The sequence below is a fragment of the Rhinatrema bivittatum genome, chromosome 16, assembly GCF_901001135.1.
Source record: "Rhinatrema bivittatum chromosome 16, aRhiBiv1.1, whole genome shotgun sequence".
NCBI lineage: Eukaryota > Metazoa > Chordata > Amphibia > Gymnophiona > Rhinatrematidae > Rhinatrema > Rhinatrema bivittatum.
In genome coordinates this window covers 54250966-54395144 of record NC_042630.1, presented here as the reverse complement: position 1 = coordinate 54395144, position 144179 = coordinate 54250966, and the positions used below count along the sequence as shown (strand labels likewise).

The 144179-nt window shown below is 44.5% G+C and overlaps 1 protein-coding gene across 1 annotated transcript; it reads left to right on the top strand.

Annotated features, from left to right (window-relative positions):
* The first annotated feature begins 38712 nt into the window (after positions 1-38712).
* LOC115077691 (vomeronasal type-2 receptor 26-like) lies at positions 38713-143864 on the top strand. Its single transcript, XM_029579981.1, has 7 exons — positions 38713-38738; positions 53601-53892; positions 69925-70743; positions 119599-119661; positions 125924-126151; positions 142326-142449; positions 142948-143864. The coding sequence occupies exons 1-7, from the start codon at positions 38713-38715 to the stop codon at positions 143862-143864; spliced, it is 2469 nt and encodes an 822-aa protein (XP_029435841.1).
* The last annotated feature ends 315 nt before the right edge of the window (positions 143865-144179 follow it).

Genomic DNA, 144179 nt, shown 5'->3' with positions numbered 1-144179 from the left:
TGTAGTAGTTTTACATAATGTGCTTCCTACAGTGATTATGTCAAATTTTATTGCATTATAATCACTATTGCTAACCATATAATCACTATTGCTAACCATTATAATCGCTATTGCTAACCATAGTGGAGCATGCAACCATTACAGATGGTTGCATGCTCCACTATGACCAGATCTAAAGGGGCTGCCACATTGGTTCTAGGGCAAGCTGGTCCATGAAGCAATCAAATATGGCATCTAAAAACTGATGAGACACTAACCCAATCAAAATTGAGGTGCTTGAATTCTCCCACTATTATTGTGTTGCCAAATTTATTTAACTTTCTAATTGAAGCTAGTGTGAAACTGTCTGTTTCCTCTAAGCTAGATGGATGGTAGTATATCCCCACTGCTATATTCATCTTCATCACACATGGAATGCCTATCGATGAGGATTCCAGAGGATAGGCATTCCATTCCAAGGGTCCATTTTTTTTCCTGCAGGTCTTTTACATGATTGACTTTATGTTATTCTTTATATATGGTAGAGGGATGCCTCCACCACATTGATCTGCACTGTCACATCAATATAATATATACTCTGCTATAATAGTGGACACTTTGTCATCTTTCCTCCACCATCTTTCTGAGCTGTCTCTCATCCTCATATAATGCCATTCATTCTAACTCTCCAATCTAAATGTTCACACATTTGGCATTCACAACAGGATGCTGGGCTTGATGGACCCTTGGTCTGACCCAGTATGGCATTTTCTTATTTTCTTACATACAGACAATTCAAAGGATTTTTTTAAATTATTTTTGTATTCCCAGCCTGCTTATTAGCATAAGATACAAGTAGTGTAGAATCATTCAGATCTGTGTGCTCTATATCTCCATCCATCCAATGTTTTTCAAACATAACCACAATTTCTCTACTGGAGTATTCTAACTTCCCTGTTTTGCAAATATTCTTTGAAGACATCTCTCTCTGAATCTTGACAGTGCCTATGCCAACCTCGACTGCCACTTCCTTCTCCTTTCTCTTCACCTTAAAATGATAGAGCTAATATGGGAAGTCGGCAGCACATGTTCTTTCGGTCTCAGCTTCTTCTTTCTTGATATGTGACACAGAGAAAGATAAGAACATAAGAACATGCCATACTGGGTCAGACCAAGGGTCCATCAAGCCCAGCATCCTGTTTCCAACAGTTGCCAATCCAGGCCATAAGAACCTGGCAAGTACCCAAAAACTAAGTCTATTCCATGTTACTGTTGCTAGTAACAGCAGTGGCTATTTTCTAAGTCAACTTAATTAATAGCAGGCAATGGACTACTCCTCCAAGATCTTATCCAATCCTTTTTTAAACACTTTTTTCAACAGTAACGGCACTAACCACATCCTCTGGCAACAAATTCCAGAGTTTAATTGTCTGTTGAATGAAAAAGAACTTTCTCCGATTCGTTTTAAATGTGCCACATGCTAACTTCATGGAGTTCCCCCTAGTCTTTCTATTATCTGAAAGTGTAAATAAACAATTCACATCTACCTGTTCTAGACCTCTTATGATTTTAAACACCTCTATCATATCTCCCCCTCAGCCGTCTCTTCTCTAAGCTGAAAAGTCTTAACCAGAATTGTACACAGTATTCAAGGTGCGGTCTCACCATGGCGCGATGCAGAGGCATTGTGATATTCTACGTTTTATTCACCATTCCCTTTCTAATAATTAACAACATTCTGTTTGCTTTTTTGATTGCCGCAGCACATTGAACCGACAATTTCAATGTTCTATCCCCTATGACGCCTAGAACTCTTTCTTTTGTGGTAGCTCCTAATATGGAACCCAACATTGTGTTACTATAGAATGGGTTATTTTTCCATATATGCATCACTTTGCACTTATCCACATTAAGTTTCATCTGCCATTTCAATGCCCAATTTTCCAGTCTCATAAGGTCTTCCTGCAATTTATCACAATCTGCTTGTGATTTAACTACTCTGAACAATTTTGTATCATTTGCAAATTTGAGTACCTCACTCGACATATTTCTTTCCAGATCATTTATAAATATATTGAAAAGTACTGGTCCCAATACAGATCCCTGAGGCACTCCACTGCCCACTCCCTTCCACTGAGAAAGTTGTCCATTTAATCCTACTCTCTATTTCCTGTCTTTTAGCCAGTTTGTAATCCACGAAAGGACATCACCACCTATCCCATGACTTTTTACTTTTCCTAGAAGCCTCTCATGAGGAACTTTGTCAACTGACTTCTGAAAATCCAAATACACTACATCTACTGGTTCACCCTTATCTACATGTTTATTAAGTCCTTCAAAAAAGTGAAGCAGATTGGTGAGGCAAGACTTGCCTTGGGTAAATCCATGCTGACATTGTTCCATTAAACCATGTCTTTATATATGTTCTTTGATTTTGATATTTAGAACAATTTCCACTATTTTTCCTGCAACTGAAGTCAGGCTAACCAGTCCGTATGTTAGGACCTGGAGCGTGGACCCTTGTTCTGAGGTAGAGTCTGCACTGCCGCCAAGGAGAGAACCCCTCGTCGACCTCTACCGTCAGATGGCGAGGCCTGTTGTAGATGTAGATCGGACTTCACCCTGGAAGCACATGATCCCCCCAGGAGGAGCCATTAGGGACATGGCCGCTGGGACTTAGGCGACTCCCTGAAGATAGAAGATGGTCTGGATGCAGGCGCCTCCTGCAGGTCGTGGTTCCAGACGGCTGGCGCCTCCAGCAGATCATAAGTAGTCTCAGTAGAGAAGTTGAAGAAAATCCAAAAGCCGGTCCAGGAGTCAGAGTCCAAAGAGCGGTCCTCAGCCATTCCAGGGGTCGGAGTCCAAAGCGCGGTCCAAAACCAGTCCAGAGGTCGGGGTCCAGAAGAATCAATCCAGCAAGGAGGGCAGAGCAGAAGCGGGACGAAGAACCAGGATAACAGGAAAGCAGGAACCAAGCAAGACCTCAATACCAATGCAAGGTCTGAGGAGCAGACCTTGCCTTTAAATACCAAACCCCGGAGGATGTGCTTCAGAAGGGAGCCACAACACTTCCTGTCATGGCCCCTTTAAATCCAGTCTTCAGCTGCACGTGTGGCCCTATTGCAGCTGAGAAGGGGGCGGAGTCACCGCATGACTCGGAGTTCCACGGCCGGCCAAGCAGCGGCCCAGACCGCGCGGAGAGCACTGTCGGAGGCTCCCTGCCCCTGCAGGAGTCTCCGCAGAGACTCGACCGGCGGTCATAACACCATAGTTTCCCAGATCGCCCCTGGAGCCCTTTTTAAATATTGGGGTTACATTAGCAACCCTCCAGTCTTCAGGAACAATGAATGATTTTAATGATAGGTTACAAATTTTTACTAATAGGTCTTAAATTTCATTTTTGAGTGCCTTCAGAACCCTGTGGTGTATACCATCCGGTCCAGGTGATTTACTATTCTTCAGTTTGTCAATCAGGCCTACCACATCTTCTAGGTTCACCATGATTTGGTTCAGTCCATCTGAATCATTACCCATGAAAACCTTCTCTGGTATGGGTACCTCCCCAACATCCTCTCAGTAAACACTAGGTATGTGCAGAAGGAAAAGATTTGTTGCGATTCATTTTTCATTTCACCAAGACCCAAATTCTTTAAATTCATTTCATAGGGGGTAAAACCAATTCATTGATTAGTTTTATTTGTTTTCCGATTTCCCATTAAAGTCAATGGGGGAAGTATTTGCAGCCTATTTTTGGCTGCAGAATTGGAGTTTTTCTATCAATTCTGATGAAACTTCTGGGGTGCAATCATCAGAATGAGAAAGGAGCTGCAAGCTACATAGACTGTGGCAAAATAGCACCAAAGTGGCCTGAATAACCTAAGGCACTTTAAAGTGGCAAAGGGGTACCAGGAGTGGCAAGAGTGTTTTAATAGAGATGCAAAGCAGCAGTGACAGTGTAAAAAACATACCACAGCTTCAAAAGAGAGCACCAATAACAGATGCATTAACCCTCGAAGGCAGCACGACAGGCAAAGTGGCAAGACAAGTGGCATCAACATCCTACAGCACAATGAAGGGGGGACATAGCAAGCAGAAAGACTAGCACCAACACACTGAGGAACCATGATAGTGGCAAGAATAACCACAAGGAGTTGAGTGAGTCATCTGGTGTATGGCAGCAAGGCAGAGTGGCAGAAAGCTGATAGGGGCAAGACAGGATGGCAGAGCAGAGTTAGTCTGGTCACTGTGGTTTTGATAGAGGCAAGACAGAATGGCAGAGCTGAGGTAGTCAGGTCCCTCTGGTTTTAATAGGGGCAAGACAGGCTAGCCCTGAGGAGAGATCCCTTTCCTTTGCACAGGAAAGGGCTCCATAGAATGGGTTCACCCTTAGAGTGGGGTGTTTCCAATGTCATTGGCATTTAGTGAGCTCTCACTGGTCTTTTAAAATCTGGTGGACATATCAGATATACAAACAAGAATTTTTGAGGCTGAGGTGGAGGAGGGTGCATGTGAACAGCGGTTCAATATGGTCAGAGAGTAGATACAGGCTGGCTACCCCTGGAGAGAGTTCCCTTTCCTTTGAGCAGAGAAAGGCTCTCCAAAATGGGTTGGCCCCAAGAGTGGAGCACAAGCCTTCAAAGTGGTGGTGATGTGCAGGAGGGTGCCATGTGAACAGCGGTTCATCATGGGTCAACAGGTAATAAGAGATAGGCCAGCTATCCCAGGGAGAGTTCCCTTTCCTTTGAGCAGGAAAGAGCTCCCCGCAATGGGTTGGCCCCTAGAGTGCAGCTCGAGCCTTCAAAGCATGGTGATGTGCAGGAGGGTGCCATGTGAACAGTGGTTCAACATGGGTCAACAGGTACTAAGAGATAGGCCTGCCGGCTACCCCAGGGAGAGTTCCATTTCCTTTGAGCAGGAAAGGGCTCCCTAGAATGGGTTCGCCCCTAGAGTGGGGTGTTTCCATTGGCATCTAGTGAGCTCTTGCTGGTCTTTTAAAATCTGGTGGAGTTAGCAGATATACAAATGATAATTTTCAAGGCCGAGGCAGAGGAGGGTGCCATGTGAACAGCAGTTCAACATGGGTCAACAGGTACTAAGATTCAGAGGTAGGCCGGCCAGCTTCCTCAGGGAGAGTTCCCTTTCCTTTTAGCAGGAAAGGGCTCCTGGACGGACAGGCACAGCATTAAAGGTCAAGCCCTCATAGGGACATAAATCCTGGATGGACAGGCACAGCATTCGAGGTCAAACCCTTGTAGAGACGTAAAGCCTGGACAGGCACAGTGCTAGAGATTAAGCCCTTTTTAGGGACATAAGACTTAGACGGACAGGCAGGCACAGCATTAGAGAATAGAGGTCAAGCCCTCATAGAGACGTAAAGCCTGGATGGACAGGCAGGCACAGTATTAGAGGTCAATCCCGTTTAGGGACATAAGGCTCAACGGACAGGCACAGCATTCGAGGATAGAGGTCATGCCCTCATAGGGACATAAAGCCTGGATGGACAAGCACAGCATTCAAGGATAGAGGTCAAGCCCTCATAGGGACATAAGGCCAGGATGGACAGGCACAGCATTCAAGGTCAAACTCTTGTAGAGACATAAAGCCTGGATGGATATGCACAGCACTAGTGGTCAAGTCCTTTTAGGGACATAAGGCCTGGATGGACAGGCAGGCTCAGCATTCAAGGATAGAGGTCAATCCCTCATAGGGACATAAGGCCTGGACGGTCAAGAACAGCAATCGAGGATAAACAGGCACAGCATTAGAGGATATAGGTCAAGCCCTTGTAGGGATATAAATCTTGAATGGACAGGCAGGCACAGCATTAGAAGTCAAGCCCTTTTAGGGACATAAGGCCCGGACGGACAGGCACAACATTCAAGGATAGAGGTCAAGCCCTCGTAGGGACTTAAAGCCTAGATGGACAGGCACAGCATTTGAGGATAGAGGTGAAGCCCTCGTAGGGACATAAATCCTGGACAAACAGGCACAGCATTTGAGGATAGAGGTCAAGCCCTCGTAGGGACATAAGGCCTGGACGAACAGGTACAGCATTCAAGGTCAAACCCTTGTAGAAACATAAATCCTGGACAGACAGGCACAGTGTTAGAGGTCAATACATTTTAGGACAGGCACAGCGTTAGAGGTCAAGCCCTTGTAATTCAACAGAGGATGCTTTTAGAGCAATAGAGACTGCCATTTGTGAAGCAAGAAATGAGCTGGAGATTATTTGTGAATACCCAGAAGCTATTACCTGTACTTATGCACTTCAGCTGATGACAAAGGAATATGAAGAGCTCTCAGACATAAGAAAACCGCTACTCAAGTCCAAATCTACAATATCAACGTATGTTGTCTTTGTCGTTTACACAGTGCCTCTGTAAACTATGGGAACACAGAGGATGAACTAGAGTGAAACTACCACCAGTTCTCTATAGTACTAGAAATATTACTGTTGGCACCTAAGAAAGATTTTGGGAACATGGCCCATATTATGAAGGTCATAAAAACTATTAGGCATATGAAATATGCAAGCTCCAGGCATCTGAAGTCAGCTTTTTATGATTTTGCATTCCAAATGTTGCAAAACAGGAAAAGAATATTCTGGAAAGAAGTAATGCACAAATACATGAAACTAAAATTAGAAATACTAGAATTAAACTCAGACAGGCACAGCATTTGAGGTCAGGCCCTTGTAGGGACATACGCCCTGGACAGTGGATGGTGGACGTACAGGTACAGCATTTCAGGTCAGGCCCTTGTAGGGACGTACGGCCTGGACAGTGATCGGACTGGCACAGCGCTTCAGGTCAGGCCCTTGTAGGGATGTGCAGCCTGGACAATGGATAGACAGGCACAGTGTTTCAGGTCAGTCCCTTGTAGGGGCGTATGGCCTGGACAGTGGACGGACAGGCACAGAGTTTGAGGTCAGGCCCTTGTAGGGACGTACGGCCTAGACACTGGATGGACAGGCACAGCGATTCATGTCAGGTACATGTGCTGATATTATCTGGAGCATAGGAGGCAGTTGGCGCTGCTGCAAGGCTTTCAATTGCTTTTATTCCTCTTGCCATTCACAGGGAAAATTTGGAAACCCAAGTAAAGGCATGTTTATTTTCAAAAACACTAGCATGTCCATCAACTCTGTTGCCAGCCTTGAGGGTGAGGGCTCATGATATCCCCTGTCATTGAAAATATACATTCACTGGGCACACTGGTTAGTGGACATGACAGATATCGCTGAGCCACTTTGGCTAGGTGTGGCCAGACAGGGAACTTGGGTGCCCATTATGTCAGCGTATCTGTCTGCATGTCCTCTGTGGGCTCTGAGAGATACCGTGTCACTGACATTTGTGCTGGTGTCTCCTTTGCTAGGGTGGGCTGAGAGTCACTCATGCCAGCTGATTTCCCTCTAGCCCATAGCAGAACAGATGATTCTTTATTGGCAACATGCCTTTGGCGTACTGAAGTGGAGGAGGAGGAGGTATTAGCTGTCGCTGACAGGGTGCTGCTCCTGCTTGGGCTAGCACAACTCTCTGAAGTGCCCGTTACTGTTTCCTCCTCTGCTTCATGCCTAATCTGTCTCTGCCTATGGCACTCCTGATCACGGACTTTTGCTAACAGCAGGTCCTTCACAAATGAGAGACAATTGGTCTGTAGGGTGAGTTTCCCTTTCACACAGGGATCAAAGACTGTGGCAAGCATGTATGTGTGGTCTTCAGTTAAAGGTCTTAATCTCTCTTGCACCTGCTGCTGAAAAAAGTCCAGACAATGCAGCACCTCTGCTGTCATTCCCTCTTCCTGTTTCAAGCCCTCCAAATTATCATCCAGGAAATTAACTATAGGGATGATGTCAGCCAAGGTGGCACTTCTAGAACTCAGCTCCTCCGTGACATCCTTGAAGGGCTTCAGGATTTTTACCAGCTGACTCATGACTAACCAATCATGATGCCCTAGGGGATTCTGGACACCTATGTCCATCGAACCAGAAAGTTCATGAAGGGGTGTCTGCAGCTCCACTAACCTCTGCAGCATCATAAAGGTGGAATTCCACCGGATGTCAATATCTTGAATGAGACACTTGTGAGGCATCTCCAAATCAGTCTGCTATAGTCGGAGAACCTGCCCCGCCTTCACACTTCTGTGGAAGTGCACTGCTATGTTCCTGCACTTGTGTATTAACATATGCAGGCATTGATTCTCTTGGTGATTAGAATCTAACCTCAAATCTGACTTCACTAACAGGTGCAGAGTGTGTACAAAACATTGGATGTTCTTAAAGCGCCTGTCACATATTGCCTTTACCATGTTTGCACCATTGTCTGTGACAAAAAACCCAGCCTGAGGATTCCTGTCTTGCTGGTGTAGTTGCCAGCCCTCCAGCATCTGTCTGTTGCATACTAGTATATTGGCTGAGGTATGGACCTCATCCGTCAGGTGGGTGTGCAGTAAAGCCCACCTCCATCCTGATACTTGTTCACTAATAGAGCTGCTGCCTGCCTCTGCCTCAGCCAGGTCCCACCAGTGTGCTGTCAGGGAGAGGTAAGAGTGTGCAGCATTCATGGTGGTCCAGATATCACAAGTGAAATGCACATTCTCCTCTGCCTTAGCTAGCAGTGCTTGGATGCAACTGCAACACTGCTTGTAAAGACTGGGAATGAGCTTTCTGCTAAATGTGGTTCTGGAAGGGACTTTGTAATTTGGAACTAAGACCTTCAGCAAATGCTTGAAACCCACATTCTTCCCTAGGGATGTACAGTGGGGCCGTATACGTTTCATACGGCATTCGTATTCGTTGGGGACAGATATGTTGTATCCATTCAAAGGGGTCCCCGATCTGTTGATATGTGTCATTCTTATTAGTCTCCAGACGCTCCGGGACACCCGCTGGACCAGCAGGGAATTTAGGCGTCTTGGGGGGGGGGGGGTCAGGAGGGTGGGGGATTTCTTTAAAAATGCCATTTAAGACGGCCGAATGATTCAGCCGCGATTCATTGCATTCGTGGGAAATCGCGATACATTTTGCAATACAACAAATACATCGAATACGGCCAAATATGTTGCGGATTCGCAATATGTTTCAAACAAATGCACAGCCCTATTCTCCACTATCTACAAGGGCTGGTCATCAAGGGCAATCATTTCCCCAATGCTCCTGGTGGTGCGATCCTACCCACGAGGAGCGCTGGCAGGCTCTCCTACCTCACGCAGCCAGTCGGGCCGCTGACGCTGCTGCCTCTGCAGCAGTCTTGCCACTGTGTCTGGGCTCCTCCCTGGCTACCGTATGCTCTGCGCAGTGGGGCCGACCCGCTGTAAAATCTCCCTCGCGGTTGGGACCCCTGCAGCCGCTCCTGTGCCTTCCGACGTGCTGCAGACGATGCCGGGGTCTTCAGCCAGCAGGGAGGCTGTCCCTGCTGGTGCCTGCTATAGTCCGGGTCCTCGTCGGCAGGGAAGCCATCCCTGACACTGCCTGCAGCCTTCTACAGCCCTCTTACTCTTCCTGCTTCTGTCTTCGTGGCTGGGAGCCACTCCAGCGACCTGCCTTTCACCCAGCTTCAGTCCAGGGCTGCTACTGCTCCCTGCCTGCTTCTCCTTGGGCCTTCCACGTGGCTGGGAACGCCACCAATGATCCTGTCTCTCTTCTCCAGCTTCCTTAGGTGCGGGCGTGCGCCTCTCTCCATCTTTTCAAGGGCCATCCAGGTATGGCCCTCTGCTGACCCCTCCCTGTGTGTTGTCCTTTTCAGCCCTATAAAAGGGCTCAGCGTCCATTCCAGCTTTGCCTTCGCAAAGCAGTTTGTCACTCCTGGGATCCTGCTGTCCTTCGCTCCAGGAGTCGTCCTTGTTCCAGCACTTCTTCAAGGTCCTGTGTTTCCTGTTCTTCCTTGGAGCTCCTCGTCTTGTCCTATTGTCTACATTCCAGTCCAGATGTTCACCTGCTGTTCCTGATGTCCATGCTCCAGCCCAAAGGTCTGTCTCCTGATCCAGTAATCCGTGTTCTAGTCCAGATGTTTGTTCCTGATATCTGTGACCCAGCTCTGATGTTGCTTCTCCTGATCCTGAAGTCCTGATTCTGTTTTGCTCTCCTGAACCTCTGGTTCCTCGTTCATGAGTCTTCTGAAAACCTTGTACACCATGGTGTGCCATGTCATGGTCTGCGACCAGCCTCATGGGCTGTTGCTGTACTCTCAAGGGCGCTTCATGGTGCAATGCCTTGTACCTCGCTCCTGAGACTTCTGAAAGCCTTGTACCTCATTCCTGAGTTTTCTGAAAGCTTTGTACCACACGGCGTACCATGTCGTGGTCCGCAACCACCGCCACGGGCGGGCTGAGTACGGAGCTTCATGGTACAATGCCTTGTACCTCACTCCTGAGTCTTCTGAAAGCCTAGTACCTCGTTCCTTCCTGCGCTGGTTCTGCTCCCACGGATGTAGGACAGGGTGGTCCATGACCAGACCAGTAGTACTGGCTGTGTAGGGCACCCTGAGGAATCGTGCCACTGTCCGTATACCCGAGTCTCTTCTGTGCATCCAAGTACCTCATTCCTGAGTCTACGTCTTTCCTGAGTCTACGTCTGTGCATCCAAGTATTTCATTCCTGAGTCTGGGGTCAAGCTGTGGCCTAAGAATACATCTCCTGGCAAGCGGATCGCTCTCCTAGCGTTCCACAACAGATTGTGAAGGCCAGTGTTCGGCTTTCATGTCCTTGTGATGGGTCCATGCCTAGTTTAGGAGTTCTTTGCCAAGAGATTTTTTTTTAAGGAAAAAACGTCTGTCCCAGTTTTTTCGCTGTGATCTATCGACCTGCTAGAGGCGCCAGCTTGCTTGAATTTTTTTGTTTTCCCACACCGCTAGAGGCTTTAGCACCTGTTTCCGCCAAGTGCCTTCTTGAGACTTTGTTTAGCCTGGGTACACTTACTGTACAACCTGCAGGAAGCGCCAGCGCCCAGGTTCACCATTTTCCAAGCTGCAACATCTGGTTCCTGATCTGCACGACCATCTTGTCCAGAAATTTTTATTTTTTCTGAGCACTCTTGCTCTACTCTCAAGACTCACCTGCTCCGTAGAGCCTATCTTGCTGGAATCTTGCGCATTTCATCCATCAAGTTCTCCACCTGAAAGAGATGTCTTTGATTTGCCAGCCTGTGGCACTTCTTTCCAGACGACCTACAAGAGGCGCCTGCACCCTATCTGTTGTCATCCATCCAATGGGGCCTGGAGCATTGGTCATCTCTTCAAGCTGAACCAGCAGTTTTCTTTGCTCTTCCTGCTCAGCTTCTTCAGTACTTCCTGTTACCATGTGCTTGCCTCACTCACCGCCTCAAGCTCTAGACCAGCAACCTCTTCTCTGGGTTCCGCTGCAAGCTGCACCATCCAAGTAAAGATGCCGGTCCAAGTGTGCCTTTTCAAGTACATCTACTTCCAGCTTGTTCTCAAGTATTCAAGAGGATGTCCATTTTCTACCATCGGTCTAGGACCACTTTAGTGTGATTGTCAAGTAACCAAGCATCACTAAGATTCTGCCCAGTCTTAGGGCCCACTCCTAAGATGGGAATTACAAAACTTGTGCCTACAACACTATTGCTCTGCTTTAATTTTGATTCTCACCACCAATTATTTAAAACTACCAGTTCAACCAGCCTGAACATCGGCAATATGTCTACTAGAGGTGTGAATTGTGTGATCGATCATCTTAACGATGGATTTTGGCTGGGGGGGGAGGGAAATCGGATCGTCGTGTATTGTTTTGTATTTAAATCATTAAAAATCATAAATCGGGGGAGGGCGGGAAAACCGGCACACCAAAAAAACCCTAAAACCCACCCCGAACCCTTAAAACAAACCCCCACCCTCCCGAACCCCCCCCCAACATGTTTTAAATTACCTGGGGTCCAGTGGGGGGGTCCCGGCGCAATCTCCCACTCTCGGGCCATGGCGCGTTAAGAGAAATGGCCCCGGTGGCCCTTTGCCCTTATCATGTGACAGGGCAAAGGTAGCGCCGGCGCCATTTTGAATATTGCCAATACGGCCCGCATGCAGGAGGTCACTCCCGGACCCCCGCTGGACTTTTGGCAAGTCTTGTGGGGGTCAGGAGGCCCCCCCAAGCTGGCCAAAAGTCCCTGGGGGTCCAGCAGGGGTCCGGGACATGTGACGTCGGGAGCCAGGAACCAAAATGGCACCGGCGCTACCTTTTCCCTGTCACATGATAAGGGCAAAGGGCCACCGGCGCCATTTCTCTTAACGCACAGTGGCCCGAGAGTGGGAGATCACGCTTGGATCGCGCCGGGACCCCCCCACTGGACCTCAGGTAATTTAAAACATTTTGAGGGGGTTCGAGAGGGTGGGGGTTTGTTTTAAAGGTTCGGGGTGGGTTTTAGGGTTTTTTTGGTGTACCGGTTTTCCCGCCCACTATTTAATGATAAAATACAAATGCCCCTGACGATAAATCGGGGGCATTTGTATTGTATCATGCACTCTAACGATTTTGGACGATTTTAAAATTATCTGTGCATACAAGTACCTCGTTCCTGAGTCTCGTCTGAATCTCCATGTTCCGGTCTTCACTGTCCTGGCCTTCATCCCACCTGCCGCTTCTTGCCGTACCCTGCGGCAGGTCCGAAAGGGCTTGGAAAGGTCGGAGGACTGTTCATAAGACCACCATTGTGTTGTTGGTCTTCTGAAGCGTGCAGGTCCGGAGGAGGGTCAGTATCTCCAGTCTTCAGTCCAGCCTCGCTCCTGTTCAAACCATGCTCAGGCATGCCTCGCCTACCGCAGCACCTCTTCAGAGTTCCTCTGGGGTTGAGCCATGACCCAAGAACACATCTCCTAGTAAGCGGACCACTCTCCTAGTGCTCTACAACACCTGGTTACAACTTTTGAGGTTGCCTGCCTCCTATCCCGGGATAGCGTTACCGCACACTACCCCATTTCATCCATGGTGGGTTGTTGCTTCTGCCACATGGCAGGGGGCTGCTGGCCTGCCACCTGACTGCTAGAAGGGGCTGAGGGCGTGGGGTGACTCTGCTCCTTTTTAACCACTTTATGCTATCTGGAAAATGGTGTCCCTTGACTGGTACTGCCACCATCCCCTGATAGCAGTACTGTTGTTGGGTGTTGTCTCTTCATATGCGCACAGATGCACGGTGCAGTGCCTTGATGTACACTACAACTGAGACCGCTGTTAAGTGTACACACCAAACTTGCAACTACAAAAGATGCCTACTGGGGAATTTGGCTTAAAAGAGCACTGCTGTACCAATATATGTGAGTCTGGAAAACTGCCCACAGATGCAGTGCAGTGCCTTGATGTACACTACAACTGAGACCGCTCTATGTGCATACACCAAACGTTTAACTACAAAAGAGGCCTACTGGGGATTTGGCTTAAAAGAACACTGCTGTACCAATATATGTGAGTCTGGAAAACTGTCCACAGATGCACGGTGCAGTGCCTTGATGTACACTACAACGGAGACCGCTCTATGTGCACATATCAAACGTGTAACTACAAAAGAGGCCTACTGGGGATTTGGTTTAAAAGAGTACTGCTGTCCCAATATATGTGAGTCTGGAAAACTGCTCACAGACACACGGTGCAGTGCCTTGATGTACACTGCAACTGAGACTGCTGTATGTGCACACGCCAAACTTGTAACTAAAAAAGAGGCCTACTGGGGACTTGGCTTAAAAGAGCACTGCTGTCTCAATATAGGTGAATCTGGAAAACTGCCCCAGGCCCCTACGAGACAGTGCCTTTCCTTTTGGCTTAAGAGAGCACAATAAAAAAAATGCAGTTAAATAAAATGCCTGGTTTGCACAGCAGCAAAAACGATGAAATATCTTTTTCAATGGCAATTCTATCAAACTAACTAGAAATTGAATATATCTCCCACCTACATCACCAAAATCCTGCTTGCAACCTACCCCAAGGGGTAAAATAAGCAGAAAATGCCGCTGCTAGCATCTTCTCTCAGTGGCATAGACAGAGAGACCGTCTCAGATCAATAAAGAAAAGTGTGGTCAAATAAAGCATGGCTAGATGGCGGCAGCACTGCAGCCAAATCGAACAAATATATTTTTCAATGGAAAATTCTATCAAATTAGCTAGCAATTGAATACACATTTCAGATACTCAGACTAGATCTGAGTTCAGCCACCTCCCCAGACCATCCCCGCCAAAAAAGTGCGTGGGACGCCGCGTGCTTAACGTATAAATAGTGCTGCGTCATCAGGAATAGCGTTACAGAGCACTGAGTAAGAGCGGCGATTGGCCGCATTTGAAAAATGCTTAGCTCTGATAGGTTGCATTCCGGTCTCCTTGCCAACCTATGTGACCCACTCTATGACAGGGCTGTGAGATCACTTATGACTCACAGGAAAGGGCTGGTTTTTTGCTATGGATATTCTCCACATGGCCTTCTCCTATTTCAAACAGCCGCTATGAAATCACTGCGAGCCAAAAGAATGAAACTAATGATATTTTTGTAGTCGTGGTGGATCGCGATACGTTTTGCAAACCCACGAATACAACGAAAAGGGACGTATGCATTGCGGATTGCCAATGCATTGAAAACGAATGCACATCCCTAGTAAACCCTGAAGCTAAGAAATAATTTAATCTTTCCGTGATAGCCTTATCTTCTCTAAGTGCCCCTTTAACCCCTCGATCATCTAACAGTCCAACTGACTCCCTCAAAGGCTTTCTGCTTCGGATATATTTTAAAAAGTTTTTACTATGAGTTTTTGCCTCTACGGCCAACTTCTTTTCAAATTCTCTCTTAGCCTGTCTTATCAATGTCTTACATTTAAGTTACCAACACTTATGCATTATCCTATTTTCTTCTGTTAGATCTTTTTTCCAATTTTTGAATGAATATCTTTTGGCTTAATTAGCTTCTTTCACCTCCCCTTTAACCATGCTGGTAATCGTTTTGCCTTCCTTCCACCTTTCTTAATACATGGAATACATCTGGACTGCACTTCTAAGATTGTATTTTTAAACAATGTCCATGCCTGTTATACACTTTTAACCTTTGTCGCTGCTCCTTTCAGGTTTTTATCTAACAATTTTTCTCATTTTATCAAAGTTTCCCTTTTGAAAGTTTAGCACAAGAGCCATGGATTTGCTTACTGTCCTCCTTCCAGTCATTAAATCACATTTGATCAAATGATCACTATTGCCAAGCGGCCCCACCACCGTTACCTCTCTTACCAAGTCCTGTGCTCCACTGAGAATTAGATCTAAAATTGCTGAAACATGAATTGATTGCTTACTCTTTCAAAAAGTACAATGACTGGGTGCACACAACAAAGTTTCTAAGTTGTACTTTAAAATTAATAAAAGTAAATACTTTTTCTTACTGAAAGCATAGTTAATTTGTGGAATTCTTTGTTACTAGGATGTATTAAAGCTCTTAGTGTAGCTGCATGTATAAAATGTTTTGGACAAGTTCCTTGAGGAAAAGTCCATAAACTATTATAAAGTTGTAACTGCAGGAATCCAAAGTTTATCCCTGGGACAAGCAGCATGGAATCAATCCACCTTTTAGGATTTTGCCAGGTACTTGTGACCTGGATTGGCCACTGTTGGAAAGAATTCCTGGTTTTACCCCATTGCCTGCATGGACCTCTAGTGGTGTAAAACTGAGACAAGATCAACCTGTCCAGAAAATATGAATCTATTTGGCCAACTCTACTGTGACATCTCATGCTGGAAAACTGCTGAATGTGCTGATACCAGTAAAAGAGCAATTGTTAATCATGTCTGAACTGCAGGTTGTGCAAAATATTCTGACTTCCAAGGAGTCGTAAAATTCTTAGCTTATTCTTCATTGACACCTAACTACAACTGGAGATACCAACAATTGGTGAAGAAATGACAAATTCCAGCATCTCCAACCACATGGCAGAGTGGAAAATTTACAAGTCTTATCCTACACCCCCCCCCCCCCCCAAGTGCTTCACCTTTAACCATGAGGAAATTTAAGAACATATAAAGTGTACACCCCTCAGATATGAGCCACCTGTGACTGATAGATATACAAACTGCAAAAGATATAATTAAAGCCACACAGACGGGTGGATTTTAAAAGCCCTGCTTGCGTAAATCCGCCCGGATTTACGCGAGCAGGGCCCTCGCGCGCTGGTGCACCTATTTTGCATAGGCCGCCGGCGCGCACAGAGCCCTGGGACGCGCGTAAGTCCCAGGGTTTTTTTAGGGGGCGTGTCGGGGGCACGGCCGAATGACGCGGCGTTTTGGGGCGGGAAGTGGCATTTCGGGGGCGGGCCCGGGGGCGTGGTTTTGGCCTGGAGCATTCCGGGGGCGTGGCCGCGCCCTAAGGAACCGCCCCTGGGTCAGGTCTTGGCACACCAGCAGCACGCTGGCGCGCGTGGATTTACGTCTCCCTCCGGGAGGCATAAATCCATGGATAAAGGTAGGGGGGGTTAGATAGGGCCAGGGGGGTGGGTTAGGTAGGGGAAGGGAGGGGAAGGGGAGGGGAGGGCGAAAGAAAGTTCCCTCCGAGGCCGTTCCGATTTCGGAGCGGCCTCGGAGGGAATGGAGGCAGGCTGCGCGGCTCGGCACGTGCCGGCTGCCCAAAATCGGCAGCCTTGCGCACACCGATCCAGGATTTTAAAAGATATGCGTGGCTACGCACGTATCTTATAAAATCCAGCGTACTTTTGTTTGTGCCTGGTGAGCGAACAAAATTACGCGATTGCGCTTTTTTTTAAAATCCACCCCAGAGATTGCAGAGATATTATAACAAGGTTGATCTTATTTCCTGGCATAAAACTGTCTACATGTTCATGCCTTGCTCTTTATCTTCAGGACACTGTAATGGCCTCATTGTGTCTGAGGTTAAGCATTTTCTTTAGGAATAATCAGCAAATATAAATGTGTGATTGTACATAACAATTGTGAAGAAAACTTTGAGATTCATTTTAAAAGCCCAGAGCACACCAAAGCCAGGAGATAGTGCAGAAATCAGGCCAGTGCACGCCATGCAGATTTTAAAAGCCACTCTTGTATGTTAATATCTCCCGGTATGCATACAAATAAAATGTTGCAAAAAGGAGCAGGGAATGGGCATGGTCTGGGTGGGGCATGGGTGGGACATGGGTATTTCGTGACTTTAACCTGAAATATGCGTGTAAGTATTTACATGCACAAGCGCGCATCAGGGCTCCCTGCCATATAACTTTACTACTGCTATGGATGGCATGTAAATAATACATTTTTAAAAATCTAGGCTAGTCAGCAGGGTTTTAAGGATTGGTGCTAGCAGCTTAAAATGGAGGATGCCATGATAAAACAACAGGTTGGGCCTGTCATTCCTGTCAAAGTGCACGAAAGGGGTGACAACACTAAATTCTTCATTCTGAAGAAGATAATGATAGGATGGTCAAAGAAAGTAGGGTCTACCATCGATAGCAGACACCCCATCGCACACCAAAATGATGAGCACTTTCAAGACCCTATTAGCATTGACTTGCTCGTCTAAATTTGAAACTGAGCTATTTCCTATGGCCTTCTCACTCGCTTTCTTTGAAGCATTGAGAGTGAGCAAATGTGCCAACAATGAGGGCACAGGAGATAGCGGATTACTTAGGAGGAACGTGTTGGACGCCAGAGGCGTTAACCACCACCATACACAAGTCCATGGTGGACCAAACTGGTACATTAAGGTAATGTACAATTAAGCAGCCCACCCCACCATTTACCTTTCCATCAAAATAAAACATCCCCAAGTTCAGGCTCCCCCTCCTCCCTCTTCTCTACTTCAAAAACCCTAAGACGGTAACTTTCAAACTGGCGCACAGGTGCACTTTACCACAAGGGCATCGGCGCACATCCAGATACGTGGCCATTTTGTAACTTGGGCCTGTATATGTGCACATTATAAAATGGCCTGAGTGAGGGCACATGTGTACCCAATGAGGTAGATTTTAAAAGCCCGGCACATGCTAAAATCATGAGATACGTGTTTGTATGTTCTTATGTTCAAGTCAGGCTCGTGCGCCCACAGAATTTCAAAGCTGTGGCTGGATGCATGGTCAAAAGTATGTGTGGATTTTTGGTCCTCTACTGGAAAGTACATAGAACATTTAACAAATTATTTCATGAATGGGTTAAGGTGAACATTATTATTTTTAAATGTGGCAAAACAGAAAACAGTCTCTGTGTCTCCAGGGTTCAAGTCCATGAAGGAAGTATAAGTGAATTTAAACAGTCATCAGGCTCATCAAGCTGTTTATTCCAGAGATGTGGGACCCATTGGCCAGGAAGGTGCGTTATGGATCAGTCCTGTTTGAGACAGGTACAAATATTTTCTTATATGAGTCAGAATATTTAGAAGCTCTTATAGTGAATGATTTTGTCATGATATTTTCTGTTGTGATGTAATTATGATCTATGGTAACTAATACATTTCTTGACTAATTCATCATCAAGTATGGATGTAAATGTGTCCACTTCTCATATAAACCAATGCAAAATTTGTAAAATGTTTTATTTTTAAAAAAAATAATGTCCTGGAGTAGTTAATACATTCATCCTATCACTCCAATAGACATTTAGAGTCAGGTTAGGATTAGAGAGGCAGGCGCTAACATTCAGCTTCATGATTGCTCACAAGTGAGCAAGGAAGTAAAGTGAAGTGGCTCACTGGCCATGCAAGGAGTCAGATTTCCTGAAATGAATACTGGGACTTTGATTGCACAAAAAAAGTCACAACATTTAAAGAGCAAAGCATTCCAGATTTCTGAATTAGAATTTCTTTATTTAAAAAGGATAACTAGCTTTGCTAGGTGGAGACAGTTAGGGGGAAGGGACATTTTTTGGGAAAGGAAAGGTGGTTGATTTTGTAAAATATAAAATAGGAATATAAGACATTTGTTCTGCTAATGTCATTTTGCATATTTACTATTACGATCTTGCTGGTAGTGAGAATATCGCTCTCTGATGGCTGTATATTCCTTGTCTTAATCAATAAAAATAATTAAAAAGGTAAATATTCAGTTAACTTAAATACAATTCATTTTGTTTATATTTTTAAGACTTTTCTTTGTGCCATTCTGTCCGGTCTCTTTATCCTACCAGTTCTGTTGCTATTGAGGAGGGTGTGCTGTTTCATGCTGTATTCTGTAGAGTACGGGAGACTGATTTCATGAGCTCAGTGACCCTGATGGATCCTTTCTTCACTCTGGCAGACTCTATACAGCCGGTGCTCACTTATACCCCAGGAATCAGATTTGTGGAATAATCTTGCAGGAAACTTACCGAAAAGCCCCAAAACCAAAAGTGGTTTAAATAACATCCTAAAAAAGTAAGGTTAATTATCTATTAGCAATATAATTTGTTGATGTATGCTTTGATAATTGTGTATGTTCTTTTATGTAATCTGCACCGAACTTTGGAGAGCAAAGGCTAGAATTAATTTTAAGTAAGCAAATACATATATAAATAAATAAATGATCTAAAATGTAATATTTATAGCTCTAAGTGTAGTATCTCATTCTAATATTTAATTTGGCTTGAGTAAACCTAATGCCACAATTATTATTTTAATATTTATCATAAAAAACTTACATTAGTTCCCACAGTTCCCACGTTATCACTGTGGTAAATCAGAGAGTGGTAAATCAGATTTCCTGAGAAGCTTATTAACATGACATAATTACAGCAATGTTAATTTTAGATTTTGCTTGGAGGTTAATATTCAGCTGACCTCACCAGCTAGTTACTCAGAGAAGTTTACCCAGCTAACTTTATCCAGATATTCAACCTGAATGTGGCCAGGCTGAATGTCTGCTGTAGAGTAACTTTAGGCCAACCTTCATCCAACCAAAATTACCTAGGAAGCTTTCTCAGGATAGTGCTAATTATCAGTGTTGCCTGAGCAAGGTAGAAAGATTTTACCTGTGTGAGCTGTTGGGGAAAAATATGAATCTCAAGCTATTTTCTGATTAACTCCAAAAGGTAGCTGAACATATCTTTTGAATATCGTTGTCTTGGTGATTTTCTATTCACTTTTAATATTATTTTGTTTATTTATTTTTAAATTATATATATATTACATCTCCATTGATCAGAGTGGTTTTCAAGAATTAAAAAAGCATACATTAATTTTCCATTGCAAAATATATATATTTAATAGTAAGAGACATATATAACAACGATATTCTAATTTACCCAATTTTGACAATGCTTTGATAATAATATCATAGTTAATGATCCCCCTACCTATCATAATTTCATTGCTTCAAGTGCTGCCTTAAATATCAAGTCTTCAATGCTTTTCACAAATATTTTGGTTCCAGATATTACTCTAAGCTTCAAAAGCTGCCTTAAATACCCTGTTGGAATTGATTCATCAATTTTATATGTATAGAGCTCTTTGGCAGAATAATATAATAAAACTTATTTTGTCAGCGCTATTGGACATACACAGCACTGTATGATATTAATACTTTTTCAGGTACAAGAAGTCCCTGCCTCCAACAGCCAAAGTGGCTACCTGAGGTAGTAGGAGATAAAGTGACTTGCCTAAGGTCATAAGGAGTATCAGTGGAAGAAGCAGAGTTTGGTTCTCAATCCATTTCACTAACTTTTAGGTCAGTCGTGCTCCTTCTATACTTTCTTCACCCCATGCTTTCTAATTTTCCCATTGTCTCTTCCATGTCCCCTCAGCACGTTTCTATGCTATATTCCAGCTTTTTATGTATCAGTGAGAAATCAGAATGAGGCACTGGAGATCTGCTCTTCAGCTTTTGGTACTGTAGTTATGCTTTACATAAAAAAAAGGCCAAATGTACCTCCAAATAACAATAATCAAAAACTACATGGATGGAAAGTCCACATGAATGATTTTCTACTTGCTGGTATCATACTTCATGCAAAGCAGCCATTGATATTTGGCAAATGCACAGTAATTTAATCATTTACCAGACTTACATACTTGTAATATTGCTTTTTTTTTCTTTTCCTATTTGTACTTAAAATCTTGATAGCTGCTATATAGTCCTTGTGAGTAATTGTGAAAATAAGAAATAGTTATTTCTCCAATAAGTCAGTTAATACACAGCAACCACATGACTGGTACTCTAAAACAGTATTGCATTATATAATACTTAGCTTCTTAGTTCTCTGTTTCGGGTGATCTTGTTATCTGACCAAAGTCATGAAGACCACTGCCCGACACTGTCAGTGTTTCAACAGGGTTATTGTCTACATCAGGGGCCAGTCGGGCTAATATCAAAGACATTTGCAGTTTCACCAGTCTTATGACATGACTGCCCATAGAGAAATAACTATGTTATTATTTAGATGAGAACTCACATGGACTATATAGCAGCTATCAAGATTTTAAGTGCAAATAAGAAAAGAAAAGTAAAAAAAACATTTCCATATTTAAGTCTGGTAAATGATTAACATACTGTGCATTTGTCGAATTCCAATGGCTGCTTTGCTCAAAGATTGACACCAGCACAGTAAATGATCATTAATGTGGACTTTCCATCCCTGTGCTTTTTGACTGTATTTATGCTTTACATGCATTAGTGAAATAATGGCATGGGGCTCTGGTGAAGTTCTGCTCAGTAGCTGTTCATGTTGTGTTAAATATTACATGTCAGTGTGCATGATATCTACATGAATTCTTACAAGTGCCTGATGGCTGATGGTGTTGCGATCCTGCCCCTTCACGCGGCAAGTCGAGCCGCCGACGCTGCTGCCACTGCCGCGGTCTCTCCGCGGTGTCCAGCCTCCTCCCTGGCTGCCTTCTCCTCCGTGCAGCGGGGCCGACCCACCGCGAGCTCTCCCTCGCGGCCGGGAACCCTGCTGTCTTTCCTGGCTCTCCCCGACGTGCCTCCGCCTTCCCGGGGTCCTTAGCTGGCAGGGAGGGCCTCCCTGCCGGTGCCTGCAGCCTACTCAGCTTCTACAGCTCCCTGCAGCCAGCCTTACCTTTTCTCCTGCTTCTGACTTCGCGGCTGGAAGCCGCTCCAGCAGCCTGCCACTTCTCCAGCTTCAGGGCAGGGCTGCTCCCATGCTTGCCTGGCTTCCATGGGTCCTCCACGTGGCTGAGGACGCCACCAGCTTCCAGCTCTTTTCTCCAGCCTCCTAGGGCACGGGCGCGCGCCTCTCTGCTCCTCTTCAAGGGCCAGCCAGGTGTGGCCCCCTGCTGACCCCTCCCTGGGCATTGTCTACCGCAGCCCTACAAAAGGGCTCAGCGTCCAGTCTGTCTGCCTTCGCAAGGAGTTGGTCACTCCTGAGAGCCTTCGTTCCAGGAGCTGCCTGTGTTCCAGCCTTCTGCAAGGTCCAGTGTTTCATGTTCTCTGTTGGAGATCCTCGTCCTCTGTCCAGTCCTGATGTTTCCATTTGTTCCAGTCCTGATGTTTGCCTGTTCCTGTTCCTGCCTTGAGGTCTGTCAACTAATCTGGTGTCCATGTTCCAGCCCAGATGATGCAAGTCCTGTACCCTGTTCCTGAACTCGCCTGAAAGCTAAGTACCTTGCTCTTGAATCTCCTGAAAGTTAGCACCTTGATCATGTGTCTTCCAATGTCCTGGTACCTCGCAGCAAGCCACATCGTGGTCCGTGACCAGCCCCAGGGGCGGGCTGAGTAGGGTGCTCCGTGTTGCAAGCCATGTACCTCGTTTCTGAGCCTCCAGAAGTCCTTATCTTGTTCCTGAATTCGCCTGAAAGCTAAGTACCTTGTTCCTGTGTCCTCGAATGTCCTGGTACCTCGCGGCAAGCCATGTCATGGTCCGTGACCAGCCCCATGGGCGGGCTGAGTAGGGCGCTCCGTGTTGCAAGCCATGTACCTCGTTTCTGAGCCTCCAGAAGTCCTTATCTTGTTCCTGAATTCGCCTGAAAGCTAAGTACCTTGTTCCTGTGTCCTCGAATGTCCTGGTACCTCGCGGCAAGCCATGTCGTGGTCCGTGACCAGCCCCATGGGCGGGCTGAGTAGGGCGCTTTGTGATGCAAGCCATGTACCTCGTTTCTGAGACTCCAGAAGCCCTTACCTTGTTCCTGAATTTGCCTGAAAGCTAGTACCTTGTTCTTGTGTCTTCAAATGTCCTGGTACCTCGTGGCAAGCCATGTCATGGTCCGTGACAAGCCCCATGGGCGGGCTGAGTAGGGCGCTTCATGATTCAAGCCATGTACCTTATTTCTAAGTCTCTGAAAGCCCTTGTTCCTGACCCTGATACCTTCACCTGCCTTGGCTGCCGGTGTGCAGCAATCCTGCCTTGGCTGCTGGTGTGCAGGAATCCTGCTTTAGGCTGCCTGATGCGCAGCAAACTGCTTCTTCCCTGTTGCCTCGATGTCTGTGCCTGATCCAGTTCCTGATCCAGTCCCGGATGTTCTGCCCTTTGTCTTCGTCTGGCTCCTGAGCCTTCTGTCCTGTTGGGCCCTGGAGTGGCCAACAGGAGGGATTCGTCCCTGTGCTCTGGAGCTTCCCTTCCTGCCAGCCGACGGGGCTTCGGATGTCATTTGTCCCGGCATCAGAGTTCTTCTTGCCTGGATCTTCCCTGCACTCTCCTGTTCTCAGTGTGGTCCGCGACCTGCCCTCCAAGGCAGTGTAGGGCGCGCTTGGGACAGGGTGGTCCGCGACTCAGTCCCGCGGGTGGTCTGAGTAGGGCGCCCTGAGGGACAGTGCCCATGTCTTCCTTCAGCTCTCGTTCCTGAGTCCTCCTCTGTGCATCCAGTATCTCGTCCTAAGTCCACGTCTCCGCATCCAGACCTTGCTTCCGAGTCTACGTCTGCACGTTCAGTACCTTGCTTCTGAGTCTACGTCTGCACTTCCAGTACCTCGTTCCTGAGTCTCGTCTTAATCTATGTTCCAGTCTTCGCTGTCCTGGCCTCCATCCGGCCTGCCGCTTCGTGCCGTACCCTGCGGCAGGTCCGAAAGGGCTGGGGACGGTCGAAGGACTGTTCACAAGACCAACATTGCGTTGTTGGGTCTTCCGAAGCATGCAGGTCTGGAGGAGGGCCTGTCGCCTTGTCATCACTCCAGTCTTGCTTCCGTCCAGCCCATGCTCGGGCATGCCACGCCTCCCGCAGCCCTCTTCAGAGTCCTCTGGGGTCGAGCCGTGGCCCAAGGACACACTTCATCCAGGAGTGGGATCGCTCTCGGGAAGCGCTCCACAACAGATGGTGCCTTACACATGCTTTCCATGGTGCCTTACACATGATTGGAGGCTGATTAAGATCCATTCTGGCCAGGATGTATTCCTGCTTTACATGCATCAGATTGGCATCTACATGTTTGGGGTTCTGATGAATGTTTGCTCTTCATCTGTCCAAGCTGTATTCATGTTTTGGATATACAGTATGTCTGTGATGCCTGTCACAATGAAGATCAACTCTTCAACTGTTCATGTCTTGTTCATAGTTTCCCTATATCAGTGTGATGATTGCATGGGATGCTCATGAAATACTTGCCTCAGCTTTCTATGTTGTATTCAATAAGGGCCTGATATTCAAAAAACTTAAAACTGTGCTTTACATGTGTAAATTCACTTTATACATGTAAGTGAGCTTTTGAAAATTAGTATAATATATGCCATTGAATTGTCAATAGATTTTACCTACATTAAGTGCACTTAGGGGGTCATTTACCAGACGGATCGCACGTGATAAGGGACGTTTCGTACGTGAAAAGTCCCTTATCACGTGCAATACCAACATGGGGGAGGAGTCAGCCCCGGAAGAGGAGGAGTCGGGGCGTCAACAGGGCCGACTCCGCGAAGACGCCGTGGACGACAAAAAGGTAAGGGCCTTTTCTCATCCTATTTCGCGCTCAATAGCTACACCTTCTAGGTGGCGCTATTGGGTGCAAAACCGGCAGCGATCGCACCGTGGCTAGTGCAAGACCACCCCCTGTTTCGGCCCCCCCGCCCCTCATTACCTAAAGTATCGCAGGCCTGCGATACTTTAGAAAATGAGGCCCTTAAAGTGGTTAAATGTCTTTTAAAAATTGTTATGATATTATGTTACATTTACCTGTGTAACTCCTTTGAAAATTCACCTGTGTAAGAGATCAGTTTCCATAGGAATCTAAATGACTTTAAAAATTTTAACCAGGCTGAATTATTAAATTTAATCCTCTTAAATTCACTAAGAAATTACTATTCAAAGTTCTACTTTGCATTTATGATAACCAGCAAATTTAAATCAGTTATCTTTAACTTTTCTAGTTATTTAAAGAAGCCAGAATTTCAAATCTAATCAGTTATCAGTGAAAATAACCAGGCAAGTTAAAAAAAAAGAGTCAACAGTCCCTCTCAGCTCCCTACATTTACAATACAAAATGTGGATTGCAAATCATTGCCTTCTGAAGCACCTTCCCTTTGACTTAATGCCCCCTCCCACCCAAAGACCAAACCTCTCCTCCAGATTCCTTTTCCTTCTTCATAAAAGAAATCCCAAAGTGCAGCAGTCCATGCCCCTCCCTTCCCTTCCTTAAAAAAATCTAAATGGTAAAGTGCCCCTCCCTGAAACCCCAAAATGTACTCCTAGCCCAGCAGGAGAAGAGCACAGTCTAACATCCTCCCTGCCTTCCTTTATTCTCTGCACTGTCACTGAACAGAGCAATCCTCATTCAGAACTCAATCCTTCTAAGCCTTCCTTTATTCTCTGCGCTGTCACTGAACAGAGCAGTCCTCATTCAGAACTCACTCCTGCTAAGCCTTCCTTTATTCTCTGCGCTGTCTCTGAACAGAGCAATCCTCATCCAGAACTCACTCCTGCTAAGCCTTCTTTATTCTCTGCACTGTCACTGAACAGAGCAATCCTCATTCAGAACTCACTCCTGCTAAGCCTTCCTTTATTCCCTGCGCTGTCACTGAATAGAGCAATCCTCATTCGGAACTCACTCCTGCTAAGCCTTCGTTATTCTCTGCACTGTCACTGAACAGAGCAATCCTCATTCAGAACTCACTCCTGCTAAGCCTTCCTTTATTCTCTGCGCTGTCACTGAACAGAGCAATCCTCATTCAGAATTCACTCCTGCTAAGCCTTCCTTTATTCTCTGCGCTGTCACTGAACAGAGCAATCCTCATTCAGAACTCACTCCTGCTAAGCCTTCCTTTATTCTCTGCACTGTCACTGAACAGAGCAATCCTCATTCAGAACTCACTCCTGCTAAGCCTTCCTTTATTCTCTGCGCTGTCACTGAGCAGAGCAATCCTCATTCAGAACTCACTCCTGCTAAGCCTTCCTTTATTCTCTGCGCTGTCACTGAACAGAGCAATCCTCATTCAGAACTCACTCCTGCTAAGCCTGGATGTGGGTGGGTGGGAGGCTTTTGCATTTCCCTATTGTCTCTGAAAAAATAAACCCCAAAATGAAATGAAGCAGCTCCCCCAATTCCCATGCCCGAAATGAAATTCAGCAAAATCAAAAAGCCCTGCACCCCCATAGATTCTCTGTGATCTTCAGTAGGTTGAAAAGGTAATGGTGGTGTTGAAGAGAAACAAGAAAGCAAAGACCTATCCATTTATGTAATAAGTAATAAGCTAGAACAGGCAGGACAGAATAGAAATAAAATGGAGTCTGAATTACAAGAGAAAGCTAGAAATCAGAGAAGGACAAGTACCCCCATGCCATCTTGCTGGATGCAATGGAATAAGAACAGATATTTTATTTTCACTGTCGCACTTGTTCTGATATATTACTTCTGTATATATAGGAATATTTTGCTATGTATGTTACTTAATTTCTGTTAATTTTTCTCCATGATGACTCTTTCTTTAAATGCAAAAGTTGAGGAGAATCACATAAAAGTGGATCAGCTTCGTCCTCTATTTGGCACCCTATGGACCATGAATACAAGGAAATGGAAAACCACACCAGCGTGACAGAGTTCCTGTTCCTAGGATTCTCAGAATTCCCAGAGCTGCAGCTCCCTCTCTTCACTCTCTTCTCACTCCTCTATCTGATGGCCGTGCTGGGGAACCTCCTCATTATCTGCATTGTATGTGCTGATCCACACCTGCACACCCCCATGTATTTCTTCCTGGTCAACTTATCCAGTATAGATATCTGCTCTTTGACCACCATTCTGCCAAAACTGCTGACCATCTGTCTGACAAACAGCAGTAACATATCTTTCAGTGAATGCATTCTGCAGTTGTACTGCTATACGATGGGTGTAGCTACAGAATTTCTGCTTCTCACTGCCATGGCGTATGATCGTTACGTTGCAATCTGCAATCCTCTGCATTACATCATTGTCATGAATAAGAGGGTCTGTGCTCTTCTGGTAGCTGTCTCATGGCTTGCAGGATCATTGGAGTCATTGTCTCACGCTGTCATTATATCCCAGTTTTCTTTCTGTGACTCCAATGTAATCAATCACTTCTTCTGTGACTTCACGGCACTGCTGAAACTTTCCTGCACAGACATTAGAGACGTTGAAATTATAACTTTTCTTTTAGGGGTAATTGCAGGCTGCACCCCATTTCTCCTAACTCTAACATCCTATGTGTTTATCATCTCCACCATCCTGAGAATCCGTTCCACAGAGGGTAAAAGCAAAGCCTTCTCCACCTGCTCCTCCCACCTTACAGTCATCATTCTGTCATATGGGACAATGTTAGGCGTTTATATGCAGCCCAGTTCTGGGGACTCTACTAAATCAAACAAACTGCCCACTGCACTGTACATAGTCACTCTCCCACTGTTAAACCCCCTGATCTACAGCTTGAGGAGCAAAGAGTTGAAAACGGCCCTAAAAAGAGCCTTAAGCAGGAAGCCAACATTTGTGTGCCACTAAACTCTTTTGTTCAACCAATGGATTCCAATAATTGCGCAGTAAGGCCCATTAGTGCGTACTAATGCACTTCATCGGAAATTGCATATGTGAGGGTGGCATGCACAAGGGGGGGGGACGACTTCTGCAATTTCCACACAGCAACACATTTAGCCCTTCCCCAGTTCCCTCCCAGTCTGCTCCAATTAAGGAGCGGAATGGGAGGGATATTTCCTACCCCCTACCTAACCTCCCTTCCCCTTCTCCTCTCCACCCCACCCATTAAACCCTGCCTTTTTCTTTTTTTTTCTTCATTTCACAACTTACTTCAGCTCCTGAGCTGAATGGCATTGTCCCGGTTCAACCCCAGCCCATCCAGAACATGGCTCCCCCCCCGGGTCACTTTGAAGACACCTGTCACTTATTCATATATTTTATTTATGTATTTCTTTGTTGAGTTTTATATACCATCATTCGGTTCAGCCATCACAACAATTTACAAGATTCAAACAGAATACAGGTAGTTAAACATTTGCTAATCATTGAAAAACAATGGGAGGGGAAAAAAAAAACAAAACATTTGCCCAGCGCGTGCAAAGCTCAGCCACGTGCGTAAATGCCGGAATTTGCATGCATAGGACTTTTAAAATCTACCCTTAAACATGTAAAAAGAGTGAAAAAGATTGAAAAAGAGGTGGTCTCGGGATATTCTTGGAAAGGGCTGACAGTTACTTGTGTAAGTTGCTATTTTATAAGAGACTTAAGCATGCAGATTTGGCAGTTTACTTGTATATATTTATACTTGCTCATTATCATTGCTTATTATCATTGCTCATAAGTGATATATTTATTAGAGATGTGAATCGTGTCCTCGATCGTCTTAACGATCGATTTCGGCTGGGAGGGGGAGGGAATCGTATTGTTGCCGTTTGGGTGTGTAAACTATCGTGAAAAATCGTTAAAATCGTGAGCCGGCACACTAAACCCCCCTAAAACCCACCCCGACCCTTTAAATTAAATCCCCCACCCTCCCGAACCTCCCCCCAATGCTTTAAATTACCTGGGGATCCGGCGGTGGTCCAGAACGGCGGCGGTCCGGAACGGCCCCCTCTATAGAATCGTGTTGTCTTCAGCCGGCGCCATTTTTCAAAATGGCCGCCGCAAAATGGCGGCGGCCATAGACAAAAATGATTCGACGGAGGAGGTCGTTCCGGACCCCCGCTGGACTTTTGGCAAGTCTTGTGGGGGTCAGGAGGCCCCCCCAAGCTGGCCAAAAGTTTCCTGGGAGTCCAGCGGGGTTCCGGGAGCGATTTCTTGCCGCGAATCGTTTTCGTACGGAAAATGGCGCCGGCAGGAGATCGAGTGCAGGAGGTCGTTCAGCGGCGGTAACGACCTCCTGCACTCGATCTCCTGCCGGCGCCATTTTCCGTACGAAAACGATTCGCGGCAAGAAATCGCTCCCGGAACCCCGCTGGACTCCCAGGAAACTTTTGGCCAGCTTGGGGGGGCCTCCTGACCCCCACAAGACTTGCCAAAAGTCCAGCGGGGGTCCAGAACGACCTCCTCCGTCGAATCGTTTTTGTCTATGGCCGCCGCCATTTTGCGGCGGCCATTTTGAAAAATGGCGCCGGCTGAAGACAACACGATTCTATTGAGGGGGCCGTTCCGGACCGCCGCCGTTCTGGACCACCGCCGGATCCCCAGGTAATTTAAAGCATTGGGGGGGGGTTCGGGAGGGTGGGGGATTTAATTTAAAGGGTCGGGGGTGGGTTTTAGGGGGTTTTAGTGTGCCAGTTTTCCTGCCCTCCCCCTTCCCCCGATTTACGATTTTTTAACGATAAATCGGGGGAATTGGTATTGTATCGTGGCCCTAACGATTTTTTGACGATTTAAAATATATCGGACGATATTTTAAATCGTCAAAAAATGATTCACATCCCTAATATTTATTGTGAAGTACTGAGTGGGTGGGGTTTCTGCAAGAGTGGATGGGGGAGCTTAGGCTAAATAACTAGAAAGGTCTCGATGACATGCACATGGAATGGGCAAACTGGTGACTAATTGGTAAATTTGGTAGAGATGTGCATCATTTATTTTAATTGTTTCGGACTTCATTTTGGGACCCCCCCCCCCCCCCCCCGAGGGAAATTTCATTTTTCCTGTGGTTTGAGGTATTTTTATTTCGGGGAGGCCCCGATTTTCAGGTTAGTGCGTACTAACTCCCGATAGTGTGCACTAATCCAAAAAATGATTTTTTCTGAAATTTCAGAAAAATTCCATTCAAGTTTTGGTTCCCCTGAACCATACCGAACATATGGGGAAAACGAATGCACATCTCTAAAATTTGGTAATTTCCTTCATGCACATGAAACAAAATTTACTGACAGACACATAAAGTGTGACTTATGGAATTATGTCAACCCCATGTTGAAAACACTGCACTGGCTTCCTGTCAGATATGGAATTCAATAAATGCCTGGTAGATAAGGCAGTCCAGCCTATTTGGCTAAATTACTTTGTATTTCTCTCCAGAAATGTTGTATTAAGGGGGAGGAGTCAAGATGGCGACTTGAACGTGAGCGCTCACATTACCTGCTCCGCTGTTTCTGTTGAAAAAATATTTCTATTCTTAAATAATGCCTCCGAAAAGGAAAGGGAGACCCAGGAACTATCCCTCGGTGACTATGGTCACTCCGGGGCAGCGTACCATCGAGCAAAGCGTGAAAAAACCGTGAAATTTGGAGCTCAGAGGTCTGGCTGCCAAGTCACAGGAAGGAGACTGTGACCTGACCTCGGAAGGAATATCCCTTAGCCCCCTGGACGAGCGATTGCCTCCGGCAGTGCATGGGACCTCAACACCGCGGTTGGAAGCGAGTCCCGGAGAGGATGGCATTTTCCAGCCTGAGGGAGTGGAAGAGAGGAGAAGCCCTGCACATACCTCCATAGAAATTGGAGAGTGTGGCGCTGGAGTGCAGGATTCGGAAGGAAGAGGGAACCAGAGCAGTACTGGAGGTGAGAGATCTGTGGTGTGCCCTTCCCCCCTGCCTGCAGCCACATTGAACATTGTGAAGCCGGAGGTGGTAACAGATTCTCTTTGGAATCTTTCCTCTACTTTGGTCAAGGCTCTGGAGGACTGCTCTGGGAAAATTGGATCATTGGGACATCAAATGGATATATTAAATACTAGTTTTCAAGAACAAAAACAGGATACCATTGAGAAAATAAACAACATGGACTTAGAAATAAATCGAGTTAAACAGGTTCAGGCAACAATTATACAGGACTGTGGTCTTATGAATAGAAGACTTGAGAATATGGAAAATGTTATGAGGCATTTAAATTTGAGGGTGTTACATTTTCCTAGGGTGGTGGGAGAATTGCCGAGAGTGACTATTAAACGTTATTTCCTAGAGGTATTGGAAATTTCCCCTGAACAATCCCCACCCTTGGATAACGTGTACTTCCTACCTGTCCGTGCAAACCAGCAAATACAAATGCCTCCTAATGCTTTGGAAAATTTAACAGCGTTTCTCGAAACATCTGAGCCTGAAGTTGCAGAAAGAACTACTTTGTTAATAACTTTTTTTAATGAGCTTGATTTAGGAAAAGTTATGCGTGCTTATTTTAAAAAGATTCAAACCATGTTTATGGGTGGAAATGTGAGAATATATCCGGACCTGACAAAAGCAACGCAGGTGAAAAGGAAGAACTTCTTAATTTTGAAACCAGAAGTATTGGCAATAGGGGCATCTTTTTTTTTAAGATTTCCCTGTAAGTGTGTTGTTAAATTTGAGGGAAATAATTATATGTTTTTCCAACCAGACCAGCTCAAGAGCTTTATTGAAGCAAAAAAGAGGCCTCCTGCAATAGGCAGTGGATAAATCGCTCATATATATAATGTCCGGTTAAATATAGTCGCCTTTTCCTGGATTAGATATTACCTGTATTCTCCTTTAATTTGCATGTACTTCTCTCCTCTTTATCCTCAGATAGGGGTCTAATGGGTTTATAACAATTGATTATATTGTTTCTGTTTTGAGATGTTATTTCTGGTAAAATTGGGTTTTCTTGATTGTTTATGAACCATATTACATGACAAAGTGGATACTTTGTAAATTGTTAACATTTAATAAAGATAAAATTTAAAAAAAAAAAGAAATGTTGTGTTAAGAAAAAAACGACTTCAGGTGTCTTCATTGAACTATGCTTGGTTGCAAAAAACCTACTTGCATATGTTTTCTTTTTTTTTTAGTTGGGAAATTTTTTAATTGGATTTAAATATACAACTTGTAACACAGAAAACATACAACATAACCTCTGTTAGCAATATCAGAAAAAACATGCTCAGATATACAGTTTATGAACAGATATGTGTTGCGATTCCGGGCCGTCCCCGGAATCGCCACCTACCCCGTCGCGTTTCCGGGTTGGGTCCGCGTTCCCCGGGCCTCCGGGGACCTCTGCCGCTGCAGGCCCGGCGCCTGCCCACCTTGCCTGGGCCTGCAGCTTCCCCTGCTACCACGTTTTCGCTGCATCAGAGCAGCCGGCGTCCAGCTGCGGCTAGCTCCGCCCCCTAGACGCGCGCGCGCGGCAGGCCCTGGCTCTTAAAGGGGCCAGCATGGGAAAATGCAGCACAGCCCCAGGATGACGTCAGACGCCCTCAGGGTATTTAAACCCTGCAACGAGTTCTGCTCCTCGCCTTGCAATGAGGTTCCCAGGTATTCCTGCTTCCAGTTGCTGCGTTCCTTTGTCCTTTGGCTTCTCCTTGGCTCCTGACCCCGGATTGACTGACGGTGATTCCCTTGCTTCTGACCCCGGACCGGCTTACGTTGATTCCCTGGCTTCTGACCCCGGACCGGCTTACGTTGACTCTCTGGTTCCTGACCTGGACTGGCTTACGGTGATCCCTTGGTTCCTGACTCTGGACTGGCGAGCGACGACCCTCCGGCACCCAACCTTGGACTCCATCTGACTCGGCCCCTGCGGGCTCTCCTAAGTCCCAGCGGCTGGGTCCCTACGGGTTCCTCCTGGAGGGACTCCGGCTTCCAGGGTGAATCTCCTAAGTCCCAGCGGCCGAACTCCTACGAGCTCCTCTCGGGGGAGTATCGGCTTCCAGGGCGAAGATCTTCCCACCACTGCGCCAGCTCCATCATCTCATTCTTCCTCGCCAAAGCCTTCTTCCAGAGTCCCTCCTTCGGCCATCCACGAGTCTGTCCTTGCTGCCTCCCGGTCGGGACCACTGCTGCAACCTCCTTCAGCAACTCATCCTTTGGTTCCGATCGGCCCAAGGGTCCACGAATCCAACAATATGTGCCATATACAGTACAAGTGCAACAAAGAAAATATAAAGCATATATCAAAACAAAGGAGAGATAAAAGAAAAAAAGGAATAAGGGAAGGAAGGAAAAACTCGAAGGAACTAAATAATATATAATGAAAATAAATAATGAAGATAATAACGAAAGAAAGAAGTCAAAGGTACATCAAAGAGCAAGGAGGAAAGAAAAAGCAGATACTAATATATTAAGAGACCAAAAAGAGTGAACATGGAGCTATCCGTGTCATCTTGAAATCAGAGGAAGAGCACATTAGATTAAAATGATAATTACAATGAAGCAATATAAGCTTCTAATGGCTTCCACATTTGGGACCATTTGGAGAGCCTACCAGTCTTCACCGCCATAGCCTTTTCATATTTTGAATACAAACAAACTGTATTCCACCAAAGATGTTCAGAAAGAAGTTCACTGCATTTCCAGTTAGAAATGATATTATGTTGAGCTACGGTTAGGAAAAAATCTATTAATCTACAATGGGGTTGCAAAAGTTGTAAAGAGGGATCAGTACCTTTCAGAATCACCAGAGAGTAAGCGATTGAAAGGTTCAGTGGCAGAATACGAGCCACGGTATCCCAAACCTGTCGCCAAAAAACATTAACCAAGGGACGATAAAATAGCATATGACTTAGAGTTGCCTTAGGAGCTGAACAAGACCAGCAGGAGTGTGAGTGCAGCAGACCAGCACAATGCAATTTCCATGGCGTCCTAACCGCTCTATGGATAATAAAAAAGGAAGTCTGTATTAAACTAGCAGAGAGGGCGATACGGATGGAATGCGTCCAAATATATTTCCACATACCAGCTGTAACTTCCAACTCAAGGTATGAAGACCAAATGGAAGATAAAGATTTTATGGGAGAGTGCTGGAAAAAACCTTTCAAAAGTTTGTAGATACCAGAAGCCAAATGACCTTTAAGGCCCTGGTCATGATAAAACTTCAATAAATAGGGCACTTTGTCCAATTCAAATTTACTCAACGCAGTATCATGGAAAAGAGACTTTAATTGCAACCAAACATAAAACTGAGTAGCTGGCACCCCATAGGTATTCCGCAGTTGTTCGAAAGGTATGAGCTTACCAGATTATATAATAGTAGACAGTAACCAAATGTTACATTTTTGCCAGATGGGCCAACTGAGTATGGTACCATTTATGGTAATCAAATAATTCCGCCACAGGGGAGCTAAACCAGAGGAGCGCCATTTGGAAGATTGAGCTGGCACATATGAATCAAATTATGTGAAGGCCCTGTGTAAGGACCTCAGAATAGGATCAGCTGCCAGATGTTGTGGAAGGGTCATACCTGGAAAACAATACAAAGGAAAAGGGTCTTGGCGTGTACGCTCAATAGCCAGCCATCTGGGTGGTACAGCATAGGTGGAACCCATATCAAAATAATGATATCCTTGCTGTAGAATATATGCCTGGTGATAAGTATAAAAATCAGGGAAATTAACCCCAACCCTGGTGTTTAGCGGCTTTGAGTTTAGAGAGAGCAATGCAAGGGGCTTTGTTATTCCGCAAAAATTTAACTAATAACCTATCTATTTGTCGGTAAAAATCAACAGAAAAGAAGATGGGCAACATGGAAAGGGTGTATGTTATTTTAGGTGTGAGCACCATCTTTATAGTATCCAATCTGCCCCACCAGTAAGATATAAAGGTGACCATATCAGCACTAAATCTTTAATATTTTGCAAAACTGAAGATTCCCCTCGAGTTATAGTCTCTGCTGGATCTGTAAAGAATTTAATTCCCAGGTATTTCAAACCGTGAGATACCTTTTGTATGGAAAAATTGGTGAAATCAACCAATGAGGCAGAATAGTTCAAGGGAAGAAGCTCAGTTTTGTGCCAGTTGATCTTGTAACCAGAGAGTGAGGAATAAAGGGTAATTAAATAAAAGGATGTGGAAGAGATTCACCAGGGTTTTGCAAAAATAAAAGAACATCATCAGCATAGGCAGAGAGTTTGTATATGTCATTACCAATTTGTACCCCTTCAATTTGATCAGTTTGATGAATTGCTGAAAGTAAGGGTTCTAGAGCCAGATTAAATAATAACGGAGATAGGGGACAGCCTTGTCGGGTACCCCGAAATAATGGAAATGAAGGAGATTGTTGCTGATTAATGTATAAAAAAGTGGTAGGAGAGGTATACAGAAATCTTATCCATGCTAAAAAGTTAAGACCTAGACCACAGCATTTTAGCGCATAAAATAAAAAGGACCATTCAACTTGGTCGAAGGCTTTTTCTGCATCCAACGATACAGCAACAGTTGGAGTTGGATCTGAGAAAACCTCTTGTTGAATGTGCAAAAAAAGTCGGGTATTGTTACTAATAGGGATGTGAATTGTTTTTTTGATGATTTAAAAAAATCGTCAGATATTTTTTAAATCGTCAAATAGAGTCGCGACACAATAGAAATTCCCCCGATTTATCGTGAAAAATCGTAAATCGGGGGGGGAGGACGGGAAAACCGGTACACCAAAACAACCCCTAAACCCACCCCGACCCTTTAAAACAAATCCCCCACCCTCCCGAACACCCCCAAAATGTTTTAAATTACCTGGTGGTCCAGTGGGGGGGTCCCGGCGCGATCTCCTACTCTCGGGCCATCGGCGCCATTTTGGCTGCCACTAATATAAATGGCGCCGATGGCCCGATAAAAAAAAACCCCACCCGACCCTTTAAAATTACCCCCTTAGCCTCTCTCACTCTCCCGACCCCCCCCCCTCAAAACTTTTTACACATACCTGGTGGTCCAGGGGGGCCGCGGGGAGCAATCTCCCATTCCCACGCTATCAGCTGTGCTAAAAAAAAATGGCGCCGATGGCCCTTTGCCCTTGCCATGTGACAGGGCAAAGGTAGCGCCGGCGCCATTTTGAATATTGGCTATACGGCCCGCGTGCAGGAGATCACTCCCGGACCCCAGCTGGACCCCCAGGGACTTTTGGCCAGCTTGGGGGGGCCTCCTGACCCCCACAAGACTTGCCAAAAGTCCAGCGGGGGTCCGGGAGCGACCTCCTGCACTCCAGCCGTATTGCCAGTATTCAAAATGGCGCCGGCGCTACCTTTGCCCTGTCACATGGTAAGGGCAAAGGGCCATCGGCGCCAATTTTTTTAGCGCAGCTGATAGCGTGGGAACAGAAGATCGCTCCCTGCGGCCCCCCTGGACCACCAGGTATGTGTAAAAAAGTTTTTGGGGGGGGGGGTCAGGAGAGTGGGGGAGGCTAAGGGGGTTATTTTAAAGGGTCGGGGTTGGGGTTTTTTATCGGCACGGGCGTCACTAAAAATAAATGAGTGATGTGAATTGGAATCGGAACCGATTCCAATTCACATCTCGTAATGATCAGATTTTCCCCCCCCAGCCGAACCCGATCATTAAAACGATCGGGCACACGATTCACATCTCTAGTTACTAATCAGACGCTGCTTAATAAAGCCGAATTGATCCGGATCAATTAGACCTCCCAATATCCAAGAAAGTCGAGTAGCTAAGAGTTTAACGAAAATCTTATAATCTGTATTTAATAATGAAATGGGCCGGTAATTAGCTGTATATCTCTCATCTCTACCAGGTTTTGGGAGTACCACAATACAAGCTTGCGTGAAAGAGAGAGAGGCATCATCTGTATGGAGAAAAGAGGAGAAGTAATTAGGGATGTGAATCGTGTCCTCGATCGTCTTAACGATCGATTTCGGCTGGGAGGGGGAGGGAATCGTATTGTTGCCGTTTGGGGGGGTAAAATATCGTGAAAAATCGTGAAAAAATCGTGAAAATCTAAAAATCTAAAAATCGCAAAACCGGCACATTAAAACCCCCTGAAACCCACCCCCGACCCTTTAAATTAAATCCCCCACCCTCCCGAACCCCCCCCAAATGAGTTAAATAACCTGCGGGTCCAGCGGCGGTCCGGAACGGCAGCGGTCCGGAACGGGCTCCTGCTCCTGAATCTTGTTGTCTTCAGCCGGCGCCATTTTCCAAAATGGCGCCGAAAAATGGCGGCGGCCATAGACGAACACGATTGGACGGCAGGAGGTCCTTCCGGACCCCCGCTGGACTTTTGGCAAGTCTCGTGGGGGTCAGGAGGCCCCCCACAAGCTGGCCAAAAGTTCCTGGAGGTCCAGCGGGGGTCAGGGAGCGATTTCCCGCCGCGAATTGTTTCCGTACGGAAAATGGCGCCGGCAGGAGATCGACTGCAGGAGGTCGTTCAGCGAGGGTTCCGGCGCCTCGCTGAACGACCTCCTGCAGTCGATCTCCTGCCGGCGCCATTTTCCGTACGAAAACGATTCGCGGCGGGAAATCGCTCCCTGACCCCCGCTGGACCTCCAGGAACTTTTGGCCAGCTTATGGGGGGCCTCCTGACCCCCACGAGACTTGCCAAAAGTCCAGCGGGGTCCGGAAGGACCTCCTGCCGTCCAATCGTGTTCGTCTATGGCCGCCGCCATTTTTCGGCGCCATTTTGGAAAATGGCGCCGGCTGAAGACAACAAGATTCAGGAGCAGGAGCCCGTTCCGGACCGCTGCCGTTCCGGACCGCCGCTGGACCCGCAGGTTATTTAACTCATTTGGGGGGGGTTCGGGAGGGTGGGGGATTTAATTTAAAGGGTCGGGGGTGGGTTTTAGGGGGTTTTAGTGTGCCGGCTCACGATTCTAACGATTTATAACGATAAATCGTTAGAATCTCTATTGTATTGTGTTCCATAACGGTTTAAGACGATATTAAAATTATCGGACGATAATTTTAATCGTCCTAAAACGATTCACATCCCTAGAAGTAATCATATAATCGAGGAGTGAGAGAAGTCCGGAAAGCAGAGTAGAAATCAGAAGTGAATCTATCCGGTCTGGGTGCTTTGTTAGGAGCGAGGGATGCTATAGCTGTCTAAATTTCCCCGAGAGTGATAGGATCATCCAGGCTAATCCTCTGTTCAGCAGATAAGGTGGGATAAGAAAGTTTAGAAAAGAAATCTTCAAACGATGCTGCTGTTGGAGAAACCTCGGAGTGATACAATTTGGCATAGAAGTCTCTAAACTCCTGTAGAATCGCCATCTCGTCTGTGAGTGGTGCTCCAGAGGAAGACTGGATTTGAACAATACGTTTTTTTTCCCGATTTCTGAGTAGATGACTGCATTTGTTATTGCCAGCGTAGTATTGAGCCTTAGAAGAAAAAAGGTGCAGGTGAACTCGTGAACTAAGGAGTAGATTGTACCGATATCGAAGTTTAATTAGCGCTGCTAAGGATGCAGATGATGGACGATGAATGTGATCCTTTTCCAAATCGAAAACCTGTCGCTGGATAGAAGCCAACTCCTCTTTTTGAATTTTATTCCACCTAATGGAGTAACTAATGATCTCTCCACAGATTGTAGCCTTAAAAGCTTCCCATAAGGAGGAGGGAGAGACATCTGCAGTAGTATTGAGTTGAAAATATTCTACAATTTTTTGTTCAATCAATGTTTTAAAGTCCGGTTCACCAAGTAAGGTCGCATTGAAGCGCCATTGTCTGTGGATCTTAATGGAATGCAAAAGAGAACATGTAATAATAAATGCCGCATGATTGGAGATTAAAATGGGACAAATAATTGCAGACGTTACCCAAGAGATTAGAGAATTAGAAGTTTAAAAAAAGTCAATACGCGAATATGAGGAGTGTGGTGAAGAATGAAAGGTATACTCCTTTTCGGTGGGGTTTAGCAACTGCCAGGGGTCTGAAATACCATATGTAGATAATAAATGTTGCAGAGTTCGAGTAGATTTAGAGATAGTAAGGCAGGCAGTCAATCTTTTATCTAGCACTGGATCTAAGGGTTTGTTAAAATCACCAAGTATACACTGTGAGGAGTCTACTTGAAGCATTTTTGCAAAAACACCTTAAAAAAAAGAGGGTCATCCATATTTGGTGCATATAAATTGAGAATGGTAACAGTTTCATCTTGTATAGATAATTGAATGATATTCCATCTACCTTCAGTGTCAGCCAACTGATGTGAAATTGTCGCAGGCAAGTGCTTATTGATTAAGATAGCTGTGCCCCTCTTTTTTTTAAACCGCTGATCTAAAATATACCTGGCCAACCCAATGCTGTTTAAGTTTAAGAGTCTCACTAGCAGAAAGATGAGTCTCTTGGAGTAGTGCTATGTCTGGATGTAATGTATAAAGATAGGCAAGGACCTTTTTCTGTTTAATAGGATGCGAGAAGCCATTGACGTTTAAAGAGATGAACTTGAGAGAAGAAATATTGGATGCCATGATAAGATCAAAATCCAATTCCGGTGCTTATAGTGTCCGTCCTCTAACTCCTGCTCAAGGATCACAATATTAAAAAAGCAAAAATAACAAGAAAATAGAAACTGATGTACTACAAGAATCAGTACAGGGAACATGATATCAACAACAAATAAAACATGAAAAATAAAAAATAAAAACAAGATAAAGGCAATCCATGCCGTGACAGCTCTAAGGCTGTCTTCCTGAAATGAAAAAGTAAAAAGAGCCTCGGGGCGAGCCAAGATGCCTCCCAAGCCCCCCGCTCCTATAACTTGGAGCCAGAGTGAGTATTCAGATCCAAAAATAAAAGAGAAAAAGAAAAATATCAACGATCCGGATCATTGTAAGTCTTATTTAAAGATCATAGTCCATGATTCAAATAAAATATTCTTCTTGTGTGAAGTTATTAGTCTAATCCAGTAGGGGTAAAATAGAAGAGTGTAGCAAATAAATGTAAACTAAGAGTTCAGGAAACCATTGCTGCAGCTGATTCAAAGGAGAAAAGAAAATCTTCAAAGTACTTTCGTTCATGAAACAGCTTAGTTTGATTATTATGCGTGATTCTAATTTGCGCCAGATACAATAAACCATATTTGGCCCCCAAAGATTGTAAGCGAGACCGCAGCGCTAGGAAGGCCTTGCGTTTCATTGCCGTAGACTTAGCTAAATCTGGGACGAAGAGAATAGCATGTCCTTGAAAAGTAAGAGGTGCTTACTCCTGGTGGTAGCAACATTCTGTAAGACCTGTGGGTATCGTAGCACTTTAAAAATCAAAGGTCTAGGATATCTGGAATTCCTAAGAGGCCTAGAAGGAATCCTATGAGCTCTTTTTAGATCAAACGGTTGCTCAAACATGATTTGTAAGAGAGAAGGTATAAAATTCTTTAAAAATTGTAAACTGTCATTGCCTTCTGCTCCTTCCGGTATTCCCAGAACCCGGATATTATTTCTGCGGTTTCGGTTCGATAAATCCTCTAGATGCATTTTAAGCTGTTCTAAATCTTTGATAAACTGGGGAGTGGCACAGTAGATAAAAGAAGGGATGAGACCTGTGTCTCCATATGATCAAGCCTTGCCTGAAAGCCATTGAGTCAAGCTGTCACCTATTGTAGATCGGTACGTATAGCAGATGAAGTATCAATATTAATTTGGATCAGGTCTGTAAGCTGTTTCAATTCCGCTTTCACCATTTCTGCAGACGCCATTGTTTTTGTTGTAGGCCCTTTATCCGGTGACGGTGGATCCTGCTTAGAGCGTTTTGTGCCGGCAGACGCCGCGAAGGCGGCTTCACTTTTACCTGGCTTCGATGCCGCCATGCTTCAGACACAAGAATATCTCCGTGAAAATAGGAAAGGAGGCAAAAGGATCAGATATAATTGTAAAATAGGACGGAGACTCACAGAGCCTTAGACTTAGGCAGCCATCTTGTGCGTCGCGCGAGAGCGCCCCGATGACTTGCATATGTTTTCAATTATTGGGTCAGTGAAATTAACTTCTCTCTATAGATGTAAAGACTATCTCCAGTTCAGGAAAATGCTCAAAACATTTTTATTTGAACACACATATACTCACTGATTTAGTGTTGCGCAGGAGGTAGACCCTTGGCCTGGCGCAGGATTTGTATGGCCCTCTGAGGGATCCCAGAGGACTCCTGCCTCCAGGAGGCAGAGCACCCAAGGAGACAGAGGCAAGCTGGAACTTCAACAATAATGACCCGGGGTCTCTGCGGGTTGATCTCTTGGATTCCTGGGCTGCATGGGCTTAGGTGGGCCTTTGGGGGTCTCCAGGAGAGATGGTGGAGAGGTGTGACCACAAGGAGTAGCGGTGCATGGCTGACAGTGAACAGACGAGCTAGACCAGAACAGAGTGTACCAGAGACCACGGGTATGAGGCAGGAACTGAAGGTCCTACTGGAAGGGTAGGCAGCGCCTAGTGGTCTAGCTTGAGGAAGGCCACAGATAGCGTCAAGGCAGGTGGACCTGGTGGTCTCAGGAGAAGAAAAGAGAGTGTCCAAATGGAGTGCAAGGGTCAAAGCCAGGGTATCCATCTGAGAATGGTCAGCCAAAGCAAGGGACAGTTCCAGGTATCAGTCTGAGCGTGGTCAGGGACAAGCAGAGGTCCATTCCAGGTATCAGTCCAAGTACGGTTAGAGGCAAGCAGAGATCAGTTGTAGGTATCAGTCCAAGTGTGGTCAGAGGCAAGCAGAGGTCAGTACCGGGTATCAGTACAAGCATGGTCAGGGGAAAGCCAAGGTCAGTATCAGGTATCAGTTCGAGAAGGTCCAACCTGGGTTGCAGAACGCGGAACAAACTCAGGAATGAAGGAATGCAGGAACAAGCGCTGGAAGGACCACGGGAACACAGGAGCAAATGCAGGAACACTGGAATGAGAACAGGAACACAGGAACAGATGCAGGAACACTGGAACAAGCACAGGAACACGGGAACACTGGAAAAAGCACAGGAACACAGGAACAAGGACGGCAACTAGCTCACACAATGTGACGACTATGGGTGTGCATCCGTTTTCCACGTATTTGTGATCCGCAACGTATTTTGTCCTATCTGTTAAATACGTGGGGAGGCGAAATGCATCGCGACTCCCCACATATTTAACGGATTTCTGTTTTATTCAGCCACCTAAATAAAAATTTAAACAAACCCTCCTGAACCCCCCCAAGACTTACCAAAACTCCCTGGTGGTCCAGCGGGGGGTCCGGGAACTATCCCCTGTACTCACACCCTCGGTGCTGGTTTCATCATGGCGCCGATAGCCTTTGTCACAGGGGCTACTGGTGCCATTGGTCAGCCCCTGTCAAATGGCCATCGGCGCCATCTTGTGCTCCTACCATGTGACAGGGGCTGGCCAATGGCACCGGTAGCCCCTGTGACATAGTATGGGCAAAGGCTATCGGCACCATTTGGAGTCCTGGCATTGGTTCTATACTCTTAAGAACCACACAATAAAACTCCTAAATGTTGCGCGCACTGGCTGCACTAGGGCTGCGGTTGGCCCTGCTCAATTTCCAGACCCAGCCTCGACTGCTCCCTCAGTCTCTCCCGCGGTCGTAGCTAGCCGTCTGCGCCATCTGGCTCCTAGCTCCTTGGCCTCCTCAAATCTGGACCCGTTTCCCTCCTGCTCCAGTGCTCCACATCCCTCGAGGCACAGAGAGGCCTGCGCCATGCCTTACTGCAGTCGGCCCCTAGGCCCGCATGCACACACAGGGCCAACCTTTAAAGGTGCTGCGGCGGGAAACCGCTCCGCGGCGAACAGTGATGACTTCACCTGAGCCCTGCATTCCTTGCCTTGGCAAACGGGTCGTCACTAGGGATGTGCAGAGGGACGTCATACGTTGCATTCGTGATTCGGATTCGTCGGGGAGCAAATACGTTGCATTCGACCATATGGCGCCCCGATGCGTTAATACGGTGAGTTATATTCGTGTCCCAGCTAAAATTAAAATTAACTACAACCCCCACCCTCCTTACACCCCCAAGACTTACCAAAACTCCCTGGTGGTCCCACAGGGAGTCCAGAAGCCATCCCCTGCACTCTCACACCCTCGTTTGCCGGTTTCATCATGGCGCCGATAGCCTGTGTCACAGTGGCTACCGGTGCCATTGGTCAGCCCCTGTCGCATGGTCACCGGCGCCATCTTGTGCTCCTACCATGTGACAGGGGCTGACCAATGGCACTGGTAGCCACTGTGACATAGTATGGGCAAAGGCTATCGGCGCCATTTTGAGTCATGGCATCGGACGGCGGCGTGCAGGAGGTCGCTCCGGGACCCCCGTTGGACCCCCAGGGACTTTTGGCCAGCTTGGGAGGGCCTCCTGACCCCCACAAGACTTGCCAGCTTGGGAGCGACCTGCATGCCGGCCGTCCGATGCAAATACTCAAAATGGCACCGATCGCCTTTGCCCTCACTATGTCACAGGTATCGACGGTCAGCCCCTGTGACATAGTGAGGGCAAAAGCGATCGGCGCTATTTTGAACACTGGTAGCTTATCGCCTTTGCCCTCACTATGTCACAGGTGCCGACCGTCGGTACCTGTGACATAGTGAGGGCAAAGGCGATCGGCGCCATTTTGAGTCCTGGAATCGGACAGCCGGCGTGCAGGAGGTTGCTCCTGGACCCCCACTAGACTTTTGGCAAGTCTTGTGGGGGTCAGGAGGCCCTCCCAAGCTGGCCAAAAGTCCCTGGGGGTCCAACGGGGGTCCCGTAGCGACCTCTTGCACGCCGCCGTCCGATGCCAGGACACAAAATGACACCGATAGCCTTTGCCCATACTATGTCACAGGGGCTACTGGTGCCATTGGTCAGCCCCTGTCACATGGTAGGAGCACAAGATGGCACCAGTGACCATGTGACAGGGGCTGACCAATGGCACCGGTAGCCACTGTGACACAGTCTATCGGCGCCATGATGAAACCGGCAAACGAGGGTGTGAGAGTGCAGGGGATGGCTTCTGGACTCCCCGCTGGACCACCAGGGAGTTTTGGTAAGTCTTGGGGGGGTCAGGAGGGTGGGGGTTGTAGTTAATTTTAATTTAGCTGGGACACAAATATAATTCACCGTATTAATGCATCGGGGCGCCATACGGCCGAATGCAACGCATTTGCTCCCCGACGAATCCGAATCACGAATGCAACGTATGACGTCCCTCTGCACATCCCTAGTGACGACCCGTTTGCCAAGGCAAGGAATGCAGGGCTCAGGTGAAGTCATCACTGTTCGCCGCGGAGCGGTTTCCCGCCGCAGCACCTTTAAAGGTTGGCCCTGTGTGCGCATGCGGGCCTAGGGGCCGACTGCAGGAAGGCGTGGCGCAGGCCTCTCTGTGCCGCGAGGGATGTGGAGCACTGGAGCAGGAGGGAAACGGGTCCAGATTTGAGGAAGCCAAGGAGCTAGGAGCCAGATGGCGCAGACGGCTAGCTACAACCGCGGGAGAGACTAGGGGAGCAGTCGAGGCTGGGTCTGGAAATTGAGCAGGGCCAACCGCAGCCCTTGTGCAGCCAGGGCGCGCAACATTTAGGAGTTTTATTGTGTGCTTCTTAAGACTATAGAACCAATGGTTGTCAATTTATGCTGCATTTGTCTTAATTGATGATTAATGTTATTTTTGTAATCTAATTAGCATGAGTTTCATGTTATTAGTAGAAAATAAATATTTGAAATAAATAAATACATGAAAATAAGTTCCTTCCCTGTTTCGTCTGCAAGATGGTTGAGACGTCTGGTCCCGTCTAAGAAGTTAAATGGCTCTCGCTAGTATTGATTCTACATGCCCCTGAGGAAGCTTACCCAGCGAAACACCGGCCAGTGTTGGGCAATGCTATTAATAGAAAGAGTCATTGTTGTTTACATGAACGGAGGACTGTTTTAACAAAAAGAAAAAAGAAACAAGAAAAATTAATTTGTTGCATTAAAAAAATTATGAAGGTGGATGATTGATAAGACTGGTTAGTGTCTACTTTAAAGTGACATATAACATCAAGGCTTGCTGACACCTTCATAGGCTATTATTCAAATTGATAATTTGGGTTCCACATTTTTGGTTATTTGATTTTGTGTTGTGGTTAACCACTGACTCTCTTTGTGTGAGTAGGGTAATTGAAGTCTCCCATTATTACTGCACTACCATTTTGGTTAGCTTCCCTAATTTCTCTTAGCATTTCACTGTCCGTCTCACCATCTTGACCAGGTGGACGGTAGAATACTCCTATTACTATAGTCTTCCCTGACACACAAGGGATTTCTATCCATAAAGATTCAATTTTGTATTTAGTCTCATGCAGGATGTTTATCCTGTTGGACTCTATGCCATCCCGGACATAAAGCACCACACCTCCTCCCGTATGCTCCTCTCTGTCATTGTGATATAATTTGTACCCCGGTATAGCACTGTCCCATTGGTTATCCTCTTTCCACCATGTCTCTGAGATGCCAATTAAGTCTATGTCATCATTCACTGCTATAAATTCTAATTCTCCCATCTTACTTCTTAGACTTCTGGCATTAGCATACAAACATTTCAAAGTTTGTTTTTTGTTTGTATTTTCATTCTGCTTTTTAATTGATAGGGATACATTGGAATCTTTTAGCTCAGGTGAGTTTTTAGTTACAGGCACTTGGACTACTTTTCTAATTATTGGAACCTCACTGTCGGGATGCCCTAATTCTAATGCATCATTAGTATCCTTTAAAGATACCTCTCTCCGAACCATGCGCTGCTGAGCGACTGTCGGCTTTCCCCTTTGTTCTAGTTTAAAAGCTGCTCTATCTCCTTTTTAAAGGTTAGCGCCAGCAGTCTGGTTCCATCCTGGTTAAGGTGGAGCCCATCCCTTCGGAAGAGACTCCCCCTTCCCCAAAAGGTTCCCCAGTTCCTAACAAAACTGAATCCCTCTTCCTTGCACCATCGTCTCATCCACGCATTGAGACTCCGGAGCTCTGCCTGCCTCTGGTGACCTGCACATGGAATAGGGAGCATTTCAGAGAATGCTACCCTGGAGGTTCTGGATTTAAGCTTTCTATGTAAGAGCCTAAATTTGGCTTCCAGAACCTCCCTCCCACATTTTCCTATGTCGTTGGAGAAGGTACAGAGAAGGGCAACCAAAATGATAAAGGGGATGGAACAGCTCCCCTATGAGGAAAGGCTGAAGAGGTTAGGGCTGTTCAGCTTGGAGAAGAGATGGCTGAGGGGGGATATGATAGAGGTTTTTAAGATCATGAGAGGTCTTGAATGAGTAGATGTGACTTGGTTATTTACACTTTCGAATAATAGAAGGACTAGGGGGCATTCCATGAAGTTAGCTAGTAACACATTTAAGACTAATCGGAGAAAATTCTTTTTCACTCAACGCACAATAAAGCTCTGGAATTTGTTGCGAGAGAAGGTAGTTAGTGCAGTTAGTGTAGCTGGGTTCAAAAAAGGTTTGGATAAGTTCTTGGAGCAGAAGTCCATTAATGGCTATTAATGAATTATACTTTGGGAATAGCCCCTGCTATTAATTGCATCAGTAGCATGGGTTCTTCTTAGTGTTTGGGTAATTGCCAGGTTCTTGTGGCCTGGTTTTTGGCCTCTGTTGGAAACAGGATGCTGGGCTTGATGGACCCTTGGTCTGTCCCAGCATGGCAATTTCTTATGTTCTTATGTACCACGATAGCCGGCTCCTCCCCAACACTGTCTAAAATCCTCTCTAGGTGACGCGTGAGGACCGACACCTTCGCACCAGGAAGACAAGTTACCAGGCGATCCTCATGCCCACCAGCCACCCAGCTATCTACATTCCTAATAATCGAATCACCAGCTATGATGGCCGACCTAATCCTTCCCTCCTGGGCAGTAGGCCTTGGGGAGATATCCTCAGTGCGAAAGGACAATGCATCACCTGGAGAGCAGGTCCTTGCTACAGGATCCTTTCCTGCTACACCCGGTTGATGCTCTCCCATCATGAGATACAATATCATGGGACGCTTTAAAGTTTCTAGATTTTTTCGCAAAACGTGATGACGTTTTCGCAGAACGCAATGATGTTTTGCGAACTGCGAAGAGGTTTCACGAAATGCGATACCATCGCTGTCTGCGAAACTTACCTGTGTGAAGCAGTAACTGCTTCATTTAAATGGGAATGCCCCTTTCCCTAACACTAGTGTTATCTCTGTGATAAATGATGAATCTAGGCCTAAGTTAGAAATTAGCTGGAAAAACTGATGTTTGAATTTCCTTCCCCTCAAAATAAGTAAGTTTCAGCCATGTAAAATATTACCTGGATAAAACTTACCAGATAACAGAGAGGTAGTGAGTGGCCATTCTTGGGTGAGGTTTTAGCTTAGCTATATATCTGGATGTGATGGAGTGCAAGTCTAAATAAATCCTGGTAAACTTGCTCATAATATTAAAGTTATCTGCGTATATTCAGTGAGAAACCCTTCCTGTGAAAGTTTCCAGGTAACTTGCTGCCCCTCTAAGAATTATCCTCAATGCTTCGTCTGCCCTCACCTACCCTTCACCTGAGACAAACTCTTTTCTATGTGGCCAGAAGGACACATTAAGTGACTGACTAACATGCCATGAAAATACATTTACAGGCAGGAAAACACCCACCTACTCAGATATGGGTGAGTTAGGAATGTTAGAATTTGTTTTACATCTGAAAAATGCACCTAAGCCTAGGTCAATGTAACCCAGAAACTGAGGCATGCAAATGTGAATGTATGAGTGTGACTAAACGAGCATGGGTGAAGGAATGGAGGTAGAGAAGGCATTTCAAAGAAGAAACTGATTTATTTTGTCCCTTAAGCCTACCCTCTAAAGTAACTGCATGATACAGTTCTGTAAAATCTGCCATTCTGGGGTGACAGCTCACAGTCCTCTCCTGCAGTGTCAAGGTCACAAACAGAATCCAGAAGATTGCAGGATTCAAAACAGGCTTTAGAGCAAAACATGCTTTGAAGTTCAGTATTGGTGAAATAATAGTAATTATATTATTTTATCTAACAATTTTACCTCCAATACACAAGAGATGTGAACAAATGTGTGATCACAGCTGAGTACCTTATTTGCACCTGCCCTGCAATTATAGTGCAGTATGGACTAAGGCTACATATAGCAACTGCCTGAATACACATCCATTCAGATGAAGAACAAATCCCCAGTTTCACAGGAGCTGGAAGATAGCAAATCTTTTTCTTAAAGTCTTCAAATATCTTCTGCTCACTCTACAGTCAACTTGTGTTTAATTTAAGACAAAGGTAGGATGAACTGGAGCCAGAACATAAAACCTGTTAAAATGGAAATGATTCCTGAACTCCCATTTCAGATACTGAGAACTTCTGTGGAGATGTTCACTCCAGCTGTTAATGAAAACAAAGGCCCCGCACCTCTCTGCATCCCATTTGGTAATACAGCCAAGACTTACTACAGTGGTGGAGACCTGATCTTGGGCGGGATAATTCAAATGTCTGATTTCGCCACAATACCTTTGCAATCTTTTAGAACAGCCCCTGTTCTTCATTCATGCACTGTGTAAGTAGTTTTCTGACTATTTGTGTCTCACTGGGTAGCATTTTATTTTTAATTAGAAGAAATGTAGGTTGCTTTTCATCTTAATGTGATCTGAAAGAGTGAGTGACGGAAATATATAAGGTGCACAATGTTTGCTTTATAAGAAGGCATTTCATAGGATTCATGTGACCAAATCATTCTCTCTCTCACATGTGGCATTTACCTCATAGCACACCCAGAAGTGAAAGTCTGCAGGACCAGCATTTAAGATTTTCTCCATTCATTGCTTTGGTTCTGCCTTTGTCTTAGTGATTACCAAAGATAGCGAGTGATGCAGGAGAATTCTCAGGAGCCTGCTTAGATGCAAAGATCTTAGGCACTTTTGTTCCCATGGACCTAATTTTCAAAGGTTAGCTGTGTTATGGGTTTTTTGGTAAGAAATCATCCCTGGACCTTCACCTGTAAAATCTTTGTGTAGAATAAATAAAATCTGTGTGCATTGTTTCCCTGCCCGGCTCTCTTCTCGCCCCTCTGAATGTCTCCTCTTAATTAAGGTTAAATTGTGCTTCTTGTGACAGAAGGAGCATTCCTCTCTGCATTAAGAAGGATGGTTTTAGACAAGGGCTATTTACCTGGCTAGGTACTTTCAAAAATCCCTCCAAAGTGTGTGCTGCCCTGTTTCCTGGTGAATTTACTTTGCTTCTGTTACAGTGCTCAGGTGAATCGTAGAGGGGGAGAAATGTAAAATTATTCAATGTGAGTCAAGATAGATCAGCAGTCAGTCCTGAGCTTCAATAACTAACAGAGACCGGAATCTATATGTGCACACCACGTAATACAAAATATTGATTCCCGCACAACACACTGCACTGTATAACAGGAGGAATGGACCTCAGAACAGAATTTTAAACTCAAGAGATTTTATCCCAGAGTCCTGTATGCTTTTTTAAACATTGGTCCACATAACCTCCATCCTCCCTATTATATTTGTTTTTCATTTAATTTAAATTTAAATTGTATTCTGTTTTTATCCCAATTTTTATAATTTTATACCTAAAATTAAAAATGAAAATGAAGCATATCCAAAATGATATCTAACCTCCAATCTTTACAAATAGTACTGATAGCTTCTTTCAATTTAATCCAATAGTCCATAATTTATTATATCGTTCATATTAAACCTCTTCTCTTTATCCTGCAGACTGTTGTTCAAAAACAGCCACACCACGTGCACTTAGCTTTTAATGTTGTTCCTTTCTTGTGAAATCAAACCACTTGGCTGTAATATTCTATTTCATACCCTACTTTCAAATCAAGAGAGTGGTTTCAGCCTAATAAGTTAATTCTGAACATTAAAAAGACCAAACTGGATAAAACCTCTGTTGACTTGCATTATATACTATTGGATGACCAGGTTTATTCTATTTCAAATAACATTTATAATCTGGATTTTATGTTGGATTCTGACTTTGTATTACATCCCCAGTTAAATGCATTGCAGAAATCCTCATTTTCTTAACTTTTAAAATGCCAAATATGTCATTATGAAGGAGGAGTCTCAAACTATAGTTCGTGCAGTGGTTTTAAACCACTCCTACAGTTTATCAAAAAGAGGAACACAGGGTCTGGGTAAAATACTGGGGATTGTTAAAGGAATAAAATGGGTTTGGAGGTGATGATTGCACGGCTCGACAGGGCCTTTGTATAATTTTTTTGGGCATAGGGAGGGGATTAGCCTGCTTGCCCTATTATTTCTCTTTATTGGATTGGTTACTAACAGTGCTACTTAGCCGGATATATTTTAAAGCTCTCTGGTGAAGATGTATATTATCCTGCCACACAAGGCTGGATAACTAAAAAACCTACTATGCTTTATTCACATGTACCCGGTTACGTGTAGCCAGATAAGTATGAACTAGTACATAGAGTGAGACGTTCAGCTTGCAGAATATAAAGGACAAGTAATATGGATAACTTCAGTTGGATAAGAGCGGTGGTGGTCCCTCTTCACAAGAGTGGGAACAGAGAGGAGGCTGGTAACTACAGACCAGTTAGCCTCACTTCAGTGGTGGGAAAAGTAATGGAGTCACTGTTGAAAGAGAGAATAGTGAACTATCTACAGTACGGAGAATTGATGGACCAGAGGCAGCATGGATTCACCAGAGGAAGATCCTGTCAGACAAATCTGATTGACTTTTTTGACTGGGTAACCAAGGAATTGGATAGAGGAAGAGCACTCGATATCATATACTTGGATTTCAGCAAAGCTTTTGATACGGTTCCGCACAGGAGACTGGTGAATAAAACGAGAAGCTTGGGAGTGAGTGCCGAGGTGGTGACCTGGATTGCAAATTGGTTGACGGACAGAAGACAACGTGTGATGGTAAATGGAACCTTCTCTGAAGAGAGAGCGGTTTTAAGTGGTGTACCGCAAGGATCGGTGTTGGGACCGGTCCTGTTCAATATCTTTGTGAGCGACATTGCGGACGGGATAGAAGGTAAGGTTTGTCTTTTTGCGGATGACACTAAGATCTGCAACAGAGTGGACACGCTGGAAGGAGTGGAGAGAATGAGATGGGATCTAAGGAAACTGGAAGAGTGGTCGAAGATATGGCAGCTGAGATTCAATGCCAAGAAGTGCAAAGTCATGCATATGGGGAGTGGAAATCCGAATGAACTGTATTCGATGGGGGGGGAAAGGCTGATGTGCACGGAGCAGGAGAGGGACCTTGGGGTGATGGTGTCTAATGATCTGAAGTCTGCGAAACAATGTGACAAGGCGATAGCTAAAGCCAGAAGAATGCTGGGCTGCATAGAGAGAGGAATATCGAGTAAGAAAAGGGAAGTGATTATTCCCTTGTACAGGTCCTTGGTGAGGCCTCATCTGGAGTACTGTGTTCAGTTCTGGAGACCGTACCTTCAAAAAGACAAAGACAAGATGGAGGCGGTACAGAGAAGGGCGACCAGGAAGGTGGAGGATCTTCATCGGATGACGTACGAGGAGAGATTGAAGAATCTAAATATGTACACCCTGGAGGAAAGGAGGAGCAGAGGTGATATGATACAGACTTTCAGATACTTGAAAGGTGTTAATGATCAAAAGACAACGACAAACCTTTTCCGAAGGAAAAAAATCAGCAGAACCAGGGGTCACGATTTGAAGCTCCAGGGAGGAAGATTCAGAACCAATGTCAGGAAGTATTTCTTCACGGAGAGGGTGGTGGATGCCTGGAATGCCCTTCCGGAGGATGTGGTGAAGACCAGAACTGTGAAGGACTTCAAAGGGGCGTGGGATAAACACTGTGGATCCATAAAGTCAAGAGGCTGCCAATGAAGAGTGGGTGACTCGCCAGAATGATGGCTACTGCCTGGAGTCAATACCCTTATTAAATAAACATACACAGGCTTACGGTGACTCCAACATCGCTCTAAGCTTCAACAGCAAGAGGAAATGTGGAAAAAAGGATTCACACTCACAAAGAGGGGAGTAGCTGGCTTGTTACGGCGGTTACTACCCCAAATCAAATAAGCCTGATACTTCACTTTCAATGCATATACAGCAAAGTTCTCTGATTCAACGGCAGGGGAGAAGAAAAACTGATACTTCACACATCCAGCAGAGCTCTCTGCTTCAACGGCAGGGGAGAAGAAAAGAGGGTTCGCACTCACAAAGCAGGGAGTAGCTGGCTTGTTACGGCGGTTACTACCCCAAACCAAATGTGCCTGATACTTCACTTTCGATGCACATCCAGCATGGCTCTCTGCTTCAACAGCATGGGAGAAGACTTATACGTCACGCATATCCAGCATAGCTCCCTGCTTCAACGGCAGGGGAGAAGAAAAACAACCAATAAGGGCTAATAACATAGTCTGGGTAAAACAAATAAGCATGGGTGCAGCTTGCTTATTGCGGCGGCTACTACCCCTAACGAATCAAGCTAGATATTTCACTTGGATGCAGCTCCATCACTGCTCTCTACATTAAAGGTGGGGGTGGAAGGGAAACAGAACCAAGAGCTAAGAGAAACAGATAAGTATGAGAGAAAATATGTGTGAAGCTTGCTGGGCAGACTAGATGGGCCATTTGGTCTTCTTCTGCCATCATTTCTATGTTTCTATGATAACTTGTCCACTAAATGACCTTCAGAAAATGATGCCCCACCGAATGCAAAGAAAAAAACTTCTGCAGTATTAAGACTTTTAGAAAAAATCTATAAACCGTCTTATTTTGAGAGACCTCTAATGTGTAACCTCATTTCATGAGTTTATAATTTTTAACAAGAAAATTGACTTTCTTGTTCCATGCATGACAGTTATTGATTTTAATTGAATTAATTGAATTATCTTTGTTTTTTTAGTAGTTTGTGCTATTGTATTTATTCAGTTATATACATTTTTAACTGTAAGCTGCTTTTACTCAAAGATAAAGTGGCACAGAAATCTTATAAATAAGATGCTGACAGCAAATATTTTAAAAACAAACTGAAGATCTGTTTAAACAGGTTTTTAAAAACACTTTATTAATGGTTCTCAAGTGATGATTTAATCAGTTTTCTGATTTTATTTTCAATGATCATAGTGTGTCTGTCTGGATAATGTGTACTGATGCAACATGTTTGTAAATTATTATTATGTAGGTATTAATCTTTGATCTATTTAGAGCAGTGATGCTGAATTAGGTGGAACTTAAAAGGTTTAAATTAATAAATAAATAATACAGTTCTGTCATCAGTCTTCAAAAACAGTTGGTGTCAAACGTCCTGCATGTAGTTTATTTGATTTGATATGCTTAACATTTTGGGCACTTTGGATTAGCAGTATAAAAAGACAAACTGGGTTGGATAGGATTGGATTGGATTGGGATGTCAATAAAAGTACAATGATTGATTTTAAATCCCTCATTGGGACTAGCTGGAGGGTGACCTGCAGGTCAAGATTGAATCCATGTGTGTTTGAGAGTTTCAGTAATGGAATAAAAAGGGGAGATGCAGATTGGGATTGAGATGAATGAGCAAATATGGGGACTGGGGGGAAGGCATTTCAATACATAGGAAGCACAATGTGTTTCAGGACAGGGTTGAGGAACACTCGTAGACTTTGATGGTGGGTTTCAATAGTATCATAGGAGAAGATGCTGTAGCTCAGGATTATCGTGCATTTGCATAGATATCTATAGTTTATGCTTTTTCTCAATTTGAATATATGTGAATCATTAAATTATTGAATAATTATTAATGATATGTTTACTTGCTCTCAGATGGAGTCTACATTATTTTCGGCATCTCTTCGCCTTATATTTTGCCATTCAGGAGATTAACCAAAATTTGGAGATATTACCCAACATCACCCTGGGCTTCCATATTTCTGACTCTTGCACTGATGCAGGTTTTTCACTATGTGGTACTCTGATGATCTTGTCAGGGATAATTAACCCTGTTCCTGGCTTTAGCTGTCACCAGCAAGGCCAGTTGGCTGGTTTAATTGGAAGCTTCTCTTCAGTAACATCACATGCAATTGCCAGAGTTACAGGTATCTATAAGTACTCACAGGTAAATCAAGAACTTTTCTCTCTGTATAATTGCTTGGATCTGCTGCATCCTTAACTGTTTTGTCTTGTCCTTGTTTTCACAGTCTGGTTAAATGCAGGTGATTTCTGGGTATGATAGCTTGCTAAAGTTGTACAACTGATGCAGTAATTTGCCACCTAGATTTAGAACTATTATTAATCATGGTAGATCTGAGCCATCACACCAAATTTATTTTGGGGAACACCAAAGAAAAGCATGCTTAAGATTACATAAAACATGTCACCAGACTTGGGGCTTGACTTGGTTGAACAAGTTCACATCAACGCAGCAAGATTAGACTTTGCCAGTCAAAATAGAGATATAAGGACTTATTAAATATATTTCTCTCTCATAGATACATAACGGGTGAAAAGTCTTAGAAAATCAGGCCCTAACCCCTAGATTCATCAAAATGCTATAATATTGCATGCATAATACCCATGGTAAGAGAAAGAGGCATGTTTAGAATTACCACACCAGTAGTATCACATACTGTGGTATAGTTTTTGCATGCCACAATACCTCTGTTTCATGAGAGACAGAGAGAGACTATTTATAAGGTACTCATAGTAGTCAACTATTTATATCTCTACAGGAGGGCCAGCTAATAGCTCGAGATGAAGTGTCAGTGGTCGTTTAAGGTTTAGCGGCCAATTTTACATGCAGAGTGAGATATACGAACCACACAGTACACCTTAGTGAAGTGAGGAAAGTCTCACAAAGATGAGATTTCTACTATGATATCTCAGTCTGTCTTGATGATACCCTGTTATAGAGTCCATCAAGCTAGAGTTAGAGAACATTTTAGAAATCTCATCTTTGTGAGACTTTCCTCATCCAAATGACATCAAATCTTCACTGAGGTGTACTGTGCTGTTTGCATGTCTCACTCTGTATACAAAACTGACCCCTAAATCCTAAACCACCACTGACATTTCACCTGAAGCTGTTAGCTGACCCTCCTATAGTCATATAAATAGTTGAATACTGTAAAGGCTTCCCCAGAGGCTCTCTCTCTTTCTTTTCCTCCTCTTAACCCCCCCCCCCCCCCCCCCCCCGAAGTCCAGAAACGGCCAAAATGCAATTTGCAAAATGTTTTGTTTTGGGTCGTTATCTGTCAAATTTCATTATTATAAGGATTTGGGAGGTATTAATTTTGTGTTCAATCATTTCAGAGTTAGTGCACACTAATGGGGCTTAGTACGTAATAACTTCATGTTAGGGCGCACTAAGTCCCATTAGTGCACATTAAACAGTTTTTCTAATTTTGGGCTTAATGCACAATATTAGGACATTAGTGCGTACTAACTAGATGTTCATGCGCATTAATCCCCATTAGTGTGCACTACCTAGTTTTCTAATTTCAGAATTAGTGCGTCCTAATAGGACATAGGAAGCACTAACTGGTTGTTAGCATGCATTAACTAAAGGCAGTGAACACTAACAAAAAATGTTACCAATAAGTTAAAAAGTGTCAACTGGGGTGGAGTTCATTAGCCAGAGTTATGGTTCTGCATTCCCTTTGGCTGTCTCCTTCTAAATAGACAGTAAGGAGTCAGCCAATGGGAACGCAGAACCTACCTCTAGCTAACAAACTGCTCCACGATTTAAACTTTTAAACTTATTGTTACGATTCAATGAATCGGTGAACCCTAGGGCCGCAATGACAAGGTAGAAAGGCTTACCATGGTTCATCATTGGTGGGAGATGAACCTCAGGGCCGGCAGCCGGAGTTCCCAGCAGGGCAGTGGTATTGACAGTCAGGAGATGAGGCAGGCAGCAAAGAGACAAAGTCCAGTATCCAAAGCAGGGTCAGAGGCAGGCAAAGTCCAGTATCCAAAGCAGGATCAGAGGCAGGCAGCAGGCAAGGCAAAGTCCAGTATCCAAAGCAAGGTCAGAGGCAGGCAGCAGGCAAGGCAAAGCCCAGTATCCAAAGCAGGGTCAGAGGTAGGCGGAAGGCAAGGCAGAGTCCAGTATCCAAAGCAGAAATCAATGCAAGGCAAGTAAGGCAGGAAACACACCAAGCTGGACCTATTGCAAGGCACTGGCAATCCTTCAGAAGCCTTCTTATATAGTCCTGGGTGAGGAAGTGGTTCCTGGGAGCCTGGAACTACTTCCTGTTGCTGCTCCTATAAGTAGGGGCAGGCGCCAAGTGCCTGCATCAGATTGGGGCTAAGGCTACCCCTGCGGGAGCCATGCTGCTGGCTCCCTGCTGCCTTAGCCGATGATGAGGAACATGCAGAGAGTACCAAAGAGACCCGCCTCTGCCACTGCCGGTAGGTGTGGTTGGCCATAGGGGTCATCCCCCGCCGATCGCAACACTTATTGGTAACATTTTTTGTAACTGTGCACTAACTTTAGTTAGTGTGTGCTAACAGCCAGTTAGTGCACCCTAAGTCCTTTTAGGGCGCTCTAACTTCGAAATTAGAAAACTAGGCAGTGTGCACTAATTGACGTAATGTGCACTAACATCTAGTTAGTGTGCACCAAAGTCCTGTTAGTGTGCACTAAGCCTGTAAATAAGAAAAGTCCAGTTAGTGTACACTAATAGGACTTAGTGCACAATAACCATATTTTAGTGTGCACTAACACGAAATACGAAATTCCACTAAATGTTGCCAATTTTTTTTCATTTTGGAGTGCTCCTGAAACATGATGAAATAGACAATTTAATTGCCATTGTCTATTTCATTTAAAACAAATGCACATCCCTACATACCGCTGTGATGCAGCCAGCTGCACAGTTTTGCCACCCACCCCTTTTTTCCCCATGGGCAATCATTCTGCTTTATTTATAGTGGAATGAAAATATAGGGCAATGATAACAAATAATAAATTACTTGTACCATCAACAGATTATTATGTTATTAGAGTATTAGTGCATTATTGGGTAAAAAAAATAATAGCACAGAAAAATATACAATGCAACTATATTTCATTATCTGGCAAAAGTTTAGCTGGATAAAAATGGGAACACTGAGTGGGCATTACCGGGAGGAGTTAAGTTAGCTAGACAAGTTATCTAACTCTGATATTCAGAATTAGTCAGGTAACATACAGCTAACTCTAGTCATGCCAAAGAGCTATCCTAAATTTAAGATCATATGATTTGCTATCCTGGGTCAGACCTAAGGTCCATCAAGCCTTATGTCTTGTTTCTAACAGTGGACAATCCAGTAGGGATGTGCATTCGTTTTCAATGCATTGGCAATCCGCAATGCATAAGTCCCTATTTATTGTATATGTGGGTTCGTGAAACACATCGCAATCCCCCACGAATACAACATATCATATCAGTTTCATTCTTTAGGCTCACAATGATTTCTTAGCTGCCGTTTGAAATAGGAGATAGCAAAATTCAGCCCTTTTCTGTGAGTCATAGGTCACCTCACAGCCCTGTCATAGAGTGGGTCAGACAGGTTGGCAAGGAGACAAGAATGCAACCTATCAGAGCTAAGCATTTTTTGTAATGCAGTCAGTTGCTGCTCTCGCTCAGTGCTCTGTGATGCTATTCCTGATGATGCAGCACTATTTATATGTTAAGCACACGGCGTGCCACACACTTTTTTGGCAGGGATGGTCTGGGTAGGTGGTCGCACTCAGAGCTAGTGTGAGTGTCTCAAATCTGTATTCAATTGCTAGCTACTTTGATAGAATTTTCCATTGAAAAATATATTTGTTTGATTTGGCTGCAGTGCTGTCGCCAGCTAGCCATACTTTTTTTGACCGCACTTTTTTTTTTTTATTAATCTGAGACAATCTCTCTGTCAGTGCTACTGAGAGAAGCTGCTAGCAGTGGCATTTTTCTGCTTATTTTACCCATTGGGGTAGGTTGCAAGCAGGATTTGGGTGTTGTGGGTGGGAGATATATTAAATTGCTAGCTACTTTGATAGAATTTTCCATTGAAAAAGATATTTCTTTGTTTTTGCTGCTGTGCCAAGCAAGCCATCCTTTTATTTAACTGCAGTTTTTTGGTTTTTTTTATTGAACCTAGGCTGTCTCTTTGTGCTCTTTTAAGCACTCACTGGCATCAGTGGGCACTGGGCAGTTTTCCAGACACATATATTTATTGAACTCAGACTGTCTCTTTGTGCTCTTTTAAGCCAAGAAGACAGTGCACTCATTGGGCTTCAGTGGGCACTGGGCAGTTTTGCAGACTCACAAATATATTATTGGGACAGTAGTGCTCCGTGAAGCCAAATCCCCAGTGGGACTCTTTTGTAGTTACAAGCTTGGTGTGTGCACACATACAGCAGTCCCAGTTTGAGTGTACATCCAGGCACAGCCTCGTAGGCCTGGGGGCACTTTTGCACACTCACCTATATTGGGACAGTGGTGCTCTCGGAAGCTGAATCCCCAGTGGGCATCTTTTGCACCCTCATCCACAACTTCCTTTCTCAAAGCTAAGAAATCCCTTCTGCGTAATTGAGTAGATCTAATCAGATCTGGAAATATCCAAATCTTTTGCCCATAAAAGGTACTTAATCTATTAAGGGAAAAATACTTCAGCATATTATCCTTATCCAGTATAAAAGCAAATTGTATAAGCAGTGTACCTCTTTTTTAATTTCTAACTCTTCTTGTGATTTCTCAAATAAATCAGAAATATTTAAAGAATCTTGAATTTTATCTTTCTCCTCCTGTTGTTTCTTTTTTTCCCCTACATAAAAAGCTCTAACTATAGGTGGGTAAGATTGTTCTGAAAATTTAAGAACGTTCAAGACATAAGATTTAAACAATTCAACCGGCCCTAGATATTCTGAAATAGGAAAATTAGTCACTCTTATATTAAAAGATCTAACAGTATTTTCAAGATTTTCTAGCCTTTTTTGAACTTCAGATTCAATTTTAATCTGTTTTCCTTGTACCTTTTCAACTTGTACCACCCTAGTTTCTATCTTGTTTATCTTTTTATCTTGAAACTCTAATTTCTGGCTATTTTCCTTTACTGAATTATTAGTTTCTCTATCTTCCTCAGTTAGTTTTACTAAAGATCTATCTAATTTAACCATATAATCACATAAGGTCTCCAATGTTATATTACCAGATTTCAAATTAACAGATCTGGCATTTCTTTTTTACTGAGTCCAATCAATTTAGGAGTACTTTCAGATCTAGCATTGACTGTACTATTTCCATTTCTTGTAACTTCCGATATTTTAAAAGGTACTTCTAATTCTGGTTCCAAGGTAATTATTCCCTTCTGATCTTCCAAGATTTCTCCTGTTAAATCCAGTTCTTTAGAAATTCCTAGGTTATTTCCAGGCATACCTAAGGGAGAAAAACCCTTCCATGCCTGTTGGTGATATTGTTTCCGGAGCCCCCAGACTCAAAAAAGTTTCAGTGACTATAAGGGAAGGGTTTTGCTCTAACCGCTCTCATAAAGCAGTCTATCTCACAGGGGTTGTTAAAGGGGGTCCAGTCTACTCAGAAACAGACCTTTGCTTGGAATCAATATCAGCCATACTCGAGGTTGGCTTTAATTTGGCCTTTCTCTTTGTATGGGGCATAAACACATTTAGCAGAAAGGTCATCCCCAGCCTGTACAACCAGTGTCGCAGTCACATCCAAGTGCTTCAAGCTAAGGCACAGGGGAGTGTGCATTTCACCTGCGATATCTGGACCACCATGAATGCTGCACACTCTTACCTCTCCCTGACAGCACACTGGTGGGACCGGGCTGAGGCAGGGGCAGGCAACAGCTCTATTAGTGAACAAGTATCAGGGTGGAGGTGGGCTTTACTTCACACCCAACTGACGGACCAGGCCCATACCGCAGCCAATATTCTAGCATGCATCAGACAGATGCTGGTGGGCTGACAAGTAAACCAATGAGGCAGATATCCTAAGGCAGGATTCATTGTCACAGACAATGATGCAAACATGATTAAGGCAATAAACGATGGGCGCTATAAGAACATCCAATGTTTTGCACACACTCTGCACCTGGTATTGAAGTAAGCTCTGGGGTTGGAGTCCAATAAACAAGGGAATGAATACCTGCGTAGCTTAATTCAGAAGTGCAGAAACATAGCAGCGCACTTCCACAGTGAAGGCGGGGCAGGTTCTTTGACAAAAGCAGACTGATTTGGAGATGCCTCACAAGTGTCTCATTCAAGTCATTGCCACTCGGTGGAATTCCACCTTTCTGATGCTGGAGAGGTTAGTGGAGCTGCAGACTCCCCTTCATGAACTTTCTGGTTCAATGGACATAGGTGTGCAGAATCCCCTAGGGCATCACGATTGGTTAGTCATGAGTCAGCTGGTAAAAATCCTGCAGCCCTTCAAGGATGTCACAGAAGAGTTGAGTTCCAGAAGTGCCACCTTGGCTGACATCATCCCTATAGTTAATTTCCTGGATGAAAATTTGGAGGCCTTTAAACGGGAAGAGGGAATGACTGCTGAGGTGCTGCATTATCTGGACGTTTTGCAGCAGCAGGTGCAAGAGAGACTAAGGCCTTTAACAGAAGACCACACATACATGCTCGCCACAGTCTGTGATCCCCATGTGTTGCAGTCCTGGGCCGTGCCCCGGTCCCTCCACCTAGCTCGGGGATGGTCCGGGCCACTGCGGTGTATTTACGACCTGTACAGGCCTGCCTGGCTCCTGCCCCTGGCGCTCCCTCCGCAAGGGATACGCCACTGATGCTCCATGGCTGGCCCTGCCCCAGGGCGCTCAACATTTAAAGTGGACAGCGCAGGAAGGAACAGCACAGCCTGGGGTGATGTCAGACACTCTCAGGGTATTTAAACCCTGCAGCTAGATCTACTGCTTGCCTTGCAATGAGGTTCACTGTTCCAGAGTTGCTAGTAGCTGTCCTTGGCTTCTGACTTTGGCTCGTCCACTGGCTTCTGACTTCAGCTCATCCTCTGGTATCCTGTCCTGCACGTTCAGGGGGCCTTGCCTAAGTCCAAACACCTCGGGTCCTCATGGGCTCCTCCCGGGAATATTGTGGGCTTCCAGTGGTGAAGTTCCAGTTGGCCTCCTGGCTCCAGCTTCTCATCTCTTCAATACTCTGGAACCCCTCTTCAGATGCCTGCCCACAGGAGACCGCACGTAAGTCCAAGAGGCCTGGGTCCTCACGGGCTCCTCCTGGGGGGACCTCTGGCTTCCAGTGATGAAGATTCCACTGGTCTCCTGCCCTGTGCCGCCTCCTGGCTCCGACATCCACTGTGGGCCTTCCCATGTGCATCATCATCTGTTTCAGCTGGTTCAAGGATCCACGAATCCAACAGTTTGCAAGGCCATGGACCCGGTAGACCTCGGCAACCTTCATGCCATCCCCGGAATCACCCAACAGCTGCAACAACAGCAACACTGCCTAGATGTCCTTACGGTGACTGTAGAGAAGCTGGTTAACCGTTTGGAAGCCACGTCTTTGGCAGCACCTCCAGCACTGGCTTCTATGTCCAGTCCTGCTCATAAGACCTCTACCCAATTGCCAGTGCCGCCCAGATTCTCTGGGGAAGTAAAGCAGTGTCACGGATTCCTCAACCAGTGCTACATACGCTTCTCCCTGCTGTCTTCTCAGTTTCCGATTGATCTAGTAAAGACTTGGGATGTGCAGCAGGGACGGATATGTTCAATTGGTCGGCCCCTGTCACATGGTAGGAGCACAAGATGGTGCCGGCTGTCCATTGCTCCTACCATGTGACAGGGGCCGACCAATGGCACCGGTAGCTCCTGTGACATAGTAAGGGCAAAGGCTATTGGCGCCATTTTGAATACCGGCAGCCAACGGCCTGAGTGCAAGAGATCGCTCCAGGACCCCCGCTAGACCACCAGGGACTTTTGGCAAGTCCTGGCGGGGGGGGAGTTAGGAGGGTGGGGGTTTTATTTGTTAATGATACATTGCATTTGTGGGGGTTCGCCATACATTTCGGAACTCCATGAATGCAATGAATAGTGACCTATATGTTGCGGATTGCGCATTCGTTCAAAACGAATGCACATCCCTAGTAAAGACCAGCTATATTGTGTCCTTGCTAGATGGGAAACCCCTGGCCTGGGCCTCCCCATTATGGGAAGGTAAAGATCCCATTCTTGGAAACCTGGAACAGTTTGTTTCTGCCTTTCAACATATTTTCGACGAGCTTGCCCGCAGACCCACAGCGGTTGCCGAGTTACTCCAGTTACGCCAAGGTACCCATTCCCTTGCCGAGTACGCGGTTGAATTCCACACGTTGGCCGCCGAAGTAGACTGGAGGGATGACAGTCTTCATGGTATATTCCTGGAAGGAATGTCTTCACGTCTCAAGGACGAGTTAGCAGCAAGGGACCTCCCGGATGACCTGGATAGCTTGATTGACCTAGCAGGATGGGTCGACCATCAAATCCAACATCGATTCTGTGAAGGGAAGTCCGGTCATAGATTCCGTGAAGGGAAGTCTGGTCGTAGACCTGGTAACTCGGGGTCTACATTTCCCCGACCTGTGCCTTCCTCCTCTGCTTCTACCAGTGCCCAAGGGGCAGAACCCATTAGGACGAGGCCTGATCTCGCAAGAGGAGAGAAGACGTCACCGCGTCCAGGACTTGTGCCTCTACTGCTTCAACAAGGGGCACTTCCTTGCTCAATGTGGTGAGCAGCCGGGAAACGCCAGGACCTAGGGATAATCGGGGAGCTGACCCTAGATAATACAAATTATGCCTCCCCATGCACCATACCAATTACCATTGTCTACCCCAGAGGTACTTTTGATACGCTGGCTTTGGTCGACTCTGGAGCAGGAGGTAATTTCATCCTCGTGGATCTCATCCAACAGTTGGAGTTGAGTTGGGGTTGAGGTCCAACCCCAACTTCCTGTATATTCAATCCATGGTACTCCTCTGCCAGGGAGCATTTATACCTTCACCAAGCCCTTGATTATACATACCGGTCTCCTACACACTGAAGAGATCTCGTTCCTCATACTATACAGGTCCATTCACCCTATCATCTTGGGCTTACCCTGGCTTCAGAAGCATTCCCAGTTATCCACTGGGATACACTCCATATTGCATCTTGGAGTCCGTCTTGTTTCAACTCCTGCCTGACGACTATTCCTCTGTCCAGCGTGCCACTTCTGACCATGTCGGCGGCATTTCCGCTGCAATATCTGGATTACCAGGATGTCTTCTTGAAGGAGAAGGCTGAACTTCTCCACAAACATTGGCCCTTTGACTGTGCCATAAACTTGATCCCCAGCACTACACCACCCAAGGGGCAGGTATAACCTTTGTCACCTCCAGAAACCAGGACCATGTCATCCTACATCCAGGAGAATTTAGACAGGGGCTTCATTCGGCCATCCACTTCCCTTGCCAAAGCCAGATTCTTCTTTGTTGCGAAGAATGATGGGTCACTCTGACCCTGTATAGACTACCGTGGTCTCAACGCCATTACATGACGTGGCAGATATCCTTTGCCATTGATTCCCAAGCTGCTAGATTGACTACAAGGAGCCAAGGTCTTTACCAAGCTGGATCTCGGGGGGGGGGGGGGGGGGGCATACAACCTGGTAAGGATACGACCAGGCGACAGGTGGAAGACCACGTTCAACATGAGAGACAGGCATTATGAATACCTGGTCATGCCCTTTGGCCTCTGCAACACCCCTGCTGTGTTCCAGAACCTAATGAACGAGGTGTTAAGGGATATGTTGCACACCTCTGTCATAGTATAGCTTGATGATGCACTGATATATTCTAAGGATCTGGCCACGCACCACATACACATTCGACAAGTGCTACAGAAGTTTTGAGACAATCGTCTCTTCGCCAAGATGCAGAAGTGCCAGTTTGAGCAAGAGTCTTTGCCCTTCCTCGGATATATTATCTCTTCCTCGGGCTTCCACATGGACTCAGAGAAAGTAGAATCCATCAAGGATTGGCTTTAACCAGTGGGGGTTAAGATGCTACAATGCTTGCTTGGGTTCTCCAACTTTTTCCTCCAGTTCATACCTCATTATTCATGGATGGTGACCCCACTTACTGCCCTTACCAGGAAGGGAGCTGATGCAAAATACTGTTCCCCGGCGGCGCTAAGGGCCTTCCAGGAACTGAAAAGAGTGTTTCTTGTAGACGTCTGTCTCCATCATCCTGATCCCCAGCGTCAATTTATTGTGGAGGTAGATGTGTCCGACCTTGCGGTAGGAGCCGTCCTGAGCCAAATATCCACCAATGGCAAATCCTTGCCTTATTCTTACTTCTCCCAAACGTTTTTGCCTGCTGAAAGGAATTATGGTATAGGGGACAAGGAGCTTCTGGCCATAAAACTGGCGTTTGAAAAATGGCACCAGTGGCTGGAGGGGGCCCAACATCCCGTGATTGTTTATACTGACCAGAAGAATCTGGAATTCCTGTGTCGAGCCCAACGCATCAACCCCCTACAAGCTTGATGTCCCTATTCTTTAGCTGGTTCAACTTTCTCCTCCGATATAGACCAGCTTCTAAGAACATCCAGGCAGTGCCCTTTCTCACACTATGGAGATGGAGGACAACCCTAACCTGCCTCAATATATCCTTGATCCAGCCAAGGTCCTTCTTGCTGCTTCAGACATGGTTCCTATGGGCAAGACGGTAGTACCAGTCCGTCTGCACAAGAAGGTTTTGTCATGGGCTCACGACTCATTGACCGTGGGTCATTCGGGAATTGCTCGGTCCTTGGACTTGTTGACTGAATTCTATTGGTGGCCTCAAGAAGGATGTCCTTCTTTACATCAGTTCCTTCCCTATCTGCGCTCGACAGAAACCTTTGACTGGCCTCTCCTGGGGGCTTCTACAACCATTACCCATTCCCACCGAGCCATGGACCCATCTGTCCACAGATTGTGGATCTACCTCCCTCAGAAGAGAAGACTGTGATATGGGTCATGGTCGATAGATTCTCGAAAATGGCCCACTTCGTGCCCCTCTCTAAGTTACCAACAGCACCCAAACCTGCAAATATCTTCACTCAACACATCTTCCGCTTACACTGGGTCCCTCTCCATATTGCCTCAGACTGAGGCCCGCAGTTCACGGCTAAATATTGGACAGCTCTCTGCAGGAAATTTGGGGTCCAATTAGTCTTTCGATGGCTTTTCATCCCCAAGGCGATGACCAAGCAGAGCACACAAATCAGACCTTAAAGGCTTCCTCCGTGCCTTTGTGGGAGACCTCCAAGATGACTGGGTGGCTTTATTGCTGTGGGCAGAATTCTACAACTGCCATAAACATTCTGCTACCAACATGTCTCCCTTCCAGGTGGTCTATGGGAAATGCCTTAGACCTCCCTTGCCCTTGCCTCTGATGGTTCCGTCCCCTGCAGTGCAACTTACATCACAACAGTTACATGACCTTTGGAGATCCACTCAGGAGAAGCTTCGACAGACTGTCGCTACAGTGAAGAAATATGCAGACAGGCTATGACACCCTGCTCCTGTCTTTCTCCCGGGGGATAAGGTGTGGTTGAGAACCAAGAACATCTGATTGCGGATTCCCTCTATGCGCCTGGCTCCCAGGGATATAGGGCCGTTCGCCGTAGCGGAGCGACTGCGTACGTTTTCCTACTACACCTTCCATCCGTCCTGAAGATCCACAACGTCTTCCATGTATCTCTCCTCAAGCCTTTGATCCCCTATTTGTTTTCCATGACAAGCCTCCTGAGCCCACCAACTCAGCAGCTGAACAAGACGTCATCTATCAGATGAAGGACGTGTTGGCTGTGCGGTTCCACCATCGTAGATGGGAGTACCTCCTCTCCTGGGAGGGGTAAGGCCCCAAGGAGAATACATTGGAGCCGGCTTCTAACATCTGAGACAAGTCCCTTCTTCACCAATTCTACTTGGATCACCCTGCGAAGCCCAAGCCCACAGGGAGGGGGCATAGGAGGGAGGGTACTGTTGCGGTCCCGGGTCATGCCCCGGGCCCTCACCTACCTCGGGGATGGTCTGGGCTGCGGCAGTGTCTTTGCGGCCTGTACAGGCCTGCCTGGCTCCTGCCCGCAGTGCTCCCTCCTCGAGGGAGACGCCGCTGATGCTCCGTGGCTGGCCCCGCCCCCTAGAAGCGTGCACGCATGCAGGGTCTCAACATTTAAAGGGGCCAGTGCAAGAAGGAACTGCACAGCCTGGGGGTGACATCAGATGCTCTCAAGGTATTTAAACCCTGCAACTAGATCTACTCCTTGCCTTGCAACAAGGTTCACTCTTCCAGAGTTGCTAGTTGCTGTCCTTGGCTTCTGACTTCGGCTCGTCCACTGCCTTCTGACTTCGGCTCGTCCACTGGCTTCTGACTTCGGCTCGTCCACTGGCTTTTGATTTCGGCTTCTGACTTCGGCTCATCCACTGGCTTCTGACTTTGGATCATCCTCTGGTACCCTGTCCTGCACTGTTCAGGGGGCCTCGCCTAAGTCCAAACAGATCGAGGCCTCACGGGCTCCTCCCAGGGGGATCTTGGGCTTCCAGTAGTGAGGTTCTGGTTGGCCTTTTGGCTCCAGCTTCTCATCTCTTCAATACTCTGGATCCCCTCTTCAGACGCCTGCCCACAGGAGACCACATGTAAGTCCAAGCGGCCCGGGTCCTCTTGGGCTCCTCCTGGGAGGACCTAGGTCTTCCAGTGGTGAATATTCCACTGGTATCCTGCCCTGTGCTGCTTCCCGACTCTGACATCCACTGTGGGCCTTCCCACGGTGCATCATCATCTGTCTCAGCTGGCTCAAGGGTCCACAAATCCAACACCATGTGAAAGGGAAATTTGCCCTACAGTCCAGTTGACTCTCATTTGTAAAGGACCTGCTGTTACTAAAAGTCCATGAACAGGAGTGCCATAAGCAGAGACAGATTAGGCATGAAGCAGAGAAGGAAACAGCAGGCACTTCAGAGAGCTGTGCTAGCCCGAGCAGGAGCAGCACTCTGTCAGCGACAGCTAGTACCTCTTCCTCCTCCACTTCAGAATGCCAAAGGATTGTTGCCCATAAAGATTCATCTTTTGTGCTATGGGCTAGAGAGAAAGCAGCTGGCATGAGTGATTCCCATCCCTCCCAAGTAAAGGAGACACCAGCACAACTGTCAGTGACACAGTATCTCTCAGAGCCCACAGAGGACATGCATACAGATCCACTGGCATATTGGGCACACAAGTCCACTGTCTTGCCACACCTAGCCAAAGTGGCTCAGCAATATCTGTCATATCCCCCAACCAGTGTGCCCAGTGAACGTGTATTTTTGATGACAGGGGATATCATGAGCCCTTACCGCTCAAGGCTGGCACCAGAGTTGATGGAAATGCTAGTGTTTTTGAAAATAAACCTGCCTTTGCTTGGGTTTCCACATTTTCCCTGTGAATGGCAAGATGAATAAAAGCAATTGAAAGTCTTGCAGTGGTTCCAACTGCCTCCTATGCTCCAGATATTATCAGCACATGTACCTGACCTGAAATGCTAAGCCTGTCCGTCCACTGTCTAGGCCGTACTTTTCTACAAAGGCCTGACCTCAAACGCTGTGCCTGTATGAGTTTAATTCTAGTATTTCTAATTTCAGTTTCATGTATTTGTGCATCACTTCTTTCCAGAATATTCTTTTCCTGTTGTGCAACATTTGGAATGTAAGAACACAAAAAGCTGACTTAAGATGTTTGAAGCTTGCATAGTTCATATGCTCAATAGTTTTCATGACCTTTATAATAAAATGGCCCATTTTCCCTAAATCTTTCTTAGGTGTCAACATTAATGTTTCTAGTACGGGGGCTAACCCATTCCGTGGAGCCCTTTCCTGCTGAAAGGAAAGGGAACTCTTCCCGGGGTAGCTGGCTAACCTATCTATTAGTACCTGTTGACCCAAGTTGAACCACTGTTCACATTGCACTCTCCTTCACCTCGGCCTTGACAATTCTCGTTTGTATATCTGCTAACTCCACCAGATTTTAAAAGATCAATAAGAGCTCACTAGACGCCAATGAAAACACCCCACTCTTGGGCCGAACTCATTCTAGTGAGCCCTTTCCTGCACAAAGGAAAGGGAACTCTCCCCTGGGCCAGTCTATCTTGCCCCTATCAAAACCACAGGGACCTGGCTATCTCATCTCTGCCAGCCTGTCTTGCCTCTATCAAAACTACAGGGACCAGACTACCTCTGCTCTGCCAGCCTGTCTTTCTCCTATCAGCTTTCTGCCACTCTGCCTTGCTGCCATATACCAGATGACTCAATCAACTCCTTGTGGAGTTCTTGCCACTATCATGGTTCCTCAGTATGTTGGTGCTAGTCTTTCTGCTTGCTATGTTCCCCCCTTCATTAAGCTATAGGATGTTGATGCCGTTAGTCTTGCCACTTTGCCTGTCGTGCTGCCTTCGAGGGTTCATGCATCTGTTATTGGTGCTCTCTTTTGAAGCTGTGGTGTTTTTTTTACACTCTCACTGCTGTTTTGCACCTCTGTTAAAGCACTCTTGCCACTCCTGGTACCCCTTTGCCCCTTTAAAGTGCCTTAGGTTATTCATGCTACTTTGGTGCCACTTTGCCACAGTCTAAGTACCTTGGAGCTCTTTTCTCGTTCTGATGACTGCTCCCCAGATGTTTCATCAGAATTGATAAGAAAACTCCAATTCTGCAGCCAAAAATAGGTTGCAAATACTTCTCCCATTGACTTTAATGGGAAATCAGAAAACAAATACAACTAATCAACAAATTGTTTTTCCCGCCTATGAAACGAATGCAACGAATTTGGGTCCCGGTGAAATGGAAACCAAATCGAAACAAATGTTTTCCTTCTGCACGTCCCTACAATCCAGGTCACAAGTACCTGACAGCATAGTTCCCTCTAAGCTGAGAACATGAACAAATTGCTCATATATTTTTGTTCAATGTAAAACTTCTTTTATTATGTTCTATGTTCTATGTAAACCGCTATATTTTTTTTAGCGATAGTTACTGTTCTTTGTAAACCGGGGTGATATGTATACTATACAGGAACCTCCGGTATATAAATCATTTAAATAAATAAATAAAATAAATATTTTAGAACATCACTCACATTGTTATTCACATATATTTTTCTTTGGGCTATATATGCAGAAATGCAGCGTTAAAACTAGCACTCAAAAATTGTTGTTTTAAAAAGCCAATCCTCACAGTAAAATAATTTGCACACAGCTAGTTATTCCTTGGAGGGAGCATTGCCTAGTAGGGTCCCAAAAGATCAATGGATTCCATGCGGCCCATCCCAGGAATTAGTAGTGGATTTTAATAAGTCCATCTTAATATCTTTAAGATAGTGGTCTTATTCAATTGTGCCACTGCACTTCTGAATATCCCTCCAAAGTTTAAGTTTATCAGATTAACTTTGCAATCCAGCCAGTGACTGAATATTATACCCTGATTGTTTTGATTTTTGCTCAGAAAATATCTTAGCAATATTCTAGAACAAGTTAATATTGTTTCAAATGTGAATCTACAATTACACAGAACTTATGAAACTTAAAAATGTATTATCAATATTTTTGTGAGGCATCAAACTTTGAAATTTATCAATTGATGTTTTCTGGTGAAATTCTCCACCCAATGTCATCATAATATGCCAGTCTTTTATAAATTTGTCATTAAGTGATACACAATTCCATTTTCAAAGATGTGACTCAAAACTTCAAAACTCGGTATCATGGAATAGCTAAAGCTATAGTTACTAGCTGTTTCCTTTTAATTTAGGGCAGGCTGAGGCAGTCCTTGTTTTATCCTATTTCATGAACGGATAACTTTCCATTGGACTATCTTAATAGAGCTTTGAGTAGCTTTGGGTTATTGGTCTCCTTATGGTGCAAGCATTGTCATGTCTTGGTTTTACCACTTTGGGCTTCCAAATTCTCTAATAGTAAAATGAAGCAAAGCAAAAGTCCCAGTGGATCCCTTGTACTTATGTGTGTGACTGGTTTAATTATTGTGTCTGTGTGTTTCAAGCACAAAATTCTGTGCAGCATAGAGACTGATTGAGGTAAGAGTTAAATAAAGAAAGAAAGACTCGCTCTTCTGTTTGACCCTGGCTTATATATTTTTTGTTTTAATTACAGATCAGTTATGGATCTATGGATGTTCTCTTCAATGATCGGGTTGACTTCCCATTCTTTTATCGCACGGTCCCACAGGATCAATCTCAGTACCAGGGCCTGATTCAGCTCCTGAACCTCTTCCAATGGACCTGGATGGGGATTCTCACTTCAGATGATGACAGTGATCAGAAGGGCAGTGAGGAACTGAAGGGGGAGATTATCAGGAGTGGTGGCTGTGTGGCTTTTCTGGAAAAGATACAATTTTCCTATGATTTTATGGTTGAGCAGTATGCAAAATATAAAAAGATTACTGACATGATTGACAAGTCATTAGCAAAGGTTATTATCCTCTACAGTGCTAACAGTAACATGGTGGTACAGTTCTGCTTGCCATGGTGGAGAATGACTGATAACAAAGTGTGGATCATCTCTGCTGCCTCTGCTAACATAGTTTTCCCATCCAGTTACCTCGCCTCATCATGTACCACATTCAATGGCTCTCTAACATTTGCCATTCCTAAAGGAAAGATTCCAGGATTCAAGGATTTCCTCTATAATCTCCATCCAGCCTCATTTCCAGACCTCTCTTTTCTGCGACCTCTGTGGAGAGCTGCTTTCTTTTGTGAACTTCCAAATGGTACTGAACATTCACGTTTTCTCAACTGCACAGGGCAGGAGAATCTGTCTAACCTTCCATCTCAACTATTTGATGTGAATAATTTTCAGTTCACTTACAGTCTTTACACAGCAGTCTATGCACTGGCTCATGCTTTGCACAACATGTACACAGCCAAGTCTCAACATGGGGGGAATCTGAATCTGGAATTTCAGCCATGGAAGGTAAACCCTCCTGATTGATTCTTTTAAGTAGAATGCATTTGTTCCTTTACTGTAATATTCATTTTGTGCAATATAGTTAAATGAGGGAGGTATAAATTGGTAAAGAAGAAAGAGCAAAATAGATCCTTAGATAGTGTTAAAGCTTACTTTGTGCTTATGGCCAGGGACACAAGAACACTTAGACTCAGTAAAAAGTATAATGTATGTTTATTAGTCAATATAAGTGTTCTCGAGAGATGCTGGGTACTGGGTGCCCTTCGTCTTACAATCTGGACAGCAATCTCTCCATATACAGAAAGTGATCCTTGTTTTATAGGTAACGTTTAAATACAGGGTAGAAGGTTCTAGAGACTTGCATGACTGCCCAAAGGATCATTTACATAAGTTGTGATGTCAACTGCATGATTAAATCATCACTAACTATCCTGATTGGCTTCCCAGGATGTGTAGCCCATTTCCCATGACTTTCTTTGTTCTGGTTAAACTCTTACTGGTCAAGACAATCAACATGTCTGTAACGGTGTGGATTACAAACTCCTGAGAATAGTGCCTGAAGCTCCCCTGTGGTTTCTTCTTTGTGACTCTATGAATAGACATCACCTGTCTGGTGCCAGCTTGCCTCCACAGATATCCAGGGACATTCTGTAAGTCACTCAGAGTCCATTCAGCTCAGGCAGGCCAAAGACACGCAGAGGCTTCTGGGATTTCCTTCTCCATGTTGGTATACTTCTCATTTCCCTCTTGTGCCACTTACAAACTGGTACTTGGGTGTGCCACTTGGGTGGCACACCCAAGTACCAGTTCGGAGGACAGAACTGTATGAAGTCATTATGGCAAATGGGCTAAATGTGTAAGCTAAGCTAACCTTGTGTGTGTTATCCCTCTAGATCCCCCCTAAAAGTAAATGAGACTCATAGGCAGACATGCACTGTCTAATTGACAAATAATAACAGCATAACTAAGTTTCACTAGGTAGCCATTAGCTCTAATAAGGGTACCTGCGTTATAAAAAGGACCTAATTTATAAAAGCAAGACCACATATGTTATTTTTCAGAGTCAAGTAATTACACAATAGTGGAGTAACAGGTAAAGTTAAGGAGAACAAAGAGAGACTAGTATGAAAATATTATGTTTCTCATATAATACTAGGTATACTGGGCAAATCTTTACAAGGAATACGGTTATTGTAAACATCTACCCAGGATAATATTCATTACAATTGCAAGCAGGGATATAATCAATGCACGTTACCAGAAAAGTGAAGGACAGCATAAGGACTCATACTGTGTTGTGCATACATCCTGTGGGACAACTTATAAAAGTGTTGCAAAAAATAAGACATGTTCTGGTCATAGACAGAAATGGGCTTAGGTGAACAGAAGTGTCACACTACCAGCGCACATCTGTGAGAGCTTGTGACTAAACTCTAGGTAAAGAAACCAATAGGTAGTGTTACAGGAAGAAATGCTCAAAAAGGTATATAGGGAAAAATAGAAGGGGCTCACTAAATTCAAGTATATTGGGTACAGAAAAATACTTGTGCAGAAGCAGCAATAGAGCAGAATTTACCTCAAGGGAATATTTGATTTATATCAAGACATATCACACTGTCAATTGGCCAGCAGTGGGTCAGGGTGTTTGGTTAGTGTGATCAGATTAGCTTTCATAGATTAAAGTAAAAAGAACATATCAAATAATCATCTCACTGACTCAGCAAGTAAATGCATATACTCATTATAAGGTATAGGACTGGATAATGCTACAAAATACTGGAACTGTAAGGCTACTAAAGACTGCTTCAATCCAGACTGTGGTATTAACTTAAAATCTAAAATAGTGACAATTTTAAATGTGTACATAACTAAAATATTGACTAGGTGTATCATTTCATATTTTTTGTTATTGACAATCAGTTATCACATATGAAATAAAGGTCCATATGATGAAAAGTGCACGATGACTTCTGTGCATAGGATGGGATGATTTCTGAAGTCAATGACATTTGACGTATGCAGTTTTCTCAGCTGGGTGGATTTCTGACATCCGAGCATAGCCTCTTAAATCAGTATTAGATGTATATGTTATTTAAAGCCTAATATAACAAGTAAAACAAATTCAAATTAATGAGACAAATTCTGTCATGGCCTTAGCTCCCTATATCTAGTAATCCCTACATCTGCTATAATAATAATCCTTCTTTATTATTGGTAACATGCAATAGTCAGGACCACAAACAACTTAAGTGTTCAGACATTACACAGACACATGCATTTCACTAAACTGACACATAGATTCATTCATTGCATTCTTCAGGTGTCATGACACACACATAACACAAAAAACAGATAACAAGTAACATATTTGAGCTCAAAAAAGTAGACAAAAAAGTATTTGGATCGATCCAGAATAAAACAAAAATTAAAATTAAAATGATCTATTTAAAAATGAGAAAATCAAACTGAGGAAAAATATAATCTTCAAGATTTACAGCTCAAATGGCAAGGAAGGTGTTTTCTTTTTCAATCTGAAAAGATATAAACTCTGGCATACAATAAAGTAAGGTTATAGTTAAAGTGGAATTGCAGCATCATTGAAATTAACATTATGATCTATCTTAATTCAGCAAATAGCAGTCAAGCGAATTTCTTCACAAGGTGTGGTGAGTGAACTGTTCTCCATCTGGGATTTAAAACTCTTTGTGCTCCTTTTCTTAAGGTGATAATGAAACCTGGGACAGACAGTTTTGTACTTTGGTAGAATTTATTTTATTTCCTTTCTATGCTCTTTATATAGGTAGTTCTGTAGGGTGCCTTGCACATAGATCCTGTAAATACTGTACTTAATAGATCATTTAGATAATCACAGATGCATCAGTTGGAAGTCTGAAGGTCTTGGACAAGGTTTAAATAATAGAAGGGCTTCAATTGAAACAGGCACCTATAGAAACTGTTCCTGTCTGTATGTGAAAGTAACAGACTGTCTGGCTGAATGCACAACTTTGGAGATTGATGCAAAAGAAAACTCTGTTTCCGTGGCTTGTAACAAATCCCTACTTAACAAATTTACTGGATAATCTGGTGCATATAATTTTCATTGTAACTGTATGCTAGTCTTAGCTGTCCTATGTACCAGCTTATTCTGTCCTTCAAATCCTATCAACATTTCAATACCTGTGCTTCTGTCAGGATCAAAACTAACTCCTTATGAAGGGCTAAACACCTCTGCCATTTATCCTTCTTCTAATACTTCCCATCCTTCTAGATTACTGCACCTATTAATTAATTCTGGGAATACCAAGCATCACTTCCACTGGTTCTATATTCCACATCATCTGAAACCTGTTTACCACAGATACTTTCTATCTAGAAACACTTTTCCCTCTTTCTGCTTATGTAATTCCTCCAAAAAATGAGAAACATTTCTAACCATAGTTTATTTTCCAGCCCTGGTTACAAGGAACAAAATGGCTGTAGATTTGGAACCCACATGCTGGGCATAGGCCAATGAGACCCATGTACTATCAAATTTAAACATTTAAAGCATAACAGATAATACCAGCTGGGTGTACACAGCTTCTATTTCCCCACAGATTCATGCTGCTGCTGCACTGTTCATAATCCTTTGTGCTCTAGTTTGTACACATTCCTTAACTGCAAATTAACAAGCTTGTTTAGTAATCTCTTGTGCTGCAAAGTCTGCAAATGTAAGCGAGATATTCCTCCTATTCCATTTTCTTGGGTGTACACCCTGAACTGAAATCATTATACAGTACCTAGCCTACCTTCTGCCATATTTGAAAATCTTAAAGGCAATTATTTTATTACTCCTATGAAGCCCTACTCAGCATGTGTTAGTTTCCTCAACTTGCTTTACATCTATAATTTAAAAATCTTTAGGGATCAACAAAAACATTTTATGCAGGTAATATGCTGCTCTAATGTTATTTGTAGAAAAGGCTATATCAGATAATTTGGTTGACTAGTTCAGGTACATATTTGGGTCACTGATGTATTAAGCTTATAGCCTGATTGAGTATTTCATAATCTAACTGTAGTACTCAGGATTAGAAGCCACAGTACAATACTTCTTAAATACCAAAAAATGATACCAAGGTAGCTGATATCTTAGACAAACTGATTTATTGAGGCATTAGTCTAGAAGATGCCACCAGCCTCAGTCACTCCTGCTACCACAGAATACCACAGCTACATCTCTGGAAGTCTTAAATACTATTATCCCAAACCAAAAGATCTTTTAATGCAGGATCACCAAATGTTTAAATACTGTACCAATAAAGGACAAAATGGGCTTTAGCAGCAATGCCAATTTATAAACCTATGAACACAGGTTGCAATATCGTATTCATTTGTTTCTCTCTTGTAAGCTCTCTGCCCAGGTCCTTAGAAAAAGAGACGCTTAATAGTTTTGTTCATCCCTCAGACCTCTGGACATTAAAACAAGCACTATTTTTCACTACCCAAACAAATGACTCTAATTACTAAAAGCTTGTTCTCGTATGTGGTAAGCATACTTTGAGGATACAGAACATGGAGTAGAAATACATTCCTGCCTTCCAGCCTCCTAGAGCTACATCATCTTCCTATTCTACAATTAAGGAGCACAGATGTGAGTAGTGCTAAAGTTGTGCAAGTGGTCTCATGCATTTTTAAGATGAGATTATAGTGAGGCTCTATGCAAGTGTGATTTAATCTTATAATGGTAAATGTAGCTCCCAGAATCACTGGTATCTGATAAATAAATCTAAGCAGGTTACAGGGGAAAAATGTACTCCAAATTTTTTTTAAATTGAAAGTGAGAAGTATTTTTTTGGTTTCTTATCATACTGAAAATCTAGAGGCACACAATAATATTCATTAGCCAGATCTAAAACTGTATACTAGTTGCCCAAAGATTCTGTTTTAAGAATTGTAGCTGGATTTGTAACATTATAGTATTCAGCTAATACCAATTCACTTAGTGCACTTAAGTCTTGCACTAATTACTAGGGATGTGAATCGTTTTTCAACGATTAAAATTATCGTCCGATAATGTTTATATCGTCTTAAATCGTTATAGAACACGATACAATAGAAATTCTAACGATTTATCGTTAAAAATCGTTAAATCGTGTTAGTGCGCACTAACTCGAGTTAGTGCGCACTAACTCCCCGTTAGTGCGCACTAACTCGATTTAGTGCGCACTAACTGAAAATGATACAAATAAACACTTTCCAGGTCACTGAAGGTCAGTTAGGAATGAATATGTGTTCCTATTGGCTGGCTGCCCTCTTATCTATTGATGTTATCAAGGTTACCACTGAGGTGATGGTTGGGGGGATGGGAAATGGAACTGGAAACTAACGAACACCAACAGAAAATGAAACAAAGTGTTCACACTTCCCAGGTCAGTAAAGGTCACTTAGGAATGAATATGTATGTATGTATTCCTATTGGCTGGCTGTGCTCTTATCTATTGATGTTACCAATATGGTTGGGGGGATGTGAAATGGAAACAGTTGGAAGCTTGACAAAAAAAGTAATGTAATGATCAGCACTCACGTGACTAGAACTTGTTTGTTTATTAGTTTTGTTAGCAGGCACCTGAAATGCTAGTGCATGTTGAATTTGCCAATCACTGTGCATTTTAGAAAGGTGGTCCTGGCTGGAACTGTACACAGTTCAAATATATGTAATTGATTGTTGGTAAGTGTATTTTTTAAGTAGCCACACTGGCACCAGTATGTTTACTTTTCCTCCTACTTAACTCACTAGCTCAGCTTGTAAGAAGGGCTTCTCTGCTTGTGTGTTGTTTTTGTTTGGTGTGAGGAGAGCAGAAACATCAGATCTTTATTCAATCTACTACAGTCATCTCTTACAGTGCCCTATCCCTATTAATACCAGGAGTGTTGTGATCTTCCTGCACACAGTGCCCTAACCCTGATACCAGTCTGAGACAGCTCCCTCCCTGCATTACTAGTGAGAGGCTGGCTTCACAGACAGGGGGGAGCTGCCTGACCCTCACTCCTGACTTCCCCCATGTCCCAGCTAGTGAATGGTGTGTGGGTGAGGGGGGGGGGAGGATGGTGAAGTCTGAGACAGCTCCCTCCCTGCATTACTAGTGAGAGGCTGGCTTCACAGACAGGGGGGAGCTGCCTGACCCTCACTCCTGACTTCCCCCATGTCCCAGCTAGTGAATGGTGTGTGGGTGAGGGGGGGGGGGAGGATGGTGAAGTCTGAGACAGCTCCCTCCCTGCATTACTAGTGAGAGGCTGGCTTCACAGACAGGGGGAGCTGCCTGTCCCTCACTCCTGACTTCCCCCATGTCCCAGCTAGTGAATGGTGTGTGGGTGAGGGGGGGGGGGGGGAGGATGGTGAAGTCTGAGACAGCTCCCTCTTTGCATTACTAGTGAGAGGCTGGCTTCACAGACAGGGGGGAGCTGCCTGACCCTCACTCCTGACTTCCCCCATGTCCCAGCTAGTGAATGGTGTGTGGGTGAGGGGGGGGGGGGAGGATGGTGAAGTCTGAGACAGCTCCCTCCCTGCATTACTAGTGAGAGGCTGGCTTCACAGACAGGGGGAGCTGCCTGTCCCTCACTCCTGACTTCCCCCATGTCCCAGCTAGTGAATGGTGTGTGGGTGAGGGGGGGGGGGTGGATGGTGAAGTCTGAGACAGCTCCCTCCCTGCATTACTAGTGAGAGGCTGGCTTCACAGACAGGGGGGAGCTGCCTGACCCTCACTCCTGACTTCCCCCATGTCCCAGCTAGTGAATGGTGTGTGGGTGAGGGGGGGGGGGGGTGGATGGTGAAGTCTGAGACAGCTCCCTCCCTGCATTACTAGTGAGAGGCTGGCTTCACAGACAGGGGGGAGCTGCCTGACCCTCACTCCTGACTTCCCCCATGTCCCAGCTAGTGAATGGTGTGTGGGTAAGGGGGGGGGGGGAGGATGGTGAAGTCTGAGACAGCTCCCTCCCTGCATTACTAGTGAGAGGCTGGCTTCACAGACAGGGGGGAGCTGCCTGACCCTCACTCCTCCGGGGTATTGTGATCTTCCTGCACACAGTGCCCTATCCCTGATACCAGGGGTGTTGTGATCTTCCTGCATGCAGTGCCCTATCCCTATTAATACCAGGAGTGTTGTGATCTTCCTGCATGCAGTGCCCTATCCCTGATATCGGGATGTGTGCAAGAAGATCACAACACCCCCGGTATCAGGAATAGGGCACTGTGTGCAGGAAGATCACAACACCCCCAGTATCAGGAATAGGGCACTGTGTGCAGGAAGATCACAACACCCCTGGTATTAGGGATAGGGCACTGTTTGCAGGAAGATCACAACACTCCTGGTATTAATAGGGATAGGGCACTGTGTGCAGGAAGATCACAATACCCCTGGTATCAGGGTTAGGGCACAAGTTCTAGTCACATTGACTGATCACATTACTTGTTTTGTCAAGCTACCAACTGTTTCCATTTCCCATCCCCCATATACTGTCAGTAGGAAACTTGGTAACATGAATAAATAAGAGGGCAGCCAATAGGAATACATATTCATTCCTAAACTGACCTTAACTGACCTGAAAAGTGTTAGTGCGCACTAATCGGAAAAAACGATTTTTAACGATTTTTTAACTAAAAAATCGTGCCTAAGACGATTTTCTTGCCCTGCCACACGATTTCTATCGTTAAGACGATATGGAAAACGATTCACATCCCTACTAATTACCACTCCCCAGAAGGTTTTAAAACTTGGAACAAGGGAGTATTTGTAAGGTGACCCACTAGATTCTATTATGCAGTGAAGCAATACCTTCCTGTGCTTCTCTGGCTAAGGGATATTGATGTCTCATAAGAAAATTAAATTTGGAATTAATTGTAATTGTCTAATAGGATACTGTGGAAGTCAATAATATGGCTGAATATTTACCAAATAAAAGTATTCTAACTTAATGGGAAGTATGTAAGACAATTAAAAATCCCAGGTACATGTGCTTGCAATTTACAGATAGCTTCCGTACATACCACAACCCCTAATTCTGAAAATCCCTTATATTGTTATGCTGAGAAGACCTTCAGACCCATGATATAACCACAAATCAATCTCATAACTTACCTCAACAAGAGCCAAACTAGATGCATTCAATACTGACTGTGCTAGATCCTGTATGATTTTTGAGTCTTCTGCAGTTAATGTCAATGCATTTCCACTATCAGGGCTGCCTTTTAAGATGTCTAAGAAATTTGACCTAGCTGACTACAAGCATGCAGCAAAGCTGGATATCAGCACTACAGTCACCTGAAAGGATAGGACAGAATCTTTGTCTATACCATAGATCAAAGACTTGCAAATGTTTATCTAAGGACTGTTCTTTCACATACTTAAACCAATTTAGCAAGAGAGTTGGTTTCCATTAGCTTTTCTAATATCTAGTAGGTGACTCCCTATCAGTGAATGGAAGAAAAAAAAAAAGTGCAATATATCTTTTGTCTGCTCTAAAATCTTTTAAGTTTAGTGTTTGCAAACCCAATATTATGAGCTTCTACCCAAATTCAAAGTTAGCCAGCCAGAGAAAGCTGATGAAACCAAATTTTGTAAAAGATTCTACTAAATTAAATTTGCTTACTGTCCACAACTTTAATTCCTCCATAGTTTGTTTATACCTTTTAAACAAAAGCCAGTCTCTTTACCTGTCAACCCAGTTAATTCTCCAGTTGCCAGTGCCCTTTCAAGTGCTGAAACTGCTATAACAATCAGACATAAAATAAAAAACCAGAGTGCAAATTATACTTTCCCAACACTTCGACTTACAACTTATACTATTGTTATTTTTCCAGTACACATTTTATTAACAAATATACAGACAAATAATTCACAATCACTCTTAATAAGTACTCCTTGAATAGAATGGTCTACAATAGGCGTCCCCAAAGTAGAGAAAAAAAAAATAGTGCACTGTTGTTTGCAATTGGCCAAAAAGAAATCTTTTACCTAGAAAATTACATTTGCAAATTAATTATATAGGCATGATTAACTACTTACAGATCTGTCTTCCCATGGGGTGTACTCACATCTTCCGGATACTACTTTTGTTTTCTTCCAGAAATCAGAAACCTCTGTTCCTAGGTATCACTATGCAATAAACAAAACTACAAAACTTCATCCAGAAATCTTTATCTGGGAAACACTCAAACATCCAGAAATCTTTATCTGGGTAACACATCAAACATCCAGAAATCTTTATCTGGGTACAGCCTTCGGACAAGATTGATCCGAGTATTAGTGTTGGATCTGAGCCTGCCTGCAGAATCAGATGCAAGACCCCACAATAGATAGCCACATGTAAGGAAAAAATTTTTTTCAAAATTTCATAGATAGCCACAGCTATCAAGTCCCTTGTTCAGAGTGCCAAAAATGTTAAAGCTTCCTCTATGCTTATGGCCAGGGACACAAGAACACTTAGACTCAGTAAAAAGTATAATGTATGTTTATTAGTCAATATAAGTGTTCTCGGGAGATGCTGGGTACTGGGTGCCCTTCGTCTTACAATCTGACCAGCAATCTCTCCATATACAGAAAGTGATCCTTGTTTTATAGGTAACGTTTAAATACAGGGTAGAAGGTTCTAGAGACTTGCATGACTGCCCAAAGGATCATTTACATAAGTTGTGATGTCAACTGCATGATTAAATCATCACTCACTATCCTGATTGGCTTCCCAGGATGTGTAGCCCATTTCCCATGACTTTCTTTGTTCTGGTTAAACTCTTACTGGTCAAGACAATCAACACGTCTGTAACTGTGTGGATTACAAACTCCTGAGAATAGTGCCTGAAGTTCCCCTGTGGTGACTCTATGAATAGACATCACCTGTCTGGTGCCAGCTTGCCTCCTCAGATATCCAGGGACATTCTGTAAGTCACTCAGAGTCCATTCAGCTCAGGCAGGCCAAAGACACGCAGAGGCTTCTGGGATTTCCTTCTCCATGTTGGTATACTTCTCAACAGACAAATGGCCCTTTCTTTCCAGCACGGGTGTCCAGCAGTTGTCAGTAAACAGGATTATAGACAGTGCTGGGGAGGAGCCGGCTGTCATGGTACATGTTGGCACAAACATAGGAAAATGTGAGAGAGGTTCTGGAAGCCAAATTTAGGATTTTAGGTCGAAAGCTGGAATCCAGAACCTCTTAGGTGGCATTCTCTGAAATGTTCCCTGTTCTACGTGCAAATCCCCACAGGCAGGCAGTGCTCCTGTATCTCAATGTGTGGATGACGCAATGGTGCAAGGAAGAGGGCTTCAGTTTTGTAAGGAACTGGGGAAACTTTTGGGGAAAGGGGAGACTTTTCTGAAAGGATGGGCTCCACCTTAAATAGAGTGGAATCGAGCTGCTGGCACTTTTTAAAAAAGAGATAGAGCAGCTTTTAAACTAGAATAAGGGGGAAAGTTGACTGTCACTCAGCAGTGCATGGTTCGGAAGAATGTATCCTGGAAGAATACTAATAAAACAGGAAAGTTAGGGCATCCCACCAGAGAAGTTCCAATAAAAGCAAATGTAGTCCATGTGCCTATATTTAAAAAATCACCTGAGCTAAAGATTTCCAAATTATCCCAATCAACTGAAAAGCAGGTTGTTAAAACAAATAAAAAACAAACTTTAAAATGTCTGTATGCCAATGCCAGAAGTCTAAGAAGTAAGATGGGAGAGTTAGAGTGTATAGCAGTAAATGATGAGACTGACATATCTGGCATCACAGAGACCTGGTGGAAGGAGGATAACCAATGGGACAGTGCTATATCAGGGTACAAATTATATTGCAATGAAAGTGAGGATCAACTTGCTGGGGATGTGGCACTTTATGTACAGGAGGTTATAAAATCCAATAGGAATCAGAACATACATGTTGTGGAGCGCTAGGAGAGCGATCCCACTCCTGGGTGATGTGTGTCCTTGGGCCACGGCTCGACCCCAGAGGGCTCTGAAGAGGGGCCGTGGGAGGCGTGGTATGCCCGAGCACGGGCTGGACGGAAGCAGGGCTGGAGTGACATGGAAGACAGGCCCTCCTCCGGACCTGCACGCTTCGGAAGAGCCAACAACACAATGTTGGTCTTGTGAACAGTCCTCCGACCGTTCCTAGCCCTTTTGGACCTGCCGCAGGGTACGGCACAAAGCGGCAGGCTGGATGGAGGCCAGGGCAGCGAAGACTGGAACATGGATTCAGACGAGACTCAGGAACGACGTAGACTCAGGCATAGACGTGGACTCAGGAACGAGGTGCAGGATCCTTAGACGTGGACTCAGGCAAAGATGTGGACTCAGGAATGAGGTGTAGGATGCATAGACGTGGACAGGCACAGGCGTGGACTCAGGACTGGATGCACAGAGGTGGAATCAGGAACAAGGGCTGAAGGTAGACATGGGCACTGACCCTCAGGGCGCCCTACTCAGGCCACCCGCGGGACTGAGTCACGGACCACCCTGTCCCATGCGCGCCCTACACAGCCCAGGAAGGCTGGTCGCGGACCATGCAGAGAGCGGGAGAGCACAGGAAACAGGAAGCAGGTTCGCTGCACTCCTGGCAGCACTAGGCAAGGATACGCTGCACTCCTGGCAGCACAAGGCAGGTTAAAGCATCAGGATCAGGAACAAGGATATCAGGAACATCAGGACTGGAACACAGATACTGGAACAGGAGACACACCTCAGGGCTGGAACATGGACATCAGGAACAGCAGGAACATCAGGACTGGATCAAGAGACAGACCTTGGGACTGGAACGGCAGGCAGACATCAGGACTGGACGAGGAGCTCCGACAGGTAACACGAAACACAGGACCTTGCAGAAGTGCTGGAACACGGACGACTTCCTGGAGCGAAGGATCTCAGGAGTGACCAACTCCTTGCGAAGGCAAAGACACACTGAAAGCTGAGCCCTTTAGTAGGGCTGAGGTGGACAACGCCCAGGGAGGGGTCAGCAGGGGGCCACACCTGGCTGGCCCTTTAAGAGGAGGAGAGAGGCGCGCGCCCGCGCCCTAGGAAGCTGGAGAGAAGAGCTGGAAGCTGGTGGCGTCCTCAGCCACGTGGAGGGCCCAAGGAAGCAGTGGAGCAGCCCTGGGCTGGAGCTGGGTGAAGGCAGGTCAGTGGAGCAGCTCCCAGCTGCAAGGACAGAAGCAGAGAGAGGTAAGGCTGGCTGCAGAGGAAGCGGGGGAAGGGCTGACTGCAGGAACAGCTCCATGCCGTGAAGGCAGCCCCAGGAGCAGAGGTAAGACTGCAGGCAGAGTAGAGAGCTGTAGCAGGCTGCAGGCACTGGCAGGGATGACTTCCCAGCCAGGCAAGGACCCAGGCTGAGCAGGCACCGGCAGAGACGGCCTTCTGACTGGAGGTTCCAGGATCACAGCAGCACGTCGGGGGAAGGCAGGAACAGGAGGAGCCGACCGCATGGCAAGAGCTGTGGGGACAGCCCCAGCTGATTCAGGGAGAAAGCAAGCAGCAGCGTCAGCAGCCAGACTGGCTGTCTGTGAGAAAGGTAAGAGCCTGCCCACGCTTCTTGCGGGCAGGAGCACAACAGTACCCCCTCCTCAAAGCCCCCCCTCAAGCCTCTTGTCAACAGCTTGAGAAGAAGGCGGTAGTCCATACCGTCGAGGGCAAGCGATGATCCAAGGATGAGCTGGTATTTCTTGACGAGTAACTGTAGCGAGAAGGATACAGAAGCAGAAGACAAGGCAGAAGTGGTCAAGGTCCAGGCAAGACAAAACATAGAACACAGAATGCTGAAGGCGTAGATCAGGCAGGGTGTAGGGTACAGAACCACAAGATGGCATCTTGGTTCTAGGATCAAGGCAGAGGCAAGGCTCCATCCAAGATTTGGATTAAATGGAGGTCCATAAACTTAGGACTGAAACTGCGGTGCAGGTTGGAGTACTAGGTGAAGGTTAGTCGTTGGGTAGATGACTCCAGGAACTTGGCAGTTCAGTGACTCACGATGGGTGCAAGGAGTCAAGGTAGCTGTTAGAGCTGCGGCGAGTAGAGGTGTAGAAGTCTCAACATGAAGGCAGACGTCCCCAAGTTGGTCAAGAATATATGCGTAGGGACTTGATGACTGGATGACTTGGCAGACCTGCTAGCCACTTGAAGGCATCGAGGAGTAGACGCTGGTAGCACTGGAGACTGGAAGGTGACTCACAGTAGGTTTAAGTTGACTTAGACGTATGGTGGGACACTCGATGTTGGATGCCAACCAATAGCTGACGATGGCAGGTTGAAGACATGCACTACTGGTGGTCACGGACAGAATTATACTAGACAAAGAACTTTGGATAAAGTCCTTTGGTTAGTGACCAAATAATGTTGCAGTCTCTGGAAAATGGGCAGTAAGTGCAAGTGTGAGCTCCTGATAGATGTTGGTACAAGAAGGCAGGTGGACTGCTAGTCAATGCTGGTGGTCACAGCTGGATTCAAGCTTGGCAAGCACATAAGCTAGAGTTCTTCAGTTGGTAATAAGATTCCTTAGTGAAAACCTTGCTGATGCTCAGGTGGTTAGAACTGGCAGATCAAGTAACTGGTGGTGAGAGTCAGGGTTAGAGCAGAGCAGAGGATCAAAGAAACAAAAGTTCAGTAACTCCTATCTAGGAGTGAGTCCTAAGACTGGGCAGAATCTAGATGTGGCTTGGTGAAATCACACTCGAGTGGTCCTAGGCTGATGGTAGAGATGGACATCTTCAGGATGGCTTTAGAGCAAGCTGGCAGTAGGTTACTAGGAAAGGCACACTTGGACCAGTACCTTTGCTTGGATGGTGAAGCTTGCAGCGGATCCCAGAAGAGGCTGCTGGACTCGTGCTCAGGGTGGTGAGCAAGACAAGCATGTTGTAACCGAAGTACTGTAGAGGCTGAGCAGGAAGAGCGAAGACATCTGCTGGTTCAGCTGGAAAAGATGACTGACACTCCAGGCCCCATTGGAAGGATGACCACAGATGGGGTGCAGGCGCCTCCTGCAGGTCGTCTGGAGAGGTGTACCACAAGCTGACAGGTAGTAGGCATCACTAGTAGCATGGAGAACTCAGTGAGCAAGATGCGCAGGAAATTCAGCAGAGTAAGCTCTTCTGGGCAGGTACCTCTTGCTGGTGAACAAGCATTCTCGGAGGGAAAAAATAAAAAATTCTGGACAAGATGGTCATGCAACACAGGAACCAGGTGCTGCAGCGTGGAATATGGTGGTAAACCTGGGTGCAGGCGCCTCCTGCAGGTCGTACAGCAAGTGTACCCAGGCTAAGCAAAAGTCCCAAGAAGGCACTTGGTGAAAACAGGTGCTAGGCCTCTAGCGGTGTGGGAAAACAAGAGTTCAAATAAGCTGGCGCCTCCAGCAGGTCGGTAAAGCACAGCGAAAAACTGGGACTGAAGTTTTTTCCTTTTAAAAAAAAAACTCCTTTGGCAAAGAAACTCCGGAACTTGGCACAGGCCCATCACAAGGACATGAACGCCAGACACATGGCCTTCGCAATCTGTTGTAGAGCGCTAGGAGAGCGATCCCACTCCTGGGTGATGTGTGTCCTTGGGCCACGGCTCGACCCCAGAGGGCTCTGAAGAGGGGCCGTGGGAGGCGTGGCATGCCCGAGCATGGGCTGGACGGGAGCAGGGCTGGAGTGACATGGAAGACAGGCCCTCCTCCAGACCTGCACGCTTCGGAAGAGCCAACAATGCAATGTTGGTCTTGTGAACAGTCCTCCGACCGTTCCTAGCCCTTTCGGACCTGCCGCAGGGTACGGCACGAAGTGGCAGGCCGGATGGAGGCCAGGGCAGCGAAGACTGGAACATGGATTCAGACGAGACTCAGGAACGACGTAGACCCAGGCATAGACGTGGACTCAGGAACGAGGTGCAGGATCCATAGACGTGGACTCAGGCATAGATGCAGGATCCTTAGACGTGGACTCAGGCAAAGACGTGGATTCAGGAATGAGGTGTAGGATGCATAGACGTGGACAGGCACAGGCATGGACTCAGGACTGGATGCACAGAGGTGGAATCAGGAACGAGGGCTGAAGGTAGACATGGGCACTGACCCTCAGGGCGCCCTACTCAGGCCACCCGCGGGACTGAGTCACGGACCACCCTGTCCTACACAGCCCAGGAAGGCTGGTCGCAGACCATGCAGAGAGCGGGAGAGCACAGGAAAGAGAAAGCAGGTTCGCTGCACTCCTGCCAGCACTAGGCAAGGATACACTGCTCTCCTGGCAGCACAAGGCAAGGATACGCTGCTCTCCTGGCAGCACAAGGCAGATTAAAGCATCAGGATCAGGAACAAGGATATCAGGAACATCAGGACTGGAACACAGATACTGGAACAGGAGACACACCTCAGGGCTCGAACATGGACATCAGGAACAGCAGGAACATCAGGACTGGATCAAGAGACAGACCTTGGGACTGGAACGGCAGGCAGACATCAGGACTGGACGAGGAGCTCCGACAGGTAACACGAAACACAGGACCTTGCAGAAGTGCTGGAACACGGACGACTTCCTGGAGCGAAGGATCTCAGGAGTGACCAACTCCTTGCGAAGGCAAAGACACACTGAAAGCTGAGCCCTTTAGAAGGGCTGAGGTGGACAACGCCCAGTGAGGGGTCAGCAGGGGGCCACACCTGGCTGGCCCTTTAAGAGGAGCAGAGAGGCGCGCGCCCGTGCCCTAGGAAGCTGGAGAGAAGAGCTGGAAGCTGGTGGCGTCCTCAGCCACGTGGAGGGCCCAAGGAAGCAGTGGAGCAGCCCTGGGCTGGAGCTGGGTGAAGGCAGGTCAGTGGAGCAGCTCCCAGCTGCAAGGACAGAAGCAGAGAAAGGTAAGGCTGGCTGCAGAGGAAGCGGGGGAAGGGCTGACTGCAGGAACGGCTCCATGCCGTGAAGGCAGCCCCAGGAGCAGAGGTAAGACTGCAGGCAGAGTAGAGAGCTGTAGCAGGCTGCAGGCACTGGCAGGGACGGCTTCCCAGCCAGGCAAGGACCCGGGATGAGCAGGCACCGGCAGAGACGGCCTTCTGACTGGAGGTCCCAGGATCACAGCAGCACGTCGGGGGAAGGCAGGAACAGGAGGAGCCGACCGCATGGCAAGAGCTGCGGGGACAGCCCCAGCTGTTTCAGGGAGAAAGCAAGCAGCAGCGTCAGCAGCCAGACTGGCTGTCTGTGAGAAAGGTAAGAGCCTGCCCACACTTCTTGCGGGCAGGAGCACAACAATACAAGATACTAAATGCTCAAGTCAAATCTATATGGGTAGAAATCCCATGTGTGTTGGGTAAGAGTATAGTGATAGGAGTACACTGCCATCCATCTGGACAAAATGGTCAGACAGATGATGAAATGCTAAGATAAATCATGGAAGCTAACCAATTTGTCAGAGCAGTAATAATGGGAGATTTCAATTACCAATAAAAAAAAGTGTCTCTTTATCCACAGAACAACAATCTGAGTAACATCAAGAAAAAACGTATCTCAATTTTTTGTTTTTTAGGTGCTATAAATTTCTTTGCCTTCTTAAACTTAATATTTACACACATATCATTTGTGAATATGGGACCTTCATAACACCCATGGTGCTGCAAATATGCACTTGTATTTCACACCTGTGTGGGTCCTTTTTAATAATAGGTCCATTAGTCCAACTCTTGCACAGAAATTTTTAACTTTTTTGCATTTTCCTTAAAACTCAAAGAATCATACTTCCCTTTGAGTCAGAGGTCCAACGCGCGCGTTTCACGAGCCGCTGCTTCAGGGACGTCTAGTGCTGACTCACTCTACCTGGCGCACCTCCGGATACTTCACAGGGTGCTGCTGCAGGAGAATCTTTAGATACTTTGTAGTAATTTTATAGAGCTCCCTCAGAATATTTCTGAAAATCAAAGCACTTTTAGTTGCATAGCCATTATAGCATCACTCATTCACAATTTTGCAAAAGACTGTGAAATGCCGATCTGTTAAGCTCAGGCTTGTGGACCCTTGGGCCGATGAGAGGATGGAATATCTTGCAGAGGTTCCGTAGGTTCTCTCATCGGGTGGCGAGGCAGAACAGAAGAGGAGTGCAGTTGACCCTCGGCTCTGGAGACAGAGACGTCTGCAGACAGCTGAAGAGACTAGAAGAGGAGTTGAATCTTCACCCTTGGAAGTCTGTGGTTCCCCTAGGAGGAGCCCATAGGGACCCAGACTGCTGGAACTTAGGTAGACCCCGAGGAGTCATGGTATCGGTGCAAGGGCTGACTGGAGCTTCACCCTGGAAGTCTGCGGTCCCCCCAGGAGGAGTCCGTAGGGACCCAGACTGCTGGGACTTAGGCAGGCCCTTGGAGATGGAGTCCAGGAGTGGTCCAAGATCAGGTGCCAGAGAGTCGTCGCTTACCAGGCCGAGGTCACACACCGAGGGATCAACACTTGCTAGTCCGAGGTCACACCAGAGAATTACTGCTTGCCAATCCGAGTCGCACACCAGAGAAGTACCGAAGCCAAACCGAAGTCAGGAACCGGGAAGACCAAGCCGAACAGGGATCCAAGCTCAAGAACTCACCGAGGTAAGCAGACAAGACAACGCTGGAGGACGTTGCCAAGTCAGAAAATGAGCAGAGGAAGCTCCCTTAAATACTTCCTCTGCTCAGGCTGATCCAGGACAGGTGAGGTTGTTAAAGGGATCAGATCCCTTTAAGGTAGTGAAGGGGGCGTGGCCTCATGCCTAAAGATGGCGGCAGCCATCTTTGATTTCCTCCGCGGAGGAAATGACTGCAGAACAGCGCTGGGGCAGAGCAGGGGCGGCTCTTTCCCCGAAGGTCAGGCCGGGGTCCCACGCCGGGGCACCGAGCACCCGGTCAGGGGTTTCCCCGGAGGTTGCCGCGGTAGTGACCTGCCGCGGCCGAGGTAGGGGACCGCAGTCATGGCTGCCAAAGCCGCGGGATATAACACGATCAGATTTATTTACCAGACCTGTCACCATTTTCTGTTTCGGCATGTAGGCAAGCAGCTGACCGAGAATGAGTCTGATATATAGGCTAATTCACTGATCTCACTTGATACCAGACTTAATCATGATTTGACCAGGAAATCACATAAAGTGAAACCACTCGATTTCTTTATTAAGGCCACCCGGGGTGACTGATTTCAACTGAAAAATCCATTTCTGTTTGTGCCTCTTCACTCTATCTCCCCCGCTACAATGCGGGTTTATGACTTCCAACTGTCCATTTGATAGCTTTGAACTCATGATAACACTCTTTGAAGTGAGTGACCAAAGGTTCTTCAAGCCTGCCTGTATTTAGGCAGCCTTTATGTTCTGTTAACCGGATCCTTACTTGACATTTTGTCATGCCCACATATGTTAAGGGGCATGAGCAAAAGATAGCATAGACCACAAATGTGGAATGGCAAGAAAACTCGGGTAGGGCTGTCACTCTGCCCGTTGCTGTAGTAATATCAGACTGTGTAGATTTGAGAGGACAGCACATGCCTCTAGTGCATGTTTTTGATTACCCCAAGCTCTCAGGAGGATTATAGCAACTAGTGCGAACGACGTAGTCCTTAATATTTCTGCCTCTGGAGTATGCTATTCTTAATGGCTGACTGAATAAAGGATGGGTCTGCTGAAGAAGTCCCCAGTGCTTCCTGATGGCTCTACTGATAGGGGTTGATGTCAATGTATATCTAAACATAACAGTCTGTTGGTTTGAATCTTGCTCCTGTGGTTTTTATAGAAATAAATAATCCCTATTTGAGTATAAGGCTCTTCGGTATGCTATTTTAATACAGTGCACCGAATACCCCTGTTGTAAAACGTGATTGGCCATATGCTTAGCTTAATTTTTTAATTCATTGTGATCAGTGCAAAGTCTCCTTAAGTGGAGAAATTGACTGACTGGCAAGTTGGTTTTAAAATTAGCCAGATGGAAGCTATCAAATCATAATAAATTGTTGCTATCATTGGGTTTCCGAAATATAAGAAATGGATTTTTCAGTTGAAATCAGTCACCCCGGGCGGCCTTAATAAAAAAATCGAGTGTTTTCACTTTATGAGATTTCACGTTCAAATCATGATTAAGTCTGGTATCAGGTGAGATCAGTGAATTAGCCTATAAATCACACTTGTTCTCGGTCAGCTACTTGACTACATGCCGAGACAGAAAATGGTGACAGGTCTGGTACGTAAACCTGATCAGCATTTCCCAGTCTGTATAGGATGTGCACATTGCTGTAATAGCTATGCAACTAAAAGTGCTTTGATTTTAGAAATATTCTGCGGAACCTCTGTAAAATTACTACAAAGTACCTAAAGATTCTCCCACAGCAGCACCCTGTGAAGTATCCGGAGGTGCGCCAAGTAGAGTGAGTCAGCACTAGACGTCCCTGAAGCAGCGGCTCGTGAAACGCGCACATCGGACCTCTGACTCTGACAAAGAATATAGGGAAGTCTGATTCTTTGAATTTTAAGGAAAATGCAAAAACATTACAAATTTCTGTGCAAGAGTTGGACTAATGGACCTATGATTTAAAAGGACCCACACTGGTGTGAAACACAAGTGCATACTTGTAGCCCCATGGGTGTTATGAAGGTCCAAAATTCACAAATTATATGTGTGTGAATATTAAGTTTAAGAAGGCAAAGAAATTTATAGCACCTAAAAAAAACCAAAAAAATTGAGATACAATGTTTTTCTTGAGATTTAAATTACCCCAATATTGACTGGGTAAATGTAACATCAGGACTTGCTAGAGACATAAAGTTCCTGGATGTAATAAATGACTGTTTCATGGAGCAATTGGTTCAGGAACCAACAAGAGAGGGAGCTATTTTAGATTTAATTCTTAGTGGAACACAGGATTTGGTGAGAGAGGTAATGGTGGTGGGGCCACATGGCAACAGTGATCATAACATGATCAAATTTAAACTAATAACTGGAAGGGGGACAATAAGTAGATCTAGAGCTCTAATACTAAAATTTCAAAAGGGAATCTTTGAAAATAATTAGGAAAATAGTTAGAAAAATATTGAAAGGTACAGTTGCAAAGGTTGAAAGTGTTCGACAGGCTTGGACATTGTTTAAAAATATAATCTTAGACACACACAGTCCAGAGGTATTCCCCACTAGGGATGTGAATTGTGTCCTCGATCGTCTTAACGATCGATTTCGGCTGGGAGGGGGAGGGAATCGTATTGTTGCCATTTGGGGGGGTAAAATATCGTGAAAAATCGTGAAAAATCGTGAAAAATCGAAAAATCGCAAAACCGGCACATTAAAACCCCCTAAAACCCACCCCGACCCTTTAAATTAAATCCCCCACCCTCCCGAACCCCCCCCAAATGACTTAAATAACCTGCGGGTCCAGCGGCGGTCCGGAACGGCAGCGGTCCGGAACGGGCTCCTGCTCCTGAATCTTGTTGTCTTCAGCCGGCGCCATTTTCCAAAATGGCGCCGAAAAATGGCGGCGGCCATAGACGAACACGATTGGACGGCAGGAGGTCCTTCCGGACCCCTGCTGGACTTTTGGCAAGTCTCGTGGGGGTCAGGAGGCCCCCCACAAGCTGGCCAAAAGTTCCTGGAGGTCCAGCGGGGGTCAGGGAGCGATTTCCCGCCGCGAATCGTTTTCGTACGGAAAATGGCGCCGGCAGGAGATCGACTGCAGGAGGTTGTTCAGCGAGGGTTCCGGCGCCTCGCTGAACAACCTCCTGCAGTCGATCTCCTGCCGGCGCCATTTTCCGTACGAAAACGATTCGCGGCGGGAAATCGCTCCCTGACCCCCGCTGGACCTCCAGGAACTTTTGGCCAGCTTGTGGGGGGCCTCCTGACCCCCACGAGACTTGCCAAAAGTCCAGCGGGGGTCCGGAAGGACCTCCTGCCGTCCAATCGTGTTCGTCTATGGCCGCCGCCATTTTTCGGCGCCATTTTGGAAAATGGCGCCGGCTGAAGACAACAAGATTCAGGAGCAGGAGCCCGTTCCGGACCGCTGCGGTTCCGGACCGCCTGCCGTTCCGGACCTCCTGCACAAAGAAATGGGGAAGGGAGTGTAGGAGAACCTCCTTATCAGAACATCTCTCCTTCTTTAGTAGCGGGATTATCCATTACCCGCAAAGAAGGTTTAGAGTATCAGGAAGTGATAGGCATTCAAGGGGTGGAAGGAGGGTTGGTGCCATCATACCCTCCCAAATATGGGACACAGCTAATCAATGGAACCCCCCCTAACTCCCTTAATGCGACCTGCAGTTGTTACCTTAGAAAATCTTTGGGAAATGATAGCTGGAGTATCAGAAAAGATAAATGGGCTAGAAACTAAAGTGGATGGGATAACTGCGGGAAATCAATAAGAATTATATTTAGTAAATAAACAACTCAAAGATTCATCTGAACGTTTAAAAAGGTTAGAATTGAATGAAAAGAAGCACCATGAATTTCATTTAGCGGTGGCTAAAGATGGTAATAATGTTTCTCATAGGTTAGAAAATTTGGAAAATAATGCAAAAAGGTTAAACCTAAGACTTTTGAATTTTCCAAGAATAATTGTGGAAAGTCCGCTAACTTCACTCAAAAAGTTTCTAATAGAAATCCTTGGTGTCGAAGATCATTCATTTACCATAATAAAGTGTTATTTTCTCCCTAAATCAAAGAATAGAGCTCCGCAGGGTTCAGATCAACTTTTTCAAGGGGACTTAACAAATTTCTTGCAAGATTCAAATGCTCAAGTAATAGATTGGGGAACTTTGCTGGCAATATTTTCTTCTACAAATGATATTAGTTCAATTATGAGGAAATATTTCAGCAAATACCCCATAAATTTTCAAGACAAAATTGTAAAGATATTCCCAGATTTATCCGCATCCACTCAGTTAAGGCGGAAAGCCTTTTTAGAATTCCGCAATGATGTCATAGCATTAGGTTTTTCCTTTGCCCTAAAGTTTCCATGTAAATGTATGGTTAAAAAAATTAGATGAACTATATATTTTCTTTACTCCAGATCATCTTAAAACCTTTATTGAACAAAAGAAACTGACTACTTCATCCCCTCTATCTAATGTGTAAATGATTAGTATGCAGCTATGTATTGCTTCTTAACATTGTAATAGTATTTCCTAATGTCTCCCTAATCTGATATTATTATGCAACCTCTCATAGTTGTCTTGTTTAGAAATTGAGTTAGCATAAATTGTTAAAATAATAATTTTCTTTTTCTTCCCTTTAAGGGTTTAAATTTTTTTCCTATGTTTAACCAATTTGATTTGTGATTTTCTCTAAATTCATGTTATGTGATTTATGGAAAACATTTATAAATAAATAATAAAAAAAAAAAAAAGAAAGGTGGAAAGAAGGCCAAACGATTACCGTCATGGTTAAAAGGTGAGGTGAAAGAGGCTATTTTAGCCAAAATAAAACCCTTCAAAAATTGGAAGAAGGATCCATCTGAAAAAAATAGGAAAAAGCATAAGCATTGTCAAGTTAAGTGTAAATCATTCATATGACAGGCGAAGAGAGAATTTGAAATGAAGTTGGCTGTAGAGGCAAAAACTCAAAATAAAAGCTTTCTAAATATATCCAAACCAAGAAAACTCTGAGGGAGTATGTTGGACCATTAGATGACCTAGGGATTAAAGGGGCTCTTAGGGAAGATAATGCCATTGCAGAAAGACTAAATGAATTATTTGCTTCCATGTTTACTAATGAGGATGTTGGGGAGATACCAGTTCCAGAGATGGTTTTCAAGGGTGATGAGTCAGATGAACTGAACCAAATCACTATGAACCTGAAAGATGGAGTAGGCCAGATTGACAAAGTAAAGAGTAGCAAATCACCTGGACCGGATGGTATGCATCCTAGGGTTCTGAAGGAACTAAAAAATTAAATGTCAGATCTATTAGTTAAAATTTGATTCCTATCATTAAAATCATCCATTGCACCTGAAGACTGGAGAGTGGACAATGTAACCCCAATATTTAAATTGGGTTCCAGGATGGTTCTGGAAACTATAGACCAGGGAGCCTGACTTCAGTGCCAGGAAAAAATAGTGGAAACTATTCTAAAGATCAAAATCACAGAGCATATAAGAACATAAGAACATAAGAAAATGCCATACTGGGTCAGACCAAGGGTCCATCAAGCCCAGCATCCTGTTTCCAACAGTGGCCAATCCAGGCCATAAGAACCTGGCAAGTACCCAAAAACTAAGTCTATTCCATGTAACCATTGCTAATGGCAGTGGCTATTCTCTAAGTGAACTTAATAGCAGGTAATGGACTTCTCCTCCAAGAACTTATCCAATCCTTTTTTAAACACAGCTATACTAACTGCACGAAGCACATTCTCTGGCAACAAATTCCAGAGTTTAATTGTGCGTTGAGTAAAAAAGAACTTTCTCCGATTAGTTTTAAATGTGCTCCATGCTAACTTCATGGAGTGTCCCCTAGTCTTTCTACTATCCGAAAGAGTAAATAACCGATTCACATCTACCCGTTCTAGACCTCTCATGATTTTAAACACCTCTATCATATCCCCCCTCAGTCGTCTCTTCTCCAAGCTAAAAAGTCCTAACCTCTTTAGTCTTTCCTCATAGGGGAGTTGTTCCATTCCCCTTATCATTTTGGTAGCCCTTCTCTGTACCTTCTCCATCGCAATTATATCTTTTTTGTGATGCGGCGACCAGAATTGTACACAGTATTCAAGGTGCGGTCTCACCATGGAGCGATACAGAGGCATTATGACATTTTCCGTTTTATTCATCATTCCTTTTCTAATAATTCCCAATATTCTGTTTGCTTTTTTGACTGCCGCAGCACACTGAACCGACGATTTCAATGTGTTATCCACTATGACACCTAGATCTCTTTCTTGGGTTGTAGCACCTAATATGGAACCCAACATTGTGTAATTATAGCATGGGTTATTTTTCCCTATATGCATCAACTTGCACTTATCCACATTAAATTTCATCTGCCATTTGGATGCCCAATTTTCCAGTCTCACAAGGTCTTCCTGCAATTTATCACAATCTGCTTGTGATTTAACTACTCTGAACAATTTTGTGTCATCGGCAAATTTGATTATCTCACTCGTCATATTTCTTTCCAGATCATTTATAAATATATTGAACAGTAAGGGTCCCAATACAGATCCCTGAGGCACTCCACTGTCCACTCCCTTCCACTGAGAAAATTGCCCATTTAATCCTACTCTCTGTTTCCTGTCTTTTAGCCAGTTTGTAATCCACGAAAGGACATCGCCACCTATCCCATGACTTTTTACTTTTCCTAGAAGCCTCTCATGAGGAACTTTGTCAAACGCCTTCTGAAAATCCAAGTATACTATATCTACCGGTTCACCTTTATCCACATGTTTATTAACTCCTTCAAAAAAGTGAAGCAGATTTGTGAGGCAAGACTTGCCCTGGGTAAAGCCATGCTGACTTTGTTCCATTAAACCATGTCTTTCTATATGTTCTGTGATTTTGATGTTTAGAACACTTTCCACTATTTTTCCTGGCACTGAAGTCAGGCTAACCGGTCTGTAGTTTCCCGGATCGCCCCTGGAGCCCTTTTAAATATTGGGGTTACATTTGCTATCCTCCAGTCTTCAGGTACAATGGATGATTTTAATGATAAGTTACAAATTTGTACTAATAGTTCTGAAATTTCATTTTTTAGTTCCTTCAGAACTCTGGGGTGTATACCATCCGGTCCAGGTGATTTACTACTCTTCAGTTTGTCAATCAGGCCTACCACATCTTCTAGGTTCACCGTGATTTGATTCAGTCCATCTGAATCATTACCCATGAAAACCTTCTCCATTACGGGTACCTCCCCAACATCCTCTTCAGTAAACACCGAAGCAAAGAAATCATTTAATCTTTCCGCGATGGCCTTATCTTCTCTAAGTGCCCCTTTAACCCCTCGATCATCTAACGGTCCAACTGACTCCCTCACAGGCTTTCTGCTTCGGATAAATTTTAAAAAGTTTTTACTGTGAGTTTTTTGCCTCTACAGCCAACTTCTTTTCAAATTCTCTCTTAGCCTGTCTTATCAATGTCTTACATTTAACTTGCCAATGTTTATGCTTTATCCTATTTTCTTCTGTTGGATCCTTCTTCCAATTTTTGAATGAAGATCTTTTTGGCTAAAATAGCTTCTTTCACCTCCCCTTTTAACCATGCCGGTAATCGTTTTGCCTTCTTTCCACCTTTCTTAATGTGTGGAATACATCTGGACTGTGCTTCTAGAATGGTATTTTTTAACAATGACCACGCCTCTTGGACATTTTTTACTTTTGTAGCTGCTCCTTTCAGTTTTTTTCTAACAATTTTTCTCATTTTATCAAAGTTTCCCTTTTGAAAGTTTAGCACGAGAGCCTTGGATTTGCACACTGTTCCTTTTCCAGTCATTAAATCAAATTTGATCATATTATGATCACTATTGCCAAGCGGCCCCACCACCGTTACCTCTCTCACCAAGTCCTGTGCTCCACTGAGAATTAGATCTAAAATTGCTCCCTCTCTCGTCGGTTCCTGAACCAATTGCTCCATAAAGCTATCATTTATTCCATCCAGGAACGTTATCTCTCTAGCGTGACCCGATGATACATTTACCCAGTCTATATTGGGGTAATTGAAGTCTCCCATTATTACTGCACTACCAATTTGGTTAGCTTCCCTAATTTCTCTTAGCATTTCACTGTCCATCTCACCATCTTGACCAGGTGGACGGTAGTATACCCCTATCACTGTAGTCTTCCCTGATACACAAGGGATTTCTACCCATAAAGATTCAATTTTGTATTTAGTCTCATGCAGGATGTTTATCCTGTTGGACTCTATGCCATCCCGGACATAAAGCGCCACACCTCCTCCCGACATGGTTTAATGGAGCACAGTCAACATGGATTTATCCAAGGGAAGTCTTGCCTCACAAATCAGCCTCATTTTTTTGAAGAGGTTAATAAACATGTGGATAAAGCTGAACCAGAAGATGTAGTGTATTTAAATTTTCAGAAGGCATTTGACAAAGCCCCTCATGAGAGGCTTCTAATAAAACTAAAAAGTCATGGGATAGGAGGTTATGTCCTTTTATGTATTACAAACTGGTTAAAAGACTGGAAACAGAGAGTAGGATTACATGGACAATTTTCTCAGTGGAAAAGGATAGTGGAGTGCCTCAGAGATTTGTACTTGGACTTGTGTTTTTCAGTATATTTATAAATGATCTGGAAAGGAATACTATGAGTGAGGTTATCACATTTGCAGATGAATAAAAAGTATTCAGAATAGTTAGGTCACAAGCAGACTGTGATACATTGCAGAAGGACCTTGTGAGACTGGAAGATTGGACAACCAAATGGCAGATGAAATTTAATGTGGATAAGTGCAAGCTGTTGCCTATAGGGAAAAATAACTCTTGCAATATTTACACAATCTTAGGTTCCATATTAGATGTTACCACCCAGGAAAATGATCTAGGCATCATAGTGGATAATACTTTGAAATCCTCAACTCAGTGTGCTACAGCTGTCGAAAAAGCAAACAGAATGTTAGGAATTATTAGGAAGGAAATGATGAATAAAACAGAAAATGTCATAATGCCTCTGATTAGCTCCATGGTGAGACCGCACCTTGAATACTGTATACAGTTCTGGTCACCGCATCTCAAGAAAGATATACTTGCACAGGAGAAGTTACAGAAAAGGGTGCCCAAAATAATAAAGTGAATGAAATAGCTCCCCTATGAGGAAAGGCTAAAGAGATCAGGGTTGTTCAGCTTGGAGAAGAGACGACTGAGTGGGAATATGATAGGTCTTTAAAATCATGAGAGATCTTGAATGAGTAGATATAAATCAGTTATTTATACTTTCAGATTATAGAAGAACTTGGGGGGCACTCCATAAAATTAACAAGTAACACATTTAAGATTAATCGGAGAAAATTATTTTTCACTCAGTGCAAAATTAAGCTCTGGGATTTGTAGCCAGAGGATGTGTTAGTGCAGTTATTGTAGTTGGGTTTAAAATAAGTTTGGATACGTTCTTGGAGGAAAAGTACCTTAACTGCTATTAATCAAGTTGACTTAGGGAATGGTCTCTGCTATTACTGGCATTAGTAGCTTGGGATCTTTTTAGGGTTTGAGTTCTTGCCAAGTTCTTGTAGCCTGGTTTGGCCTCTGTTGGAAACAGGATGCTGAGCTTGATGGAGACTTGGTCTGACCCATCATGGCAGTTTGTTATGTTCTTAGTAATGGCACACATGTACTGAGTTCCCTCCTGCCCTTCAAGCCCCACAGTCTTCACTTACCAATCAGGAGTGGGGAAGTTTACAATGCAATTTTGTGACTTCTGGCTATGTGGAGGTCCATTCCAGTCCCCCTCTCCACAGCCACCTTGATTCCACTGCATGGTGGCCAGAACTGCATGACCATGCATTGATTTTTGGATCTGGTTTCTAACATATTATGTGGCTTGCAATACAGCATTAGCAATCAACCTCATTGGCTGGCCACTGGAATGCTGAGGGAAGGGCAGGTGAGATTTAAAGGGAGATAGAAGCTTCTCTCTCATTCCATTCATTCACTGTTCGTCTCTTGAGCAAACAGCCCACTTCCTCCTCTATGCCACTGCTCTCTTTGATTGTTTTCCCCTTAAAGTGAGTGAATCATGATAAAAAATAAACAAACCCCACATCCATTTACCTGTTCCTACGGATAGAGGTTCTCTCTCTCTCTCTCTCTGTCTCTCTCTCTCAATATATCTCTGACTAATATATCTCTTAATCTCTCTCTCTCTTAATATATATATATATATATATATATATATATATATATATATATATATATATATATATATATATATATATAAATAAAGCAATGTCTGTTTCTTAAATACCAGGCATACAATCTAAGGCTTTAAAGAAATAGGAATAATGGGAGAGTAACCAAAGTGGTGAGAGGTGAATGAGGAGAAGGTACATTTACAGATTGTCTCCTTCTCATCAGTTCCCTGAGCTGCACCATTGCTGCTGTTCTCTCTTTAATCTGTGAAATTGCCTCTCTTATCAGCTGCCACCTGGTTCCAGATCAGAAAGACCAGTTCCAGTCTACCTGGGTACCTCTTGGACTTCTACACTATCATACCTTGTTCCACCCTTTGACCAATAGGCAGCAGTCATTAGCATGCCAATCCTTTAGAGTGCACTAAGAGAGTGGCCATGCCATAAGACATTAAGGACTAAATGGAGTCAGAAGAACTCCATTTAGACATCTTATGGCCCTTATGGTACCTCTTGGACTTGAGTATATGGAATCTTGAACTGGGATGAAGCTTGGAACCACCACCGAGAGATGACCTCCAGTGATCCTCATTGCCAGGAGGTGGTACTGGTGGATAAGACCAAACTGGAGCTTCACATTTACCAGCCCACATTACCCGCAGGTTGAGTACTTTAGTGTCAGGGCCTGCAGGACTTAGATGTGGGTCTTCACACATCGAGGAGTCCTAGAAGATGGTAAGGTGGTGTCAGGAGGTCCAGGTCGAGGCTGGCGGAAGACAGAAGAAGCAAAGGGCAGACCACGAGTCAGGGCAGGCAGCAAACATGTAGTACAGTGAGACAGGCCAGAGATCATGGTAGGCAGTGGATGGCAGCATGATGAGACAGACCATAGGTCAGGACAAACAGTGGAGGGGCAAAGACAGAAAGCCAAGTTTGGGTCAAAAACAGAAAGTCGGTCCAAGGAGCAGGAGAGGAACTGGGGCCAGAACACAGGAACAGGAAGACGAGACCAGGAGGCAGGAAGGAAAGCTGAAGCACAGGATCAGTAACACAAGCTGGAATGCAGGATCAGGAACACAAGCAGGAACTTAGGATCAGGAACACAGGATCAGGAACACCAGCTGGAGCTTAGGATCAGGAATGCAGCAACAATGCACTCGGATCAAGTAAGACCTGTTGCCAAGGCGAAGTGCAGGAAACTGAGCTGGGCTTAAATCGGGAAGTGCTGTTATGTCATCTTCAGGGGCCGGGCCAAAGTTTCCCGCTGTGACCCCTTTAAGAAGGAGTAAGAGGCGCACATGCGTGCCTAATAAAGCAGACACTGGGATGGAGTCGGCAGTGTCCTGAGCCACGTGGGTGAGATGCTGCTGCAGAATTCGGAGCCATGCTGCCCTGGACCACTGAAGAAAGAGCCTAGGCCAAATGCCTGCCAGCGCAGGTAAGGCGGCCTGGTCACGGGTTGCCGCGGCCTGGAGTCCTAACAGTACCCCACTTTTACGCCCCCTCACAGAAGGGCCAGGTTTGCTGGAGTGCACTCGGTGGAACTGTTGGAGGATCGTCTTGTCAAGGATGTTCGAGGAGGGTTCCCAGGTGTTCTCCTCTGGTCCAAATCCTTCCCAGGAAATCAGGTATTCCCAGCATCTATGGTTGCGTCTCACATCCAGCACATCCTTTACCTGATAGATCTGGTCTTATTACAAGGCAACATCTGGAGGTTCTGGTGGCTTGCGGTGGAACCAGGAGCGCACCAGTGGCTTCAACAAGGAGACGTGGAACGTGTTGTGTATTTTCAAGGTAGAGGTTAGGCGCAGGCAGTAAGTGACCGGGCCCAGATGTTCAGTTACTATAAAAGGATGTTGTGTTCTTGACTGTTCTCGCCCTCACCCCACCCTCTCTACTTTTGTGGCAACTCCCTTCGGGTCTGACGGACAGGTGCTGCCGCGGCTTCTCCTTGCCTCTTTGCCTCGGAATCCCCGGGCTGGCCTGATGCTGCAGATCCGCCATGTTCCTGATGACGTAAGGGCGAGCGCGTCCTCCAGACTTTGTACCAGCAAGGGGGCGAGCCTCGGGTCCCCCCGTAGTGACGTCATCCGCTTCCAACATAAAAGGTCTTTGCTTGCAACTACAAATCAAGTTAGCAAGGGGAATCCTTTCTCCACTGCTCTGCCTTTACAAACTTACCTAGGAGTACACACTCCTCGGGGGCCCCACTCTCTCTCTTCTTGATTTCAGATTGCAAGGATGGGATCCGGTACTCACTCCTCCTACTGCCTGGAAGTGATCACAGATGTGAACACTGAGAGTTCTATTTCAGATAAGAACTGGTACTCACTCCACGAGGGCCCATGTTCCTAATCTCTAAAACTCCTTTCTGTCTAAGACGTTATCACAGGTACGGAGATCGTGAGTTATTATTGCAGATTCAGATAGAAACCGGTACTCGCTCTACGAGGGCCCATGTTCCTAAAACTCTTCACAGACTCTCCTTCCTCAGAAGCTATTGTATACCTATTTCTTATGGATTATTATTACAGATTGCAGATAGGAATCGGTACTCGCTCCACGAGGGCAAATGTTCCTAAATCTCTCCTAGACTCTCTTCTATTCCAGAAGCCATCACATATACAGTTATTGTGAGTTATTATGTCAGACTGCCTATCAGAACCAGTACTCGCCTGCGGCTCCTGTTCCTGAATACTGAAGACTCTCTGTTGCATAAGTGGCCATTTCGGATATCTAAAATTGTGAGTGTATCATCTACTACTGGTTATATATCCAGCATACCCTGTCTACTCATTACCTAAGAACATAAGAACATAAGAAAATGCCATACTGGGTCAGACCAAGGGTCCATCAAGCCCAGCATCCTGTTTCCAACAGTGGCCAATCCAGGCCATAAGAACCTGGCAAGTACCCAAAAACTAAGTCTATTCCATGTAACCATTGCTAATGGCAGTGGCTATTCTCTAAGTGAACTTAATAGCAGGTAATGGACTTCTCCTCCAAGAACTTATCCAATCCTTTTTTAAACACAGCTATACTAACTGCACGAACCACATTCTCTGGCAACAAATTCCAGAGTTTAATTGTGCGTTGAGTAAAAAAGAACTTTCTCCGATTAGTTTTAAATGTGCCCCATGCTAACTTCATGGAGTGTCCCCTAGTCCTTCTACTATCCGAAAGAGTAAATAACCGATTCACATCTACCCGTTCTAGACCTCTCATGATTTTAAACACCTCTATCATATCCCCCCTCAGTCGTCTCTTCTCCAAGCTGAAAAGTCCTAACCTCTTTTGTCTTTCCTCATAGGGGAGTTGTTCCATTCCCCTTATCATTTTGGTAGCCCTTCTCTGTACCTTCTCCATCGCAATTATATCTTTTTTGAGATGCGGCGACCAGAATTGTACACAGTATTCAAGGTGCGGTCTCACCATGGAGCGATACAGAGGCATTATGACATTTTCCGTTTTATTCATCATTCCTTTTCTAATAATTCCCAACATTCTGTTTGCTTTTTTGACTGCCGCAGCACACTGAACCGACGATTTCAATGTGTTATCCACTATGACACCTAGATCTCTTTCTTGGGTTGTAGCACCTAATATGGAACCCAACATCGTGTAATTATAGCATGGGTTATTTTTCCCTATATGCAGTCTCTCCCTACAGCTCAGCAACTCAGAGATCACAATTCCAGTATCTGAGGGACTTCAGCCCTGCTGGGTACATCAGCTCACTACTGCCACCTCTGGTGGTTCTACTTCCAGTCTAATAAAGAACTATCTGTGTTTGTCTCTCCAGCCTAGCCGGTGGTCCCTCTCAGGATCTCCTCTTGGGGGCGCTGTCATCTGCCATCGGCCCAGGGATTCACCATTTCCACTGTGTGTATTCCTTACACTAATAGAGCGGTATTATATCAACTGACACTCTGTGGGAGCCAACCCACATCAGATCACTTGCTCTGCCTATGGAGTATCATCAATTGTTACTCCTCTCTCTGGGGGAGCAGATCCGTAACAGATTGCTATTTCCGCACGGAGATTATAACAAATGGCTAACTCCACCCTCCTGGTGGGGTGAGCCATAACAGATTGCTAACTCCGCCCTCCCAATGGGGTGAGCCATAACAGGTTGCTAACTCTGCCCTCCTGGCAGGGTGAGCCATAACAGGTTGCTAACTCCAGTGAATCTGGCTAAAAAGTATCGGAGAAGATTTGGAGAGAAAACTTCAGTGAATCTGGCTAAAAAGCTATTGGAGAAGAACTGGAGTGAACAACTTCAGTGAATGCAGCTTTCAAGAAAAGCATTTGGAGAAGCAGTACTCCTGGGGATTCAGCTAAAGATATTTGATGTTGTAGCCTATGGACCAGGCTCATTTTTCTGCCTTGCAGGCTATTCCAGGCTTAGCCCAACACCTTTCAGAACAGCAAGAAACCTTGGAGAAACTTACTGCAGCTTTTCACCAGCTCATACGCAGAAGACACAAAGCACAGCTTCTATAGAAGAAGCCCAGTTACCAGAGGTAACTATAAAGTCAGCTGTTCTACTGGCGGTGCCTGTTCGATTCTCCGGAGAGCTCCAGAAGACTCGAGGCTTCTTGAACCAGTGCAGCTTACATTTCACTTTACTACCTTCATTGTTTCCCACAGGCCTCTCTAAGACCAGCTACATTCTGTCTTACTTGGATGGGAGAGCCTTGTTGTGGGCTTCTACCTTGTGGGAATGCAAGGACCCTGTCTTGCAGGACATAGAAGAATTTATGGACTTGTTTAAATCCGTTTTTGATGACCCTGCTCATATGTCTGTTGCTTGATTTGCTTTGGTGGACCTGAAGCAAGGCAACAAATCTCTGGTGGAATTTGCCATTGAATTTAAAATCTTGCAGCAGAACTTCGCTGGGACCCCAGATGTTTGAAGACACTCTTTTGCAGAGGCCTGGACACCCATGAGAAGGATGAGCTGGCTGACTCGCTGGAAGAATTAATAGCCTTAGCCACTCAGATTGACTGGCGGCTCCGAGACAAGGTAAAAGAACTCTGGCCTAAGGTGTTACCTGGGTTGAAGCAAACCAGTGCTCCTGCAATATGAGGGGGTGCAGCACCTCCTGCTGTGCAGAAGAAGGAACCAAAGGAACCTCGTCATGGTCACTTGACTTCTAAAGAGAGAAGATATAGGAGGAAGCATGGCCTGTGTATGTACTGTGGTCAGCCAGGCCATGATGTTTCTGTTTGCCCTATTCATCCAGGAATCGGACAAGCCTGAGTCCCACGGGAGGACTGTACTTGGACTATACAGCAATATCTCCTCCACTTTCTCATCCAGTCTCAGGGATCCCTGAACCAGTGACGGTTCAAACCTCTGCTCTGAAGGACTCAGGGGCAGAAGATAACTCTAATCTCAGATGTTTTGTGGAATACCTGAGGAGTCCATTCGGCAATTATTACCTGCTGTTATTCATAGTGGTTGCTATGCGCCATAGCTAGGTGGCGCTCTACATCTTTAATGTTTTCCTGGACTACAAATTTGAGATACCCACTATGATCTTTCCACTCGGACGTTGTGCTGAAGGACTACAGCACTGTTGATTCCAAAGAGGAAGAAGATATCTCTCACTACCAGCCTGGTTTTTGGCTGGTGCTCCCATCAGTTCCAAAGAAGAGGACATCTCTAGCTATCAGCATTCGCATTTGGTTTATTCGGAAGCCATGCCCAAAAGCCTTTGGCACTGTTGATTCTGAAGAAGAAGAAGATATCTTTCACTATCAACTTTATGTTTTGTCCATTCGGATGTCATGCCTGCAAGCCTATGGCATTGTTGATTCCGAAGAGGATGATATCTTTGACTATCAACTTTACGTTTGGTTTGCTCGGAGGTCGTGCTGGAGGTTTACAGCACTGCTGATTCCGAAGATGAAGATATCTCCATCCATCAGCCTGTTCGTTTTGCTGGTATTGCCATCATCACTCTTCCAGCATCCTGCAGGATAGCTACTTAGAAGTGGATTATGGACCAGTTTCTACATCACCACTTCCACTGACACCTCAGTGACGTCCTCGGCAGCCCTCTCATTGCTGCTGACTTCATTATACATTCTGCTAAATTCTTCAAATCTCAAACCTCTATCTGTCATTGTGAATGTACGAACTTGAACTCAAGAAATTGGAGACCCTGGATGTTTGTACAGAGACTGAGTTTTGTTTATCTGAGAAGGGCTTCAGCCCTGAAATCATCTTTGGGCGCTTCAGACCTACTGGATAAGAGATGCTTCATCAGTTCCACCTCGCGCATCTCTAGTACTTAACCTGGTACCCAAAGAAGAGACTGCCCTTTGAAGGGGGGTACTGTTGCATTCATGCCTTTCTCGCCTTCGCCCCACCCTCTCTACCTTTCTGGCGACTACCTTCAGGCCTGACGGACAGATTCTGCCACGGGTTCTCCTCGCCTCTTTGCCCCGGAATCCATGGGCTGGCCTGACGCTGCAGATCCGCCATGTTCCTGATGATGTAAGGGCACGTGCGTGCGTGCGCTCCAGACTTTGTACCAGCAAGGGCGCGAGCCTCAGGGGCATCCCCCCGTAGTGATGTCATCTGCTTCCAACATAAAAGGTCTTTGCTTGCAACTGCGAATCAAGTTAGCAAGGGGAATCCTTTCTCCGCTGCTCTGCCTCCACAAACTTACCTAGGGGTACCCGCTCCTCGGTGGCCCCGCTCTCTCTCTTCTTGATTTCAGATTGCTAGGACGGGATCCGTTACTCGCTCCTCGAGGGCCTACGTCCCTGAATACTCAGAAGACTCCTACTGCCTGGAAGCGATCGAAGACGTGAACACTGTGAGTACTATTTCAGATAGCTTTTAAACAAGAACAAGGGGGAAAGCTGACAGTCACTCAGCAGTGCATGGTTTGGAGAAATGTATCCTTGAAGGATACTAATGAAACAGGAGAGTTAGGGCATCCCAACAGAGAGGTTCCATTAAAAGCAAACAGTTCATATGCCTATATGTAAAAAATCAGTGAAGAAAAATCAGGGATTAACTAGAATACAATTGAAAACCCAAGAAAACCCACTAGTTAATATTTCTTATATTGGCACCAAAATAAGTCCTTCATTTTCGAAGTTGCAACTTGCAATTAAAATCTCTTTCTTTATTTAACTAATAATAAAAATTACCAACTCATATATATTTTTATCAGTTTTTCTTATCTTTTTTTAGTTATTTTCTACCTTATTGAATCTTTATGAAACAGAAGATTAGACCTCAGCACCGGCATATGATTCTGACAATGAGCAGAAACTTTTCGCCGAGTTGATACAATCACTGGTCTATTATCTTCCTTTATATTTTTTGTTTTTCTTAAAAAGTTTTTTTGTTGTGTTGAAACATGCAACCACACAATGTATTAGTTACACTGCAACTCCAAGATGTTAGACTTGAACTCAGAACCTCTGCGGTCTCTGGTAGTCACGATTGAAAATAAACTGAAGCAGTTTTATACTGTGCCACCCAACTCCATAATTAGAGCAAACGAAAACTTGTTTCCTATACTGCCAATTAGTAGAGTTATAATCCCGACAAACAATTACTTGTCTTAATCGACCACTTTGTTTATAGCCCAGACATATTCCTGGCTGATGGAACCGCTTAAATTTCTTTGCGTAAGCCGCCAAATTGCCGATGCATAACTTTTACCAGCCTGACATTTAAAAAATGATTTTGTTACTCACTTTCTTACTGTGGACTATGCCATCTCAATGGTCGGGTCAATGTAAGGCATTTAGGCATGGCGCCTCTTTATAAACAACAAACTTACTCAATATTGACCAATCATTAAACTTGTACTGACTTCACAACGTGTTAATATCACAAGTTTAAAAAACTTTACTTGTGACTCATCTATAGCTCTGACATTTAATACTCAATACCATTGTGTGATTTTTTAAGAAATCATACCTACAATATATTTATTCAGTTTCATTTAACAAGTGATAACTTGAATATGTTAAAAATACACTATTATCTCTTGATGCACTAACGGTAATCACAAATTGATTAAGGTATTCCATTTGATTTTGCTGTTTAAACCACTTGGTTCTTCTGACTTCAGTTTGAAAATCCATTGATGATCTCTTTTATATAAGATTTTCTCATGAATACCACCTCTGACATCAATACCAACATGATCTATAGCAAACCAACGTAGATCTTTTGGCTGATGTTGTGCTAACAAGCAATGTGCCACTACTGGTGCTGATTCCTTCTTATTTCTCAAACAGCTTTTATGTTCACTCATACGTAGACGTAATGAACATTTGGTTTGTCCAACATACATTTTATTACATGGACATCTAATGATGTATATCACATAAGTACTTTGACAAGTTGTGAAATGTCGTAGTTTGTATGTGTAATTTGTATTTGGGCACGTAAATTCTTTTACTTCTAATGTCTGGTCACAGATTTTACAGTGTCCACATCTGTAATGTCCAAGTGGTTTGGAACCATCTATAGTTGATGAAAAGTCTTGTCTCTCTGGCAAAGTTGATGGACTTAAAATTTCTTTAAGATTTCTGCTCCTGGAAAACGCCATCTGAAAATCAAGATCTTCAAGTCCAGGTACCATTTGAACAAGGTGCCAGTGATTACGCATACTTCTGATTATTTTACGTGACATTGGTGAATATTTGGTGACACATGTAATTGTCTGTGTACCGTCTTGCTTCTCACAAGGAGTCAGCAACGCATCTCTATCATAATAGAGGGCCCGTTTAAATGCATTAGTAATGCATTTCTTCGGATAACCACATTGTTTAAAATCTTCAGCTAATTTCTCAGATTGCAATTTGAACATCTGGTTATTAGAACAATTGCGTTTATAATGTAAAAACTGTGAGAATGGTAAGCTGTTTTTTAAAGGTAAAGGATGAGCACTATTGTAGTGGAGCATAGTATTTCGATCTGTCGGTTTTTTAAATACGCTTGTTATCACTTCTCCTGAAAGAGTCTTTTGTAACTTGACATCCAAAAAAGAAATTTCAGTAAAACTATATTGCATCACAACTTGAATCTTTTCATCACATGTGTTGATCCATTTTTCAAAAGATAATAATTTCTTCTCATTCCCACTGTAAGAAAGTGAGTAACAAAATCATTTTTTAAATGTCAGGCTGGTAAACGTTATGCATCGGCAATTTGGCGGCTTCCGCAAAGAAATTTAAGCGGTTCCATCAGCCAGGAATATGTCTGGGCTATAAACAAAGTGGTCGATTAAGACAAGTAATTGTTTGTCGGGATTATAACTCTTCTAATTAGCAGTATAGGAAACAAGTTTTCATTTGCTCTAATTATGGAGTTGGTGGCACAGTATAAAACTGCTTCAGTTTATTTTCAATCGTGACTACCAGAGACCGCAGATGTTCTGAGTTCAAGTCTAACATCTTGGAGTTGCAGTGTAACTAATAAATTGTGTGGTTGCATGTTTCAACACAACAAAAAAACTTTTTAAGAAAAACAAAAAATATAAAGGAAGATAATAGACCGGTGATTGTATCAACTCGGCGAAAACTTTCTGCTCATTGTCAGAATCATATGCCGGTGCTGAGGTCTAATCTTCTGTTTCATAAAGATTCAATAAGGCAGAAAATAACTAAAAAAAGAAGAAAAAATAAGAAAAATTGATAAAAATATATATGAGTTGGTAATTTTTAATATTAGTTAAAGAAAGAGATTTTAATTGCAAGTTGCAACTTCGAAATTGAAGGACTTATTTTGGTGCCAATATAAGAAATATTAACTAGTGGATTTTCTTGGGTTGTATGTAAAAAATCACCTAAGCTAATGATTTCCGAATTATCACAAACAACTGAAAAGCAGGTTGTTAAAACAAGGAAAAACCACACTTTGAAATGTTTATATGCCAATGCCAGAAGTCTAAGAAGTAGGATGGGAGAGTTAGAGTGTATAGCAGCAAATGATGAGATTGACATAATTGGCATCTCAGAGACATGGTGGAAGGAGGATAACTAATGGGACAGTGCTATATCAGGGTACAAATTATATTGCAATGCTAGGGAGGATAAACTTGGTGGGGGTGTGGCACTTTATGTCCGGGAGGGTATAGAGTCCAAAAGGATAAAGGTCATACAAGAGACTAAAAGCTCAGTAGAATATATTTGGGTAGAAATCCCATGTGTGTTGGGTAAGACTATAGTGATAGGAGTATACTACTGTCCACCTGGACAAAATGGTCAGACAGATGATGAAATGCTAAGAGAAATCAGGGAAGCAAACCAATTTGGCAGTGCAAAAATAATGGGAGTTTTCAATTACCCAACTTTGTCCAAAGGAGTCAGTGGTAAACCACACAATATATAATCAACACAAAAGAAGTGGATACCAAAAATGATTGTAGTATAGCCTAGAACAGGGGTCGGGAACATTTTTGGCTGAGAGAGCCATGAACGCCACATATTTTAAAATATAATTCCGTGAGAGCCATACTAACTACAACCCCCCACCTTCCTGAACCCCCCAAGACCTACCAAATTAATTTACTACAACACCCTACTCTCCTGACGCCCCCCAAGACCTGCCAATTAATTTACTATAGGGATGTGAATCATTTTTTGATGATTTAAAATATCGTCCGATATATTTTAAGTCGTCAAAAATCGTTAGAAGCGTGATACAATAGGAATGCCCCCGATTTATCGTCAAAAATCGTAAATCGGGTGAAGGGGGAGGGCGGAAAAACCGGCACACTAAAACAACGCTAAAACCCACCCCAACCCTTTAAAATAAATCCCCCACCCTCCCGAACCCCCGCAAAATGCCTTAAATTACCTGGGGTCCAGAGCGGGGGTCCCGGTGTGATCTTTTACTCTTGGGCCTGCGGTGCGTTGTAGAAATGGCGCCGGCGCTACCTTTGCCATGTCATATGACAGGTCAAAGGTAGCGCCGGCGCCATTTGTGTCATATGTGTCATGTGTGTCATATGACAAAATGGCGCCGGCGCTACCTTTGCCCTGTCAAAGGTAGCGCCGGCGCCATTTTGTTTTTTGTCCCCCGACGTCAGGAGTGTAGGAGATCGCTCCCGGACCCCCGCTGGACCCCCAAGGACTTTTGGCCAGCTTGGGGGGGCATCCTGACCCCCACAAGACTTGCCAAAAGTCCAGCGGTGGTCCGGGAGCGACCTCCTGCACTCGAATCATTTTGCCGTACATTTTGTACGGCAAAACGACGTCAGGAGCGTAAGAGATTGCTCCCGGACCCCCGCTGGACCCCCAGGGACTTTTGGCCAGCTTGGGGGGGCCTTCTGACCCCCACAAGACTTACCAAAAGTCCAGCGGGGGTCCGGGAGCGATCTCCTATGCTCCTGACGTCGGGGGACAAAAAACAAAATGGCGCCGGCGCTACCTTTGTCCTGTCAGGGCAAAGGTAGCGCCGGCGCCATTTCTACAATGCACCGCAGGCCCGAGAGTAAAAGATCACACCGGGACCCCCGCTCTGGACCTCAGGTAATTTAAGGCATTTTGGGGGGTTCGGGAGGGTGGGGGATTTATTTTAAAGGGTCGGGGTGGGTTTTATGTTGTTTTAGTGTGCCGGTTTACCCGCCCTCCCCCGATTTATGATTTACACGATATTTACAAAAACAAAACCGCGACGATTCGATTCCCTCCCCCCCAGCCGAAATCGTAGTTAAGACTATCGATCACACGATTCACATCTCTAATTTACTACAACCCCCAACCCTCATGACCCCCCCCCCCAAGACCTGCCAAAAGTCCCTGGTGGTCCAGCGGGGGCCCAGGGCTCGCAGTAAAATCTTTAATAAAAAAGTAAAAATCTAACAAAACCCCCCACCCTCCTGACGCCCCCCAAGACCTCCAAAATTAACTTACTACAACCCCCCCCACCCTCCTGACCCCCCCAAGACCTGCCAAACGTCCCTGGTGGTCCAGCAGGGATCCAGGAGCGGTCCGGGAGCGATCTCCTGGACTTGGGCTGTCGGCTGCCAGTAGTCAAAATGACGCCGACGGCCCTTTGCCCTCACTATGTCACTGGGTCGACCAATGGCGGCGGCAGCCCCTGTGACATAGTAAGGGCGAAGGGCCGTCGATGCCATTTTGATTACTGGCAGCCGACTACCCTTTGCCCTTACTTTGTCACAGGGGCTACCACCGCCATTGGTCGACCCCAGTGACATAGTGAGGGCAAAGGGCCGTCGGTGCCATTTTGACTACTGGTAGCCAACAGCCCAAGTCCAGGAGATTGCTCCCGGACCCCCGCTGGACCACCAGGGACTTTTGGCAGGTCTTGGGGGGGGTCAGGAGGGTGGGGGGTTTTGTTAGATTTTTACTTTTTTATTAAAGATTTGTCTGCGAGCCAGATGCAGCCATCAAAAGAGCCACATCTGGCTCACAAGCCATAGGTTCCTGACCCCTGGCCTAGAAGGTGTCAGCAAGCCTGACGTTGTGAAACTTAAAAAGTAACCAACCGGTCATCTAATCATTCACCTTCAAAAAAAAGTATGTTACCGAACCTTATGGCACCTATGTAAACAGACAAATTGTAGTATGATTACTTTTATGTGCCTTAATGTAAACCGTTGTGACGGTCCCCACCAAACGACGGTATAGAAAAGACTTTAAATAAATAAATAAATAAATAAATAAATAATAATGAAAAAATACTTTTTTAAATGTTTTTTCTCATTTTTTTAATAAAAAAGTAAAAGTATTGAAGAGTCTTTCACCATAATTCGTTTTGAAAAATTGAGAACATTTTATTAAAAAAATGAGAAAAAACATTAAAAAAGTATTTTTTTCATTAAAATAATTTTTTTGAAGGTGAATGATTAGAAGACCGGTTGGTTACTTTTCAAGTTTCACAACGTCAGGCTTGCTGACACCTTCTAGGCTATACTACAATCATTTTTGGTATCCACTTCCTTTGTATAGATTTCAATTACCCCAATATTGACTAGGTAAATGTAACATCAGGACTTGCTAGAAACATAAAGTTTCTGGATGTAATAAATGATTGCTTCATGGAACAATTGGTTCAGGAACCAACAAGAGAGGGAGCTATTTTAGATTTAATTCTTAGAGAACGCAAGATTTGGTGAGAGGTAACGGTGGTGGGGCCACTTGGCAACAGTGATCATAACATGATCAAATTTAAACTAATAACTGGAAGGGGGACAATAAGTAAACCTGCAGCTCTAACACTAAATTTTAAAAAGGGAAAGTTAGAAAAAAACTGAAAGATGCAGCTGCAAAGATTAAACTATTTCAACAGGCTTGGACATTGTTTAAAAATACAATCCTAGAGGCACAGTCCATATGTATTCAATGCATTAAGAAAGGTGGAAGGAAGGCAAAACATTTACCGTCATGGTTAAAAGGTGAGATGAAAGAGGCTATTTTAGCCAAAAAAAAAAAAATCCTTCAAAAATTGGAAGAAAGATCCATCTGAAGAAAATAGGATAAAACATAAGCATTGTCTAGTTAAGTGTAAAACATTGATAACACTGGCGAAGAGAGAATTTGAAATGAAGTTGGCCATAGAGGCAAAAACTCATAATAAAAACTTTTTTAAATATATCCAAAGCAAGAAACTTGTGAGGGAGTCGGTTGGACCATTAGATGACAGAGGGGTTAAAGGGGCTCTTAGAGAAGATAAGGCCATTGCAGAAAGACTAAATGAATTCTTTGCCTCCGTGTTTACTAATGAGGATGTTGGGGAGATACAAGTTCCGGAGATGGTTTTCAGGGGTGATGAGTCAGATGAACTGAACGAAATCACTGTGAACCTGGAAGATGTAGTAGGCCAGATTGACAAACTAAAGAGTAGTAAATCACCTGGACCGGATGGTATGCATCCTAGGGTACTGAAGGAACTAAAAAATGAAATTTCTGATCTATTAGTTAAAATTTGTAACCTATCATTAAAATCCTGAAGATTGGAGGGTGGCCAATGTAACCCCAATATTTAAAAAAGGCACCAATGGTGATTCGGGTAACTATATACCAGTGAGCCTGACTTCAGTGACAGGAAAAATAGTAGAAACTATTCTCAAGATCAAAATCGTAGAGCATATAGAAAGACATGATTTAATGGAACACAGTCAACATGGATTTACCCAAGGGAAGTCTTGACTAACAAATCTGCTTCATTTTTTTGAAGGGGTAATAAACATGTGGATAAAGGTGAACCAGTAGACGTATTGTATTTGGATTTTCAGAAGGCATTTGACAAAGTCCCTCAAGAGAGGCTTCTAGGAAAACTAGAAAGTCATGGGATAGGAGGCAATGTCCTTTCGTGGATTACAAACTGGCTAAAAGACAGGAAACAGAGAGTAGGATTAAATGGTCAATTTTCTCAGTGGAAAAGGGTAAACAGTGGAGTGCCTCAGGGATCTGTACTTGAACCGGTGCTTTTCAATATATATATATATAAATGATCTGGAAAGGAATACGATGAGTGAGGTTATCAAATTTGTGGATGATACAAAATTATTCAGAGTAGTTAAATCACAAGCAGACTGTGATACATTACAGGAGGACCTTGCAAGACTGGAAGATTGGGCATACAAATGGCAGATGAAATTTAATGTGGACAAGTGGAAGGTGTTGCATATAGGGAAAAATAATCCTTGCTGTAGTTACACGATGTTAGGTTCCATATTAGGAGCTACCACCCAGGAAAAAGATCTAGGCATCATAATGGATAATACTTTAAAATCATCGGCTCAGTGTGCTGCAGCAGTCAAAAAAGCAAATATAATGTTAGGAATTATTAGGAAGGGAATGGTTAATAGAATGGAAAATGTCATAATGCCTCTATATCGCTCCATGGTGAGACCGCACCTTGAATACTGTGCTAAATTCTGGTCGCCGCATCTCAAACAAGATATAGTTGTGATGGAGAAGGTACAGAGAAGGGCAACCAAAATGATAAAGGGGATAGAACTACTCCCCTATCAGGAATGGCTGAAGAGGTTAGGGCTATTCAGCTTGGAGAAGAGATGGCTGAGGGGGGATATGATAGAGGTCTTTAAGATCATGAGAGGTCTTGAACGAGTAGATGTGACTCGGTTATTTACACTTTCAAATAATAGAAGGACTAGGGGGCATTCCATGAAGTTAGCAAGTAGCACATTTAAGACTAATCAGAGAAAATTCTTTTTCATTCAACACACAATAATCTCTGGAATTTGTTGCCAGAGGATGTGGTTAGTGCAGTTAGTGTAGCTGGATTCAAAAAAGGTTTGGATAAGTTCTTGGGGAGAAGTCTATTAATGGCTATTAATCAAGTTTACTTAGGGAATAGCCACTGCTATTAATTGCATCAGTGAAATAGAAACAATGCCTTAACTTGTTGATACAAACCAATACATTTCAAAAAATACGTGTTCATCCAACATTAATATTTTATCCTATAGGACCATCATATAAACCCCTGTTATTGACGTCTTTTAGAGCATTAATTTATGCTCCATTGATATCTTGACGGGGTATGCTTTAATCATTGGTCCAAGTTTTTCAAAATAATTTTTGTAAATTTTTTAATATTTTTCAAAAACAATAATTTTTTTAAAAAGAGTGCACTACTTCCCTTAATTATGCCCAACACGGTACCATGTTTCACAAATCTGCTGATTGCTGCTTCAGGGGCTTGACTCAACAGACTCCAAAAATCCGTGAATACTTTTCAATGTCCTTTTGTTATTCAGTCCCATAATTAATTCTTCTAGAACAAAATAAACACAAAATTAAATATCTCAAAACATTAAAACAATAGTTATGAAAATGGGAAAGCAACTTACTCAAAAAACGCAACTTTTGATTCCTTCAGCAAGTGCGTTATAACCCACCACAAACTCGGCATTTTTAGAAAGCCATTTTTTCAAAGCTTGTTGCGTTATGACGTCCTGGTGTAACGTAAATTCTCCTACTTCAAGAGGGAATATTTAAAGGGATATCAGCACCAACCTGATAGAGAACTGACTTGTTGACGTCGGCGTGATAGTATCGCTTATAAACTTGAAAACATTATTTCAAATTTACCTGAAAGGGAACTTAATCCAAGGCAATTTAGAAAAATCCCTTAATCATTTTTTTATTTTTTTATTTTTTTATCGAAATGCCAGCCAATCAATTTCTTTATTAAGGCCACTAGGAGTCACCCTGTAAAGCTTAAAAATCCACTTTTGTTCTTGTTGTAAAAGACGAGCAATCCTATTGCCTCCACGCCAGTGCGCCATGACCTTCTCCAAGATTGTCCATTCACAATCTGCAATTTGATGATTAAATTGCAAAAAATGTTCAACTAAAGGGGCTTCCATCTTTCATGTTTTTAAATGTGATCTGTGCTCTGCCATTCGAACTCAAAAACTACATTGTGTCATTGCTACATACAAGAGTGTCCAAGGACATATGATACAATAAACCACATGGTCCATCTTGCATGTAAACTCCAACGATGAAACAGTTTTATGTCCATGAAGCAGATTATCATCATCCTTTAATTTTTGGTGACATAGCATTGCATATTCTCGAGCTCAAAATATTCGAGATCAAGTAGTTCGCTCAAGCAATTATGTACCACCTCAAGAAATATTGCACCTTTGTTTTTGTCATTGTACACCTTTTCACCAAAAATTAAAGTATGACGCATAATCTCTGTGAGTACCCTGAAAACCAGAGCTCCAACTCCACTCACCAGCTGCAGCTTTCCCTGCTCAGCCTATTGTGTCCATCTGGGTGAGACCATACTACTGAGCCTGTTGAGTGTATTGGCACCTCGTGAAACGGTGTATTACCTTCCTACATTACCATTTCTATGGCAGTATAATAAAAGACTTCTAATCTGTGTCTGCTAACTGCTCTGCCAATCACAGTGGTTCCTCACTGGGCTTCTCCCCATGGGTGGAGTCATCTCTACTGTGACCAAGGGTCCACTATGTCTCAAACACAACAGTTAGAGAGGGATAATTATGGGGAGCATCCATTTGTTGGCAACCTCTCCCATTGAGGGTGCTGTAATGGACATTTCATGCAGGAGGTTTTATAGCAGAGCTCTGCAAAAGCCTCTGGGACAGTCTTACTTTATTGTTTGAGAGGAAGGTTTGAGATTTTCCTGAGTTGTATTTCTGACCCACCTGGTGCCTTAGAAGCCCTCTGAAGTCCTCCAATTCTGGTCAGGACTCTACTGCTTCTCTTTCCAGCTGAGGTACAGAGTGGTTGTCCAGGGACTATTTTGGATTTCTGGACAATTGCTGGAGCCTTGCTGAACACCTGGACCGTTCCAGGACTCAGGGAGTGGGGAAACTTGTGCTCAATACAGCTAGGGATATGGAAGACCTGCCACTGAACTTGGAAACCTGGAAACAAAAGAACTGGAAGGAAGCATCTTTTCTGTCCCTATCCACCTGTGGACCTGTGAGATCTGCACTTCTATCCAGGATCCCTCTCATCAGGGATTCTCATCAAGATAAAGGACATCTAACTGTGAGTAAGAATTCATCTATCAGAGAGGACACCCATCCAGAGTCTTTACAAGCCCTGGAGAGAGAGAAAGAGAATCACTCTCTATGCAGAGACAGTGTTTGCCACTGGGAAAGGGTTTGGCTGTCCACAAAAAGAAGCCCTGACCAAAAGGATGATGTCCACTTTACCTAAGCCAGGAGGGTGGCCAGATTCCCAGCCTATAGAAAGGACTCTTGCACAGATAGAGGATAGGATTTGTAGTAAAGAGAGAAAGAACTGTAGTGCTGGGCATTCAAATGTATTGTTCCATCAATCCATTATTGTCTACAGTAAAGTTATTATTTTGGATACTAATTCAGTGGCCCCTGTGACTTCTCTGGGAACACAGCACAAAGTTTATGAAAATTCACTTCACCTAGGTAATTCAGGGAAAGTCACCCCACAGTGGGACCTAAAAGGACCCCATTGTTGAGTAAAGGGAAACATAAGAGCTAATCAGGGTGCCTGCCCCGAAAAGCCTATGAATACTTTTATGGCCCTCCTCATTGGGTAGCAGTCCACACCCAGGATGGGGTTACACATGCACGACTGGACAGGATCAGTCACTGTTTAGATGATTTGTTTCTAGGTTTTGATGGGACAATGGCTTAATTAAATCTAACTTTAAATCCTTATATGCTGCCAATCCATAGTCCTAGATGCTTAAAAATCTAAAGCATTTATATTTACAATAAGAGCAAGCACATTTAAAGCAATTTAAAAATGAATTCCTCTGCCAGAAGATTCACACCCTTATTACACCAATTCCTAAAACTTGATTTGAGTTTAAAGATAGCAAATCACATCTGAATCAGGCACCAGCTACTGCAGGTTACATGCTTCACGGAAGAGTAAAGTTGTTTCAAGTGTTTTTTTGTTTTCTTTTTAAGATATAAAATTTGGTTCCTGCTGCAAACATTCTGGTAATGAATTCTGTAACATCTGTTACAGAAAATATGCCCTAGCCAATCTGATGATTTTCCCAGTGAGAACTTTGACATTTACCAGTTGATTGTAAATCTCTTTTTGGCCTATATATTCTTAACAAAGAGCTCACAGACAGGCCGATAAAGTAAGGTGCGGTAGAAAGAGGTGCGTTAGGGCCGGGCGCACCCACGTTTGCTGCACGCACAGTCCGGATCACATACCGCTCGATACTGTACTATAATCACATGCAAATGCAAGCCTCACCCAACATGCGTCCAACGCGCATCCATGAAGTGCAATCCATTTTACTGTATAGGCACTATATAGTGCCTATACAGTATCCTGGGTGTGCTGGTACCTGTCATTTCAAATGTCATTTCAAATGACATTTGAAATGACAGGTACCAGGAAGTGGATCCCAAATTTAACCAAAAGAAAACCTAAAAACCTAAAATCCCCTCCTTCCGAAGCAAAGCGCAGGGCGAAAAGTGACTCAACATGGAAAGTATTGTGAATAAAGTGTAACCAAAGTCAACTTACTTTTTCTTTCAGCCCTCTCTGCCCTCCTCCGGAGGCGCGCACCACGGCCCCCCTGCCTCCCGGGGGCAGCCGGCGGCGAAAGCGACTTCCAGCGGCCCCCGCTGGCGAAGATGATTGAACGCACGCCATAGTGCACGGGCGCTCATCAGCAAAGGCGCATGAACGGGCGTGCGTGACATCACGGCGTACATTCATACGCTTTCGCTGACTTGGGTGCCTGTCAATTTGGGCTCTCAAGCCAGCGATGCATATGAACGGGCATGCGTGACGTCACGGCGTACGTTCATACATTTTCGCTGACTGGGTGCCCGTCAATTTGGGCGCTAAAGCTAGTGATGCGCATGAACAGGCGTGCGTGACGTCACGGCGTACGTTCATACGTTTTCGCTGACTTGGGTGCCCATTAATTTGGGTGCTCAATCCAGCGATGCGCATGCACGTACGCTGTGACGTCACGCACGCCCATTCATGCGCCTTTGCTGACGAGCGCCCATGCACTACGGGCGTGTGTTCCTCCATCTTTGCTGGCGGGGGCCGCTGGAAGCCGCTTTTGCCGCCAGATGCCCCCGGGAGGCAGGGGAGCCATGGTGCGCGCCTCTGGAGGAGGGAGAGAGGGCTGAAAGAAAAAGTAAGTTGACTTTGGTTACACTTTATTCACAATACTTTACATGTTGAGTCGCTTTTCGCCCTGTGCCTTGCTTCGGGAGGAGGAGATTTTAGGTTTTTAGGTTTTCTTTTGGTTAAAGTTGCTTCGGGAGGAGGGGAGAGAGGACTGGGGCTGCCCCGGAGACCGGCACCCATGGACTCGGCCAGGGCAGGTGAGCGGGGGCTGGGGTTAAGTTTGCCGCCTACCCTTACCCCTGCCTCTAATGCAGGGGTAAGGGTAGGCGGTAATTTAGCAGGTTAAAGACGCAGCTAAACTGCAGGTTAAAAAGACGATAGTCGGTGCGCACGTTACTGAATGGGAGGGAATAGCTAATCCAATCGTTTACATCTCATATACATGTCACGGGCAGAAAGGGTTACCCGTTGATTTAAAGAAGCGGTAAGGATGGGTTAAAAGGGGTAGTGAATCACAGGTTGGACTAACGCGGCCAAATTGTGAGTAGAAAGCGGGTTAGAAGCAGGGTAACCGCGGCCGCACTTTACTGTATTGGCCTGAGAAAGAGGTATATCACTACTGAGAACCCTCTGAATCACAGGCAAGATCTTATTTTATTTCCACTGCAAAGGAGGCCAGTGGAGTTATCTTAGAATAGGAATCATTTGTTCTTTTCTAGAAGAACTCATTACTATTCCCTCAGCTGTGTTCAACACCATTTGTAAAGCTTTCAAAGCTGAACTCCAACTCCAAGATAGATAGATTTGCAATAATCCAATCTGGTTAATACTAATGCCATAGACTGCAATTATCTTTTAAACTCCGCTAAAGAGATGAATGGTTTTAATCTACACAATTGTTGAAGCTTGAAATATGCAGCTTTAATAGAAGATTTACAGGGCCATTCATCAAACATCCTCTCTCCAGCTCAACTTGGATTTCGTAAAGCTAGAAACACGGAATCCCTCCTTATTTCTCTTTCAGACAACATCCTCATGAACCTAGAAAAGAAACAGCCCTGCTTGCTCATCCTCCTAGACTTATCGGCCGCATTCGATACAGTGAACCATCAGTGTCTCATTGAAAGGCTAGCGGAGATCGGCATCAATAATACTGCCCTAAACTGGTTCAAATCCTTCCTTCAGAATAGGCATTACAGAGTCAAGATTAACAGCATAGAATCCCCCCCTTTCATCTCTACCCTAGGAGTTGCACAAGGATCATCGTTATCCCCGACTCTATTCAACATCTATCTTCTCCCTCTTTGCAAACTTCTTTCCGAGCTGAAACTTACCCACTATATATATGCAGACGATGTCCAAATCCTGATACCAATCACCGACTCGCTGCAAAAAACCATCCTCCATTGGAACGCCTGTCATCCACATTAACAACCTCCTCTCAAAGCTCAATTTGTTACTCAACACAGACAAGACAGAGTTCCTACTTATCACACAAGATGGTAGCTTACCGTTAAATAACCTGCAACTTTCAGTGTTCCCTTTATTCTCACCTAAGGTCAGGAACCTCGGGGTAATCTTGGACAGCCAAATGACCTTCACAGGCTTCATCAACAACACGGTAAAGGAGTGTTACTTTAAACTCCAAGTTCTAAAAAGGCTAAGACCCCTCCTCCATTTCTACGATTTCAGGTCAGTCCTACAATCCATCATTTTCTCAAAATTTGACTACTGCAATGCACTTCTTCACGGCCTGCCTGATATCTCACTCAAGCCCCTCCAGTTGTTACAGAACGCAACTGCTAGGATTCTCACAAAATCCAACAAGAGGGATCATATTACTCCAATTTTAAAGAAATTACACTGGCTCCCAATTAAGTTTAGAATCCTTCACAAACTATTAACAGTCACTCACAAAGCCATACACAACATCACACCACTGGATCTTACAATACCTTTGCAACTCCACACCTCCACCCGCCCTCTAAGACTAGCCCAGAGAGGCACTCTGCAAGCTCCTACCATCAAGACTTCCTTTAGAAAAAGAGCTATGTCTGCTTCGGGCCCCAAGCAATGGAACCTGCTTCCTCCCGAACTAAGACTTGAACAATGTCCAATCACCTTCAAGAAGAGACTTAAGACTTTGTTGTTTGACCAAGCTTTCCCATAACCACTCCTTTCCGCCATGGTTTCAGTCCGGATCATCATGTTACTGTCTCCATAAGGAGATTAGCATAGTCCCTCCCAGCATAAGTTCCCAGCTTTCGCCCAAGTTATGTCTACCCATGTTGCTATACCTGCTTTCACCCTAGTTATGTTATCCAGGTTTCTCTACCCTGTTCTATGTAAGACAAGACTGTGTCACTGTTGTTTTTTTACTGGTTGTATTGTAAACCGTAGTGATAATTAATCCTGTTAATTGAACCTCGGTATATAAAAAATATAAATATATAAAATATATAAATATATAAATATATAAATCATGTTAGGGCCTCAATGAATGATACAAAAAAAAGGGTCTAACGCATGATATCCATGCAATCTTAATCCTGCCAAACATTTGCATGCAAATTTTATAGTAAGTATGCAATAGCTAACTTTTTATGCAAATTACTGACTCTTACTTTGTGTCATGAAAATTGAATGCACAGTAATGTGGGATTTAATGTTGGAAATAACACCTTTTTTTGGTTCAGTAAAGGGGGAAAAAGTTTTTATCAAGGGATAGCTTCCTTAAGAACATAAGAACATAAGAAATTGCCATGCTGGGTCAGACCAAGGGTCCATCAAGCCCAGCATCCTGTTTCCAACATCGGCCAAACCAGGCCACAAGAACCTGGGAATTACACAAACACCAATAAGATCCCATGCTACTGATTCAATTAATAGCAGTTGCTATTCTCTAAGTAAACTTGATTAATAGCCGTTAATGGACTTCTCCTCCAAGAACTTATCCAAACCTTTTTTGAACCCAGCTACACTAACTGCACTAACCACATCCTCTGGCAACAAATTCCAGAGCTTTATTATGCATTGAGTGAAAAAGAATTTTCTCCGATTAGTCTTAAATGTGCTACTTGCCCCCTAGTCCTTCTATTATTCGAAAGTGTAAATAACCAAGTCACATCTAATCATTCAAGACCTCTCATGATCTTAAAGACCTCTATCATATCCCCCTTCAGTTGTCTCTTCTTCAAGCTGAACAGCCCTAACCTCTTCAGCCTTTCCTCATACGGGAGCTGATCCATCCCCTTTATCATTTTGGTTGCCCTTCTCTGTACCTTCTCCATCGCAACTATATTTTTTTTGAGATGTGGCGACCAGAACTGTAAACAGTATTCAAGGTGCAGTCTCACCATGGAGCGATATAGAGGCATTATGACATTTTCTGTTTTATTAACCATTCCCTTCCTAATAATTCCTAACATTTTGTTTGCTTTTTTGACTGCTGTAGCACACTGAGCCGATGATTTTAAAGTATTATCCACTATGATGCCTAGATCTTTTTCCTGAGTGGAAGCTCCTAATATGGAACCTAACATCGTGTAACTACAGCAAGGGTTATTTTTCTCTATATGCAACACCTTGCACTTGTCCACATTAAATTTCATCTGCCATTTGGATGCCCAATTTTCCAGTCTTGGAAGGTCCTCCTGTAATGTATCACAGTCTGCTTGAGATTTAACTACTCTGAATAATTTTGTATCATCCGCAAATTTGATAACCTCACTCGTCGTATTCCTTTCCAGATCATTTATATATATATTGAAAAGCACCGGTCCAAGTACATATCCCTGAGGCACTCCACTGTTTACCCTTTTCCACTGAGAAAGTTAACCATTTAATCCTACTCTCTGTTTCCTGTCTTTTAACCAGTTTGTAATCCACGAAAGGACAATGCCTCTTATCATGGGTCATGGTTATGATGATGGCTAATATTGTGATCGTGAAAATGAGGGCTTTTCTCACACATACCTACACAGCCCCGCTAGGCCAAATAAAATACCTTTTCTTACCTGCCCTGTCTTCCAAAATATTCTATGTTAGGGGAAAGTGGGATACTGGTTGTTTTACTGGACCAGTTATGGTGATTTTTTTTTTTTTTGCTTTGGAGTGCATAAGACAGAATGTACTCTGAAGGTTTGTGTATTTGGTTACTTGGATTAATAAAACATTTTATACTAAAAGGAACATGCAATCACATTATTATCAGTTTCACCAGTTTGTTCCCAGTTCACCTAAACTAGGGATAGGACTTCAAAAGCTCCCTAAAGTATTTGTCTTTTTTTCCCCCATTAGCCCCTAGCCATAAGAGCCTGCTGTCGAGTCTACATTTTTTTCCATCCATAGAAGTTGTAAAGTTATGAAACAGGGGACCCTGGCGCATGCCTGTGCGCTTAAAGTTTAAATGCACACATCTATTGGCCTCCCCAAACACGCCAATACCCCATCCATTTTACACTACTTTTCACATGTGTGCACACTCAGAGATATGCGCATATTCTGCGATTCAATCCAACTTGTGCGCGTATCTCCCAGTTTGTGCACGGGCTGCACTAATTCATCTCACATCATGATAAGTCATTCCATGACACAAATATTTATCACAGATTATGATTTTTAGCTACTCAATGTGGCATCTCAAAAATGTGCATATCCACATCCCCTTTTTATGGCACAATATTCGCACGATAAATATAGCAATCTGATGAACATAGGTCTTAATTTCTGGATGGAAGACAGAAAAGTAATTATAATAAACTCAGGGATTCTTACTTGGTTAAACACTATAATATTGTAGTTATCAAAGTGAGTAGCTCTTGCAGAAGCTCCCCTAGCTGGTGCACAGTTCTTTGCCATGGAATAAATCCGATAGAATCAGAAACAGAAAAATGATGGCAGAAAAGGTCCAAATAAGGTGCCTTTGGGGGGGGGGGGGGGGGGAGTGGTATTTTACTTGTGAGCAAAACATGTCCTAACTGTGTACTGAGGCTGAAAAGAGAAAAAAAGTTGCATAAGTTTTACCCATTTGACTTGGGGCAAGGGCTCTTTGTAGATTTGATTGGTCTAGAGACCAGCACTGGGGAGCAGACATTAGCCAGTGTTTGCAGTTCTTTATGTGAGAGGGAGCTACAAGCTATATGAAATAATTTGCTTATTTATATCTGGGCTACGTATATTTCTTGTCTGATTTTGTAATATTTTGTACCCTGGGGGAGGTTATTTTACTTGTGAACAAATATTCCTAAACTGTGTATTGAGGCTGAAAAAGAGAAAAAATAAGTTGCATGTTTGACCAGTCTGTCTCAGGGGAAGGGCTCTTTGTAGATATCATTGGACTAGAAACCAGCACTGGGAAGCAGACACTAGCCAGTGTTTGCAGTTCTTCCTGTGAGAGGCAGCTAGAAGGTATCTGAAAGAAAAAAAATGTCCAGCAGATAAATCTCAACTGTTCAGTTCCCTCCCTCCCTCCCCCTCTTCCCACCCACCCCTGGATTTACTTGTCTTATATAATCTTCCCTGGATTCCTAGTGATTAGAGCAGTGGGCTACAATCTAGAGACACCAGGGTTCACGTTTCACTGTCACTTCTTGTAACCTTGGCCAAGTCACTTTATGTTGCACTGTGATGGAAAGGAGTGCTAGGGGGCGCTCCCCAGCGTGGGTCAAGGTGTGTGTGTGCCCTTGTGGAGAGACGGTCCTTGTCTGGGAATTGGAGAACCTGGGACCTCCACTGGTCCTGCATGCTTCCGTGAGGCCACGAACGCAATAGTGGTCTCTGAGTGGTCCTCCGACCACTCCAAGCCCTTTCTGACCTGCTGCTGGGTAACTGCAAGAAGTGTCAGGCCGGACAGAGGTCATGGGTGGATGGAGACATCTGGCACAGGATGAAGACTCAGGTGTTGAGGAAGACGAAGATTCATGCAAGGCAAGGCATGGTCAGGCAAGGCATGTCAAGACAAGGCAAGGTTAAAATCAAGTGGTTAAAAGTCCAAAACCTCCAGGCAAGCAATATCCCTCCGGCATCCTACAAAAACCCAGCTGGGCTGGTCGCAGACCACACAAGAAGGCATCAGAACCAAGGAAATCTAAGGACAGGATGGAACAGACAAGCAACCAAAGTCCCTCAGGCACCCTACACAGCCCAGTTGGGCTGGTCGCAGACCAGACTGAAGGAAAGGGCCTGCCTAGGGAAGGGCAGACATCAGGCGTACGGACATCAAGGCAAGGCAAATATCAGGCTTACAGACATCAAGGCAAGGCAGACATTGGACACGGAAGATGTCAGGACATCAGGACATCAAGACTCCTTGGCGCTATCAGATGGAAAGATCCTCCAGCGCCCTACACACCTCAGCAGGGGTGGTCGCAGACCACTGGGCCGCTACATGCCAATGCCATACTTAGCCTAACTGGGCTGGTCGCAGACCACGAGGGGTGGGTCAGAGTGGTGCTGAGGACATCTGGAACATGGACGAAGACATCAGGGCTGGAATATAACATCAAGATACTGAAGACGTCAAGGCTAGACCGGAACATCAGGACACTGATGACATCAAGACGGAGACGAGGGATCCCATATGGAACATAGTGCCTTGGAAAAGCTGGGAGATGTAGAGTCCTAAGGAGGACTTGCTCCTTGTAAAGCAAGTTGGAAGTGAAGACTGAGCCCTTTTGTAGGGCTCTGCAGGAAACACCCAGGGAGGAGCTTGCAGGTGGGGCCAGAGGGATCACTTCTCCTGGCCCTTTAACTCTGAAGAGGAGATACGGGCCTGCCCCTAGTATGGCAGGAAGAGAAGTCTGCAGGACTGGACAGTGGCCCTGCAGATGCTGAAGCAGGGAAGAGCCGGAGCTGGGCCATGCAGGCCCCAATGTGGAAGGCGGCTCTCCTGCTGCCCTAGGAGGACTGAGAGTGGCTCCCTGCCATAGAGGACACTGAGGACTGTGGCCTCTGGGCTGCGAAGAGGATGGCTAGCTCGCAGCAGCTCCTGCTACGTGAAGAACCCCAGCACAGCTCTTGCCATGCCGGCAAGATGGCAGCCACTGGCCATGGAGGTGAACCCTGGCGTGGCTCCTGCCATGCCGGTACAATGGTGGCCTGGGCCACAGCAACCAGAGCATCCATGGCTCCTGCCACAATAGGTAAGAGGTCTCCCGTGGTTCTGGCCACGGGAGGAATCGCAACACTTTAACCTCCATTGCCTCAGGTACAAGAAAGCAAAATGTCAGGAAGAAGAAAGGATTGCTAAAGAGGTAAAGTGAGTTGACAAGACATTTTTTCCAGATACATCAGAGAAAGGAGAAATGTCCGAGGTAGTATAGTAAAATTGAAAGCTGACAAAGATCCATGTGTGGAGAGAGATGAAGAAATGGATGAAATATTGAACAAATATTTCAGTTCAGTGTTCACTAAAGAAGACCCTAGGATAGGGACTGGCACTAATTAACAAGACTGTGGAGGTGAAGTAGATAAAACTCTGTTTATAGAAGAGAAGGAATGGGAAGAGCAGATTCCATTTACCATTACTCGCTGTCTCCTGTCAGTCAACCAATTTGCAATCCACCCACTCCCAAGCTTTTCATTTTGTTCAATAGTCTCCTCTATGATGTTAGATCTTTAGGTAATACAGACTGCACTACGGTGTTTATCTCTACACTTCATTCTAAAATGCATGTTCTCTCACTGTAATAACTCAATGTGGTATCACATCTATTCACAATTTTTAGGCTCAGAAAAATGTGGGCTTACATTGGGTATATGATAATAGACATACAAAGGGTTGAATTTGCAAAAGTTTGAATCAAGTGTGCAGTAGCACCATTTGTAATGGTTTCAGGTCTAGTCTGAGACAGAATTTTCTAACCTTTTATTTTCATTTGTAGCTCAACCAATACATTAAGGAGGTTCACTTTAAAACCCCTGATGGAGATGAGATCTTCTTTGATGAGAAAGGGAATGTGCCTGCTCACTATGACATCACAAACTGGTATCTGTTCCCCAATGGCTCATTCAGCATCAGCAGGGTTGGAAATTTTAATTTATCAGCATCAAGTGGCCAGCAGCTCTTTGTGAACCAAAGTGCCATCTTGTGGAATCCGTACTTTACTGAGGTTTGGCATTTTATATTCTGTTCTCATTAGACTACGCATTGCATTCTGTTTAAATAATCATATCATCGTAAGATACCAGCTTTAAGTCAAATCATCATTCACGCTTTTCCAACAAAAGCCCAAAGCATGTTACAGGTTCTATAGCAGATATTTAAAATCCCATATGCAAAATCAGAATGATTTAATGCAGTAGAGGTTCAAATCAGAGTGCAGGTGATTGTACAGAACTATATCCGATATATCAGATTCTGTTTGTGAAAACAGCAGGTTTAGTACAGGGGGCCTAGGGTTTATATATCCATATATATTTATGGAGATTAGATTATACAGGATTGATGTTATACAGTGCTTCAGCCAATATGATATACCCATGAATGTCGGTATAAAAAAGTTGTTAAATAAACAAACAAATAAATAAATAAATACATAACTTTATGTTTTTACTAGAGACGTGCTTCAGGTAAAAATTTCAGTGTCAGGCTTCGTTTTTGGGCCCCCCTGCTGGAATTTCATTTTTCCCGTGGTTCAAGGTTTTTTTTTCAGGGGCCCAGATTTTCGGGTTAGTGCGTACTATCAGGTATTAACACGCGCTAACTCCCATTAGCGCGCACTAACGCAAAAGTGAATTACTGTATTGGCCCGTGAATTAGGCAATTTCATTGACATTGCCTAATTCGGGAAAAACGATTGCACATCCCTAGTTTTTACCAGTTTTCAGAAGGATGGGAGATCTGGGATGAGTCTGTTTGGTGCTAGGGTATTTTATGTGGCTGGGGTTGATTCTTTTTCTGGTACTAGACTTGAGGTTTGTGCTCTGAGGGTCTTTTAGGATACTGGATCAGGTAAGGGATTTGAGATGGGATTGTAGGTGGGAGGGGAGAGGGGAGAGGGAGAGGATTAGAAATTGACCATGTGTTTTCTTTTTTCTGAATTTGAAGAGAGGTTGAGTGGGTGGGGACACTCTTGGACTCTTTTGAGGGATGGAGGGGAGATTCGGCACTATGCCTGGCATTAATGTCAGTGATTTAGCAGGGTGGGTGTTGGGGAATGGGACTGGAAGCCCATAAGGATTTACACAAATGTTATTTGCATCTTATCTTGCTGTTTGTTTGTCTGCAGTTCAGAAAACAGTATAGGAAGATTTTATAGTTTATCAAAAAAAAAAAGGATTACCAAAATGGTGTTGAGTCTACACCAAAAGCCCTATGAGATATGATGTAGAGATCTAAAGATGTGTTCCCAGGCATACAAATGAGGATGCATAGCCTGCTTCTTATTCATTTATTTAATGCTCATTAAAAGAAGGAACCAATCCCCATTTAGAACTAGTGACTCAGTCTCAGTTCAAAAGTAGGGAGATTTTCCTTCTATGAAAATAAAATGCATATATTAATAAGAAGTAGCTGTAGACTACGCGCACGGCTTACATTTGTGCGCACTACCTGGCATGCACAAATGTGCGCCCAGCCACGTGCATTTTATAAAATCCGGGGTCGGTGCGCACAAGGGGGTGCACACTAGTGCACCTTGCACGCGCCGAGCCCTAGGGGAGCCCCAAAGGCTTTCCCCGTTCCCTCCGGAGGGAACTTTCCTTCACCCCCCCACCTTCCCCTCCCTTCCCCTATCTAACCTGCCCCCCAGCCCTACTTAAATCCCCCCTTATCTTTATTTTGTAAGTTACGCCTGCCTCCGGCAGGCATAACTTGTGTGCGCCAGTCGGCTACTGGCGAGCGATCCCCCGGCACAGCAGCAAATGGCCACTGTGCCAGAGGCCTTGTTCCTGCCCCTGCCCCATCCCCACCCCCGGACCGGTGCCCTGCCCATGCCCCACTCCCATCCCGCCCCTTTCACAAAGCCCCGGGACATACGCGTGTCCTGGAGCTTTGCGTGCATCGCCGGGCCTATACAAAATTGGCTCTGCGTGCACAAGAGTGGTTACGCATGTAAATCCAGAGGATTTACTCATGTAACTCTTTTAAAATTCGTCCCATGCCTCCTACTGGCAGCAGTAGAAATGCTGCACTGGAGCAAGGATAAGGTAAGGTCATACTTCCTTATGCTGGATGAGCAGAGGATCATTCCTAGCAGGCTGTTGAGAAGTGGTAGTTATGCTGGGAGAAGCAATGGAGGTGATGACAGCAATATTTATTGCTCCATCATGTATTTTGACAAGGATATAAATCTCCAGTAGCTTTTATATCTATTGGACTGCTTGCTAATGGTGGGAGGGAAATTGGAGCTTTTGGAGAATGGAGCAATTGCCATATTGATTCCCTCTATTTAGCACGGTGTTTCTTCATGAAAAATTGTCTGATAATTGTAATTTTGGACAAATATGATTTAAAGTCAAGTTTAGTGCAGATGCACCATGCCAAATTTCATGCAAATTATACACTACTTTTGCCCTGTGAGTACAGACTGATAGAGACATGGATGACCAGCAATTGAAAACTGCTGGAACAAGTGAAACATGCCTAAAAATGAAGATATGGGGTAGGTTTCCACATGTGCATGTTGCGTCCATGTGCTTGTGCTTCTCAGCACACACATGGATGAGCTGACTTTCTACCATGCGTGCATGGTGGAAAATCCGAGGGGGGTGTGCACATATGCACTGGATTTTAGAGATGTGAATCGGAACATGAATCGGTTCAGATTCTGGTTCCGATTCACATCGTGGTTTTTTTTTTCGTCCGGCCCGATCACAGTTTTGTTTATTGGCTGTGCCCGAGCCAATAAACAAAAAACCCACCCCGACCCTTTAAAACTAATCCCTTAGCTTCCCCCACCCTCCTGAACCCCCAAAAAACATTTTACAGGTACCTGGTGGTCCAGTGGGGGTCTCAGGAGCGATCTCCCACTCTCGGGCCATCGGCTGCCACTAATAAAAATGGCGCTGATGGCCTTTGCGCTTACCATGTGACAGGGTATCCGTGCCATTGGCCGGCCCTGTCACATGGAGGGAGCACTGGATGGCCGGCGCCATCTTTAAAAATGGCACGGGCCATCCAGTGCTCCCACCATGTGACAGGGGCCGGCCAATGACAAGGATACCCTGTCACATGGTAAGGGCAAAGGCCATCGGCACCATTTTTATTAGTGGCAGCCGATGGCCCGAGAGCGGGAGATCGCTCCCGTAACCCCCACTGGACCACCAGGTACCTGTAAAATATTTTTTGGGGGGTCGGGAGGGTGGGGGAAGCTAAGGGATTAGTTTTAAAGGGTCGGGCTGGGTTTAGGGGTTATTTTTGTGTGCCGTTTTTCCCGCCCTCCCCCAACGCGATAAGAGAACCCCCAAGAACAATATCGTGGGGTTTTCCTATCGTTTTGGGAGAGCCCCCGATTTCTGATGATTTTGAAAATATTGACGATATTTTCAATCGTCCAAAGCCCGATTCACATCCCTACTGGATTTTATAATTCATGCATATATGTGCTGGCAGTATGCACAAGGAGGGGTTTGCAATTCCCGCGCAGCGACCCATTCAGGCCTTCCCCAGTTCTCTCCCAGTCTGCTCCACTTAAGGAGCAGACTGGGAGGGAATTCCCTATACCCCTACCCATACTCTCTCCCTGTTCCCCTTCTCTCCCCACCCCTTAAACTCTACCTTGTTTCCCTTTGTTTGACAACTTACTTCAGCTGTTGAGCACTGCCAGCACTGGCACCTGGCCAGCATGCGAGTCTTCGGGACAGCCATCAATAGCGCTGTCCCGGCCCACCTCTCCATCCAGAACATGACCCCCAGGCCACCCATTCCAGGAAGCCCGGCACTTGTGCACATACAGGCCTTTATGTGCGTTGCTAGGCCTCTTGGAAAATTTGCCCGGTATGCACGTGGTCCGGCCACATGCATAAAACCCGGATTTTATGAACGAGGGCAGTTTAAAATCCACCCTATATAGCATTAAACAAAATATCTTACCCTCTTGTAAAAAATTCATAGGGTAAAATAAACCTTTTTCCTAGTGTCTTCATTGACTCTCTTTGATAAAGCAGAAATAAAGGACCTATGCTCATTTACATGAATGTGCCTACTGAATAAATTAAGGCCTTTCTTTTTTCATTAAATCTAAAATAAAATATGCTTCCACCCCCTCTTCCTCAAATTTTTGCCTTTTTCATTTCAGCAAATAGCATATACTATTTTCAGAAAAAAAATCTGATTTAAATGACCCCGCCTTCCCCACCACCACCAGATATGTAGTTCAGCCATAAAATTGTTCAATATTTTACATGTACATCATTATCAGACATGCTCTTTTTACTGGGAAGAATTTAAGGATGATGCAGTTAATATCTGGGAGGGTAATACCTTAACTGTGCACAGTTGGGTAAAGTCTGCACATACGTTTCACTAGGGATGTAGTCATTTGAAAAAGAATGCACAGGCTGAAACTAATTTACTAATTAATTTGTTTAAAAATACTTATTTCCAGCGCCCTCCAAAGTTTGGGGCAGGTTACAAATAAAAACAAACATAATGTAAATCAATACATGAGACTAAAACAAATAAGTTCAATAACATAAATATTAAAATAAAATACTTCGGAAAAATATTAATAATTAAGATAAAAACCTGGTATAATACTGAAGAAATTGAGGGAGGGGAAAGTGAAAAGGATTATCATGACGCACATAAATCTGGGAAGGCTTATAAGAAAATATGATGTTTAAGAGCTTTTTTGAAATCTTTTTTATTGGCAGTTAGTCTTAAGTCGGGAGGTAGTGTATTCCAATGAATAGGACCTGCAATTGAGAAAGCTCGTTCTCTGGTTATAGCTAGTCGTGTTGTTTTTAGGGATGGAATTTGTAAAAGGAGTTTGTTTTTGGATCTGAGGCTTTTGCAAGGGATGTATAATTGTAATGCTGCAGATAACCAGGTGGAAATATTGTTGTAAATCATGCTATGAATAACTGTCAAATTTTTATATTGGATGTGCCATTTAACAGGCAACCAATGCAGTTGATAAAGTATTGGTGATATTTGATCATAAGGCCTTATGTTGGAAAGACATTGTGCTGCTGAGTTTTGTAGAAGCTGAAGTGGTCAAATAGTAGACTGAGGGAAACCTAGATATAGCGAGTTAAAATAATCTAATCCAGAAAGAATTACTGACTGAAGTATTGTGCGGAAGTGGTTCGGGTCACGTAAAGGTTTTATATGTCTGAGAAGGTGAAGTTTGTAGAAAGTAGAGATGTGAATCGTGTGCCAGATTGTCTTAACGATCAGATTTGGCTGTGGGGGGGCTTGAATCTGATCGTTAAGATATGTGAATTGGAATCGTTTCCGATTCCAATTCACATTTTTTTAGGAGGCCCGCACCGAAAAAAAACCCCAAAAAAACCCCACATCCGACCCTTTAAATCGACCTCCCGACCTGACCCATCGCTAATTATTTTTTTACGGAGGCCCGCGCCGCAAAAAAAAAAAACACATCCGACCCTTTAAATCGACCCCCCCCTCCCGACCCGACCCGACCCATCGCTAATTATTTTTTTACGGAGGCCCGCGCCGCAAAAAAACCAAAAAAAACCCATCCGACCCCTTAAATCGACCCCCCCCCCTCCCGACCCGACCCATCGCTAATTATTTTTTTACGGAGGCCCGCGCCGCAAAAAAAACAAAAAAACCATCCGACCATTTAAATCAACCCCCCCCCTCCCGACCCCCCCAAAACCTTTTAAAGTTACCTGGTGGTCCAGGGGGGCCTCAGGAGACCTCGGGGAGAGATCCAGGGGGGCCTCGGGGAGAGGAGAGATCCAGGGGGGCCTTGGGGAAAGATTTCCCAGGCATCACCTGTTCTAAAAAAAAAAAAAAAAATGGCGCCGATGCCTCTTTGCCCTTACCATGTGACAGGGTATCCGTGCCATTGGCCGGCCCCTGTCACATGGTAGGAGCACTGGATGGCCGGGGCCATCTTTACTCATCAGCCCATAGTATAATATGGGCTGATGAGTAAAGATGGCCGGCGCCATCCTTAAACATGGCGCCGGTCATCAGCCCATAGTATAATATGGACTGATGAGTAAAGATGGTGCCGGACATCCAGTGCTCCTACCATGTGACAGGGGCCGGCCAATGGCATGGATACCCTGTAACATGGTAAGGGCAAAGGGGCATCGGCGCCATTTTTTTTTTTTTAGAACAGCTGATGCCTGGGAAATCTTTCCCCGAGGCCCCCCTGGATCTCTCCTCTCCCCGAGGCCCCCTGGCTCTCTCCCCGAGGACCCCCGAGGACCCCCTGGACCACCAGGTAACTTTAAAAGGTTTTGGGGGGGTCAGGGGGGGTCAATTTAAGGGGTCGGATGGGTTTTTTTGCGGCACGGACCTCTGTAAAAAAATAATTAGCGATGGGTAGGATCGGGGGGGGGTCGATTTAAAGGGTCAGATGTTTTTTGGGGGTTTTTTGCGGCACGGTCCTCCGTAAAAAAAAAATAGCGATGGGTCAGGTCGGGTCGATTTAAAGGGTCAGGGTGGGTTTAGGGGCTTTTTTGGTGTGCCCTATTTAACGATACAATACAAATGCCCCTGACGATAAATCGTGGGCATTTGTATTGTATCGTGCACTCTAACGATTTTGGACGATTTTAAAATTATCTGACGATAATTTTAATCGTTCAAAAACGATTCACATCCCTAGTAGAAAGATGTTTTAAGTAATGCTTTGGTGTATGCGGTTAAATCTAACTTTAGATCAAGTATGACGCTGTGATTATGGACTTGTTTCGTGATATTGAAGGCAGAGTTACCTAGGAGAATGGACTCTGGGATATTGTTGAATTGGGGGTTTCCTAAAACCAGTTTTTCAGTTTTTGATAGGTTCAAACTGACAAGGTCATTTATTAAATTGCTTTATGGCATTTTCACATGTGTTAAGACTTCCCCCATTCCCTACCCCATAGCCTGACCTTCCCACCTCTTCCCCTAGCCTTTCTGCCTCCTGAGCCTAATCTAACCCACCCCCCCAAAAATTATTTCATCTTTTGGCTCTGCCCCCGCCCTGCCCCACCCTGCCCCGGACCGCCCCTTTTGTAAAGCCCCGTGACTTAGATGCATCCCGGGGCTTTATGTGCGTTGTTGGGCCTTTATAAAATAGGCCCAACGTGCATAACCCCCTACACGCCTACATTCTCTGGATTTACGCGCATAGGGCTTTTCAAAGCCAGCCCTATATTTTACACCTAAGATGGACAATAGCTGACAGATGAGTGTGAGGTATTTGTTTGCTAGAGCGGCTGATAGAGCAGATCCTTGTGGAACACCTGTGTCTAGAGCGAAAGAAATGGAACAAGTTTGATTTATAAATATTTGCTGGGTATCTGTTTTCTTAAGTATGATTGAAACCAAGTATTCACTGTTCCGGATATTCCTAGGTTTGATAGACGGGCATTAGAATTTGATGGTTTATGGTATCGAAGGCAGCAGAAAGATCTAGGAAAATGGAAATGTGTGAAGTTCCTATGTCAAAACCACGATGGATAATGTCAGTACTGGAGATTAAGAGCATTTCTGTACTATAGTTGGGTCTGAAGCCAAATTGATATTGATCTAAGAGTGAGTGTTTGTCAAGAAAAGCTGTAAGTTTTAGAACAACTGATTTAGTTATTTTTGCAAGGAATGGTAATGAAGAGATAAGGTGGAAATCAGAAAAAATCAAGATTATTAGTTTTTTTGGGGGCGAACAGGAGTGACAGCAGTGATTTTTAAGCAATCTGGTAACGTACCTATGACAAGAGATGAATTCACAAATAGAAATGGGTAGGGCAATGCCTTCTTTGATTGCTTTAAGAAGATTGAAGGAACATGATGAGTGAGGATGGGATTTAGATTTCATTTTGGAAATTATGGGGCAGATTTTCAAAGGGATACGCGAATAAGATACACGTGTATCCCCCGATAACCTGCCCCAAGCTCCCCCTACATGCACCGAGCCTATGTTGCATAGGCTGCCGGCACGTGCAAAGCCCCGGGACGCGCCATAACTCCAGAGGCTTTCCTGGGGGGGGGGGGGGGGGGGGGGGGGTGTCGGGGGCTTGTTGCGGCCGCCGCATCATCAGGGGTGTGTTGGGGTGTGTTGCGGCCAGCACGTCATCGGGGGCATTCCGGGGGCATGACTGTGGCCTCTGGACCAGCCCCCGGATCGGACCATGGTGCGCCTGCAGACTGCCTGGCGCGCGCAAGTTACGCCTGCCTCGGGCAAGCATAACATTCGTGATAAAGATAGGGGGGGAATTAGTTAGGGCCGGGGGGCAGATTAGTTAGGGGAAGGTGCGGGGGGGGGGGGGGGGGGGGGGAAGGAAAGTTCCCTCCGAGGCCGATCCAATTTCGTAGCGGCCCCTATTTGTAAAATGTTGGTGCTGTCCACTGTTTCAAAGGTATCCCAGGACTGTGTCGCTGGGGTGGTTAATGAAATTGGGAGAGATGTAGGAAAAGTTTAAACTATTTTATGGATTTTTGATTCGAAGAACTTTCCAAACGAGTTGCACGAATCAAAAGGAGAGTCTATTTTAGGATATATATGTTTTTTGATAATGTGATTTGCAATAGACTCCATGATATTGAATAAGGTTTTTGGGTTATTATTAAATAATAGGGATGTGAATCGTTTTTTGACGATTTAAAAAAATTGTCAGATAATTTTTAAATCGTCAAAAATCGTTAGTCGCGATACAATAGAAATTCCCCTGATTTATCGTGAAAAATCGTAAATCGGGGGAGGGCAGGAAAACCGGCATACCAAAACAACCCCTAAACCCACCCCAACCCTTTAAAACAAATCCCCAACCCTCCTGAACCCCCCCAAAATGTTTTAAATTACCTGGTGGTCCAGTGGGGGGGTCCCGGCGTGATCTCCTGCTCTCATAGAGGCCGACGGTCGGCCCCTGTGACATTGTGAGGGTAAAGGTAGCGCCGGCGCCATTTTGAATACTGGCAATACGGCCCGTGCAGGAGGTCGCTCCCGGACCCCCGCTGGACTTTTGGCAAGTCTTGTGGGGGTCAGGAGGCTCCCCCAAGCTGGCCAAAAGTCCCTGAGGGTCCCTGATGGTCCCGCGGGGGTCCGGGAGCAATCTCCTGCACTCGGGCCGTATTGCCAATATTCAAAATGGCACCGGCGCTACCTTTGCCCTGTCACATGGTAAGGGCAAAGGGCCATCGGCGCCATTTTTTTTAGCGCAGCTGATGGCCTGGGAATGGGAGATCGCTGCCCGCGGCCCCCCTGGACCACCAGGTATGTGTAAAAGGTTTTTTGGGGGGTCGGGAGAGTTGGGGAGGCTAAGGGGTCAGGTGGGGGAGGCTAAAGGGTCAGGTGGGGTTTTTTTTATCGGTGCGGGCCTCACTAAAAAAAATTAGTGATGTGAATTGGAATCGGAACCGATCCCAATTCACATCTCTAACAATCAGATTTCCCCCCCCCCCCCCTCCCATCCGAACCCGATCGTTAAAACGATCGGGCACACGATTCACATCCCTATTAAATAATACAATATGTCTGGAGAAATAGGTTTTTTTGTCATTATTAATTGAAGTGGATAGTGGAATTGTGTCAACATGTATGTTGAAATCACCTAATATGATGGTTTTATCAGGATGAGGTAAGAGAGTGGCAAAATATTCAAGTAGAGGCGATGAGTTGTGAGCCAGAAGTCCCAGGAGGCAGTATGCTAGGCAGAGATCAAAGTGTGGACGAGTGAGTAACATTATCTCAAATGGAGGTGGTAAGTCTACAGGGAAAGAGGGAAAGAGGAAAAAGGAAAGGAAAGTTTGTGAAAAATGATTAAACCACCACTTCAACCAGTGGTGTGAGGATGATGATATGGGGGCAGCAAAGGTTTAGGAGGACTTCATCTCCTGAGGTGCTCCATGATTCTGTTATACAATGACAGTCAATGGTGGATCAGACAGGATGCCATACATGAGAGGTGATTTTTTTTTTATGGATCTAATATTTAATAATGAAAGTTTAAAAGAAGAAAGGAATGTAGATGATTGTTGTTTGGTGGAGTGTAATAAAGGAATATGAATGAGTGAGGAATCAGGCCTAGGCAAGGTACGTCTCGAGCATAATGAGCCATATCTCCCCTGGTCAGTTATAGTAGAGATAAACATTAATTTCTTTCTCTGGACTCCTCCATTTTTTTTGGGTCCCACAAGAGAGAAAATCCTATGTATTTCATTTATTTTGTTTCCCATTCATTTCTATAGCCCTTTGAAGTTTTTGGACCATAAGAATCAATGGGGCGGATTTTCAGAGCCCTGCTCGCGTAAATCCGCCCAAAACCGGGCGGATTTACGCGAGCAGGGCCCTGCGCGCCGGGAAGCCTATTTTACATAGGCCTCCCGGCGCGCGCAGAGCCCCGGGACTCGCGTAAGTCCCGGGGTTCTCGGAGGGGGGCGTGTCGGGGGCGGGCCCGGTCGTCGCGGCGTTCCGGGGGCGTGTCGGCAGCGTTTTGGGGGCAGGTACGGGGGCGTGGCTACGGCCCGGGGGCGTGGCCGCACCCTCCGTACCCGCCCCCAGGTCGCGGCCCGGCGCGCAGCAGGCCCGCTGGCGCGCGGGGATTTACGTCTCCCTCCGGGAGGCGTAAATCCCCCGACAAAGGTAAGGGGGGGGTGTAGACAGGGCCGGGTGGGTGGGTTAGGTAGGGGAAGGGAGGGTAAGGTGAGGGGAGGGCAAAGGAAAGTTCCCTCCGAGGCCGCTCCGATTTCGGAGCGGCCTTGGAGGGAACGGGGGGAGGCAGCGCGGCTCGGCGCGCGCAGGCTATACAAAATCGATAGCCTTGCGCGCGCCGATCCAGGATTTTAGTGGATACGCGCGGCTCCGCGCGTATCTACTAAAATCCAGCGTACATTTGCTTGAGTCTGATGCGCAAGCAAAAGTAGGCTGATCGCGCTTCTTTTAAAATCTACCCCAATGCGTGTAAAGTTAAGTAACTTTAGCAATAAGCCCTTCCCTGTGAGTCATATCTGATCTCACTGGCAGGACATGTAGTCAAGAACACCACAGATATTACATATCACAGCAAATCATTCTTTCAAGTGAGCCAATTGGTGCAATCTGCATCAAGTGAAACTATGCAAGAAGCTCTGCACATTTCTTCTATGGATGTTGCTGTGAAAGACACTATTTCAGCTCTCACAGAGTTTAATTTTCAATTCAAAAAGATCTTTTTTTCTGCTGCTAGTCTGGGCTGCACTTATTTCACTCATCCCACTGGGATAGTGAGCAGAAAAAGGCAGTCAGTGCCAGCCAGCAGTAGCTCTCAGTTAATGATTTTTCTCTTCCCTTAGGGAGGGGTGGAAGCAGGATTGGGTTTGAGAGGGAGAGAGTGGGAGAGTTGCTGCATTACTTTTTTCTCCATCTGGGCAGCAGGCACCAGTCCAGTAAGGTGAGAACCATACAGAGACTGTTGCACTGGAGGTGGACCCTTGGCCTAGTGCAGGATAGGTACGGCCCTCTGGTCAGACCCAGAGAGCACCTGCCACCAGGAGGCGGAGCACAGGAGGAGACAGAGGCTAGCTGGAGCTTCACCAATAGCAACCCCGGGTTTCCACAGGTTGAGCCCTTGGGTACCCGAGCCATGTGGTCTTAGATGGGCTTGCAGGGTCTCTTGAATAGGAAGTGCAGGGGAGTGCCCACCATGAACAAGGGTGTGCGGTCAATGTTCAAACAGGATGGTCCGGAGGTCACGGAAGGCCGAAAGAGAGTGTCTGAGTGGATAGCGAGGACCAAGTCCAGAGTATCAGTCCAGAAAGGTCAGTTGAAGCAAGGTCAGTACCAGTGGTCAGTCCAGGCATAGTCAGGTCAGTCAAAGGGCAGGTTCCAGGCAGCGATCAGATGTGGTCAAAGGACAGGCAGTGGTCAGTTCCAGGCAGTGGTCAGACATGGTCAGTGGACAAGCAGAGGTTGGTTCCAGGCAGCAGTCAGATGTGGTCAATGGACAGGCAGTGGTCAGTTCCAGGCAGTGGTCAGACGTGGTCAATGGACAGGCAGAGGTCAGTTCCAGGCAGTGGTCAAACATGGTCAGAAGCAAGCAATGGTCAGTACCGTGATGTCAGTCCAGAGGGTACTGCCAGGGAACGGAGAGACACTGGAACAGGAGACGCTGGAACATGAGACATTGGAACAAGACACTGGAACAAGGCAAACTAATACACCGAAGTGTCGACCCGATTGCCAAGGTGAGGGACAGGAAGCAGGGACTCGCCTTAAGTATCAGGCCTAGGTGATATCATCGGGAGGTGCCCCGTGGGTTTTTCCACCATTGGCCCTTTAAAGGGCTGTACATCGGCCGCGCAAGCACCTAGGGGTAGGGCCGAGGACACTGACGACGTGGGGAGCCGGGGGCGCCAAGACCTGGCTGTGGCCATGGAGGAGGAGTACCCGGAACTGGTAGAAAGAGTAGCAAGGTGAGCAGGGCCTGTCGCGGTACAAATGTGGCCAGGGTGCACAACAGACTGAGGCATATAGGCTCCTATTTTTTAATTAAACTGGGGCGGTTTGTCCCTCAATCAGAATGAAGAAATCCAGGCAGAACTGAACCATGCAAATGACTATTTTCATGTTCTGAGCATGGTAATTGTTTCAGAAATGTAGAGAGAATGAAAGTTGCACCTGAAAATCAAACTCACAGCTTACCAAGGAAACCATAATGAGGGGGAAACCATTCTGAATGTGACTAAAGGTCCAATCAGAAAGCAAATTTCACAAGGAACCCAGAATTCCCACCAATAGCAAAATCAAGCTCAAGTAGACAATAAAATAAAAGCTCATGTCACAAAAATTATGCTGACAACAGACCTTTATCTTATACTAAATCTGACAAGTGGCAAGTACTGCCTCAGGATAAGAGACATTGCCTGCTGCAGTGCACTTCATGCTACATCTCTGGGGTCAGACTTGCTGTGATACCCAAACTTTATACCCAGAGGAATGTTCTGCCCCTTCCCTTTGCTGCTGTACTCCAGACTCTACAACTTGGGGACTTCTTGCCACTCTGGGGGATTAGTTTGCATTTCTCATGGTTCTTTGGTGTGTTGATGTGGCTCTCTGAGCTGTTTTGTCTTTTTATCTGTGCCATGGCAGTTTACCTTCCACCTTTTCTGATTCATTTTCCCTTGATTATGCTGTAGGATGTTGATGGCACATTTAGTGCCACTTCACCACTCATGCTGCATTCAAGGTTTCATGCCACTGATATCAGTGTACTCTTAAAATCTTGAGGTGCTTTATTTTTTATTGGCGTGTTTTCTTCTCATAACATAAATGTGAAAAAAGAAAAATATAAATATGTTTTTCTTTCCTCTGTACCTGTTTTTTTGTTCTTTGTTTTCTTCTCCAAAATCCCAGGCTGGTTCTCCTACACTGGTGGTTTGTTTGGTTTTAATGGGGTGTTTTTTCCACACACACAAAAAAAAACCAAACAAAAAAAAAATTGGTTAGAAAGAAGAAACACAAGCATAAGAGGAATGATGCTGTGGAGAAACCATTTTGAAGTTCAGAATGTGGTAAAAGATTCAGTAGTGTGAGAACTCATGTAAACCAGAAATTCAAGAAATGTAAGGGCATAAGTTAAGCTACAGAATATGAGAAGAGTTGTGTTATTAAAACAAAACCAAAAGTACAAGGAAAGCCTCTCTGAGGAAAAAACAATTTCATAAAGTGACTGTATTAATCAGAAAGTAAATTTCAGAAGAAATCCATAATGCCATCCAGAAGTTAGATCAAGTTTAAGTAGGGAATGTAATAAAAGCATATATAATGAAAATGTTTACCATTCTTTACTATTAAAATTGACATGTGAATGACTGACATTTCCATTATCTCTCTTCCTTGATGCTATACCCCTAAACTTGTTGGTCTATTTGCTATTTGCTAACATTCAAAGACTTTACAACTTGGAGTTCTGATCCTTTGCCTTGCTTCCATACCCTAGATTTTACATCTTGAGGTGTTCCTGCCACAGTGGGGTGAGGTTTTGTAACTCTCATGTTGCTTTCACGTTGATACCACTCTACATGCTACTTCACCCCTTTATCAGTGCCTTGTTTTTTTTTTCTGTCACCTTATCTGTTTCTTCCCCCTTCATGGTACCTTAGAATAATGATGTCCCTTTTGGTGTCACTTTGCCTTTCATACTTCTTCCAATGGTTCATTCCACTCATTGGTGATCTCTTTTGCAGCCTTGAAGAGTTCTTTCCCCTCTTTTTGCTTCTTTGCTTTTTTATTTTATTTTATTTATTTCAGTTTTTAAAGTTAACACAAAATATGCTTAACTCCAAAACTGGATGAGCCTTGGAGAACTCCTGCTATTGCTGTTGCCTTTTTTTTTGGCGTCTTAGACTGGTCATGCCAATTTTGCTGTCACTATGCCATAATAGGTAGCTTGGAATTCTTTCCTCCTTCTTATAACTTCTTGCTTCATGAAAATTGATGAGAAAACCCCAATTCTGGAGCCTAAAATAGACTGCAATATTCATGATGAATGAAAAAACAAATAAACATTTTTTGTGTGTTTTGAAATGAGGTCTCTATGAAATTAATAAATAAACTGAAACAAATTGTTTCTTCTGCACATCCACACTTTTTATACAGACTTTACCTCAAATTATCTAAGACAACTTATGACCAAACTTTGATTTAAATTCACAGGTAAGTGCTCTGGTATGAACAAAAACTCACATATAAGAATCAACTTGTACAGGTGATCAAAAAGTAAATTTCTGATCTATTACTTAAAATTTGTAATCTATCATTAAAATCATCCATTGTACCTGAAGACTGGAGAGTGGACAATGTAACCCCAATATTTAAAAAGGGCTCCAGGGGTGATCTAGGAATCTATAAATCAGTGAGCATGACTTCAGTGCTGGGAAAATAGTGAAAACTATTCTAATGATCAAAATCACAGAGCATATAGAAAGACATGGTTTAATGGAACACAGCCAACATGGATTTACCCAAGGGAAGACTTGCCTCACAAATCTGCTTTGTTTTTTGAAGGAGTTAATAAACATGTGGATAAAGGTGAATCGGTAGATATAGTGCAGGATTTTTAGAAGGTGTTTGACAAAGTCCCTCATGTGAGGTATCTAAGAAAACTAAAAAATCATGTGATAGGAGGCGATGTCCTTTCATGGATTACAAACTGGTTAAAAGACAGGAAACAGAGAGTAGGATTAAATGTCAATTTTTGCAGTGGAAAAGGGTAAACAGTGGAGTGCCTCAGGGATCTGATCTGGAAAGGAATACAATGAGTCAGGTTATCAAATTTGCAGATGATACAAATTTATTCAGAGTAGTTAAATCACAAGCGGATTATGATACATTACAGGAGGAACTTGCAAGACTGGAAGATTGGGCATCCAAATGGCAGATAAAATTTAATGTAGACAAGTGCAAGGTGTTGCATATAGGGGAAAACAAAACATGCAGTAGTTACATGACATTAGGTTCCAAATTAGGAGCTACCACCCAGGAAAAATAATTATTTTTCACTCAATGCACAGTTAAGCTCTGGAATTTGTTGCCAGAAGATGAGGTTAATACAGTTAGTGTAGCTGGGATTCAAAAAGGTTTGGATAAGTTATTGGATGAGAAGTCCATTAACTGCTATTAATCAAGCTGACTTAGGGAATGGCCTCTGCTATTACTGGTATCACTAGCAAGGGATGTTCTTAGTGTTTGGATACTTGCCAGGTTCTTGTAGCCTGGTTTGGACTCTGTTGGAAACTGGATGCTGGGTTTGATTGTCCGTTGGTCTGACCCAGCATGGCAATTTCTTATAGTTTTATGTTTTTATGATCTGACATGCATACATTATAATTGAAAATATGCCCCTACTCCAACCTTTAATGCCTCTCCTTAGTTTGCATAAAAGTACACACAACACTGTGTTGAATGTGAATATTTATATTTACTGAGCTGGATAATTTTTACATTTATACACACAAAACTGTTTTTGTTTTTTCTTTTTTTTTCATAAATGGCTTTGAATATCAGTTCCCAAATAGGAATAAGAACAATAAGAATACAGGGCTTCATTTACTAAGATATTTTGCCATAGACTTAAACTGGGAATAAAATCCTCATTAGATCTGGCCCTTAGTCCATCAGAGAAAGAGCCAAATGCTAAAGATGGAATATGAATATATTTCTCTCCCATTTCTGTCCTCAGACTCCACACTCTGTGTGCTCTGAGAGTTGTGTTCCTGGATACAGAAAAGTTCTTCAGAGACTGAAGCCGGTCTGCTGCTTTGACTGCATCCCTTGCTCTGAAGGAGAATTTTCTAACAAAACAGGTAGAGAAAATATGGTCTATCATATCATGCCTATATATGGAATAACCCCACCCAATCCAAACAAATACAGATGTGCACTACAAATATACATACAAACTCAAGAACAAGCAACATATACTAGATACATCCATGGATTTCTAGTTAAAATAGGGTGATTGTTTATTATCATATAATTTGTCTTAAGTATAATGTAATGTTTCTGAATTAGGAAAACTTCAATTTGCAAAGGATAATATATGGGAAATTAGTTAAAGCATAACTCTACCAAAAAACAGAATATGTTTTGCAATGAAAGGACAAATAAACAGATAAACAGAGAGACTGATGGAAATAATTTGATAGTAGATAGATCTATAAACTATATTCTTCATGTTTCAATATTTCTTGAATTTCCATTTGGACATAATGTTGAAAATCCTTGCTTATGTTTTCCTTTTTTAAAAAACTCTGAATTTCTGGAACAACATGTATAAAAATAAAAAATATTGTTTTCTATAGATGCAGAGAACTGCATGAAGTGCCCTGATGATCAATGGCCCAATGAGCAGAAGGATGGGTGCATCCCAAGAGTCGTGGTTTTCCTGTCCTATGAGGAACCCTTAGGTGCAGCTTTGGCTTCCATTGCTATTCTCTTCTCCATCATCACTGATGTAATACTGGCAATCTTTATTATATATAAGGACTCGCCCGTAGTGAAAGCCAATAACCGGGATCTCAGCTACAGCCTCCTGATCTCCCTCATGCTGTCCTTCCTCTGTTCCTTGGTATTCATTGGATGTCCTGGAAGAGTGACCTGTCTGCTCCGGCAAGTTGCTTTTGGGATCATTTTTACAATTGCAGTTTCTTCTGTTCTAGCAAAAACCATCACTGTTGTCATTGCCTTCAATGCCACCAAGCCCAGCAGCAAGCTAAGGAAGTGGGCAGGGTCAAGAATCTCCATCTCTCTAATCCTTCTATGCTGCTTGGTTCAAGTTGTGATATGCATTGCATGGCTGCTCATCGTTCCTCCATTCCCAGACTATGACATACAGTCTGAACCTGGGAAGATGATCCTACAGTGTAACGAGGGGTCCACCATTGCATTTTATAGTGTAATTGGGTACATTGGCTTCCTAGCTCTCTTAAGTTTCATTGTGGCTTTCCTAGCAAGGAAGTTGCCTGACAGTTTCAATGAAGCCCAGTTTATCACCTTCAGCATGCTGGTGTTCTGCAGTGTTTGGGTCTCCTTCATCCCAGCGTACCTGAGCACCAAAGGCAAATACATGGTGGCAGTGGAAATCTTTGCCATTCTGACTTCCAGTGCTGGACTGCTGGGCTGTATCTTCATCCCCAAGTGCTACATTATTCTGCTCAGGCCTGACCTAAATACAAGGGAGCATGTAATTGGAAAACAATATTCTAAGAAACCTAAATGACAAAGGATTTCTTCCAAATTACTTTTGTGTTTATATCCCCTCAAAATATGAAAGGTGCTTTCTAATTTAATCAAAGTAATTTTAATTTACAGTTAATTTATCTTTGATTTTCTACAGGAGGAAAGTACTTGTGCTATTTGAATCCCTTTTTCACTCAACTCACAATTAAACTCTGGAATTTGCTGCGAGGGGATGTGGTTGGTGAAGTTAGTGTAGCTGGGTTTAAAAAAGGTTTGGATAAGTTCTTGGAGGAGAAATCCATTAACGGCTGTTAATCAAGATAACTTAGAAATCAGAGCGGCCTGGGAGGGAATG

Excerpts from the sequence above, each read along its gene's own strand:
- LOC115077691 (XM_029579981.1), top strand. The coding sequence starts at position 38,713 with ATGAGGAGTGTGGTGAAGAATGAAAG. Across the intron at positions 38,739-53,600 it reads AGTGTGGTGAAGAATGAAAG|ATGGAGTCTACATTATTTTC; the intron begins GTATACTCCTTT and ends ACTTGCTCTCAG. Across the intron at positions 126,152-142,325 it reads GGAATCCGTACTTTACTGAG|ACTCCACACTCTGTGTGCTC; the intron begins GTTTGGCATTTT and ends TTCTGTCCTCAG.